The sequence below is a fragment of the Trachypithecus francoisi genome, unplaced genomic scaffold, assembly GCF_009764315.1.
Source record: "Trachypithecus francoisi isolate TF-2019V2 unplaced genomic scaffold, Tfra_2.0 Lachesis_group20, whole genome shotgun sequence".
NCBI classification, from domain to species: domain Eukaryota; kingdom Metazoa; phylum Chordata; class Mammalia; order Primates; family Cercopithecidae; genus Trachypithecus; species Trachypithecus francoisi.
The window spans coordinates 7,509,108-7,636,364 of NW_022681466.1; the positions used below are offsets into that span (position 1 = coordinate 7,509,108).

The 127,257-nt window shown below is 47.9% G+C and overlaps 2 protein-coding genes and 1 long non-coding RNA gene across 20 annotated transcripts; 1 reads left to right on the forward strand and 2 right to left on the reverse strand.

Annotated features, from left to right (window-relative positions):
• Nucleotides 1-10,377: 10,377 nt before the first annotated feature.
• On the reverse strand, nucleotides 10,378-15,332 carry FOXJ1 (forkhead box J1). Its single transcript, XM_033182274.1, has 3 exons — nucleotides 15,120-15,332; nucleotides 13,900-14,566; nucleotides 10,378-12,142 (listed from the first exon to the last, which is right to left on the reverse strand). Exons 2-3 carry the CDS (start codon nucleotides 14,395-14,397, stop codon nucleotides 11,375-11,377), a joined length of 1,266 nt encoding a protein of 421 aa, XP_033038165.1. The 5' UTR covers nucleotides 14,398-14,566; nucleotides 15,120-15,332; the 3' UTR covers nucleotides 10,378-11,374.
• Nucleotides 15,333-19,248: 3,916 nt separating this feature from the next.
• Nucleotides 19,249-106,854, reverse strand: RNF157 (ring finger protein 157). 15 transcript variants are annotated; one of them, XM_033182268.1, is made up of 20 exons: nucleotides 106,456-106,852; nucleotides 89,858-89,976; nucleotides 48,460-48,548; nucleotides 43,046-43,192; nucleotides 42,487-42,604; nucleotides 41,918-41,984; nucleotides 40,958-41,001; nucleotides 39,579-39,626; nucleotides 37,069-37,140; nucleotides 36,367-36,526; nucleotides 36,059-36,171; nucleotides 33,493-33,731; nucleotides 32,549-32,657; nucleotides 30,244-30,355; nucleotides 29,597-29,769; nucleotides 29,286-29,351; nucleotides 28,138-28,186; nucleotides 26,206-26,316; nucleotides 21,475-21,515; nucleotides 19,456-19,586 (listed from the first exon to the last, which is right to left on the reverse strand). In XM_033182268.1, exons 1-19 carry the CDS (start codon nucleotides 106,541-106,543, stop codon nucleotides 21,475-21,477), a joined length of 1,965 nt encoding a protein of 654 aa, XP_033038159.1. In that variant the 5' UTR covers nucleotides 106,544-106,852; the 3' UTR covers nucleotides 19,456-19,586. The 15 variants fall into 15 exon arrangements, 9 of the variants coding, with proteins under 9 accessions (XP_033038156.1, XP_033038158.1, XP_033038159.1 ...); XM_033182271.1 differs by lacking the exons at nucleotides 19,456-19,586; nucleotides 21,475-21,515 and adding exons at nucleotides 50,815-50,880; nucleotides 93,583-93,687 and having other exon boundaries at nucleotides 23,848-26,316; XR_004430457.1 differs by lacking the exons at nucleotides 21,475-21,515; nucleotides 30,244-30,355 and adding an exon at nucleotides 27,454-27,546 and having other exon boundaries at nucleotides 19,249-19,586; nucleotides 106,456-106,853.
• LOC117066716 lies at nucleotides 19,586-29,602 on the forward strand. Of its 4 annotated transcripts, none has more exons than XR_004430464.1 (4): nucleotides 19,586-21,145; nucleotides 21,500-21,808; nucleotides 27,502-27,876; nucleotides 28,514-29,602. It is a non-coding gene; the product is annotated as an uncharacterized LOC117066716 (long non-coding RNA). The 4 variants fall into 4 exon arrangements; XR_004430466.1 differs by lacking the exon at nucleotides 28,514-29,602 and having other exon boundaries at nucleotides 19,586-19,755; nucleotides 20,171-21,145; nucleotides 27,502-28,467; XR_004430463.1 differs by lacking the exon at nucleotides 28,514-29,602 and having other exon boundaries at nucleotides 27,502-28,467.
• Nucleotides 106,855-127,257: the final 20,403 nt, after the last annotated feature.

A 127,257-nucleotide genomic window follows, 5' to 3' on the forward strand; every position in this document is an offset into this window, starting at 1 on the left:
CAGCTGAGTGTGGCGGGAGTGGAGGCAGAGCGGCCCTGGGGCCCCGGCGTCAGCTGAGGTTGCACTGTGTTTGGAGAGGAGCCTGGGAGGAGTGGGCTGCCTGGCAGGAGTGGCCTGGGGGCCGCAAATAAGGAGGATGCGGTGCCTTGGGCAGTAAATGAGAAGACACAGGCTGCTGGCTGGGGGCGGGAGGGCACAGGGAAGCCCTGCCCGGGAGCAAGCCGAGAGTCAGGTTTCCCCACCCTTCCCCTCAGCCCCAAACTGAGGACTGATGGATCCTGCCCCTGCGGTGGGAAACCAGGAGCCTCATTCCCTGAGTGGATAGCTGCCCTGAGGCAGGGGATTGAGTGAGATGACCCTGAAGGGAGTCCCCAGTGTGCTCTTGCTCTGTGGATTTGCGCGTGGTTCACACTCACGGAAGGGTCCTCCTGTCTGCCTGAAATGAATGAATGAATGAACAGAGATATCTCAGCGTGTATTACCTGGGGGGATACCACTCACACTTCCTTCTTCAGTAAGGGTTTTTTAATGAGGCCAGGGAGGAGGCTGGGCTGGAGGTGAGGCCTGGGCGCCTGAGGGCAGAGGGACAGGTGGGACAGGCCTGAGTCGCCTTGCTTTGGTTCTTTCTCTCTCTCTCTCCCCCCCCCTTCTTTCTTTCTCTCTCTCTTTCTTCTCTTCCTCTCTTTCTTTCCCTCCCTCCCTCCTTCCTTCCTTCTTTTTCTTTTTTGGAGCTTCACCCTTGTAGCCCAGGCTGGAGTGCAGTGGCGCAATCTCAGCTCACTGCAACCTCCACCTCTCGGGTTCAAGCGATTCTCCTGCCTCAGCCTCCCAAGTAGCTGGGACTACAGGCGTGCGCCACCACATGCGGCTCATTTTTTTCTTTTTAGTACAGATGGGGTTTCACCGTGTTGGCCAGGCTGATCTCGAACTCCTGACCTCAGGTGATCCCCCGCCCCCCCACCCCTTCTCAGCCTCCCAAGTGCTGCAATTACAGGCGACAGCCACCACGCCCAGCCTCCTAAGCTGCCTTTCTGATAGTTCCACACTATCTGCCCAGCTGAAAAATCTGACTTTTGGATCTGGCTCTGCCAGTAAGTCATTGTGAGAATTGGGGTATATCCTGCCACCCCCTATCCATGCTGCCGTGCTCTGCTAAGCACCAAGTGTGTGCCATACCTGACTCCGGCCAGGTGCCACAGAGAACTGCACACTGCCTCTGCCCTCCCGGAGCTCCCAGTCCAGCAGGGAGACACAGATGCTGATGTGAGTGGAGAGGTGGCAGATGTCCACATGGGTCCCCCAGCCGGCAGTGCCCATGAGAAGCCAGCCTCTCCTGTGCCACCATCCTCAGAGCTGTGCCTCTCTGTGCCTCATTCTATTCAGCTATAGGTGACACTAGAAGGCTCCTGAGGCCTCCTGCAGATGACAGGTGCTTGCTGTTGTCATTGAGAGCTACTCCAGCTGCTCCTGCCTCCCACAAAATGGCAAACAGACAAACCCCTACCTCCCACCCGCACCCCTCAAGGAATCTGGGCCTGCAGCTCCCCAGGACCAGACTTGGAGCTGGGGTCTGCCAGAGGCCCAGCCAGCTGATATGGTGCCTCCAGAGCTCAGGACCCAGCCCAGGTGCTTCCCCCAACAAACCTGAACCGCAGAAAGCAGCCAGGAGCCCCACAGTGGGCAGTCTGTGCTAGCAGCAGGCGAGGGGCACAGGTCCTGGGCAGGCAGGAACAGAGACCCCCACACTTGTCCTCTGCCCAGGAGCCCCACGGTGGGCAGTCTGGGCTGGCAGCAGGCGGGGGGCACGGGTACTGGGCAGGCAGGAACAGAGGCCCCCTGCACTTGTCCTCTGCCCTGGAGGCATTCACCAGGCTGCAGGGGTGAAGCAGGGAAAGGGATTGTGATGGAGGTCATCCCCCAAACTGAGTTCTAGACCCACCAGATAAAGGGGCTCAGGGTCAAGGGTGGACTGTGAGATGTGTGTTTTCTGGAACTCTGGCCAGCTAGGGGCAGAGCGAGTGTTCAGGGACCCCCAGCCCCGACTCTGCTCCAGCCAGGGCCCCTCTTCTGAGAGGTGGCATTGCCAGAGCTGACGTTGGTTCAGGTACCAACCTGGGGACCCCGATGTGTGTTACCAATTGCCTGCTCAAACAGAAGGGCCAAAAAGGCTGGCGCAAGTTCTGCCAGGATGGCGATGCAGGGAGGACCCTCCCTCTGCAGGTGTCACCAGCCACACTGAGAGAAAAGGCTCACACCTGAGTTTTCAGACCTGGGCTTGGATGGCATGGTGACATGCACCCTGCGGGCTGGTTTATTTTCCCCCTCCCCACCTCTTCACATCTCCTTCAGGTGCTAGACCCAGAGAGGGGCCAAGAGAGCCACTTGGGAAGGGGACTGACAACCTCGCTGGCCACTGTATGGTCATCAATATCATGCGCCTGCTGTCCTGGGCTCCGGCAGGTGGGGTATGTTGAGGATGCCGTGGGAGCCCAGAGCCGACACCTAACCCAGGTGGAGACCAGGACTGGGGACTCTGGAACTAAGTCCTGAAAAGCGTTACCCAGGTGAAGCGGGAGAGTGGGAGAGTGGTCATTCAAGGTAGAGGGCAGGCATTGGGACAGGAATAGTGGAAATAGTGATTCTGAGTGGTGCATTAGTGTGACTGGTCACAGAAGGCAGGGGAGGCGGGAAGATGAGGGGTGAGCAGGAGTCAGATCTTGATGGAGCTTAGGGGACCTGAAGCTCGTTCTGTAGGCGAGGGAACTCACTGCACTGTTAGCAGAGGAGTGATGTGGCCAGAGCTGCACTTGAAAAGGGTCGCCCTGGCCCCTTACCTTCCCTACCACTGAGAGGCTAGCAGCCCCCTGGGCAAACTGGTAGGGTCCCACCTCCATGCCTTTGCTCACTCCCTTCCTTCTGCCTGAAACTCTTTTCCTCCCTGCACTCCTGCTGGATACCTGGGCCACCTCTTTGAAGAATCAACTCAGGGTCTGGGTGCAGTGGCTCGCGCCTCTAATTCCAGCACTTTGGGAGGCTGAGGTGGGCAGACCACTTGAGATCAGGAGTTCAAGACCAGCCCAGGCAACATGGTGAAAGCCTGTCTCGTCTCTACTAAAAATACAGAAATTAGCTGGGCATGATGGCATGCACCTGTAGTCCCCAGCTACTGGGGAGGCTGAGGCAGGAGAATCGCTTGAACCTGGGAAGTGGAGGTTGCAGTGAGGTGAGATTGCACCACTGCACTGCAGCCTGGGCAACAGAACAAGACTCCATCTCAAAAATAAAAAATAAAGAGGCCAGGCGTGGTGGCTCAAGCCTGTAATCCTAACACTTTGGGAGGCCGAGATGGGCGGATCATGAGGTGAGATCAGGAGATCGAGGCCATCCTGGCTAACCCGGTGAAACCCTGTCTCTACTAAAAAAAAAAACAAAAAACTAGCCGGGCGAGGTGGCGGGCCCCTGTAGTCCCAGCTACTCGGGAGGCTGAGGCAGGAGAATGGCGTGAACCCAGGAGGCGGAGCTTGCAGTAAACTGAGATCCGGCCACTGCCCTCCAGCCTGGGCGACAGAGCGAGACTCCGTCTCAAAAAAAAAAAAAAAAGAATCAACTCAGGGTAGTCCTGTTGGACATGGCAGATACATTATACACATATATGTCTTCACTTCTCAAACCCCATCCAAATGAAAAGTAAAGGGATTGTTTTTAAATAAAGCTATATGACAAAAAGCCTTGTACAAGACTGTTCATAGCAGCTTTATTCACAATAGATCAAAACTGGAAACAACCCAGATATCCATCAAGAGGAGGCTGGATAAACAAACAGCTACCATCAGCTGATGAAGTACTACCCAGCCATGAAGAGGAACAAACTACTGATGCATGCAATGACATAGTGAAATTCCAAAAATAACATGCTGAGTGAAAGAAGCTGAACACAAAGTACAAACTGTCTGGTGACATTCACAGGAAATTCTAGAACAGGCAAAACTGACTGATGGCAATAGAAATCAAATGAGTGGTTGCTTAGGGATGGGGTGATGGTAGGGATCCCCTGGAAAGGGGCATGAGGAAATTTTCTGTGTTTTGATATGTATTTGTCAAAATGGTTTGAACAGTACACTTAAAATCAGCTCATTTAATTGTACATGAATTTTACCTCAATAAGAACAAAATAGGCCAGGCGCAGTGGCTCACGCCTGTAACCCCAGGACTTTGGGAGGCTGAGACAGGTGGATCACGAGGTCCAGAGTTCAAGACCAGCCTGACTAACATGGTGAAACCCCATCTCTACTAAAACACACAAAAAAATTAGCCAGGCGTGGTGGCGGGTGCCTCTAGTCCTAGCTACTCGGGAGGCTGAGGCAGGAGAATGGTGTGACCCCGGGAGGCGGAGCTTGCAGTGAGCTGAGATCGAGCCACTGTACTCCAGCATGGTGGCTGGCTCACACCTGTAATCTGAGCACTTTCAGAAGCTGAGGCAGGAGGATCACTTGAGCCCAGGAGTTTGAGACCAGCCTGGGCAACCTGGTGAGACCCCATCTCCACAAAAAATTTAAAAAACAGCCAGGCGTGGTGGCATGTGCCTCTAGTCCCAGCTACTCGGGAGGCTGAGCTGGGAGGATCACTTGAACCCAGGAAGTTGAGGCTGCAGTGACCTGTGATTGTGCCACTGCACTCCAGCCTGGACAAGAGTGAGAGACTCTGTTTCAAAGAAAAAAAAAAAAAAAAAAGAAAAGAGACAGGGTGTGGTGGCTCACGCTTGTAATCCCAGCACTTTGGGAGGCCGAGGTGGGTGGATCACCTGAGGTAAGGAGTTCAAGACCAGCCTGGCCAACATGGTGAAACCCCATCTCTACTAAAAATACAAAACATTAGCCGGGTGTGGTGGTGGAAGCCTGTAATCCCAACTACTCGGGAGACTGAGGCAAGATAATCGCTTGAACCCAGGAGGTGGAGGTTGCAGTGAGCCGAGATCACACCACTGCGCTCCAGCCTGGGTGACAGAGCAAGACTCCACTTAAAAAAAGAAAAAAAAAATAGAAAAAGAAAAAAGAAAGTCCCAGTGGCTGTTAGGTAGAGAACATACCAGGCATACGGAGAGTTGAGGTGCCCATAGCATGTTTGAGGGGTGCCTGAGAGGCTTCTGGGTAATGAAGGAGGGTTCTAGGAGACTCAGCTTGGAAAAGGAAGCATACCTCATGAGCACAGCTCCGAGAACAGGATTCCTGCCCTGAGGCTGCAATGCCCAAACATGTTAGCCTCAGAGTCTGTGAGTCCCATGGGTAAGGCTGTGGGCCGCCCAGCTCGGTGGGTTAGAAAGGCTCCCAAGACCGTGTCTCCTTCCTTCTTTGTTGCCCCTCCCTGACTCAGCTCAAAGGTGTAAGGAACCAGGTCACCAGGTGAGTGACTGACCAGTGTCCAGCAGCACCTGAGACCCTGGCCTTTCTCTCCTGCAGCTGAGACTCTCCAGCCTCCAGCCTCTTCCTCTCCTGCAGCTGAGAATCTCAATCCCCAGGTGCAGGGCAGCCACCCTGACCTCCCGGGGCCCCTGCCCCTCCTCTCTGCTCCCCTTGCTCCCGAGTGCCCTTCCAAGTTACTCCAGACCTGCTTCTCCGCACTTCTGCCCCTTATACCCTGTAGTTCCGCACACTAGCCAGAGCCCCCCACAGCCTCCGGTTCACCCTGATGTGGCCCCACTCCCTGCCCATTCTCTTCCTCTTCTCTCTCCAAGAAAGGGGGCGCTCACCCTTCCTGCCTCCTCTGAGACCCTCTTCCTCCTGCTCCCACCAGGAGCTCTCTCAGCACTGCCAACCCCTCAGGGGCACCCGTACCCCTTCTTTCCTTCAAATGCCCTCAGGCCTCCCATCTTAAAGTTCTCCTTGAGTCTGCCCTCACCCCTGTCTGCACCCTCTCCTTCCTTTCTCCCCAATTGGAGCTGGAGTTTGCTGCCTGCTCTCACTCTCCCCGCACCCCACCAACTGCACTAAGGAAATGGCCCCGTGGGAGGCCGCCGGGACCTCCAGGGCCAATGCTGGTTTCCGCTGCCCCCACTCAGGCTGCCCTGCGGCGCTCAGCACTGTGGGTGCTCCCTTCAGGGGCGGCGGGGAAAGGTGTGCGAGTGCAGGGGCTCCCGCTGCCAGAGTTCCCACGCGTCCTCCCCGCTCCCTCTCGGCTTTGCCTCCTCCTCCCTGGTCCCCTGGTTTCCTAGTGGTGGTCCTTGCTCTCCACTCCCCTTCCTCTGTTCTCACTTCCACATGAGAGGCCCCCAAATCCACAGGGTCTACAGTCTGTCCCCTCGCTCAATTCCAGAAGCAGGCACCTTGGGGCTTTCCTCAGAGTTCTCCCCGGGCCACAATGCCTTCTACCTCTGCACACCCTGGGGTCAAACCACTGCCTCCAGAGGCCTCAGGAGTGTTCCCAGCCCAGGGACTGGAGAACCCCTGGGTGTTGCCTCTCTGGCTTCTCGGCTGCTTTTCTATCTTGTGTTGATCTGCCAACCAGCACATTGATTCATTCACTTATTCAAAAAATACTTAACACGTTGGGGGCTGTGATGCCTCGAAGGTAGGAATGAGCAAGACAGGTCATCTTCCAACAGGGGTCTACAGACCTGTGGGCTTAGGAGGTAGGGTCCGTATCCCAGTCTGCCCCTCCTTGCCCCCTGCCCAGCTCATGGACACAGTTCACTCAAAGGAAACTGAAGGCACTCTGTTGCTCAATGGGGATGGGGACAGGGCTTGGTGCCCAGGGTTAGGCAGGAAGAGAGGCAGGGCAGCTGGCGGGGGTGCGGGGCTGCAGACGGAGCCTGCGGGTGGCTGGGCAAGGGGAGAGCTGTGGGCAGCTGCCCCACCTCAGCTTAATTCCCTGGGCAAACAGCAGCATTGGGAGGGCTGCCCACCGCAATCCTGCTGCGGCTCTGACTTCAAAGGGCTCTGGGGGCTGTGGGCGGGATGGGCTTGGTGGAGGTGTGCACACCTCTCCAATTCCTGGAACTCCTGCTTTCCTGGGAACGCGGGTCCTGGGGCTCAGACCTCTCTGTCCTCAGAACAAGTGGTGCGGCCCAAGGGCAGGTGAGGGGCTGGTGGGAGTCAGTTCAAGACTGTGCTGGGAGGCTATCAGGGGCCAATAGGGAGACCCTCAGCCCTGACAGCCCCCTCCGTTATGGTACCCCCCACCTCTCCTTGCCCTGCCAGTTCAGGCTGGCTGGCTTCTGGGGGACAATGTCCTTCCAGTTGGCCCCTGCCAACTTCTGACGCAGACAGGGAAGGTTCAAGCCCCAGCACGCCCGGTAGCTCTGACCTGCCCACCTGGGAGCCACAGAGTGGGGCAGACACAGGTGCCCTGGGAAGAAGGCAGCCCCTGAGGGCCTCCTGCGCTTCACTTGCTCCTCAGCTCACACCAGTCAGTGAGGCTTTGGCATGGGGGGAGCTCACAAAGCCCCCTCCCCTGCTCGAGGTGCACAGCCCCCCCGCCCGCCCGCCGCCTCGTCACCTGTGTTTTCCTCATCAAACAAGAAAGTGTCAGCAGGACCCAGGCTCCTCCCCCACCCCATTGTTAACAAGGCTGGCTTGGCGGCCCCTCCCCATATCCCCACCCCCGACAGGCCCAGGCCTGCCCTGAGGGACCAGCCCACTGCTCCCTGCTGGGAGCGCACCTACACCTATTTACCTTTGGACCTCAGCCCAGGAGGGAGGTGCACCTGACCCTCCACCGCCCCGCCTTCCTTCCTGCCCTCCAGCTCACCCTCTTCCAGCAAGTCTAGGTCCTGGGGCAGGGGAGGAGGTGGAGAGCCATTCCTGACTCCTGCCCCAGATGGAGCTCAGCTCTGCAGGAGGCCTGAAGAGTTCGTCCCAGTGGAGCATAAAGTGTGGGGTTGAGGGGGATCCCTGGGGACCTTACAGACCTGAGAGTCACTGGGCCCCAGGTGGCCTGTCCTATGGAACAGGATGTGCCCTGGGGAGGGAAGGGGAGCCGTGCAAGGTCTGAGCTCCTGGCCTTTCCTCCCACATCCTGGCCCTCCCCACCCTCTCCATCACATTCCTAACGGGGGGTTACAGTGGGAAGACAGAAGGGGGAAGAGGCAGGAAATTCTGGGACAGAAGGGTGGCCCTGTGCTTTGGGAATGGGCTTCCCCCAACACTTAAAATGAGGTGGGGCTGGGCGCGGTGGCTCACTCCTGAAATCCCAGCACTTTGGGAGCCTGAGGCGGGCGGATCACTTGAGGATCCAGCCTGGCCAACATGGTGAAACCCCATCTCTACTAAAAATACAAAATTATCCGGGCATGGTGGTGCACTCCTGTTATCCCAGCTACTCAGAAGGCTGAGGCAGGAGAATCGCTTGAACCTGGGAAGTGGAGGTTGCAGTGAGCCGAGTTTGTGCCACTGCACTCCAGCCTGAGCGACAAAGCAAGACTCCGTCTCAAAACAACACAAAACAAAAAGAGGTGGTTCAGGCAGGGGCTGTCACATGCAGCAGGGGCTGGTTACCCCAAAAGTGGAGGTTGCAGGTTAGAATGAAAAGAGATGAGGAACCTGCCCAGGGAACTTGAGTTATGAGCTCAAAGCCACACAGCTCCAAAGAGATAGGACAGTGAATGTACAGTGATCTCGGATTGGGATGCTGGCACAGGGAGGAGCGTGATGGGGCAATCTGCAAAGTTTGAATGGGGTCCGTGGATTAGATGGGATTATCAGGCCAATGTTAATTTCCTGATTTTTTTTTTTTTTTGAGACAGGGTGTCACTCTGCCACCCGTGCAGGAATGCAGTGGTGCAATCACAGCTCACTGAAGCCTTGACCTCCTGGGCTCAGCTCAGGCAATTCTCCTGCCTCAGCCTCCTGTGTAGAGAGTAGCTGGGACCACAGATGCACACCTCCATGCCTGGCTAATTTTAAAAATTATCTGTAGAGGCCGGGCGCGGTGGCTCACGCCTGTAATCCCAGCACTTTGGGAGGCTGAGGCGGGCAGATCATGAAGTCAGGAGATCAAGACCATCCTGGCTAACAGTGAAACCCCATCTCTACTAAAAATCCAAAACATTAGCTGGGCATGGTGGCGGGCGCCTGTAGTCCCAGCTACTTGGGAGGCTGAGGCAGGAGAATGGCAGTGGGATTTTTCAGGAGCCTCCAGGTGACTGTCAAGCTGGGGCAAACCTTGATCTGCTTCTCAGGCCTGGTGCTTCCCCAGTGGGCGGTCCTGCCTGCCCCAGACATTGCCCCTCTTCCCCCCAGCACAGGCCTGGGGCACACAGCTACACGCCCCGCCTGCCAGTCCAAAGCTGGAGGTTGATCCTGTGGGTAAAAGGCTGGAGCCCACCTTGTTCCCCAACGCTGAGGTCCATGAAGAGGAAGCGGGTGGACAGTGAGGAGAAGGAGGGGGAGTCGCTTGCGGAGTGAAGGGAATTGAGGCAGCCCTCAGCCTGCCTTCCTGGACTCTGCAGGCTGCGTGCCCTCCTGCAGTATTTAGAATAATTAGCAAGTGAAAGCAGCCAGTTAGCAGGGGAATGCCAGGTTGGCCTAGAGCCAACCTCGAGGCTGGAGAAAGAAAGGGGCTTTGGGAGAAAGGGGTCCGCGGAGGCTGGACAGGAATTCTTGGGACGTTGCCTGTTTGTGCCCCTGTGTGTGTGCGCCCGTGTGCGAGGAAGTGGCTCTCTGGAGGTGTCGTGCACCCGTGAGGGTGTATATGTGGCAAGGACGGAGTTGGGAGGTGGCTCCCAGGCGAAGCAAGGGGAAGGGGATTAAAAGGTGCTGGCTGTCACCCAGACACAAATTTCCCGTGCCTCAGTTTCCCCATCAGAATTCTGGTAGTCTGGCTCCTGCCACTGTAGGTGAGAGGGGCGGGTCTGAGCTCACTCCCTTCCCTGGTGGCCTTCCCTGGTTGGGCCAGGTTGTGTGGGAAGTGAGGGCCCTGGGGCTGGGTCCCTCCAGGAGAGGACCAAGTGAGGGAGGTGCTGGAGACCAGCCCAGGCCGGGGATGGCCGACTGGGGCAGGCCGGCCTGGGCAAGCCCTCGCAGCGGGGGACAGCAGGGGCCGAGCCCAGGACACATTTAGCCTTTGAGTTCCCTGGGTCTGGGGGCGGGGGCCACTCCTCCTCCCTTTGTCTCCTGATCCCCCAGGGCTGTGGGCCTCAGTCTCCCCATTGCACGGATGGAGCCACTGAAGCCTAGGCTCCAGGGGACATCTGAGAGCCACCCCTCAGTCCCTTCCTCCCTGGGGATGCTGAGGTCATGGGGAGTTCGTCAGTGTTCTTTGCAGGCCCTAAGTGCCCCCCACATCTTCCTCTCAGTCATCCCTCACTCCAGCAAAGAGAAGCGCTGCCCCTCCGGAACACTGAGCCCTCACCTGTTCCCAAAGAAAGTTTGGAGAGGATCCACATTTAGATTTTTAAAAATTTTATTTTTAAAAACTTTTCATTGTAAATAACTTCCATGAAAAAGGTTAAATTGCCCCATGGGGCAGGAGGGTGGATGTGGGACGCAGCCCAGGGGATCCAGGTGGAGCAAGGCACGCCCCACGCCCCCGAGGAATGCAGACAGGGGCGTGGGGTTACCCCTTCTTGGTCCCAGTAGTTCCAGCAAGCTCGGTGTCCCTCCCAGTTAAGCCTCAGCTATAGCTACACTCACTACATTAGTCTGTCTGTCCTGTCCCCTACAGCTTGGATGCCCCGGCCCCCAAACCGCCAAATCCGAACTTCCTGCTGCTCTCAGCTTCAAGTCAGGCTTAAAGATTAGGGGCCAGGCAAAGATCCCAGAGGCCTTACAGAGGATCTCCTTGCCCAACCCTGTGCCCCCACCTCATTTTGATCTCCTCTCTCTGCCCCCTCCCCCAGTCCATATTCTGCTCAGCTCCGCCCCATCCACTGCCTGCCCCCGGCTCCAGGGAGGCTCTGCCAGGAGAAGCCTCCAGGGGGTTAATTTGCTGTCACCTAATTAGCATTTGTTGTACCTGGGGACTCTCTCTGGATAGAGACCTGGGGAAGCGGGGCGGGGGGGGGGGGGGAGGGAGGTGCTCTGGGAGGGCCCGGTTCTGTTCCTCCCCAGCCTGACCCAGGCCCCTCCAGGCCTAGGCTCTCATGGCGAAGGGCCCTTTAGCTGGTTTCTGGGGCTGGGAAGACGCGGAGCAATGAAACACTGTGTGAACAAGAGGGGCTGGGGAGAGGAGGCAGCGATTCTGGTCCTGGGCCCTCGTTCTCAGCCTCCTGGGCTTGAATCTGATGGCAGCTGGGGCTGGTGGCCATGTGGCCTTGTGGGGCCAGCCTTGGAGCCCTGGCCCAGCCCCTGCCTGGGTGGTGGGGTGTCTGTGGACCTGTGTTGGGGGGTAGTTCTGGGCCCTGACTTGGGCACTGTCCAGAGGTGGGGCAGGGCCTGGCCTCTTACAAGAAGGCCCCCACGCTGGCCCAGTCCTGCAGATCGGAGGCCAGGGTGGCGTCCCCGGCCTCAAAGAGGGGCTCTGGGGGCAGACAGCCACTGCCGCTCTCGTCCCAGGGGTGCTGCAGGAAGGATGTGGCCAGGAAGGTCTCGTCGAAGTCCAGACTGTCGGCAACCTGCTCCACCGAAGGCCCCCAGGTGGCGGGGCAGTCGATGTGGCGACCGTGGATGGTGAGGTCTACATCCACGTGTGAGGCGGGGCTCAGAGGTGGGCTCAGCTCCAGGGCCTCCAGCGCACCCAGCTCCCCGCCCAGAGTGCCGGCGTCGAAGATGGCCTCCCAGTCAAAGTTGCCTTTGAGGGGTTCCAGCTCACCCTGCTCCTCCGGGGTGGGCAGCAGGGTGCTGGGGGGCCGCGGGACCTTGGCTACCCGCTTGGGCAGCGGCTGTTTGCGCTTATGCCCCAGCCTGCCCTCGCCTGCACCCCAGCCTGCCTCCCCGGTGGCCTCCTCGAACTCCCGCAGTAGCTGCTGGGCCTCGGTGTTCACCGTCAGCGGCCTGGCCCGGGGGACAGCGCTGGGCTCCTGCGCAACCTGGCGGGCAAAGGCTGGGTGGATGTGGACAGGGGGCAGCCGCCGCTTCTTGAAAGCCCCGCTCAGCAGCCGCTCCGCGTACTGGGGGTCGATGCGCCAGAAGCCCCCCTTGCCTGGTTCGTCCTTCTCCCGAGGCACTTTGATGAAGCACTTATTCAGAGACAGGTTGTGGCGGATTGAATTCTGGGTGCAGGGAGAGAGTGAGAGAGAGAGGAACCGCTGGGTCAGTGGGGATGGGGAGACGAAGTGACACCTGGTGCTCCTGCGCGCCCCCCATCTTTTCTCTGGCAGGGGAGAGGAGGTGGGGACAGACACGCTGCTCTGCCCAGGCGGCTGCGGCTCTGGGACACCAGCCACAGGGCACTGGGAGCCCGGAGTGCTGTCGGGGGCTTTTGTTCCCTGTTGCCGGGATATCTGCCTGCTCAGTCATCCGAGCTCTGAGCCGCAGGGTGGCTCTCGGTGCCACCCCCGTCGCCTACCCTCCCTCCCTCACCCTGCCGCTCACAGCCTCTGGCCAAAGCCCTTGGCTCCCCCAGGGCCTGGACCACCGTCTCCCTTTGCCTGGGCCTGGCTGGCCCTCTGTGTGAGTGAGTGGGTCCAGGGAGGGGGCTGGGCAGCCGAGGATGGAGAGGTGGAGGAGAGAGAGAGCCAGCGAGCGAGCGAGTGAGCAGGGATGAGGAGTGGGGGATCTGATGACTTTCCTTGTTTGTTGAGCCTGCTGCTAGCCTGGGCCTTCACCCCCCACGGCCCCCTCCCCCCACGCCGGGCTCAGTTGATTATTACCCAGCCAAGAGCTAAGAGCATAGCACTCATTCCTTGGGCCTGTTTCCCAAAGCCAAGCTGCACAGGCTTAGGGTAGGGTGGGGCTGAGGGTCTCTGCTTTTTCGGTGCAGCTACAAATGACACGGCTCTAGGGTCAGGGGCATTGGAAATGGCTTGGGACTGTGGTCCTGTGGCCTGCCCACTTTGGGTGCTTCAGGGAAGAGTCTGGATGTCCTTGAGGGGGCTCTGCCTCCAACTAGCCCTTGATGGTGATGGCTGAAGACTCTTAGGGCACTGTCTACCCAGCCTCAAATCCACCATCCTCCTGCCTTGTCCATTCTTAGGTGCTTAATCGTGTCCAAAGACTGCTGGGGGACAGGGGTCCTGGGCTGGGACAGCAGGGCAGGTGGGTGGATAGTGCCCCGCAGCAAGGCTGGGATGTTTACATGGTGGCCTGGGCCCCTTGGCTGCTCAGTGCCTGGTTTCGGAGACGTGGAACACGATGCCAGTGTGGTAGGCAGAGCTCCTGTGGAAGGCACCTGGCTCAGGTAATTGTCCCCCCAGGGAGGTTAGCTGAGAGCGGGGGTTGGAGGCAGGAAACTGAGCAGAGGTTGAGGTAGGGGGCTGGGACAGCAGCTTTAGGAAGGCCCCTTACTCCCTTCACCCTCCACTGGGACACATGCTACAGCACCCCTTCCATTTCACCCTCCCCAAGCCAACTGCAAAAGGGCAGGACATAGAGCCTGGCAGGGAGGCCACGTTCCAGTTTCCGTTTCTGACTCCCGGCCCGACACACCATCCCGGGGCAGGGCAGTGTCTAGGAATTCTAGGACTTGGGACAAGAATGTGCCTTCAGTTCATCGCTCTCCCCAAGGAGACTCTGTCCACGCAGAGTCTAGCCGTGGTCTTTGGCCTGGGCCTGCTGGATGAATGGCAGGTTCTTTCCCCTTGAATCTCAGCCTCTGCACCCCTAATGCCCTCCACCTCTAGACATTCTCCCTTCTCTCTCTCTCTGGAAGTCAAAGGAGGGGCAGTTGCAAGAACTGGGCTCCTTTGCAGTGCTCCCTTCTGGCCGCACCGAGCCTACTTGGCCTGCAGATCTGGGATATGAATCCAGCGCGGCGTGGGGAGCGAGGAGGGAATGGGGAGGGAGCCGCCGCCGCCCGTGCCTACTCTACCTGCCAGGTGGGATCTGCGTGGCGGAAGTAGCAGAAGTTGTCCGTGATCCACTTGTAGATGGCCGACAGGGTGATCTTGGTGGCCTTGCTGGCCTGCATGGCCATGCAGATGAGCGTGGCATACGAGTAGGGAGGCTTTACGTGCGGGTTGGTGGCGTAGTCCACGTCGTCGGGGGGCGGGGCCTGCAGCCCCGGGGGCGCGCTCCGCGACGTGCACGACGACGTGGGCTTGCCCGGCGTGTGCGGCTGCCCCAAGCAGGCGGGGTCGGCCGCCAGGGGGGACCCGGGCGCCGCCGAACCTGGCACCTGGTGGTAGCCGTGGGTGTCGGTGCCCCCCGGGGGCAGGGCGGGGGCCTTGGCGTTGAGAATGGAGAATTCCTGCAGCCACTGCAGGCTGGTCAGGCTGTCATCCAGGGCGTCGGGCTCCTCCAGGCCGCCCTCCGGCCCGGCCTCCTCCGCCGGCCCAGCTCCCGAGAGGCGCAGCCAGCTCTCCGCCATGTCTGCGGGGAATCTCCGAGGGGGCGGTCAGCATCCACGGGCTGAGCCGGGGGTGGCCCGCCGCGCTCTCTGGCCCGCTGAGTCCCGCAGCTCCGGTTACACGGCCTCCCGGACGCGCGCTTCCATCTCGCGACCCCGGGGGCGCCTCCTCCTTATAAGTATGTGGTGCCTGCGAGGACCACGGCGGGAACTGAGCACTACCCCACCCCCGAGGGGACAGTGTGTGTACGGGGACGCCTCTTCTAACATCATCCCCGCAGCTGGGGAGGATCTTTTAATGCCGAGGTCTGGGAAACAGAAGCAAGGCCCTGGGGTCCCACCCCACAAGATCCGCCTCCCTCTTCCTTTCCTCTTCGAGGTTTTATTAGCCAAATAAAGGAAGAGGGTAGGGGCATCCGAGGCTATCCTTTTCTCCCGAAGAGCAGGAAATCAGGACCCCCTTCCTCCCCGCAACAAATGGAAATGGGGCGAGAAGTCTGAGAGGGCAGTACGACGGGGCGGGGGCGGAGCAGGTCCTCTGATCGTTGAAAGGTAATATTATGATAGGGGATCATCGGGAAGGAAGAGGACGGAGCAGTTATGGGGGGCAGGAGGCGAGTTTCCCCCAGACTCCTCCGATGTCAGTCCCTGGTCCCACCACTTCCGTCAAGGACGAATGAGAGCGGGCTGGTACCGTCGCCCACCCTCCCCCTGTCCTGCAGTCCCCCAGCCCTGTCCCTTACCTGGCTCAGAGCGCAGCCGGGGCCAGAGGAAGGTTCTGGAAGAAGTTCCTCCCACCCCCTGCGGCTCTCTGCCCCCAGCTCGGGGGCCCTGCCAGCGACTCTTGCCGCCCCCCCGCCCGACGGCGCTTCTCTGAGCTACCGCGGCCCCGGGACCGGCATTAAGTAGCCGCTCCAAAGGCTTCTCCCGCTGCCATGGCGACGCCCCGCCCCCATAAACAGCTTCCGCCGCTGCTATTGGTCAGTACGTCTCCAAGGAGACCGCGGGCACTTGCCACTCTCTCTGGCGGCAACTCTCTTCGAACTCCCTCCTTCTGCCGCCCTCTCCCGCGCCACCCAACCCCCTACCCGCCGCTACGTCCCGGCTCGGCTCATTCCCGCCCGAGGGCCCCGCGCTGGGGTCGGAGAAGCGCGCGGCCCGCGGCACCGGGAACCGCTATGGATCCGTTCGTCCTGGGGAACTACGACTCTCGCACCCATCCCTTTCTGTCCCGGTCGCTCTGAGGCGTCGACTGCTCCTGGGACGGAGCCTGCGGTTGGGGGGCTAAGGCTGGGAGCGGACTCAGGCTCGGGAACCGTATCCTTGAGATTTTCTTTCCTCTCCGCTACGAGTGGCACTTTCTCAAGTTTCTGCAGCCTTTCCCTCTCCCCGGACTCTTAGGGTCTTTCTCTGGTGCCCCAGGGAGGTCTGACTTTCCGATGCCATCTGCCGCTTACATCCACAGAGGCAGCAGACACACCCAGGAGGCAGGGTAATCCAGTGTGTCCCAGTAAGCACCTCTTTCCCCACCCGTATCCTCGAGGTTCCAGGAAGCTGACATTCCAGAGGCTTCCGCAGAAGCGCACTCACTCCTTTCGGAGAGAGCTGATGAAGCAGAGCCCGTGGGTAAAACTCTGAAGTCACGGACTTGTCAAATTCTCCTAGCGGAGTCAGTTGCCCAATGAATTTCACCAACTTTTAAGTGACAGGGATTAAGAGTAGAGGGACTCTGGCCCTTCCTCCTCCCTTCCCCTGGCCTCCCTCCTGTCACCAGCTTTCCTGCTCTTTAATTATTGAGGAGCTGCAGGGTTGGACGTTCTCCGGTTTAAGGCGGCTGCAGAGGCAGTGGTGGGGGCTGGGTTGCTTACCTAGCCTCTGCCCAGGAGCTGGAGAGCTGGGGTCGGGAAGCCTGGTGCCCAGGCCATGAAGAAAGCCCAACAATGGCCCATCACTCCCCAGCCAACGTGCCTTTCCCTAGCCCTTGCCTCTCCCACTCCTCCAACTCCAGATCCTCTTGGGTAAAAATACTAAAGAGTGCTGGAGAAAGACAAACTTTCACAGATAAGCTCATTTTGCAGTTAGCTCTCCTTTCCTTGTAAACAGTTTTATTCATTTTTAAGAATCATGCAGCAATCCATAAATATTGCATTCTTGATGTCCCCACTGTAGTGTGCCCACAAGTGTACTCCAGGGAGAGGGGTACACAGACGGCACAAGCAGTATACACATGCACACACCAGGTGTGCAGACCAAAGCAAAGTGAGTGACCAGCGTGCCAACTCCAGGTGGGCAGGATCCTAACTCTCCAGGTGAGATGGCTTAGAGTGTGGGAGGGTCTATGCCTAGGAGATGCCTCAGCAGGGGTAGAAACTCTGGTGGGATGGAACTGGGCAGAAGGAAAAAAGGACTCTATGAGGAAGCCGGGATCACACTACCTGAAGGCAATAAAGAGAGTACAGGCCTAGTGCAGCAGGAAGGAGCCCTGGGTCTCCATAGTTAGGCTGTGCTCTGTGGGAGAAGCCAGGCCCACCTCTTCTCTTTGGGTGAACTGTTGATGTGACTGTGACTGTCTCCAGATGAAGGACTGGGGCAAAAGAGTTGGCCACTGACCTGTCCTCATCAGGCTGAGGACCAACTCCTTGGATGAAGTATTTCTGTGGGCCACAGAGCTAAATGACAGCCAAGAGAAGGCAGGGGGACAGAGGAAGAGGAGAAATAGTTACTGAGAAACAAGTAATGGACATTTCTAACCTAGGTATGCCTTGGACATGGGGCTGAGGCCTTGAGGAATCTTTCTGTGCTTCTCCCTAGGAGAGGATTAAGCACCTGCTGAGGAAGGACACGGATCCTCCAGGAAGGGGGTCCTGGCCACTGCGGTTACTGTTTACCTCAGTCTCCTTCATCTCAGCTCCTTCCTCCCTCCTCCCAGGTAACACCACACTGTGAATACTACCTGCAGGGGACAGGACAGGAGGTGGTCTGTGTGCCACCACCCCAGGATAAGGGAAGCTCCCTGTCACCTGCTGCTTCTGGGCTCACATTTCAGGGAAATCAGGAAGTGGGGTTATTGCTCAGCTTATGCATCTCAACTATGAAAGGGGCGGGAAGAATGTAGGGGGAAGGAAAGGACATTAGGTGGGGCCTGAAATGGTAAAGTCTACTGCAGTATTTCAGAGAGGGTGGAGGATGCGTTCCACTCCATCAGGGCAGGATGTAAGTCATAACTACTAGGCAGTGAGACTGTCACTGCACTCTTGGCATCTGCAGCCACACAGGAGCAAAGGACCCCCTGGGCGCCAGGCTCTTTTTGAGGCTATCTGCCTTGGAAACACCTTGACTTTTTTTTTTTTTTTAGACAGTTTTGATCTTTTCGATCTTGTTACCCAGGCTGGAGTGCAGTGGTGCGATCTCGGCTCACCGTAACCTCCATCTCCTGAGTTCAAGCGATTCTCCTGCCTCAGTCTCCCACGGATTTGGGATTACAAGGCACGCGCCACCATGCTTGGCTAATTTTGTATTTTTAGTAGAGAAGGGATCTCTCCACGTTGCTCAGGGTGGTCTCAAACTCCTGACCTTAGGTGATCCGCCCGCCTTGGCCTCCCAGAGTGCTGGGATTACAGGCATGAACCACCATGCCTCGCCAAAAAACTCTTTTAGGGTAGCAATTCCAAACCCTAAGACAAGTCCACCACAATGGGCATAGCCTATAAGGCTCTCCTACATCTCAACCTCACAAATAATAGTTGTTTCTAGCTTTGCTTTCAAACTAATCTCATGCCCTACTAAACCACCACCTTTTCCAAAGGCCAGTAGACACCACATGGAAGAGCCACATGGAATCCACTGATGACACGCATGCTGAGGAAGGCAGAGCAGCCACCACCTCACAGTCCAGCTGTGCTGTTTCAGCTCTTGTATTTGTGACCTCACACTGGACTGGGACAGGGAGTGCACACGAACAGAACACTATTTCTGAACTGCCAATCAGCATGTGACTGGCTCCATCTCCCTCTTCAGTGATTAGGCTCAGTAGCTCTGGAAGGCAAGGGAGGAACACATGGAGGATGGGGAGAGCCCTTGAGGTGAAGGCCCTGAGCCCTGATTCCAACCTCTGCTCCCAGCGCACTGCTGCTGGCCACATGCTGCTGCCTGAACTTAGTTCAAGGCTCTCCACCACTTCCTTTGGGGACCTGGGCACCAAACTGAGAATCACTGGTTCACATTTCTCTCAACCATTAACAAAAGGGGGTAGAGATGGGGGCAATAGGGACAAGAATGCCACCTCCCAGGTGAGTGAAGATGAAATATATGACCACTCCCCACCCAGTGCTTGGCACACAGAGGTGGTCAACACGTTTCTTGAAATGTCACCTTAGGATGGAGTCCCAGGCCTCCCTGAATGCACCTGATCAGGAGAAATGCTCCTTAAGGGAAATCATCTTAACTGGGGGATTCTCAGATTCAAGGGCTCCTTCTTAAGCAGACAGGCATGTGAGGCCCAGGAGACTGGCTCTGCTACCAGAAGGAAGGATTGTTTCTTTCAACCAATCTTTTGGTTGCTACCATTTCTTGTCCTTGAGAAAGGTGCTCCTAGTGCTTGTGGAGGGAAATGCCATATCCGTGCAGTATTGCTCTCCCTTTTCACAGCAGCCATCCTCCAGCCCTACCCCAAACTGCAGGTTTCCAATTGGTTATGATGTGCCAGAGACCAGGAAATGCCAGAGGGATGTTTGTAACAAAGCTGCCAAAACTCTAAGCCTTCTTGTTCTCCCCTCTAAGGAGAAAAAAGATGTGTAAGAAATTAGCCCACGGACCCCAGCTCCACCTGAACATCAAGATACCGTGGGGGCATTCCAGAGTCCCTGCAAAGGGTCTCGTGAGCTGCAGTCCATTGAGTGGCTTTAGGTCACGGAAAAAGGAGAGCTCCAGTTCCCTCTGAGAGGTGAGGGATTGTGGTTAAAGGTTGTAACAGCTGTCACAGGAGGGTGAAAAGTCTCCAGCATCTTGCTGAGGATGCCCAGCAGGCAGCAGCTGAGTGAGGATGGATGGAATGCAGGGGCAGGAGGCGAGCCCAAGTGCAGAGGCTGGGGCTCAGACAGCCAAGGGGCCCCACACACAGGGCCTCGTCTCAGAGTCCTCCAGGCTGCTGGATGACAAGCGCCGGCGCTGGGCATTCCGACTGACAGCATTGTCATCAGCCTGCCAGGCACCTGGGGACAGAAAATGAACATTACAGGAGCCAGACCTTTGGCCAGATCCAGATGGTGTCTCCAGCAGGGCAGCCCAGGAGTCAGCACGGAAGGAGCAGGATGCGTGTCACCTGAGACTCCGATGAGGGTGCGAGCCACAGCACTCGTGCGTGAGAACGGAGAGAAACAGGTACTGACAGGTGCAGAGGCTGCTCCTGCCCCCTGGGCTAGGTACAGTCACTGCCACTGTGGCTCCCAGACAGGGAGGGACATGAAAGATGTTCCTTGTTTTTTGAACTTACCCTGGGATCCACTTTCATATTTTAATTACTTGGTTTTAAAGTTTGCCTATATGTTACAATAGAGAGGAAAAGGAAATTGGGCCTCGCTGAGCTATTTTCATCGGGGCAGGAAGGGGTGGGGGGAAGTGAGAAGACTGTTCGTTCTGGCCTGAAGTGTTAATGTTTTCTGTGGGGCCCCGGGGGGGCAGGAAAGGACTGGCCACCCAGCAGGGTTTCTGGGATGGAAGGCTGCCCGGAGGGAGGACAGTGTGAGGCTCTAGCTCCCATCACCTGCCGTTGTCCTCTCCTCCTGCACCTACGCAGCTGTTGAGGTTTGCTACTAGCTGGTGCCATCAGCCCAGCAGACACCAGCCCGAGAGCCTTGGGGTCCCATAGATACCACCACTGAACGCATCCTCTCCCCAAATCTGCTGTTGTCCCCACGTGAGGAGCACCAGTGCCCATCTGGAAACCCATTCTTGGTGCTTCTCTTTCGTGTTCTGGATCCAATCCTCCACAACCTCCTGTGGGCTCACTTCCTAGCGGTGTTGTGACTACATCTGCAGTCACACTAACCTGGGCTCCACTCCCAGTTTACAACGGTGTGATCCGGGGCACATCAATTTACTGTGGGCCTTGGTTTTCTCATCCATCAGATGGGAGATGAGTACTGACCTCACAGGCTTGCTGTGAGGACTAGACGAGAGAATCCGAGTGTTGGTGAGTATCTGACTCCTAGAACAGCCTGTGCTCAGGCTCCTCCAGGCCATCTCGCCTCTCTCCTGAGAGTCCTCTTCATCTCCCGCCCACAGATGAGCTCACTCCCTCCAGTGAGGCTAGAGTGCTCCTGCCTTGGGCCTTGGGTGCCTCCGCTCTCAGGGCCCCCTGGCTCCCTGGCGTAGGGAAGGCATGTTGTCCTCCGGATCCTGTGGGCCTCCCAAGCATGTCTCCCAGTGCCCTCCCCTCATAAGGCACCTCTGGCAGGGTAAGGCACAGTGTGCTCCTAAGTACTCCCTGCAGCCTGAACTGCTCCACGCATGCCTGACACGGTGGAAAACGCTGGGTCCCGGAGCTCCTCCATGGGATGAAGCTCCTCCTGGGCAGGGGCTGTGACTTCTTCACTGTTGCAGTCCAGAGCCCAGCACAACACCTGACCCACAGGAGGACCTGTTCAGTGGATGAGGCCGACCAACTGTAGAGTGTGGCCATGAGGTTGAGAGAGGCCACTCACAAGTGTCCAGAGTCAGCCTCAGGCCAGCCCAGGACATGAAACCCTTTAATGGCACGTGGAGTCAGCAGGTATAAATGGCTTATTTCCATCAATGCCTTGGTGTGCTAATCCACCGGCTCTAGTAACAGTCTCTGGTGCTTGACCCCAGGGGAACAGTGAGAACAGGAGAGTCTTGGATCTCTCTCACATCCAAACTGAATTTGGGATCTTTACTCCCTGGGGGTGGGTACTGGAGCCTGGGACATGAGTCAAGCTGTTTTTTTCACCTCTAATGGTGGCACTATGTGTCTCAGTGTGGCAGGATGAATATAAGGCAATATTAATATTGCCTTTAAAGTGAGGAACCCAAAATAAAATGAGCTGTTTGTTCATTCATATAATTTGGTAGATCTCATACCTATTCCTCAATGTTTATGGGGCAGGACTCCGGAGCTGCGGCTGTTCAGTAGGAAAGACCAAAAGCAAATGGTAAACAAGAGAGAAGACACACATGCATGCACAAATAAAAACAGCAGCACCACCACCACCACCACCACCGCCGCCACCACCAGCAAGCCATGGAACGCTGGGCCTGAGAGGCTGCCCAGAGAGCCATCCTGACTCTGAATTCACAGGAGTCCTCGCTACAAATTCCACCCTTCTATTCTATAGAAGTCTTAGCCAGGGCAGAACATCGGTTACTTGTGGAAGACTCAAGAATCAGATCTGAAGTCTGCTCTCCTGGCCTCTTGGTAAGCTCTGTGGTGAGGCAGATTCGGCAGCAAGTCGGGGGGGCCCTTCCCCTGGCAAGGACCCTGAGGGGCCCATGGCAAGGCCCCGCTGCTGCTCTCTCCTCAGCCTCATTCCCACAGGGAGCCTGGCTCGGAGAGTCAGTGTGGGTGCTGAGGGGCCTTCCAGAGCAGGTGCCGCCATTTTGTCTGGCTGAATCCAGGCCCCTCCAGCCAAAAAAATGGAGCGTAGAGATTTAAAATCCTTAGAGGAATATGGGTAACAGTGCTTTCTATTCACGTCTCATTTTTTGGGATATCAAAAATGGGAGTATAAAGAGACCTCTAGAGGTAGATTTTGGGAGTACATTTAGGAAAATTTCACAAGCCCCTCTCCTGCCTCTTATTAAATGTAAGGACTGTAACAGTTCAACTGTCTTTGTAGGGTTGCTCTCCAGGGGAAGGAGGAACTTAGTTTGAATTTTTCCTTAGTGCCCACAAAGTGCAAATAGCATCTTAGTCTTGGGTTTTGAGGCCTCTCAAAAAGAGGAGATAATTCAATTTCAGGTCTCCACAAACCTTTTTAGATTTCACTGGATATGCTCATTCCAGTGGAATGCAGTCATTTAAAAATTATATTTGTATTCCCAGTAAAAAGACCCAAATTATCTTTGCCTTTGTTTTTTGTTTTTTTTTTTCTTCAAGATGGAATCTCACTCCATCTCAGCCTCCCAGGCTGGAGTGCAGTGGTGTGATCTTGACTCACTGCAACCCCTGGTTCCCAGGCTCAGTCGATCCTCCCGCCTCAGCCTCTTGAGTAGCTGGGACCTGGCTAATTTTTGTATTTTCTGTAGAGATGGGGTTTCACTGCATTGCCCAGGCTGGTCTCCAGCTCCTGGGCTCAAGTGATCACTCGCCTCGGCCTCTCAAAGTGCTGGGATTACAGGCGTGAGCCACTGCGCCCGGCCTATCTTTGCCTTTTTCCATCACTGACTATCCCAGGGCCTTCATAGAACTGTCACTTGCCATGATGACTATCCTGCCACCTGTGTAACAGTCCACCAAACTCCTTGGAGCCACATCTGCTTAGCATGGTCTCGCAATTCTAGTCTTACTACCACCTTTCACACCCGTCAACTGAGACCTCCTCCTTTATTCCTTTCAGAAGCAATCTCAGAACACACCACTCCCCAGTGAAAAACCAAAAATCCACCCTTGATCTTGGGGCTCAGGAAAACCCAGAAGTTTCTTAGGGGAAGCAGGGCTGGAATGACAAAAGTGCCTCTAAGCCCCTCACCAGTGTGACCAGAGGATAGGAACCAACAAGGTTCTCAGTTCTTGCCACCAGCCAGGTCTCCTGGCAGAGCCTGTGAGCATGGTGCAGGGCACAGGGACAGCATGGGAGGCACCCTGGGTTCCATTTCCCACTGGCCTTCCATGAAGGGAGTGGCACCCGCTTGAAGAGGGAAACAGACTCAAGCAGAGACCAGGCGCATGTGCAGGTGTCCTGATGGGGAGAGAGCTGGCCGCAGGAACAGTGATGAGCTAAGACAGCCAGTGGTATCTCAGCCCTAGGATAGAAAACTGAACTTATAGCTGAGTGTGAAGAGGCCTATTTATTCCATGAGACCTACCAAAGTGGATATTCTTGTCTGTAACCTAGCAGACACTTCCAGAGAGTTCTCCAGCAAATCTGCTACCAGTGGAACCAGAGACACATTTTGCCTAGAGAGATGTGCTTTTCCCTCTCAAGTAAAAAGGGAACCAGAGGTTTTGAGACATCACTTTCACCCAGCTACTGACCGAGGATGCCAATTAAAAACAAATCATGGCCAGGCACAGTGGCTCACACCTGTAATCTCAGCACTTTGGGAGGCCAAGGTGGGCGGATCACCTGAGGTCAGGAGTTCGAGATCACCCTGACCAATATAGTGAAACCCCGTCTCTACTAAAAATACAAAAATTAGCTGGGCCTGGTGGCAGGCGCCTGTAGTCCCAGCTACTCAGGAGGCTGAGGCAGGCGAATCACCTGAACCCAGGAGGCGGAGGTTGCAGTGAGCCGAGATCGTGCCACTGCACTCCAGGCTGGGTGACAGAGCGAGACTCTGTCTCAAAAAAAATAAAAAACAGAAACAAAAAACCCCAAATCCTTTCCACTGTCCTTGCCACAGAAGCATTCCCATTTTTACTGAACAGAAATTAAAATAGTCTCACACATTTTTTTTCTTGGAAAATCTTAGGATATTGAATACAGGCCCTCATCTTGAGGCCTCTGGTGAGGATATAATGGGACATTTACAGTGCCTATACCTGAGGCCCTCTCCCAAGAGCCATCATAGGCATGTGATTTCATGTCTGGCACAAACTGTGAGCACATCATAATCTCTAAATAGCTGGCTCCACAAGTCACCCTAAGGAACCCCAGGGCTTCTCTCTTCCTCCCAGTCCTCACTCTCCTCCTGTGATCCCATGGAGTAACTATCAACAAGCAGGTCAGCTGGGGGGAGTCAGGAAGAGGAGGAATAAGCTCAGTTTCCACTAGCACTATTGGCTAAAACAACTCCCAGCAGCTCCCTCTGCTAAAAAAAATAGGGGTGGGTAAGGGAGCCCCTTGAGGGAGGCAAGAACCTAAATTTATCTCCTAAAGCCAAGTAAGGGGTTGACCAGGGTAGAGTTGCCTCAGACACAGGGCACGGTTAAGGCAGAGACATCATCTTGACGGAGGATGCCAATTAAAACCAAATCCTTTCCACAGCCCTTGCCACAGAAGCATTCCCATTTTTGTAAAACAGAAATACAGTCTCACAAATTTTTTTTCTCAGAAGATCTTAGTACCCTGAATACAGGCCCTTGCCAATCAGGAATGGAAGCCTTGCTCACAACCCCAAGCAAGCGCCTCCCAGGTGTGTGCGTGCCCAGCAAGCTTGGACTGGGCAAAGCATTGGCAGGGAGGACAGTACTGGCACGGAGTGAACAGGAACTTTCATACCAAGTCTAGAGAACATACATGAGTTTAGAAAATAAACAAACCAGACAGACAGATTTACATTTGGCAAAATGATGTGGAACACAAATGGACAGATGGAAGCCAGGCCAGGAGCGGGAAGGCAGGGAGTGAAGCAGCCCCTGGGCCCCAGCAGCTCCAGTCCAGGCCTAACTGGCAGGAGTCTGGCCCCTTGGTCAGCGCTCCCTCCTCCACACTCCGGCAGGAAGCGGGTCTTCCCTGGGCCTGTGCAGGAGAAGCAGGGGAACCGATACTGCCTCTTTTGGTCTCACTGAAGACGAAGAGGCCTGGGCAGTGCCTTTTGAACAAACTAAACAGAAAATGACTCAAGAAAGCCCTTTGAAGGGCTGGAGAAAGTGTCTCTAGAGAATTCCAGCTTCCCCTGCCACACGCTTGTGTGGGGCCAGAGCGTGCTTGGACTGTGTCTTGCACAGGCTGATGGAGAGTGGCAACCACAGAGGTCGTGTGGCTCCAACGCCTCCAGCCACGTCGCTGAGCGAGTAAAGCACTGGACCCGTGATGTGGCTGTTCTGAAGCTGAAGTGAGTCTTCGTTCGGGGAATGTTTAAGAGGATTCAAACAACAGAGTGTTAAGGACAATCTCTGTCGTGAAACCCGGAGGGGACATCTGACTGAGTCCACTTGGGCAAGATGTGGATTTTAGAAAAGCAGTTTTTAGAGCCCTTGAATGGGAACATTCACTAAAAAGGCACTTGGTGCTCAAAGTGTGATTAACCTGATCCTGTGTAAGACATTAGCTAGATTCGGTTTAGCATCATAAGGAGGAATAAGGGGCACAACCTGACAACCTGATCACCTATGAAGTTACAGCTCCAGGGAGCATAAAGGAGCCCTAACGTGACCTCTCCATTGGGATCCAAATCCAGTAGTATGTACAATGCAACTGGTAACCCAAAGCTCACTGCATCACAGAGCTATTCCCTAGCCTCTAAAATGCTGACTTTCACATTCCTCTCTGATCCTAGCTGAAACACTTTTCTTCTGAGGAGCTACGGCTTTACTTTTAAAGGGTTCAGGCAATCCTTCCAAGACCCTCGTAGAGAGGTGGTGTCTGTCTGCTCAAACTTCCTGTTGATGAAAACAAGACCAGGCCACCTGACACGGCACCTGCGAGGCCGTGATGTGGGGTGGAGAGTGGTTAGGCCAAATCATAAGTTTTGCTTCTTTCTTCCTATCCTAATATTCTCACTCAGAGCAAGGCTGGCTCATTGCAAAAAGCTCAAGGACTCTCCCAGGCCTTCTTACTTCCTTTCAGCAACTGGTCTCCAGCACTAGCACACCCCAGGCCTTCTTGGCAGGAACTGCAGGGCAGGAGATGGGTGTACCAGGGTGAGAGCAGGGGTAAGAGCACAGGGATCGTCTCCCACCAAGTTCATGTTCAGCAGACTGCCACTCACCAGGTAAGCAGACCTCAGAGCACAGCTTATTGTCCAGTGCTTTCACGCTTGCGATGTCAAAGTCATTGTTATTGTCACACTCCATACCTAGAAATGCGCATGTCCTCTGGCCTGTAATGGAGTTAATGCAGTTAGAGAGGTGCTGGCTGTGTTTTTCTCTGCATTGCTGTCCTTAAAATAAAAATCTTAAGGATGGAGACCAAAAAAAATCAAATGATATGTTAAAAAAAGACAATAATTTAGTGGGTAAAGAGTGGACAAGAAAGGAATCACATTGTGTGGGCATGTCTATGTTCTCACGCTATCCTGCTGTTTCCCTAGAGCCCTTTCCGTCTGCTGTTCCCTAACAAGTCAGATCACTGAGGAGGGCTGTGGGACACAGGCTCAACAGAGAACACTAGAGCGAGCAGAGCTGGGCAGAGGCCAGGCTGGTGAGGCTGCAACCAACCGGCAGAAGCTAGGGAGGGCCAGTGAGGAGGTCATCCTGCTCATGCCTGCATCTGCCTTGGGTGCGAGCTGGGTTTGTTTATGACCACATGGCTCTGCAAAATAAGTACATGAAACAACAACTAAAGGTCTTAGGGTCCATAATTTTGCATATCAAATCAGAATGACTACATTCACAAAATTATGATTTCCTTTCTTACGAGACCTCAGTTGTTATTTTCGGTGTGTTTTAAGTGGCTAACCAGAAATCTACACACATGTAAGAAGGGAAGGGAAAAGTTTTAAAAGGTGTCCTTCTTTAAAATCAAGCTCCCCTCTTTTTTTCTCAGTGAAAACAGAGAGAATAAAACAAATGCATTCCATGGGCTAGGGAATGTCAGGTGAAACAACCTGGCCACACTGTGCTTCTTAGAAGCAAATATTCGATGGGAGAAATAATCACAAGGGGTAACTCTAGAGCCTCAAGCACTGACGTCATCGACTGAGTTGCTGACACTCCAAACCCCCTTGGGCTGGGGTGCAAGAGCTGACGGAGGCAGCCTTGGTGGCCACCTTCTCCTTCAAGCTCCTTGGCCAGGCGGGAGCTGTCACGTCCACATGCACACCTCCAACACTTCCCAAGCGATGGCCAGCGCTAAAGCAGAAGCAATAGGATGACATCTGCTGGTGCTTCTGCATCCAGCCCGGGCATATGTGTGCTCTGGAGGCGCCCCTAAGGGAGGTGCCTCAGAGCAGCAGGAGGAAGAGTCTGGCTCCTGGCACACGTGGTGTTCCCTGCTTGTGGGAGACTTTCCTGCCCACCTTCTTCCTCCTATGTCCTTGCTCTGTGGGCCATTCCTTCTCTTCTAGCCTTACTGGAAACAACATTCTTCCAACTGAAGATAAAACTGAGGCCTGAATTATGGTAAAGGAAGATCATTACCATAGCCTTTAAAATACCTGCCTAAGCTGAGCTCCTGAAGAAACTTGGACCTGTTTCCTTGACCACGCCTTTAATATGTCTGCTGGCTCCTGAGAGTCCTCTTTTACAGTATCGTCGACCATTTTCCTAACTAAAGCAAGACCTGACCAGCTGCCAAATAGTCCTCTTCCCCACAGTGGAAGAAACGGCTACTGCTCTTCAACACTGAGACTGCCAGAAGAGCTCTGTGGGGCTCCACTGAAAACCTGCAGCAGGGAGGCTGATGATGGGAGCTGCTTAGAGAGCTTCCGAATCTACTTAAGGTAAACATAGACCTGTATGTATCTCCTGCAGCACTTGCACCTGACGTCCATGGCTCTGAGACCCAGAAAGAGCTGAGGAGGTCACAGAGGTCTTCAATGCTCTGCTTGCTTTGATGTACCACTAAGAAGACGACCTTTCCCTTAACAGTCCCACACAACTGAGCAGTGCCACCAAGTCATACTGGTACCCTTTTCTTTACCCCTTAAAGAAGACCCAGGAAAGAAAGATAACTAAAGGAAGTAAAGGACCAGATCTTTTACCATCTTCCTGCGTGGGTGATCCATCCTCTTCCTCCATAACATCATTTCCCTAGGACAGAAGGAAGGCCCTGTGAGTCTATAAAGTGGCAAAATGAGTAAACTGATTGGCTGAAGACAGAACTAATCATCCTAATGGTATCTAACTCCAGGGCCTACGTTAACAGCATATATTTCCATCTGTGTTTAATATGCCTGAGAGGCTGAGTAGAGGCAGATTTTGCTTGGTGAGGCACCATCTGCCTATAGGGATTAGATCCAACCCACATTACCCATATATGCTCAGAAGGGTCTGTCAGGAACACCCTTGTTAATAGTTTAGCTGATACTGTTTCTCTTGTTTTTTTTTTTGAGACGGAGTTTCGCTCTTGTTGCCCAGGCTAGAGTACAATGGCATGATCTCGGCTCACCACAACCTCCACCTCCCAGGTGCAAGTGATTCTCCTGCCTCAGCCTCCCTAGTAGCTGGGATTACAGGCATGTGCCACCACGCCCGGCAAATTGATACCGTTTCTCTAAGGTAGAAGTAAAAGTTACTAAATGAAAGAGCAAATTGTGAGATCATAAAACTTTGAGAAAGTCCTTAAGATCCCAAACCCCATCCAGATCCTCCATTGAGAGTAGCTGGCTCAAGAAGAGTTCTAGACCTCTCCCTGTGAGCCGGGGTTCCACAGCACACCACGGTCAGGGCACGTCTCACACTGAACTGTGATCCTGTCTGCCTGCTCGACTGGGCTCCTAGATGGGTGCAGTGGGTGGGGGTAGGCAGAAACCTCGCCACACAGATCTGTATAGGTCTGTATGTGCCCCAGCACCAATGAGCACCTGGGACACAGTCCCCAGTGTGAATACTAGTGGAATGACGGACAATACATTCTTAAGGCCAGGGGCTGGCAAGAAAAGTTCCCTCTTGAACTCACTCCACACCAGTGACCCTGGGAACCAGTGGCCTCACTCACTGGACAGTCCACAGGCCCTGGTGCAGCTGCTCTCATCTCTACCCACATTCTACTTCTCACTGATCTAGTCATGTCCCCTAGGAAGGCTTCGTTAGCAAAGCCTCCCGGCCCTGGTCCTTAATGGCATCCCCAGCCAAGGCCAGCACTGCTCTGGCTATGCGAAGGGGCAGCACTCCGTGCTGCTGGGGTTACCTCTGCATCCTGCTCTCCAGCTGGGAGGCCAGCCAAGTTGCTGTCTGGAGACTCCGCTGGCAGCCCCTGCAGAAGAGCACAGTTTTTACAGGCTCTTCCATCAAGCTCTCGTGACAGCAAACCCAAACCTTCTTCAGTACAAAATTGGTGTCAAATAGGAGGGTCAGACGTAAGGGAATGCCTTGTTTTCTGTGGCACTCCTGGCATTTTGGGGCGCTTTGCAGCCATGCATGGCAGACCTTTGGTTATGCTACTTTGGACATGTATGCAAAGAACAGAGAAGCCAGGGCGGTTCCCGTCCCTTCCCTTACCTCTTCTTCTTCCGAGGGGGCTCTGCTGGCAGACTGGGGGGAAGGGAGAGCCTCTCCCTCCTCTTCAGTGCCAGGGGCGACGTAGGAGCCAGACATGGAGGAGACGGTGTCGGTGCTGATCTGGGAGGATGCCATGGACATGACAGACTGGGCCAAGCTGCTGCTGGCAGGGCCTTTGGAGACAGGGGATGGGGAAGGAGCCTGGAGGTCAGGCAGGGCTTCTGCAAGCTTTCTGGGGAGCAGAGCCCTCTCCCTGCACTCAGGCAGTGAGGAGTGAAGTGGCCTTATCTTGCCCTCCCCTAAAAGTGGTTTTAGGTTTACGGTTTTCCAAAATTCTGCTCCTTTATATTTTAGAGCTCAGAACTTAGCCTTGGGGACAAGACATTTGCTTTTCCCTGTCATCATGCTAAAGGAAACCTCATGACAGCAGGACTGGGGCTGAGAGAACCGACAGCCCGCTAGCTGCAGGCAAGCCCGCTAACCCACGGTAGGAAAGCAAGTCCCCTTCCCTCTCAAGCCAGGGCCTACTTGTCATGCAGTCCAGGGATTAGCTTGCCACTTCCATGTTCCTTCCCAGAGGAAACACCAGGACACTGTGGGCTAGGTAAGGGGGAAGGACATGCAGCCACTCCCTGCTCCTCATGTACCTTCTGGGGAGGAAATAGTGGACGACAGAGGCGTCCCTGTACAAGACGACTGGTCAATAGCTCCAGATGACGACAAGGTGAGATTCTCACTTTCTGGAGTCACACCACATTCCTGGAGGGTGTGGGGGACACAACAGGACATGGAGCAAACGCGAGTCGCCTGTGCTGGAGGAAGGGGTCAGGGCGGAGGTCTGGGTAGAGGTGAGGAGGAAGGGGTCAGGGCGGAGGTCTGGGTAGAGGTGAGGAGGAAAGGTGGCGCTGGGAGGTCTGGGTAGAGATGAGGAGGAAAGGCGGCGCTGGGAGGTCTGGGTAGAGATGAGGAGGAAAGGCGGCGCTGGGAGGTCTGGGTAGAGGTGAGGAGAAAGGGCGGCGCTGGGAGGTCTGGGTAGAGATGAGGAGGAAAGGGCGGCGCTGGGAGGTCTGGGTAGAGATGAGGAGGAAAGGGCGGTGCTGGGAGGTCTGGGTAGAGATGAGGAGGAAAGGCGGCGCTGGGAGGTCTGGGTAGAGATGAGGAGGAAAGGGCGGCGCTGGGAGGTCTGGGTAGAGGTGAGGAGAAAGGGCGGCGCTGGGAGGTCTGGGTAGAGATGAGGAGGAAAGGGCGGCGCTGGGAGGTCTGGGTAGAGATGAGGAGGAAAGGGCGGCGCTGGGAGGTCTGGGTAGAGATGAGGAGGAAAGGGCGGCGCTGGGAGGACTGAGTGGCATGCAGAGGCCGCAGCTTCTCTCTTCCATCCTCACTTCTCAGCCCAAGCCTGGAATGACTGCCTCCCAGGGGAGGCGCACACTTCAGTCAATACCTCCTGCCCAGGGCACAGCACCTGCTGCGGCCATACAAAGATGCAGCTCAGGTGACACACGTCACCTCGCAGCTGTGACATGGGGACACCCCAGGTTTCCCCAGGATTATGATCAGCTTTCCTTGAGGCAAAAGCATACAAAGACAGCAGAGGCCTTCCTGCCTGCAGGGTATCTCCACACGGACCCCAGTTAACTCCTGCCCAGCTGCTTTCTGATACAAACACCACCTTGCTCCCCAGCCTGCTGCTCCTCCCACGCCCCAATCTCCGATCCCAGCCCCCATCTGCCAGGCATCTGGGTGCACATCTGAGGCAGATGCAAAGTTCTATGAACTGTGTCTCCATAATCCCTTCCCTCTCCTCCAGGCGCTTCTCTTTTGTCTTAGTTCAGGCAGTCCTTCTTGCCTGGGCTACCAAAGCCCTTTCCTGGCTGGGTCTGTCTCCTGTCTAGTCCAGGCTGCATGCTGCGGTCAGGTGGGCCTTTGGGAAACGAAGTGCTCACTGTGTCCCTGGCTTGCTCCGAGCCCCGACTTCCTGCTCTGTGCCTTTGCATGCACCGTCCTCTCCACATGGATGTTTTTCTCACCTTTTTCATGTCTAAAAAACTTCAAGGCTTAGCTAAAATACTACTCCTCCGTAACACATTTTCTGATTTCCTCCACTTACAATGATCTTGTCCATCTCTGACACAGCAATTTATTGTCTCTGTTTTGGGCACACTGCTTTTCTATAAAGTTTACTCAGTCATTTAACACATACTTACTGAGCAACAATGACGTGCCAGGCACATGCTATTCCCATGTATATGTCCTGTCCCAACCAGACCTGAGCACCTAAGGGCAGGGACCACTTTACTTACCTTCCTATGCCCCACTCTACCTAGCTCAGTGCCCTACAGAGAGAAGCTGCATAAACCTTTGTTACGTGAGGTCTCTGTGGGACACACAGAGTAGAAAATTCCAGCCTTCTCTTCCATTCCTCCACGTGGGCCTCCTGGCACCCCCCAATTACCCTCAAGGCTTTCTCCTTGCTGTTCCCAGGCCTAGGGCCCTCTCTCCTCGTATATCTGCATAGCTAGCTCTCACACTTCCCTTGGTCTCGGCTCCTGGACGGCTTTATAAGAATGGCAGCCCCCACTTCCAGTTGTGACACTCCCTTCCCAAATGTCACACACGCTGATCCACAGCCCCATCTGGCACACGTGTATTTTTTTACTTATTGTCTTTTGTGTCCCCCACCCTCACCCCAGCTAGCAAGAATATGTTACGAGGGCAGGGACTTTTGTTGTGTCCCAGCTACTACACTCAGCATACAGCACAGTGCCTGGCAAATAACACAGGCTGCATATGCTGATGAATGCATGAATCTAGTGAAATCTTTGCCACTGCCTCAGAGGGCATTGAAAAGGTGTTTGATAAGTGAATGAGAGCAGAGGGACCTGACGAGGCATGCAGGTAGGAGGAAAGTCCCTGGAGTTCAACACCCAAGAAGAGGAGAGGAATGTCAATTACCTCTCCGAGATGCTGAGCTGATGGTCTCTGAGAGAGCTGTGTCTCCGACTCACTGCAGGAATGCTCATCTTCCTCTTCATGCAGCACGGAAGAGTTTTGGGAAATGGATCTATAGGAGTCCAGTGGAAAGGCAGCTATATCCAACGTCCATTTAAAGAACAGTACATACTGCAAGGGGAGCTGAGGGGAAAACCCAAATCTTTTTGTTTATTTTTTGAGACAGGGTCTTATTATGTTTCTCAGGCTGGACTCCGACTCCTGGGCTTCAGCGATCCTCTCGTTGACGTCTTTAACAGAGGAGGAGTCCAGCCTCCTGAGTAGCTGAGTAGGTCTGGGCTAACTTGCCTGGCTCAAAACCCAAATCTTAAGTAGGACTAGGGAGGTAGAAAAGAGAACCAGGGAGGGATGTAGACCTCTTTTGGGTGTCAGAAGCGCTAAGTTTTACCTTTAGCTCCTTTGATGACTTGCTATCTAAACTTGGGAAAAACCACTGCCGTTTACAGGGTCTCAATATTTTCATCTGTAAAATACCCTCTGCTTTACTCTGCCACAGAAACCTTGTCATGATTTGTACCTAGCTGGATTTAGATGTTTAAGGGATATGGATCACAAGGTTCCTTCAGTCTTTGGACTAAGCAGTGCTCCCAGGGGCCTAGATGGCCCTATCCACAGTGTTCAATGTCCTCTTCCCTATATCCCACCCCCTATCCTTGAAAACAAAAAGAATACGTAAGAGATTTGTCTCATCAGAATTTTCCTAAGTGCCTACATACCATCTTATTTTCATCTCTTAACGGATGGGATAACCTTCCCACAGGCAGCTCTGGGAACAGCCCAGAGGGTTACTCTGCCCTAAGGCCCCAGGATGTGGGCCAGCACCAAGGAGGGTTGAAACATCTCATCATGGATTCTGGGGGCAACACTGTGGAGCACTGGCTACTCACTTGGAGAGACTCTTTTTGAGTTTGAGTCCCTGGCTGCTGCAGTCAGACAGGCGGTCAAGAGGCGAGATCGTCCTGACGGGGGGCAGGTGGCCATCACTGCCATACGAAGGGAGCATTCCTGAGAGGTGGCCATCTCCAAGCACGTGAAGTGGAGGAACTGCTGGGGACGGGGTGAGGGGCCCGTTGAGGGCCTCCAGAAGAGATACTACTTCATAGCCTGGTGGAATATTCTCTGAGGACTACGGGAATCAGAGACAGGTTAAAAAATCAATTAGGTCCTTTTTGTTTTATGACATGATTATGCTACTTACTCTACACTGAAAAAAATGTTTCATATCTGTTCTTGGGGGGGTCTGGTAAGAACAACTGTACTAGAGGCAGAGATAAAATATCAAAGAACGACACATTGTAGATCCTGCTTATTGGTAAGCTTTTTCTTAATAATCTCTATTTTTTTTTTTCTGATTATAATGGAAACATTTTAATTATAGGAAATTTGGAAAACACATTATTAGAAAAAAAAATTAGGAAAAAAAATCACCAGTAATCAAATCACCAAAGTTACTTTTGTTAGCATTCTGGTGTCTCTTCTTCCCATTTTTTTCTGTGTACTATTTACACAGTTTTGATCAATCTGTAAATAACAATTTTATATTCGGCTTATTTTATTATACTTTCCTCTTTTTTAAAAAATAGAGATGGGATCTCATTATGTTGCCCAGGCTAGTCTTGAACTCCTGGTCTCAACTGATCCTCCTGCCTTGGCCTCCCAAAATGCTAGGATTACAGATGTGAGCCACCATGCCTGGCCAGAACATAAATATTTTCCTTCGTTTCTGAAGCCTCTTCATATATGTCCCCCCTTCTTATAGATCCCCTAAGCTTTCTAACTATTCTCCTAGTGCTGTGTATCTAGTTGTGTCCAGCACATCCTATTGGAAACAAGTTTTGATGAACATCCTTGAATGCCTTTTTTTCAAATTATCTTCTTGTTATTAAATTATTAGCTCTTAGATGATGAGGTATAAATTTTTTAAGGCTCTTGATATATACTGCTGTTTTCTGCTGTTTTGTTTCTTTCAGTGCCTTTTCTAGTTACACTCCTATAAGTAATACAGAAGACCTATTCTGACTGCTTCCCCGAAAGCAGGGAGAATCACTAAAAAAAAAAGTTTTTAAAATTTGAAAGTTGGAAAACGGTATTCTCATATTCGCATATCACTGATTTTTAATGTGGTTGAACTTTTAAAAACACTCTATGTTGAGTATGCTTTGTTTATGCCCTTTGCCCATTAATCTACTGTATTATTCGATATGAACTATGGCAAAGACATTAGCTTTTCCTCTGATACATACATTGTAAATACTTTTTAAAAAAAACACTATTTGTTGTCTAACTTTTAATTTTGGTCACCTTTTAGACCTCTGACGTGCTAAACTTTTTAGGCAGTAAAATGTATGGCTCTTGCTTTCAAGCTTAGAGAATCCTTTCCAATCCAAAGTCAACTAAATAATGGTCTATAATTTATTCTAGGTTTTTTTGTTTGTTTGTTTGTTTGTTTGAGACGGAGTCTCGCTCTATCACCCAGGCTGGATGGAGTGCAGTGGTGCAATTTCCGCTCACTGCAAGCTCCGCCTCCCGGGTTCAGGCCATTCTCCTGCCTCAGCCTCCCGAATAGCTGGGACTATAGGTGCTCGCCACCACACCCAGCTAATTTTTTGTATTTTTTTTTTTAGTAGAGACAGGGTTTCACCATGTTAACCAGGATGGTCTCAATCTCCTGACCTTGTGATCCGCCCACCTCGGCCTCCCAAAGTGCTGGGATTATAGACGTGAACCACCGTGCCCAGCCAATTTATTCTAGGTTTTGAATGTTTTGTTTTGTTTGGTTTGCTGTAATGTTTGTTTGGTTTGATGCTTTTAATATAGTTAATTAGTTACTCCAGCTGGAATTTATTTGGTAAGGAGTAAAGTGCTAAACTGATTTTTCCTCTTGGAATAGCTAACTAATTATCCCAATACCATTCACTGAATAATCATCTCTCCCAGCAGTGCGTTAATCTAAAGAAAGACAGTATCTGCTCTTCTTTAACTGCAAAGCTTTGAGGTTTCACTCTAATATCAGCACTTACACTAGGAAACTGAGGTCACTTTATCTCAGGCACTGAGGCCACAAAACAGGATAAAGAAAAACAGTTACTTTCTTCCAGGATTTGAATAAAGATAATAAATTGTATTTAAATCCAAAATCATCCCATTGTTTCTGCCTGAGGGAGTTGGAGTTGAACCTCGCTGGAGTGAAACTGCAAGCAGATGGCTCTAGGAATGGTAAATATTAACTGGACACCAAGTTCCCAAAGAGGAAAAGGGAGGTTTTCATGACCAGTACTCAATTTTCCACAGTAATAATTTGGTTGTAACGCGTGCTCTCAGCTGGGCTGCTAAATACTGCAGCATGCCCAGGGCTAATTCCTTGCTGCAATGCCACATAGAAGAGCATGAAAGGTTTAAAAAAGCCAATGAGGCATTTGCTTCAGAGGGGCCGTGGTTCCAAGCCCAACTTACTGAATGCTCTTCAGAGTCAGATGTCTGGGATGAGATGATGGGGTTAAAGCTGGTTGGGGACAAAGGGCCCAATTTTTTCCTCATGGCTCGGATCTGAAGCAGTGCCCGGAAGGCTGTGAAGAAGAAAACGGGCAATCAGGACATCCTGATGCAGGATTAAGGATGAACAAGAGCCCAGACAGAAACCATGACCCCTCCCAGCGCGCATCCGTTTGTCAGATCCAGCAGCAGCACACACTTCCGTGTTTTGTAAATGTCCTCTTGTCCTCTCTCCCACCCACCAGTCCCCCTGCCGCTCTGGGGCTTACGCAGTCGGCAGATGGGGCAGTTGTTGGCCTGGTAGCGCAGGGTGTCCGCACAGGTGTTACAGAGGCAGAGGTGGCGACAGGGCAGAATCAACGTGTCCCGGACATCCGAGAGACACACCACACACTCGGCACTGTTATCACTCACGTCGTCTTCAGCCGCCTGGTCGAGGAGAAAGCAATTTAGCCAGTGTCACAAAGCTCTTCCTGTCCCACACTTTACAGACAAGGCAGTGTGGCTGAAGAGCTAGGATAAGTAATAAGAACAAAATCTGCATTGACATTGGACTTTGTTGTTTACCCAGTGCATCCACACACTTAGCTTCACTGCTTCTGGGAAGTGTTTATCTAAAATTGAGAGGACGAGACTAACCACTCGAGCTCCTATGAGGCTCGGAGCTAGGCCTCTCAAGTCTCAGCTGAAGGGACCTAGGGGACCACACAGATACAGGAAAAGGAGCAAAGAAAGGACCCCGGTGGAAACCGAGTTGGACAGAGCTCTGTGGCAGAACAAAGCCAAACCAGCCTACTTTTCTCATTTCCCAAGTGGTAAAAGCATAATGATCTGAAATGAGGAACAAGAAAATACCCTTCTAAGACCTAACTGATTTCAGAGTTTGGCATGCTAAATTCCTGGACGCTGGCTTGTAATTTCTCACTTGGCCTCCTGGAAAGAGTACCTTCAGAATTTTGGATAAAACTTACCTTACAATCTTGTGTGTTGTACTTGTTTTCAATTCCATAGATCTCCTGAAGGAGGTAGCTGACCCCGTCTACCTGAACAGCAAATAGAAAGGTTCAAGGACAGGCTGTCTCTACCGAGAGAAGAGTGGGAACTCCCTCCCCTCTTACCTCTTTTGGTAACCAAGGACTACTGATTCATAATGAAAAAAAATCAAAGGCCTAGATAAGTAAAGGATGCTTTTATTTACTCATGTTTTCTATTTGGGAGGAGAAAGAAAAATATTTAATTCACCCATCATTATATGCAATAGGGAACACAAAAGTTCACAAATACAATAATAATACTTGCACTGCAGCTTACCATTATGGACAATTAAGAAGGCATAGACTAGAAAAAGGATGGAAGGGTATGCATTAAAACATAGGCATTTGCTATGTAATCCAATTTGAGTTCAGACATTATAAAAATAAAGGAATAGAAAAGAGAAAAAGAAGAAGAAATTGGCAAGGAAAAAGATGGGAAGGGAATATATGAATGCAAAGGGCGATAGCAAGATCTTGAGGGAGAGGCTAATGGTGTGTACCCCACACCATGAAGCCACCCCATCCCCAACATGCAGCAAAATTACACCGCTTGGCCCTGTTTCTTTCTTTCTTTTTTTTTTTTTTTTGAGACAGGGTCTTGCTCTGTCATCCAGGCTGGAGTGCAGTGGCACCATCTTGGCTCACTGCAACCTCCGCCTCCTGGGTTCAAGCGATTCTCCTGTCTCAGCCTCCTGTGTAGCTAGGATTACAGGCATGCACCACCATGCCTGGCTAATTTTTGTATTTTGTGGTAGAGATGGGGTTTTACCATGTTGGCCAGGCTGGTCTCAAACTCCTGACCTCAAGTGATCCACCTGCCTCAGCCTCCCAAAGTGCTAGGATTAGAGGGATAAGCCACCAAGCCCAGCCAGCCCTGTTTCTTAAAACCCCAACTACCAAGGCCCAATCCCACTCCCACTCACCTGGCCCATGTCAGTGCCTAAGTTGGCCCTACCCCATTTACTTTTAGGAGCACGCTCTTCTGCCTCACCTCTGTTTCTTAGCCATCCTTTCCTCTAAGACATAGCCTGTCTCTGATTTTATATCCCACTCTCCAGTTTGACAGTCTGTTGCTAATGCCAATCTAACAAGAGGAAAATGAACAAACCATTTTCCTCTAGCTACACGAACCTTTCCATCCCATCCAGGCCTCCTGGAGAACCAGGCCTTCCCCCATGAGGCAACTCACCAAGGCCTGGCCTGCCCAGGTAGTGCCCTGGACTCAGGATCTGTTTCCTCATCTGCTCTTAACACTTGTTTTCATGTAGTGATTATATTGGAAAACTAATTTATACTAAGATAGTCTTATTACTGACCTCATTAAAAGAGAGGCAAATAATTAACCTAAAAGAATGGATAGTATAGAATTTCAGGTATCTATCACCCATCTGCAGGGAGGCTTTTCTTTGCATCTTGACGAAGCTCAGCCCTGCCTCCTACCCAGCTGCTCTACACCCTCCTTGAGATGACCTACCCCTCACCCACCCTCCCTTGCCAATGCCACTGGCACCACTCTCTCTCCTTCCAATGATGTCTCCTCCTACCTCTATAAGAGTGGAAAGAAAAGTGCTGGCACATGGCAGGGGCTGGGACTTCTAGCAGACATATGCACAAGGTGCTGATCATTCTGCAAGAGGAAGAATGGCCAACTTTGAATTTTAGAAAAGGAATGGATAAATTAAGCCAATGACTCTAATTACCCTAAATTGGACCCTAATGCTTATCCTTTCGCTTGAAATATTTCTCACTCTGGCATTTTAAATAAAAAGAGTTGGCCGGGCGCGGTGGCTCAAGCCTGTAATCCCAGCACTTTGGGAGGCCGAGACGGGCGGATCACGAGGTCAGGAGATCGAGACCATCCCGGCTAACGCGGTGAAACCCCGTCTCTACTAAAAAATACAAAAATCTAGCCGGGCGAGGTGGCGGGCGCCTGTAGTCCCAGCTACTCGGGAGGCTGAGGCAGGAGAATGGCGTAAACCCGGGGGGCGGAGCTTGCAGTGAGCTGAGATCCGGCCACTGCACTCCAGCCTGGGCGACAGAGCGAGACTCTGTCTCAAAAAAAATAAAAATAAAAAAAAATAAAATAAAATAAAAAGAGTTCTCCCTAAACCCAGTGTTGGGAAATAAATCTTGTTCTTTCATTTCTCAAGTCCTTTACTCAGATAAAGGCTCCCTCAACACCAACACTTCTGGAACAATGAAGACATCAAAAATCAGCATTCCTTTCAGGCCACCCTAGTCGTTTGTAATAGCTTGTAACATTCAAAAGCACTCCCTTTTTTTCTTTTCTTCTTTGATTAAAAAAAAAAGAAGAAAAAGAAAAGGAGAGACAGCAAAAAGTAAAACAAAAACAAAAACAAAAAAAAGAGGGAGAGAGAAGAAGAAAGGAAAGAATAAAAGGAAGGAAGGACCCTAACACTGACAGTCTGTGGTCTTCAAATACTTACTACTTGTTTCTGTTTGAGGGGCTTGACACAGAAAGTTCCATCTGTGTGCTGGAATGAAAATATGAAAGTTATGACAAGGAAGGGAGGGTAATAAAGCTCCAGGTATTCTTCTGTTACATCTCCCAGTTACAGTCACCCTCCCTTATCTGCAGTTTCATTTTCCATGGTTTCAGTTACCCACCATCAACCACTGTCTGAAAATATTACATACAATAAGATATTTTGAGAGAGAAAGATGACTTTCAGACTTTTTTTTTTTTTTTTGAGGTGGAGTCTCGCTCTGTCGCCTGGGCTGGAGTGCAGTGGCCAGATCTCAGCTCACTGCAAGCTCCGCCTCCCGGATTTACGCCATTCTCCTGCCTCAGCCTCCCGAGTAGCTGGGACTACAGGCGCCCGCTACCTCGCCCGGCTAGTTTTTGTATTTTTAGTAGAGACGAGGTTTCACCATGTTAGCCAGGATGGTCTCGATCTCCTGACCTCGTGATCCGCCCGTCTCGGCCTCCAAAGTGCTGGGATTACAGGCTTGAGCCACCGCGCCCGGCCCCAGACTTTTATTACCTTATAGTTATAATTGTTTTAGTTTACTATTATTCTTAATCTCTTACTTTGTCTAATTTATGAATGAAACTTTATCATAGGTGTGGATGAAGTATACGAAAAACCATAGTGTATATGAGGGTTCTGTATGATCTGCAGTTTCAGACATCCACTGGGGGTCTTGGAACGTATCTCCTGAGGATAAGGGGGGACTACTGTACACATGTTCTGGACGCTCTGAGTAGAATTATACAATCCTAATTCTTTAAAGGTCTTACAACTATCCAGTGTAACCCTTTCTTTCTTTTTTTCTCTTTTTTTTGAGACACAGCCTCACTTTATCGCCCAGGCTGGAGTGCAGTGGCGCCATCTCAGCTCACTGCAACCTCCGCCTCCCAGGTTCAAGCAATTCTCCTGCCTCAGCCTCCTGAGTAGCTGGGATTACAGGTGCCCGCCACCACGCCTGGCTAATTTTTATATTTTTAACAGAGGTGGGGTTTTGCCATGTTTCCCAGGCTAGCCTCGAACTCCTGGCCTCAAGTGATCCACCCACCTTGGCCTCCCAAAGTGCTAGGATTACAGGTGTGAGCTACCGTGTCTGACTCAGTCTAACCGTTTCATTTTAAGGAGACTGAGGCCTAAGGATTTGAAGGTCCTGTAGCAAGGTGACGGCAGGGCTAGACCTACACCCAAGCATAGCCCCCAAAGCGATGTTCTGTCACCATCATAGCCTCTAAAGCCAGACCCACTGAGCTCAGGGACCCAGCAAACAGGGGTTACATGTGTCTCACATGAAAGAAAGGGCTAAAGGGAATAAAGCGAGGCCCTCTAAAGTCACTCACCTTCTCAAAAGTACCCAGCAGTATATGGCAATGGCCAAAATACTCTGAAAGAAACAAAGGCATGTGAGTGAAGAAGCCCAAACAACACACCTTGATGCCCATGACCTTCCCCAATTCCCTGCAATCTGGCAACCCAAATGTGCCAGTCTGTCCCTAGAAGGGGCATGTTATATAACCCTCACTTTTTTTTTTTGAGACAAAGTCTGGCTCTGTTGCCCAGGCTGGAGTGCGGTGGCATGATCTTGGCTCACTGTGGCCTCCACCTCCCGGGTTCCAGTGATTCTCCTGCCTCAGCCTCCCAAGTATCTGGGATTACAGATATGAGCCACCATGCCTGGCTAATTTTCTGTATTTTTAGTAGAAATCGGGTTTCACTACGTTGGCCAGGCTGGTCTCGAACTCCTGACCTCAGGTGATCTGCCTGCCTCAGCCTCCCAAAGTGCTAGTATTACAGGGATGGGCCACCACACCCAGGTAACCCACATTTTTTGAGACTGAGTCTCACTCTGTCACCCAGGCTGGAGTGCAGTGGTGCAATCTCAGCTCAGTGCAACCTCCACCTCCTGGGTTCAAACCATTCTCCTGCCTCAGCCTCCCAAGTAGTTGAGATTACAGGCGCACACTGCCATGCCCAGCTGATTTTTGTAGTTTTAATAGAGAAAGGGTTTCACCATGTTGCCCAGGCTGGTCTTGAACTCCTGACCTCAGGTGATCCAAACCTGCCTCGGCCTCCCAAACTGCTGGGATTACATGTGTGAGCCACTGTGCCCAGCCAAACCCACACTTTTCACATCCACCCAGGAGCTTGGAGTCACAGATGTGAGAGGATGCAGAGACTGCCTGACTCACAGTTACAAACACCCACAAAGAAGGCATGTTGTTCTGGGGCCACAGCTGCTGCCAGGAATATGCCACAAAAGAGCAGTGTGCACAGCCAAAGAGGACAGAAATCGTCCCTACCATCTCCTTCATCCACCACGGCATGTACCACTAGAGGGTAAACTTCTCTGTCCAGATCAAAGCCAAGCTGAAGGGAAAGAAAAGGAAAGAAAACAAAACAAAAAAAAGAGGACTTAATACATTTAGATGGCACAGTTAATCTCAGAAAGGGAGATACTGTCAAGCATTAATCTCATTTCTGCTCCTCATTAACAAGGCTCCTCGTAAGCCTTGTTAATTACCCAAGTTTGTTAGATGAGGACCATCAGTTTCTTTTTAAAAATCTCACAGATGTAAATAAGGCCTTCTAACCTACAGGTTTTTTTTTTTTTTCTTTGAGCATGGCTTTCTCAAAGTATCCAATGCTAATAGGCTATTTCCATTCCTAGGGAATGGAAAAATTTACAAAGTCAGGTGTATCCTTGATGCAAAATAAGCAGAGCTTTAAAAGGACATGATGAAGTCACAAGACTGAAAGGTAAGCACGGCCTTCAAGTGTCTGAGCAGCCCCTTTGCTGTTGGCCGGAGTCCTAAGTAGTCCCTAGGCCCTTCTGAGTCGATGTGGGAAACCCTCCCCAAAGGTAGCTCACCTCCTCTTCGGCCCACTCGGAGGGATCCACAGTGTGGGAGGGCAGGCAGAACTGCTGACACACTCCTCGCTTGTAGTGCACAGTCTCTGACTGGAGGCTGTTGTCTTTGGGAATGTAGCTATTGATACAAGTGGGAGGCAAAGCAAAAGTCAGTATCTGGCACAAATGGATCTGACAACTTCCTCTGCTCATGCCTGTTCTCAATTATCAACAGGCTCTAGCGAAGAGAAGAAAGGGTCCTTTATAATCCATTTCCTTTGCTCTTGCTTGGCAACGTTGAACTTTTCTATTCAACCCACACATCCAAAGAAAGGTAGCTTACTAGATTTTTAACAGCATGTTAAGGACCTGAAGGACTATACCACCATTTGCCACTATACCAAGATGGCACAACTTGAAGGGAAAAGGTAAAGGATAGGGTCTTGTAGAAGAAAATCTATTCAGGAACCAGATCTCATCTGGCTGCAGAAAAAGAATGTTTTCCACCTTTGCTGAGTGGATAAGACATGGACTCCACCCATCTGGGAAGGAAGTGGCTCACCTGGTCTCCTGATCTTACCTGGCAATACCATTCTGGAACTCTTCCGTGGCCTGGTAATAGATGGTGATGGCTACCCGAGCATCTGTGTCAAAGGTGAACTCAACATTGTAGTGGACTTTAGCTTTGCTGGCCTCTTCTCCAGGGCTCTTCACTTCCTCAGCACATCTAGAAAACCAGAGACTCAGCATTTGCAGGGTAGCATATCAATATTTTAAAATTTACCTTTTAAAAAAAATTTAGCAATATATTGTGGGCTTCTCTGAGTGATCGTAAGCATAGGTCTACCTCTTCATTCTGAATGATCACAGAGTGCTTCATGACCAATATTGCTGGGCACTCAGGTTACTTCTGATATTTCATAGTGCTACCACTACACCATTGTGCATTTGGCAGTTTTGTTTTTATTTTAATAAAAGTTATTAATCACGTAGTTTAAATAGTTTCTTCAAGGCAAAAAATAGCAGGCCTTACTTCTTCCCTTTCCTTCTCTTCAGAGGACACCCCTTTTAGTGATCACTTTGGCATTTACCCACGTTTCTAAGAAATATACTTGGGTTACTACTTCTTGATTTTTCAGTTTCAGGCACTATCTATGGATTTCCTACTATGGAAACAAGGATTTCTTTCTCTTTACTCATTCTGCTCCATATAGGAACTCCCCCATCCCCACAGTATAGCTACATCATAATTTTATTATAATAGTCCAGTACATTTGTGTATTACTGTGATTATATAAACATATAATCTATGATTATTTTTCTTTTCTTACCTAACTTTTTCTTAGTTAGTGCTCACCCTTTTTTTTTTTTTTTTCCAGTTGCATAGTTTTCTATATACTCATCACAAATTCCAACCCAAGCTCTCTGGGGCTATCTAAATCTCTCAAAACGTTCAGATGCACCAAGTGGCCTATTCATTTCATCTTATTGAGGAGGTCCCTTGGACTCGCTCCCATCTGTACTTGGCCCTCTGCACCTGGCTCCCAGCCGCCACCCTGGAATCTCTCCCCCTCCATCATCCTGGTGGGTCCCTTTTGCCTCTGTCCTCCTGTAGAAGCTCATGTTTCCTGTACCTCAATTCTTCCTCTGTCTTGGGTTATTCTTTCATATCGGTGGAGCATGTGTTCTACCAGCTTCCTGAAAAAGGGTGTGTTGGGAAATAAACCTTTGAGAGCTTTTATTCAACATTCACACTTCATTCAAAGTTTGGCTGAGCAAAGTATTCTAGATTATAAATAATTTCTAAAAGACACTGAAAGCCTTTTCACTGCCTTATTTTTCACCTCCCAGCGTTGTTCCCAAGAAGTCTGAAGTCGTTCCAACTGCTGATCCTTCTTCTGAAAGCTTATAGACAGTCCTCTTTCTCATCCACTGTGTGGGCACTTGGTGGTCCTTTCCATTTAGAAACTTGTACCCTCTGCTTCTGAGAAATTTTCTTAAATTCTGTCACTCATGATTTCCTTCCTTTTATATCCTCTGTTCTCTGTAGAACCCGTTAGTTGGATGTCAGACCTTCTAAATGGGTGCTCTATTACTTGTATCTTTCTTCTTCTATTTTCCTTCTCTCTGGATTTTTGCTCTGCTTTCTAGAATATTTCAAGTTTTCTTCCTATAATTCTACTGAAATTTTCATTTATGCTCCTTGTTTTAATTTCTAAAAGCAATTTTTTTGGTTTCATAAACTTTGTGTCATTGTGTCCATGAAAGAAAAAGATATCTTCTCTCATGTCTTTGAGACTATTAATGAAGTTTTCTTCTTCCCGCATAGCTTTTGTTTCCAATTAGATTTTTTTTTTTACTTTATTATTATTTTATAAAGAGATGGGGTCTCACTATGTTGCCCAGGCTGGTCTCAAACTCCTGGGCTTAAGCGATCCTCCTGTTTTGGCTTCCCAAAGTTCTGGGATTAAATGTGTGAGCCACCACACCCGGCCTAGTTAGGCTGTTTTAAAATGTTGGTTTGTTTTGCTACTGTCTTTCCTATTATAGGCATTCCTTACACATCTAAGAATCTGTGGCTGTCTGCTTGTATTTAAGATATTTAAACTGCTGATTAGAGCTCTGAGTGCACAGCAGGACTTGGGGATCCCGGGCTTCACTGTGGGCTGATCTGGATCTGCTGAGGAACCTCCAACTCTAGTCTCCTAGGTTTTCCTATCCAGGCAGGTCCAATTTCCAGAAAACAGTTTTTCTCTCTCTTGACAAAGGCCTGGCTGCCAGCATTCTAGGGGCAGAGTGGAGAGGCAGCTGGAGGGCTCAACACCCAGTTTGCCAGGATCCACTCACCCCCCGTTTTGTTTTGAGACAGGGTCTCACTCTTGCCCAGGCTGGAGTGCAGTGGTGTGATTGTGACTCATTGCAGCCTCGACCTCCCTGGGCTCTGGTGATCTCAGCCTCCCAAGTACCTGGGACTACAGGTGTGCACTACTATGCTTGGTTAATTTTTGTATTTCTTGTAGAGACAGGGCTTTACCATATTGCCCAGGCTGGTTAGCCTGTTTTTAGTACTGGCCGTTAGCTGTGCCTGGGTCTCTCTTGTCCAGAGATTCTTTGTTTTTACCTTTCCAGGGACAGTCATCTGCCTGCCTTTGGCCAGGTTGTAGTAACGTAGTTCTGGCTGTGTGGTACAAGGGAGGGGATCTGCCTACCTTGAGGGCAGACTTTCTACCAATCCTCTTCATTTTAGCTTCCCACCTCAACTTCTAGAGGGACCTGGCACTGCTAATTTCTGAACCCCTTGGGGGATAATACCACATTATAAATTGGGTGATTCTCAGCTTTTCTTTCTGCTAGTTCAGGATTCTGATATCCTGGATCTAAGTCATTTAATATTCACTATGTGCTTCCAGCTTCTAAAATTTTGTTGCTGCTGCTGTCTTCCCATTCTCCAAATACTTACAGATTTATGCCTTTTTAAAATTTTTTTACTTTTATTTAATTTAATTAATTTATTTATTTTATTGAGACGGAGTCACACTCTGTCGCCCAGGCTGGAGTGCAGTGGCACAATCTCGCCTCACTGCAACCTCCGTCTCCTGGGTTCACACCATTCTCCTGCCTCAGCCTCCCGAGTAGCTGGGACTACAGGCGCCTGCCACCATGCCTGGCTAATTTTTTGTAATTTTAGTGGAGACGGGGTTTCACCATGTTAGCCAGGATGCTCTCGATTTCCTGACCTTGTGATCTGCCCACCCTGGCCTCCCAAAGTGCTGGGATTACAGGCATGAGCCATTGCACCCGGCCTTATTTTTTATTTTTTAGATGGCGTCTCACTCTCACCCAGAGTGGAGTGCAGTGGAACAATCTTGGCTTACTGCAACCTCTGCCTCCTGGGTTTAAGCAATTCTCCTGCTTCAGCCTCTGGAGCAGCTGGGACTACAGGTGCATGCCACCATGTCTGGCTAATTTTTGTATTTGTAGTAGAGACGGGGTTTTACCATGTTGGCCAGGCTGGTCTTTGACTCCTGACTTCAGGTGATCCGCCCGCCTTGGTCTCCCAAAGTGCTGGGATTACAGGCATGAGCCATTGTGCCCAGCCAGATTTATGCCTTTTAAATACATGTTTATAATTACTTGATGGGGTTTTCAGAGGAAGCAAAAGTAGGTGTTCAATCTTCCATCTTTACCTGGAAATCTGAGAATCAGAATTTATTCCCATAATCACAGAAAAACAAAACAAAGAACACCCTTCAAGTTAACATTTACTGAACACCAGGTGTTTTCCCTTCTGTTACCTTAATTTTGACAACCACCATGAAAGGTAAAGTTGATTATCACCATTTTACAGATTTAAAAAAAAAAAACCCGAAGCTCAGACACTCATTCAAGCAAGCATCTGTGGACCTGGGAAGCAAATTGCTCTGCTGCTTCCAAGTCTGGTTCTTTTAGCGCAAGACAGCTGCTTCATCCTATTCTAGAGCTGCAGCCAGGCTGCCACGGCAGAGGCCATGACCTCGCAGCAGCTCAGGCCCTTGAATGGTCTCCATCAAATGTATGAATGTGCCATATGTGATGAGAGAAACCAAGTAGACAAAGTAGCTGGCAACTGGCAGGCCCCAGAGGCCTCGTTAGTCTGCTCTGCTGCTGGATGAACTCCCCTGGGTCAGGTGGGGGGACTGTTCAGCAGACAGGTACCTCCTTGGCTTTCTCCTCCCCAGAGATGATCCTGGGGTGGAGAGAAGCATAGCTGGGGAACCAGTAGAAACTTCAGGGACAAATAAAATATAAAAAATTAAGAGAGAGAGACTGAAAATAGATTAGTGGTTACTTAGGGCTGGAAGGACTGCTTGAGCCCAGGAAGTCAAGGCTGCAGTGAGCTGAGATCGCGCCACTGTACTGCAGCCTGAGTGACAAAGTGAGACTCTGGGCGGTGGCTCATGCCTTTAATCCCAGCACTTTGGGAAGCCAAGACAGGTGGATCACCTGAGGTCGGGAATTTGAGATCAGCCTGACCAACATGGAGAAACACCGTCTCTACTAAAATTACAAAATTAACCAGGCATGGTGGTGCATGCCTGTAATCCAGCTACTCAGGAGGATGAGGCAGAAGAATCGCTTGAACCCGGGAGGCGTAGGGTGCGGTGAGCCGAGATTGTGCCATTGCACTCCAGCCTGGGCAACAAGAGTGAGACTCTGTCTCAAAAAAACAAACAAACAAAAATGAGACTCTGTCTCAATATATGTGTATATATATCTATATCTATATATATATATCAGACAAAAACATCGTAATGCTAATAAGGCTGATCTATACAAGCATGAGATGGTCTCTGAGTCATCTTTCTTGCCTATTCAGAAAAATCTGGGACCTTGATTTGCTCTAACCAAAGTTTTTCACCAAGGAATCAGAGAGCCTTGGTAGACATACCTAGGGGTGGCGGGCAGTGGGAATGTATCAGATTAAAAATCACACTGTCTCGAGGATGGCACCAAGAAGGCAAATGACGATAATTAACATTGATGATGAAGATTAAACAACCAAACAAGGGCACTATGAGTTCCTTAGAGAACAGACACATGAGATAGGGAATAAAGAAAAAAAAGAAAATATAGCGGTAAGATAAAGGATTTGACATTCTAAGTTCAAATTTCCCATTTTTACATTGGCTTGTTGGAGTAGCTGCAAAAATTCCCACTTTCCCTTAATAATTCTTCTTCCCTTTTAAAAAATATCCATAAAATAAGGATACTGAGCATTTCTAGGCAAGTGAAAGTTCTTCACAAACAGTCCATTGCATCCAGTGCTGAACAACATAGGGGTGGATGGCCTGATCTCAGCAGAAAGAAGTGCCTGCACTCCTGTCTGAGGCCTGGAGAAGCAGGCTCTGGGGCTGCCAGAACTGCTGTGTGAGTTCCTTGGGGAGCCTGTCCGCCAGCCCCCAACCTCCCCAAAGGAAGGTGCCTGGGACCTGGCCCCAGCCTCTGGGAACTTACTTGACGAGCCTCAGCGTGTCCTTTCGGATATTGACCAGGCTTCTCAGAGTCTTCACAGGTTCTTGGGGAGGTGGGGCGGCGTAAGGGAACTGTGTCAGAAACAAAGTAGGAGAAGGTGGTGTGTTTATAAAGACCCACAGCTGTCCCTCGCTGTTACAGGGCTTTACAGTTCACCAAGAACAGCCCTAAGAGGTGAGGCAGGAAGGCACAACTCTCCTAATTAAGTGAGGAAACTGAAATTCCGACATACTGAGTCAACCTGCTCAAGGTTACAGCTAGTGGGAAAATGGGATTCAATTTGGGACCCAAAGAGCTAGATTTATCTTCTTTTTCCATTATATGAAGCTTATTTGGGTCAGTGTTCAAAACTTGGAGAATTAATAAAAAACCACTGAAGTTCCAAATACCAAAGGACACACTGTGGCCGAGTTAATCACAAAAGGCTTTTCCATCTGACCTCAGACGACAGGGAGCCAGACCTGCAAGCCCTTTCCTTTGGTGAGGCCATATGGTATCCCAGGAATTTAGGGACTGCAAATAAAAGAGAACCCCATCATGTGTACAGAGCTGAAGTTTGCAAACAGTAAAGAACAAATTTCCCCTGCAGCTAATCATATAAAGCAGAGTTAACACATTAGCCAAGAGTTATTTTGGGGTCACCAAAGGTTTATGATTGTCTTCATTTACCATCCACTTTCTCCCCATTTGCCCGTTTAGACCTTCGGATATGAAGTTCTGAGTTGTTGATAATAAAGAGATAAACAAAGGGGAAACAGCCAAAAATTTCACTGGGAATTGCCTTCTGAGGATCAAGAATGATTTCAAATGTTCCCAGTATTTTTAAAATGTTATTTGGGCAATCAAATGTTTTAACATATAATTCCCAAAAAACCTACTGGTCTCTGCAGCTTTGCAAAACTGTGGTTCTCTTGGCTCAAGAAAAGTCTGCCTCCATAGTGTGGTATCACAAAACAGGACACCCAAGTTATAATCGAATTGTGCCTTCACAGGTTTTTACTGAATATGGTTATTTTACTTGGGAAACAATATAGTTAAACCATAGTCAAGGTGCATCTGACTTTATGTATGCAGTATGATGGCTTATAATTCACATGTATGAATGTGACTTATACTCAATAGAAATTATTTGCATTCAGATTACCTACTTTGTGGGCATTATTTAGTAATTTACCTTTTCGTTGATATATTAACCATACATTCTTTAAAAAATGATAGTTTTTTCTAATTACAAAGTAATACATGTTTAAGCAGAAAACTTGAAAAACACAAAAAAGTACAAAACTATCCCTAATTTTACTATTCAGCAATACCAAAATTAACACTTCGGAATATGTATCTCCATCCGTCCATCTATCCATCCATCCATCCACCTCTATATCCATGTGTTGTTTCAAACTGAACACACTATTTTGCAGTTTCTTTTTCACCTAAAAAGATGTGGCAAACATTTTCAAAGTCTATAATTTTGATAACATGTGCAGATAACAGCATACTTTAATCAATTCCATATGATTCAATACTTTATGTTGTTGGTTTTACTTTTTTTTGCAGCTATAAATGTTGTGGTGAATATCCTTGTCTCTATATTTCTTTTTTTTTTTTTTTTGAGGCGGAGTCTCGCTGTGTCGCCCAGGCTGGAGTGCAGTGGCCGGATCTCAGCTCACTGCAAGCTCCGCCTCCCGGGTTCACGCCATTCTCCTGCCTCAGCCTCCCGAGTAGCTGGGACTACAGGCGCCCGCCACGTCGCCCGGCTAGTTTTTTGTATTTTTAGTAGAGACGGGGTTTCACCATGTTAGCCAGGATGGTCTCGATCTCCTGACCTCGTGATCCGCCTGTCTCGGCCTCCCAAAGTGCTGGGATTACAGGCTTGAGCCACCGCGCCCGGCCCCTTGTCTCTATATTTCTGCATGCTTGTTTGATTATTTCCTTAGGACAAATTCCTAGAAGTGGAATTACTGGATCAAAGAGTAAGCATATTTTTAAGACTTTAAAAATTATTTTGCCAAACTGTTTTCCACAAAGCTGACTCCAACTTCGCCCTCCTGCAAGCAGTGCATCAGGAGGCCTTGACATGGGAAAACTGAAATTCTAGTTCAGATCCCATCTGTGGCCTGTTTCTCCTCCCCCAACTTTCCTAGGCTGTCATACTAAAGGAATTTAAAACAATTTTTAAATAAGCTTAAGCAAAAAGTAATTAGGCAGGAAAATCCGACACAAACGCTAGTCTATTCTAAAGCCAAAATAAATGACTTTGGGATTAAAATTTTTTTCTGGAGTAGCAAAGTTAATCATTTTCATTTGTACAGGTACTTGGGCGTTATCCATAACTCCTACCTGCATTTCAAATAAAAGATGCATCTTTTCCCTTATTCTTTACTCTTTCTCCTCCATAGCCACCCCCTGCCGCAAAAGAGAGAAAAATAAAAAGAAAGAAAAAAAATCCTGGCACTCTTCATCCTCCATTTTTAATATTATATTTGATAACTGTGGCAATGAAACATAAGCTATCTGGCTCTTAAGGAAAGGTATCAATGAGTTCAAATGTTAATAAATCCACCCCTACACTTTAGGCTCTCCCTATACACACACATACACGCACAAGACAACAACGGCAAATCTGTTCAGGAGAACCTTGTTCGTGGGCTGCTACCTACCAAAGTTTGTGCCTTGCTGGCCTTTCATTCATGCAATCAGAGTCTACATGCAACACTCCATGCTAGGAATAAGGAGAGACTGAAAACCAAGAAGATAAGGCCCTGCTCTTTCAGGAAGGTGCATTATAAGGCAGCCGACATAGTAATTGTAATATTAAAGAGATTCAACATATCAGTATTTTTTGCCACAAAAGGCAAAAATAAAGGAAGTGATCATTTCTGGCTGAGGTCATCTGAAGGCTTCATGGAGGAGGTTGGTAGTTGATCTGGGATCTTAAAGGATAAATGAAATCTGCAAATTCAGAGATGACAGAGAAGATAGAGGGGACAGCAGGATCAGAGGCAAATTGAAGAAAATATTTTTCTGCTCTTAGAGTTGTCTCCCATTCTTCTGTAAATCGATTTTGCCTACCATTACTCTCTAAATTTCTTAGTTATCTTCCTTTCAAAAATTACCATTTATTGAGTGCTTACTATTGATGACAGTGGTGGGCCGTCGGGAGCAGCCACTGCCATCACAATGGCCGCTGCAGGGAGGTTGCAGGGAGCAGACCAACAGCCCCTCCACAGCTTGCCACCCTGGAGGCCACCCCATGGGGCTGGCCGGGTTGCCTGCCAGCAGAGGAGCAGTGTGGCAGAAGAGCAGCGCGATAGGGCAGAGAGGAGCCCCAAGAAGGGGCTGGGCCTTGGGCAGTGCCCCACTTGCACATGGAGCGCCAAGGTCAGGCCTGGGCACAGAGCTGGGGCTGTGCTTCAGGGGCCCTGGACAGGAAGTGGGAACAGCTTCTGCTTCGGGTACCTGGCCACTGGTGCAGCCATTGTGCCCACTCTGCCGAGGGTGCCAGGTTCCTGTGCCTCAGGAGGAGGCTCTGTGCAGCCGGTCTGGGGATGCGTCCCCAGGTCTGCCCCACACTGGGGTGACTACTGAGTCTGACACTCCTGGCCAGATGACCCAGCTGAGGCCCAGGACCAGGATCCACTCTGTCCCTGGCTATCCCTGAAGCACCTGGGCAACAGGCAGAGCTCATGGCGATGTCACCCTGCCCTGGACACCGGCCCAGGCCCAGTGAGGACTTGGAGCCCCTGCCCTAGGCTGCAAGGGGGTGCTGTAGAGGTTGCATGCTCCATAGAGCTGGTGGAAGCCGGGAACAGGCAGCAGCCCCGCCTGGGGCCGCAGCCATCCAAGTCAGGGCTGTGGACCTGGGCCTCCATAAGCTCTTGGAGACACGGAAAAGCACCCCCCCGCCCCCCGTCCCAGCAGGCTCAGAAGTGCCTGCTCCTGCCGCCTGGCTTCTGTCTGCTGTTGGTGCTGGCTCTGATCTTAGAGCAATGTGGGGCCAAGCCCAGGTGCTGTCACAGTCAGGCAGGGAGTGCCCATGCTTGGGGCAGCGCTGACAAGCCAGCCCCAGCCTCCTGCTGCCTCGGCCCCTTCCAGACTTTGGGCACTGATGAGCATGGGGAAGGTGGGGGTGCTGAGGGCAGCCTGGTGCTGGCCTTCAGGGAGGGCGTGAAGGCTGGGGCCCCGGCTGCCAGTCCTGCCCACCAGAGTGGGAACTTGTGGTGCCTTTTCTAGGCCTGCCGATGGCTGCCCAGGGACCAGTCTACTTGTACTTCCTCCCCTCTGAGGCCCATAACAGCCCCAGGCTCAGCCAGAACAGGGCAGAGGTTGGGACCATCAGCTGCAGAGAGGAGCAACCTATTCCAGTACCCCCTCTCTGCTGACAGCTTCAGAGATGTCCATAAGACCAGCTGCAGAGAGGAGCTATGCACTCCAGGGCCTCCTTTCTGCTGAGAGCTGCAGAGAAGACAGGATGACCTTCCTGCAGAAAAGAGCTTCCCACTCCAGGGTCTCTATGCTAGGACACTTGTCAGGACACCCTGGTTGTGGAAAGGACCTACCCACTGCGGGTATGAGCTGTTCTATGGCTCAATAAGGCTCCTCTTCATCTTGCTCACCCTACATTTGTCTGTGTATCTCATTCTTCCTGGTTGCAGGATGAGAATTTTGGACCCATGGAATGGTGAGACTAAAATTGCTGTAACACAAACAGAACTGAAACATGCTCCTTGCTTGTCATGTTGTGGGCAAAGAGGAAAGAAGAGCTGTGGCCCTTCGGGAACCCCAGACCTGGAAGCTGCCTAAGCCAGGGCTGTGACTTCCTCTTTATGGCCCTGTGGTTCCTGGCATCTCCAAGATTCCAGGTGCCACCACATTCCCTGGTGCCAACCAGGAGAGCTGCCTGCAGTACACCTGGTCCAGCCATAGCCTCGCAGACAGCTGGCACCCATGCTGGCACCTGGGGCTGCCAGCCCCACAGCAGCAGCTGGCATGTCTGACTGCATAGTGGCCGGACCCTACTCTTGCTCACACACCCCTTGCTGCTCCATGCCTGATTTGCAGTCTCCCTTGGAGGCGTGGGATATAGGCTGGTAGTGTGAGCTGAGTGCAGTCTGTCAGGCCAAGTGGGTGGAAAAAGTCCAGTGTGCCTGAGCCGAACCTGTGCAAGGCACCACTGGCCACAGGTTTCCAGCCAGAAAAGTGACACCCCAAAGATCCCATAATACTATGTGCCAGGCACTGTGCTGAGCTCTTTATTTATATTATCTTATTTAATCTTTGGAGGAATCCTGTGAAATAGGCATGGTTGTTCCCATTTTTGCAGATAAGAAAATAGAGGTTGCAAAGAGGTTGAATAAATTCTCTAAAGTCCCCCAAATTTTAGGGAGCAGAGGTTATTTTTCTTTTTTTTTTTTCCCAGTAACTAACAAGTCTTAAAGGGAGCAGAGTTGAGGTTTGAACATGTTCTACCTTTATCTTTTCCCAAGATGCTCTGGCAGCAGCTTCTTAATCTAGAGATGAGATTTCCAAGGATTAAAGTGCTGGTTATTAAAAGATCTGAAGACACATATTTATTTATTGCCTCATTCCTTTCTAAAGTCAAGACACCAAATAAATGTGTTTGTCCACACTATCTCCTCAATACATGCACCATTACTAAGTTATATTTAAGACAAAAGATGTATCCTGGCCGGGCACAGTAGCTCACGCTTGTAATTCCAGCACTTTGGGAGCCTGAGGCAGAAGGATCGCTTGAGCTCAGGAGTTTGAGACCAGCCTGGGCAACATGGTGAGACTGTCCCTACAAAATATAAAGAACTTAGTCAGCATGGTGGCACACACCTGTAGTCCCAGCTACTCAGGAGGCTGATGCAAGAGGATCACTTGAGCCCAGAAGATTGAGGCTGCAGTGAGCTATGATAGCATCACTGCACTCCAGCTTGGGGGAAAGAGTGAGACTGCCTCAAAAAAGAAAAAAAAAGAGGCCAAGCATGGTGATTCATGCCTGTAATCCCAGCACTTTGGGAGGTCAAGGTTGGCAGATCACTTGAGGTCAGGAGTTTTGAGACCAGCCTGGTCAACACAGCAAAACCCCATCTCTACTAAAAATACAAAAATTAGCCAGGTGTGGTGGCGTGGGCCTATAGTCCAGCTACTTGGGAGGCTGAGGCAGAAGAATTGCTAGAACCCAGGAGGTGGAGGTTGCAGTGAGCTGAGCTCATGCCACTGTACTCCAGCCTGGGCGACAGAGTGAGACTCTGTCTCAAAAACACAAAAACAAAAGGTAAGTATCTTATTTCAACCTAAAACCAGAGATCTCACTCATATGCTAACAGGTAAGTATGAAAGGAAAGCAAACTAATGCCTTCTTGGGACCAAGAAAGATGAAGCTCAGAACAGATTCGGGGACAAGCATTTTTCTAAAGTACTCATACACGAGTCCACTGTACTCAGCATTAGCGATCGTTTTCTCAGTTCATATCCACAGAGTTTCTGTTTTTCTTTTTTAGAGTCTGCAAAGGGTAATTTTCTCAGCCCTAGTTCTACTGAGTAAGGGAGTGCATGGTGACTAGGAAGACCAGATAAAGTCTTTCTGATGTAAGCATCCTGGCACATCTGGAAACAGGAAGAGTTTCCTTTTCTGTCTTGCACACAACATGCCCCAGGTCCACAGAAAGAGGGAGACTGAGAAGCTTTCTGATCTCTTACCTCAAGCTCAATATGGATTTTATAGAATGGCTTCCTGTTTCTCAGGTATCATTCTGGAGTAAATAAACCTTTAACAGCTTTATGAAGGATAACTTAATGCAGCTTCTAGAATCCTATTTCACTTTTTATAATGAAAACAGGCCTCAGATCAAGACCCATGAACAAAGAATGAAATTTGGTCTGCTCAGGGATTTGAGGACCAAACATTATGTGTGAGTATCTTTACGACAGAAAAGCAAGGCGCAGATCCCCCTAATCTAGTCATCTAACCAGAAAACTCTGCCAAAAGAAAGCCCCTTTCATGGGGTAAAATTTGGGTAACCAGGAATTACAGCTTGGCAAATCATGAAAAAAGAGAATGTAAGGAAATATTTAACTGAGTATGTACTATGTGCCAGGCATTTTGCTAGGTTCTTTAGATGGATTATTTTTGTCCCCCATTTTACTTTACATACTTTTTATCTTTATTTTTAAATTTTTGTAGGGATGGGGTTTTGCTATATTGCCCAGGCTGGTCTCAAACTCTTGAGTTCAAGTGATCTTCTCACCTCAGCTTCCCAAAGTGTGGGGATTAGAGGTGTAAGCCACCACACCTGGTCTTTTTTTTTTTTTTTTTTTTTGGAGACGGAATCTCGCTCTGCCGCCCAGGCTGGGGTGCAGTGGCTGGATCTCAGCTCACTTCAAGCTCCGCCTCCCGGGTTTATGCCATTCTCCTGCCTCAGCCTCCCGAGTAGCTGGGACCACAGGCACCCGCCACCTCGCCCAGCTAGTTTTTTGTAGTTTTTAGTAGAGATGGGGTTTCACTGTGTTAGCCAGGATGGTCTCGATCTCCTGACCTCGTGATCCGCCCATCTCGGCCTCCCAAAGTGCTGGGATTACAGGCTTGAGCCACCGCGCCTGGCCTTGGTCTTTTTTTATTTTGGTAAAATACACATAACATGAAATTTACTATCTCAACCATATTCAAGTATACAGTTTAGTGGCATTATGTAACATTCACATTTGCATTATCGTGTGGCCAAGACCGCCATCCAGCTCCAGTTTAGGTATTTTCTTGTTTCATATTCTCGACAGGAACAACATGCCTGCCACTCTCACCAGCCTGTAAATTCTGTGTGTATGCTGGAGGACGGTCTAACATGCAGAAGAAATACAGTAGCTGACTAAAAAATGAAGAATGTCTGTTAAAGAAACTGACATTCTACAGATAAAGAAACTGAGACTCAAAAGACTCACGTAATCATCCAGGGTCCCAGAGCTAATGAATAGCAGAAACGCAATTTGAACCCAGGTACATCTGACTCCCAAAGCCATACTCTACTGTATTGCTTCAGCTACTGCAGGGCAAGTCTGCAGGCTCTTCTAATCCTAGGAGTGTTCTAGGGACCTGAGCAGAGTTTGGGGAGTCCGAAAGTTATACTATCACGGCAAATAGTACTGAATTCTATGAAGGTTCTGGAAGCTAGCCAAAAATCTCCAATTGTGCCCTATGCTTAGGTGGCAATATGTACAAAAGTACACCACACACCACACTCCTTTCCATCTTTAACAGGAGTATCTAAGGTCTTCTTAGAAGAGGTTTCTTGGAGCACAGTATGACAAAATCTTTGTCTGTAAGATCTAACAGCACCTGCAGAAGATACAAATGTACACTGAGGGCAGGGTGATGGCAGAGAACACTGCCAGCAGCCACAGCTGCAAGGGACATGTCAGTCAGTGTTTACCTTCCACCCAAGATGCTCAAAGATGTGTTACTGCCAGATAGTTCTAAAATATGGCGACTTCTCCACTAAATGATTTTCAAAAAATGGTCGGGCGCGGTGGCTCACACCTGTAATCCCAGCACTTTGGGAGGCCGAGGCAGGCCGATCACTTGAGGTCTGGAGTTCGAGACCAGGCTGGCCAACACGGTGAAACCTCGTCTCTACTAAAAATACAAAAATCAGTTGGGTGTGGTGGCGCATGCCTGTACTCCCAGTTACTCAAGAGGCTGAGGCAGAAGAATCGCTTGAACCCAGGAGGCAGAGGTTGCAGTGAGCTGAGATTGCAGTGAGAGTCTGTCTAAAAAAAAAAAAAAAAAAAAAGAATAAATAAATAATTTTCAAAAAACAAAGACATTTACCCATTCATACAGCACTCCCACTATGTCCTGAATACTGAACTAGGCCCAGGGGACACAGTGAAGAGTCAAGCAAACCTCTCTTAGTTCCATCTGTAAAGGGGTGTCAGGCTTGCATCTGGTGCCCTGCATGCTTGGATACAACATCCTCCTGGGACTGGGCTGCTGTGTCTGTACTGAAGTAAGCCTGAATCTGATAATAACTTAAATCCCAAACATCTCAAGCCCAGAATGGAAGTAGAGTTTGGCTCGGTCAGAAGACCTCTTTTGGTGGACCTCAGGCGTTTGCTGACGAAGGCTCTGTGTGTATGTGAGCAGCTCCTCTTTGGCTTTTTACCCTGGTGCTCATCAGTTTCCTTTCATGTGCACATCACATCGGCAAAGTGCCACCTGGTGACGACAGATGAAACTGCCAGACCAGGCCCAAATGCAGGCAGAAGGGTGCACACGCATTCACACACACACGGGCACACACATTTAGTCTGTGTGTGTATCAACCACAGGTCCTAGATTTGTTTTTTACCATTCTGATTTCAAATATTACACTACCCCTATGGTTGTACTATGTTTGCTGTAAAAAAAATGGTCACAGTACATGTGAAAGGACATCTTATTGTGTGTGTAAATTATTAGGCAATTCCCAGTAGTCTGGGAACACAATAATCCATTCATCCCATCCATAAAAATAAAGTTAACTTCAATATAAATCTTCTTTTTAAAGTATATACTTTGTTTTCATTTGCTATTAGATTCAGGCCTCGTTTTATATATATATGCCATAAATAAGTGAAAACTATATTATCCCCATCAATTCTCAGGTAAAGAAAGTATTGATACTGTATACTTCTGTTGGTTACTTTTATTTTTTATTTTTTATTTATTTTTATTTTAATTTTTTGAGATGGCATTTCACTCTTGTCGCCCAGGTAGCAGTGCAGTGGCGTGATCCTAGCTCACTGCAACCTCCCCGTCCCTGGGCTCAAGCGATTCTCCTGCCGCAGCCTCCCAAGTAGCTGGGATTACAGGCGTGTGCCACCACGCACAGCTAACTTGTATTTTTAGTAGAGATGGAGTTTCACCATGTTGGCCAGGCTGGTCTCGAACTCCCGACATCGTGATCCACCTGCCTCGGCCTTCCAAAGTGCTGGGATTACAGGCATGAGCCACCGTGCCTGGCCTAATTTTTTTAATTTTTAGTGGAGACGAGATGTCAGTATGTTGTCTAGGCTGGTCTCAAGCCTCCCAAAGTGCCGTGGCGTGAGCCACCGCACCTGGCCTGCTTCTGTTGGTTATTTTGTGTGTGCATTTTCTTTTTCTGACTACTTCATATTAATCATAATATTCTGGCTTTTCTTCAATTAACATAAATTATTCAAATAATAGTTTTTAGTCCACCTAACCAACACTTCCTTGGGAGATAGGTCAGGTTTATTAAAATAATTAACGGTTTGGGCAACTCTAGAAATAATGAAAGATTTCAAGATGAGGCACTAAGAAAGTATGTAAAGTTTGTTAATGACCATGTAGGTAGGCAGTAACAGTTTGCATCTGATTCTCTGTCCACTACTTAGCCAGTTAACTTCTAACTCAGTGATTCTCAAACTTGAGAGGGGCCAAGAATCACATGGGAGTACTTTTTTTTTTTTTTTGAGATGGAGTTTTGCTCTTGTTGCCCTGGCTGGAGTGCAATGGTGCGATCTTGGCTCACTGCAACCTCCACCTCCCAGGTTCAAGCGATTCCCCCCTCTCACCCTTGCTTCCTGAGTAGCTGGGATTACATGCGCCTGCCACCATGCCCAACTAATTTTCTTGTATTTTTAGTAGAGACAGGGTTTCTCCTGTTTGTGAGACTGGTCTCAAACTCCTGACCTCAGGTTATCCGCCTGCCTCGGCCTCCCAAAGTGCTGGGATTCCAGGTGTGAGCCACCACGCCCGGCCTCACATGGGAGTATTTTTAAAAAACTGCAGATCCCAGGGCCCTGTCACTAGAATTTTGATTCAGCTAGTTTGGGGTAGGAACTAGGAATCTGTATTTTAATAAACATTCCAACCAATTCTTACACAGGTAGGTTAGAGACCACACTGAAAGAAAAAATACTGGTCTTCTGCAGCTAATGATATTTAATTATGTACCAAAATAAATTCACACACATTTTTTTGTTTTGTTTTGTTTTTTAGAGGTAGGGTCTTGGTATGTTTCCAGGCTGGAGTGCAGTGGCTATTCACTGTGACCATATAGTGCACTACAGCCTTGAACTACTAGGCTCAAGTGATCCTCCTGCCTCAGCTTCCCGAGTAGCTGGGACTACAAGCAAGTCATCACAGCTGGCTAATTTCTATCATTTCTTCTACATTAAAAAACATTTATGGATATAGAATAATTACAGCTTTCTACATTTATTAGCTGGGATTCTATTGTAAGGAAGAGCTGTCTTTTATCATTCATTTATTCAATTATTTTTTCATTTACTTAATTATAAATTATGTATTTATGTAATTTATATTATATTAATTTTTTACTTAAGTAAAAACAAAAAATCCAAAATACCAAAAATATGCTTCCAAAGACAGGAAATCATTTTAGACAATTTATAATTAAAATAGCAAAGTACAGGCTGGGAGCAGTGGCTCACGCCTGTAATCCCAGCACTTTGGGAGGCTGAGGTGGGCGGGTTGGTTGAGGCCAGCAGCTCAAGATCAGCCTGGCCAGCATGGTGAAACCCCTTATCTACTAAAAACACAAAAAATTAGCCAGACGCAGTGGTACGCGCCTGTAATCCTAGCTACTCAGGAGGCTGAGGCAGGAGAATCGCTTGAACCTGGGAGGCAGGGGTTGCAGTGAGCCAAGATAGTGCCACTGCACTCCAGCCTGGGTGACAGAGCGAGACTCCATCTCAAAAAAAAAAAAAAAAAAAAAGCAAAGTACACATTTTATATATTGGGTAGACATTTAATATTTATGCCAAAGAATGAAAGAATAATTACTATAGAAACCAACACCTGGGGTCATATCAAAAAATTCATCTATGGTACTATATAATCTCTTTCTTTTATAGGGTTTTTGTGTTTAAATTCTATTTCATTTTTATTTGATGCCTGGTTATTTTCCCAGCTTTCTCTGCTTCCCCTCTTCTGAGATACATAACGTGTCCAAGGCTTACCAGCAGATATTTTTAGACTGGTGATGCTCTAGAACATTTTCTTAGATCGGTATTGGGGAGAGCAGCTTAGTATTTGCTTGAATGCTGTGAAGTGAATACAAATTTGCCTATTTAGCCAGATGCATCCCTGAGACAGACTGATGTGCCTGCTGTACACCAGAACAACAATGATCTACATTAACTGCAGTAAACCCCTTTTCACTAATTTTCCATCCAATTCTCACGGGGAGCCAATCACCAGCTTAGAATGAATAGTAATTACAAAGCTGACAAGATATAAGACATTCTTTGTACTCAAATTACAGATATGAGGGAGATAGCAAGAGAGTGTCACAAGATGACCTTGAACACAAATATGCTTTGTATTCAGATTTGGCTATCAAAGAAATCGATCTAAGATAGCACTCCATTTATAGTCTTTGAACTCCTCTGCTAGGTCTCTTGGCGGGAAGTACACAAGATCAATGTCATGGCTATATGACCTCCCACCTCATGTTGACCTTTTCCAAAATATTTAATTAAGCAATTGCCGAGTTAAGCAATTCTCTCTGCTCACCCCTAACAGGTGATGAGTATGAAAAACCTACCTCAGAGTAAAGAACACATCATAAAATTGCACAGATCTTGGTAATGACCATCACAAATCCATTCTATACCTCTCCTTATGTTTTAGGTCTTGACTCATTGTTTGAGAATACTGAGACCAGGCAACAAGCTCAGTACCACTCTGTCCTTAAACACACCTACATGGCTCTATGAACTGCTTCAATGACAAACGAACCTACTTGACTTCCAGGCCCCCACAGATAGGAAGCCTCCCTTCCCAGCAGGCTAAAACCTTCTACCCAATCATGCTGTGCTTCTAAACTAAAACTACCTTCTAGAAGATGAGTTGTTTTTAGTTGCAAAAGATTTGGCCTAACACCAGCTAATTTTAAGTTGAGTTAAAAGGAGAAAGGAGTGCTTTTAATAAAGCCGACACAGTCATCTTTTCCCCTCCAGTGAGTTGGTAAATAATGACTAGTGGTCAGAGATTACTCCTTTCAGACGAGCAACCCATCCTCACTGCCTCACTTCCTGATTTCATTTGGTCAGCAGACTCATAACCCAGCTCACAAAGAAGAATACACTTTTAAGCAGCAGGTTTTGAGATGCCTTGACACTGTATGTATGTGAAGAATATGCTTAGAGAAGCAAGCACCAATATCAATCTAAATAGGCATTTAAAAATATAAAACAAGGCCGGGTACGGTGGCTCACGCCTGTAATCCCAGAACTTTGGGAGGCTGAGGCAGATGGATCACAAGGTCAGGAGATCGAGACCATCCTGGCAAACACGGTGAAACCCCATCTCTATTAAAAATACAAAAAATTAGCCGGGCGTGGTGGCGGGCACCTGTAGTCCCAGCTACTCAGGAGGCTGAGGCAGGAGAATGGCGTGAACCCGGGAGGCGGAGCTTGTAGTGAGCTGAGATCACGCCACTGCACTCTAGCCTGGGTGACAGAGCGAGACTCTGTCTCAAAAACATATATAAAACATATATATATATATATATATATATATATATATATATTTCTTCCCAAGCAAGTATTTGAATGTTCTAATGCCAAGTATGAAGTTTTCCAGATATTTTAAAACACAGGCATTTTTGATAGGCCAATTACTAAGATGGACAAGAGGACCAAAATCTTCCCCACTCTCTATTTCAAAAACAAAAAATAAGAAGCTGTAAACTGGTCTTCAAGCCGAAAAACTCCAAGCTGTCCTTTCATGTCCCATTAAAATACATTGACTCAAACTATTTATGGGCCGGGCGCAGTGACTCACACCTGTAATCCCAGCACTTTGGGAGGCTGAGGTGAGTGGATCACCTGAGGTCAGGAGTTTGAGACCAGCCTGGCCAACACTGTGAAACCCCATCTCTACTAAAAATACAAAAAATTAGCTGGGCATGGTGGCGGGTGCCTGTAATCCTAGCTACTCAGGAAGCTGAAGCAGGAGAATCACTTGAACTCAGGAGACAGAGTTGCAGTGAGCCCAGATCACACCATTGCACTCCAGCCTGAGCAACAAGAGTGAGACTCCATCCCAAAACAAAAAACAAAACGAAACAAAAAACTACTTATGTAAGATTCAAGATTAATTGCAAGAGTTGTCAAGACTTCTCTCATATTCCTGGAAGGAAAACATGCTCTGAAGTCTACTAGGCTATAAATCTCAGTTCTGGGCCAGGGGCAGTGGCTCACGTCTGTAATCCCAGCACTTTGGGAGGCTGAGGTGGGAAGATCACCTGAGGTCAGGAGTTTGAGACCAGCCTGGCCAAACTGGTGAAACCCCATCTCTGTTAAAAACACAAAAATTAGCCGGGCATGGTGGTGCACATCTGTAATCACAGCTACTTGGGAGGCTGAGGCAGGAGAATTGCTTGAACCCAGGAGGTGGAGGGTGCAGTGAGCTGAGATCGCGCCACTGCACTCCAGCCTGGACAACAGAATGAGACTATAACTCAAAATAAATAAATAAATAAATAAAATCTCAACTCTGGTTTGAGAAAAAGAATAGTATGAAATATATCAACAGAAACAGTCAAGTTTATAAGCCAAACAGACACGGAATTCAAAGCCCTGGCAAGGTCTGGTTACTCTGGCTAGGCTATGTATTTGCAGATACAGCCCTGGGAAGAGAGCCACTACTCAATCAATAACTCTAACAGGATTTTCTTTTCTTCTTTTTTTTCCCTTGAGATGGAGTCTCGCTCTATCACCCAGGCTGGAGTGGAGTGGTGCAATCTCGGCTCACCACAACCTCTGCCTCTCAGGTTCAAGCCATTCTCCTGCCTCAGCCTCCCGAGTAGCTGGGATTACAGGTGCCCACCACCACACCCAGCTAATTTTTTGTATTTTGAGTAGAGACGGGGTTTCATCATGTTGGCCAGGCTGGTCTTGAACTCCTGAACTCGTGATCCATTCACCTCGGCCACCCAAAGTGCTGGGATTATAGGCGTGAGCCACGGTGCCTGGCCAGGATTTTATTTTCTTTAGCTAATCCTGTGGCATAGAAGCCCTAGGTAATTAGAACAAAATAGCATAAAATAAAAATCCATAGCATATACCTGATAGTTTTATTTTCTTTTTATTTTTAATTAATTTTTTTTTTTTTGAGACAGTGTCTCACTCTGTCGCCCAGGCTGGAGTGCAGTGTGGCAATCTCAGCTCACTGCAACCTCCACATCCTGGGTTCAAGCGACTCTCCTGCCTCAGCTTCTCGAGTAGCTGGGATTACAGGTGCTCACCACCACAACCAGCTAATTTTTTTGTAATTTTTAGTAGAGATGGGGTTTTACCATGTTGGTCAGGCTGTTCTTGAACTACTGACCTCCAATGATCTGCCTGCCTTAGCCTCCCAAATTGCTGAGATTACAAGTGTGAGCCACCGTGCCCAGCCCTGATAGTTTTATTTTCTGAGTTATTAATGTAAAGATGTGTGGAAACCCTAATGGAAAAACCTATTCTGCAGCTAGTTTAATAAGGTGGCACTTGTTCCATTTTGCATTGCTAAGCTTCTAAGAGTCTTGAGAGCTCTGATTATTCTTCAGTCACCCCTCAATAGCAGTGGTTAGCCAAGGTTCTGTAAACCAAGTGAACTACTTTCTTTGGCTTTTATGAAAGTCTAAACTCATTTAAAGACCAGATATAGTGAAATGCAATGACTAGAACTTTAGGTTCTAGATGGTGAACACCCATACTCTATCATGTTCCAACTCCAAGGTGACTTATGTTCTCTTGTACTGCATCCCACGGCTTCCTACCTGGGATCACTCCACTGCCCAATGTGGTCACCCATCACTTCTCAGCCCATCCTTGTACATCTCCACTCCTTGAGCCACATCCTTCATCACCTCCAATTTTCCTTATTCTCAGCAACCTCTTCTCTGTGGTTCTTCTTCTTTTTACTTATTTCCTGCATTTCATTAAGACCCTGGGCTTCTGATCATCTTTCAGGGCTTGTCAGAGGTGATTACAGTCCCTGAAGAATAAATAGGTGTCTTAGCATTAACCACAAGCTTTCTGAGACTAAAAATAGCCAAGTTCAAGTTTAAACAAAGTGCAAGCAAAGATGGTGCAAGAGATGCAACAGGTAATTTCCCCCAAAGCAATGCATGCTAGTATCTTCCAACAGTGTTAATTTGGCTCCTAAGTTTATAATTCTCAGTCTGGTCATTAATACAAAAATTATTTTACACAGTTAATAGTCTATAAAGAAAGCATGGCTCCATAATTAAGTGGTAAGTCAAAAGTTCAGCAAGGGGATTTAGTGACTGGCTTCTAACGAATACATCATGGAAAGGGGAAATTTACAGTGGATAAACCTGTACCACCCGGACCAAGTAAACAGGGCTGATATCAACAGTAATAAGTAATAACAGTAACAGTAATAAGTAATAAGATATTATGTACCTCTGATATGATGCAACTATATCTGTGGTTTTCTTTCCCAAAGTCTATAACCCTGGTCTTTTGATATTATAGAAGAAAACATTAGAAAAACCCAAATCAAGGGAAGTTCTACAAAATACCTAGCCAGTACATCTAAAAATTGTCAAGGTCATGAAGAACAAGGAAAAATTGAGAAACTAGCACAGATTGGAGGAGATGAAGGAAACATGAGAACCAAAAGTATCCTGGACTAGATCCTAGAACTAAAAAAGGACAATAGTGGAAAAGCTAGTAAAATCCTAATAAAGTCTAGTTTTAAAAATAGTAATGTAACTGTGTTAATTTTCAGTTTGGATAAATGTGTCACGGTTATGTAAGATGTTAACAGTAGGTGGAGCTGGGTAAAGGCTACATGGCAACTCTACTATCTTTTGTGATTCTTCTGTAAGAATAAATTATTAAAAAAATTAATTCAGCAAGAGAAATGCAGAGATGAAATGGAAAGAGCCCAGGATCTACGAGCAGAAGGCGTGGTTCTCAGCTCCTGTGCTGCTGGTTACGGTGACTTTAGACGAGCTGCTTTGCCCTACTAAGCCTCCATTTCCTTATCAGTGAAATGAACTCCATAACAACGACCTCAAAATTTGTCAGAGCAAAGTTGTATTAATCATAGTTTAGTCAGGAAAACAGGTACTACACAAGCTATTTTAATAGGCAGAATTAAATACAAGAAACTGGTTAAATGGATATCAAAGAACTAAAACACGAAAAGGGGGCACGGAGCTGACAGAGAGAAACTGCAGGAAACAGTTTCCATCCCCATGGCTGAGGAAACAAAGGGGAGAGGTTGGGTTCTGAGATCCTGGAAGCCTGGAGAAGGGACCCTCTGAAGCTGGGACTCAGACTTCTGAGGTGAGGGTACTGCCCAGTTAGTTCTGGGTTTGTTGGGGGGAGAACACAAATAAACAAATAAAAACAACTCAAGGTTGTAACAAACTGCAGCTGGTGGGATGAAAAGGCATTGCTGGGATGGTGGTCATAGGAACAGCCAGGCACAAGAAGCAGTGGGTCCTTCTCCTCCCGCCCTGTAGACCTTCCAGCACCCTCCACTGGCTGGTGGCCAGTGCAGCAAGCAATGGAGGGAGCTGCAGAATCCCAGCCCCAGTGTTCACAGTGGAATTGTGGAGACAAATAACTTTGTAAAGGGTAGATGTGACCCACTGATATTTATTACCATTACTGCTGTTAAGTACTCAGGCTAACTGCTTGCTCTCTCTCCCTCTTTTTTTTTTTTTTGAAATAGATTCTCACCATTAACCAGGCTGGAGTGTAGTGGTGCAATTTCGGCTCACTATGACTTCCACCTCCTGGGTTCAAGTGATTCCCCTGCCTCAGCCTCCTGAATAGCTGGGTCCACAGTCACATGCCACCACGCCCAGCTAATTTTTATATTTTTAATAGAGACGGAGTTTTCCCATGTTGGCCAGGCTGGTCTCAAACTCCTGGCCCCAAGGGATCTGCCTGCCTCAGTCTCCCAAAGTGCTGGGATTATAGGCATGAGCCACCATGCCTGGCCACTCTCTCTTTTAAAAATAGTTTATACTGGGCACGGTGTCCAGGGAAATTGCTTGAGTCCAGGGAAGTCAAAGCTGCAGTGAGCCATGAACATGCCACTGCACTCCAGCCTGGGTGACAGAGTGAGACCCCATCTCAAATAAATAAATGAATGAATAAATAAATAAATAAATAAATAAATATAAAAAAATAGTTTACACAGCTGAATGCAGTGGCTCACACCTGTAATCCCGGCACTTTGGGAGGCCAGGAGTTTAAGACCAGCCTGGGCAACATAGTGGGACTGTTTCTACAAAAAGAAAAACAAAAGTTACAGTATGGATTAGCAGAGGACATAAACCTCTGGTGTTACCAGCATTTAAGATTTTAATAAGAGGGCCGGGTGCGGTAGCTCAAGCCTGTAATCCCAGCACTTTGGGAGGCCGAGACGGGTGGATGACGAGGTCAGGAGATCGAGACCATCCTGGCTAACACAGTGAAACCCCGTCTCTACTAAAAATACAAAAAAACTAGCCGGGCGAGGTGGCGGGCGCCTGTAGTCCCAGCTACTCGGGAGGCTGAGGCAGGAGAACGGCGTAAACCTGGGAGGCGGAGCTTGCAGTGAGCTGAGATCCGGCCACTGCACTCTAGCCCGGGCGACACAGCAAGACTCCATCTCAAAAAAATAAAATAAAATAAAATAAAATAAAAGATTTTAATAAGAGGAAAATATGGCTAAGGACTACATTCTATTCTATAATTATACCAACCTTTATCCTAAAGTTCAGTGCTGCCTTCTATAGATAAAGTGGGCTGGATGTGGTGGCTTATGTCTGTAATCCCAGCACTTTGGGAAGCTGAGGCGGGAGGATCGCTGGAGCCCAGGAGTTCGAGATCGGTTTGGGCAACATAGTGAGACGCCATCTCTACAAAAAAATAAAAAATTAGCCAGGTGTAGTGGTATGTGCCTGTAGTCCCAGCTCCTAGGAAGGCTGAGGTGGGAGGACTGCTTGAGCCTGGGAGGCTGAAGCTACAATGAGCTATAATTGCACCACTGCACTCCAGCCTGGGTGACAGAGGGAGACCCTGTCTAAAAAAAAAAATTAAAATTTAAAGAAAAAGTGTATGTCTGATTAATTTCTGTAATAATCAGGGCTACTATTTTATTTGATTGCCCTGGAAAGACCTTCTTGGAGAATGAAGTGTGCTGCTTAGGGACACAATTTACGTGTAATCAACTGTTAAGCTATTTGACTCATAAGTCTTTGACAATACAATACAGACTTTTATATAACAGTTTCATTAACAGTTAAGGCCACTATGCATCTCTTTAAGAGCTGAAAAAGTTAACCAGATTTTTCTTTGAAATGCAAAACCAGTAAGTATAGTTTCCCGTCAGATGGGGTGCACAATGACAACAGGAAACAGAGGTGAGAGTGTGCACACTTGGTTTCAGTATGTTTCAAAGAAATTTCGAGGAAATTCCTACAACACAGATGCTTTAGTTCCACTACTGAATACCACAGCAGTTCTTTGTACTCTGGTTTGTTAAGAAACATGGCATCAAACAACGAACCAAAAGTTCAAGCATTTAGTGGCACTTTTCAAGTCAGCAAAATTTACATTATAAAGCTCCTTTCTCCAAGCTTTTATATGACTATGTCTATACTTCATTTTTCACTCCCTGCTCTGTATTATAGCTATGTATGTCCATGTCTGATCTTCTCCATGAAATCATAAACTTGAGGGCAAAATCCATGTAGGAATCATCTTCGTGTTACCCCTGGTAATTACACCAGCACATGCAGAAGGCAGAAAGAGATGTCTGTAAAATGAATACACAAACAACCAGATCTTCAGAAGAGTACAGCATGTGCCCATGGTGACTCTATACATTTTGAGTATTTGCCCCTCAGACTAAATGGCAGACTGGTACAATTAATGCTCACAAAATAACTGAAAAACACAGACCACCATGTGTTTTTAAATTAAGGGTTTGTGGAGTAATACTGAGTAAGCTTGACTAGGAGATGAAACTCTCTGGTTCTGCCAATGAGTTGCATGAAAGACTGGAAAATGAAGACGAAATGATTTAATAAAACAAGTATGACATCAAGAGCCAGGAGACACAGGTTCTTGCTTCAGCTCTCCCACTGTTTTTTGTTTTTTTTTTGAGACAGTGTTCGCTCTGTTGCCCAGGGCGACTGCAATGGCCATTACTGCAGTCTCAACCTCTCAGGCTCAAGTGATTCTCCCACTTCAGCCACATGAGTAGCAGCTGCCGCCACCACATCTAGCTAATTTTTGATTTTTTTGTAGACACAGGACCTCGTTCTGTTTCCCAGGCTGGTCTCAAACTCCAGAGTTCAAGTGATCCTCCTGCCTCAGCCTCCCAGCATGCTGGGATTACAGGCGTGAACCACAGCACTCAGCCTTCTCTCACTTGATACACAAGACTTTGGGCAAATAACTTAACATCTCTGAGCATCAATGTTCTTATCTATAAAATGAGATTTATAGCTTCTATCTATCTCATAGGGTCGTTAAGATCAAATAAAAATGTTTTGAAAACCATACAGTGCTATGAAAATATGTTTTCATTAGGGATCCTTAGTGATTAGCATTAGTGATAACATCTTCATTAAAGAACTTATAATGCTATTTTGAATGCTTGGAAAAAATAATGCACAAATGAAACATAAGCAATTAGGTAAGTATCTCATCTATAAATCCCAAAGCACTTGAAGTAAATACAACTAGGATATATCTCACTTGGTTGTGACTCAGAAGAATTATTGTAGATCTGCCCCATATTCTACTGGAATTTAACCTCTTGGAAACAGTTAACCCCGCCACCCCCCACCCACGGACACATATAAGTTTCTACCACAGTGACTAAAAGGCTCTCTGAGATTCTCGGTTTATGATCACAAGGGAAATGGAAGACACTGTCTAAGGTAACGTGAGAGTTAAGCAAGTTCTCCTTTTGTCTGTTGTGACCCTGATTGTCTAACAAACAAACGTGACTTCTGAAGCCTGATCCGAAACAATGAGGAGCTGAGCGAGAAAACAAAGCACAGGTCTGAGGCACAGCTCCTGGTCAGGCTCTCCTGCATCCTGCAGTGAAGCTGCCACACCCACAGTTTCAGACCTGAGTTTAGCGCCTGGTTGAGGGCAGCTGATGCAGGAGCAATGCTGCCCTGCTATCCCTCCCATCTCCACATCCGCAGACAATCTCGGGGGACAGGGGAACCCGGCTACCACTTCTCAGTGGTACACATCCACAAACAGGGACTCCCTGGACTACACGGGAACCAGGCCACGGAGAAGGCAATCGCATTTCTATTAATCTCCTCTTTCCAAGGCACATTCTGTTTGTTTGTTTATCAAGGTATAATTTATATACAGTAAAATTCAGCGTTTTTAGTGTACAGTTCTGTGAATTTTGACAAAAACACACAACAGTGTAACCACCAATACAAACAAAATAAAGAACATTTCCACTACCCCACATTCCCTTGTGCCCTCTCTAGTCAACTCTTCCATGCACCCCAGTCCTGGGCAATCATGGATCTATTTCCTACCCCTATCGTTTTGAAACTCTTTCCAAAATGACACAACACTCTTTACAATGCTTAAATAAAATAGCCAAAGGCCTCATTCAGTTCGCATAGAACACCATGCACTCAGCCACCATAGAAGACTTTCTTTTTTTTTTTTTTTTTTTTTTTTGAGACGGAGTCTCGTTCTGTCGCCCAGGCTGGAATGCAGTGGCCGGATCTCAGCTCACTGCAAGCTCCACCTCCTGGGTTCACGCCATTCTCCTGCCTCAGCCTCCCCAGTAGCTGGGACTATAGGCGCCCGCCACCTCGCCCGGCTAGTTTTTTGTATTTTTTAGTAGAGACGGGGTTTCACCGTGTTAGCCAGGATGGTCTCGATCTCCTGACCTTGTGATCCACCCGTCTCCGCCTCCCAAAGTGCTGGGATTACAGGCTTGAGCCACCGCGCCCGGCCAGAAGACTTTCAAATACATCAGAAATGGTGAAGCCAGGGTCTGATGGTGGGAAGGGCAGTAAATTCACTACAGCCTGCGATGACTCTGCAGGCTCTGCTGAAAGACCCCCGAAAGCAGGACGCTTCTTAGTGGGCTGTGAAGTGGATAGTTTAAACCCAAAGACAACTCATTTAAAATTGTCTCTATAGAAATGGCCTATGTCCTCTTCCATGATTGTATAATACAGTACCAGACACGATTAGGTTTCCTTCCTCTGCTTTCTTCTGAATTGCTACCGAAACAATAATAAAGAGATTTAAAAAGAGAGAGAACAAAATATAAAATCATAAGAGCAGGCTGGGCTCATGCCTGTAATTCCAGCACTTTGGGAGGCCAGGAGGATCACAAGGTCAGGAGATTGAGACCATCCTGGCTAAAAATTGGTGAAACCCGTCTCTACTAAAAATACAAAAAATTATCCAGGTGTGGTGGCGGGTGCCTGTAGTCCCAGCTGCTCGGGAGGCTGAGGCAGGAGAATGGCGTGAACTCAGGAGGCGGAGCTTGCAGTGAGCCGAGATGGCACCACTGCACTCCAGCCTGAGAGACAGAGCAAGACTCTGTCTCAAAACCAAACCAAACCAAACCAAAACAAAACAAACAAAAAAAAAACACAAGAGCAGTGGGAATAGGAGACAGGCTTAGGAAATGGAGGTGTGGGTCCTCCTAAAAGTGGGGTATAGTAAGGCTGGAAAAAGGAGACTGGGAAAGTTGGTATGAAAAGCATTTAGACCCCTAGATCTTTTTCCAGATACCATGTAACCAGGAGATCACCTGTCTCTCCAATTTCATCGGTTATTGGGAAAATGAAAATAAATTCTACAAACCTACCACACTGGCTAAGATTAAAAAGATGTAAAATACTAGGTGCTGGGAATTCTAAACACTGCTAGTGGGAAAAAAAAAAAATTGGTACAATCATTTTGAAAAGTGGTTAGCAGTATCTACTACAGCATATTCTATGACTCAGCAATTCTCCTAGCTATAGCCTTAACAGGTATGCAAACATATATGCAACAAAATGCACGTAATAATAGAACGTTCATAGCAGCACTATGTGTAATAGCCAAAATGCCCAAAAAAGCTCAATGCCTGCAAACAACAGAGTGGATAAATTATGGTGTATTCACACAATGAAATACTATACAGCAATGAAAATGAACCGTACACAGCACAGGAAGTTTGTTCTTTCTTGTTGCTGTACGCCATTGAGGTAGGGGATGCAGGACTTGACTCAGGAAGTGAGACTCAACTCCAGAGGTGGGGTTCGGACATTGGACTAAATTGAGGACAAGCTGAAACAGGGACTGGGCAGAAGCAGCTTTCCATAAGATAGCCCATACCTCCCGTACCTGTCAGTCAGTGTGTGCCATGTCAGTTTACTATTGCCACAGCAACACCTGGAAGTTACCACCCCTTTCCATGGCAACGACCCAGTGACCCAGAAGGCACTATCCTTCTAGAAATTTCTACATAATTTGTCCCTTAATTTGCATGTAATTAAAAGTGGGTATAAATACGATTACAAACCTGCTCTGAGCTGCTACTCTCAACACACTGCATTTGGGTAGCCCTGCTCTGCAGGAGCAGTCACGGAGCTGTAACACTGCCACCTCAATCAAGCTGTTTTCTTCCACTACTCTCTCTTAAATTCTTTCCTGAGCAAAGCCAAGGACCCTCCTGGGCTAAGCTACCATGAGATAAATAAATGTCACAAAGATGCTGAGTGAAAGGAGCCAGATATTAAAGAGCACACTGAACACAGTTCCACTTATATAAAGTTCAAACCAGGACAGAAGTTAGGATTGCGGTTACCTTAGGCTAGAGGTAATGACAGGAAAGGGGCAGAAGGGGAGCTTCTGGGGGTGCCAGCCATGTGCTACTTCTTGATCTGAATGCTGGCCACAGCGGAGGGCTCACTTTGAAAATCAACTGTGTATGGATGACTTGTCATCTTTCTGTGTGTATGTTATACCTCAATAAGTACTTTTAAATAGGACAAGTCAGCCCTAGGTAAATGGATCTAGAATGATCTCCCATATGATGGGCCGAAGTATGTATGGGAGTGTAGTCATGTGCTGGTGTCCCAACCTTCCCCAACCCCCTCCCCAGGTCTCTGTACCCCTACTGTGGAGAGTGTTGGCTACACACAGCCATAGCTACCCCTTCTCCAAGAACTGGGAACCAGAGCCACCTGATCCAAGAGAGTCTTCCTGATTCCCTCTCTCACTCCAGGGCAGCCACCAACAGTCAGTGACTGATTGACAGGGCTGTACAACAAGCTGGCCCCTTTACCTTGAGATGAAGCAACTCTGTGGTACAAGCTGTACTCCAAAGCTTTCCCATGGGACCAGCCAAAACGGGTCTTGGCTGAGACCGCACTCATGTTTGGTTTTGCTCCATTGCCCCATCTGTCTTCCTCATCTCTAGAGAGCACTCCCTCAATAAATAGCTTTCACAAAGATCTCAATCTCAGGCTTTGCTCCCAGAGAACCCAACCTAAACCAGTTGGTATCAGATGTTGTCTATGGATGGAATTTGGGGGTGGATCACCCACCAGCCAGACGGCAATGAGGACCCATCACGGAGGTGGGTGGAATGTGGATGGTCCCCAGCATGCTGCAGACATTCCCCTGTGGGGAAGGGGAACAGGAGACACGGGGCTGTATAATATCCAGGCTAATTTGATGTATTTGGTACAGGAGGTATGGGAGAAACAGTTACAGTAAGGACTGTGAAATTGGGTGACTGTTATTAAGAGGATTGGTTCATTGAAAAGGGAAAATGAGATTCAGGTGTAGCAACAAAAAATGTAAAGCCAACTATGAGGCTGGATGTGGTGGCTCATGCCCATAATCCCAGCAATTTGGAAGGCTGAGGCGGGAAGATCACTTGAGGCCAGGAGTTTGAGACCACCCCGGGCAACATAGCGAGACTCTATCTTTATAAGAAAAACTAAAAATAAAGAAATAAAGCCAGCTATGGTAGTCAGTAAGCTTCCTTTGGCAACTTTTACTTATTTATTAATTTATTTGTGATAGGGTCTCAATGTGGCACCCAGGCTTAGAGTGCAGTGGTGTGAACATAGTTCACTGCAGCCTCAAATTCCTGTCTCAAGCCATCCTCCCACCTCAGTCTCCCAAGTGCTGGGATTACAGATGTGCCACCATGCCAGGCTACTTTCGCAGCATTTAAAGACAATCATTTCCCGCAGGCACAAGACCTAATTTTAAGAGTGGCAGAATCAAAAAGAAAGATTAACTCTCAGCCTATACTAGTCTACTGTGCCAGATTCAGGCCCTGGTAGGGAAGGAGTGAACTCTAAGACTTGAGATGGGAATGTCTGTGTATATTTATTTGAGGAACATGAACCCCAGATTTCCTAGGCTTGCAAATAGCCCACTCCCTCCCCCTTGAAGATGGGAGGAACCTGCTCCTCCAACCCTCATGATTACACAGAGGTCTCAAATGAGGTGAGTACCTTACAAGACACTGCTTACCCTACAGAGAACCTGCCCCCACCTTCCTTCCTGGTCACCCAACCATAATTAGGGCCATTATCTGAGTATCACTCAACTGGGGCCTGCTGGACCTGCAAAGAGAGGAGGGGACTTATCATGCCAGAGGTGCTTGGCAACTGGCCAACAAAGGCACTAGCAGGACCTGGAGGATGTGTGAGATGGGTTCCTGACGGTGTTGGAATAGAAAGTTGGATGAGGGAGAGCCTGTTGATATGGGGACATTCTCTTATGACACAGAATAAACATCTTGGCAAGAGCCTTGGGTCTGATATGTGCTGGGGGAGGGGGGCTCTTGAGAGCTTGGAAAAATGATGCACCACACTAAATGATTCCAGAACTGCCACAGAGGTCTTTAGAGGAAAAGTTCAAAAGGCTTAATGTCTACTCCACGAGAATGGGTCTGCCACATAAAGTGGGAAAATCCACTAGCACTGGCGGGCTGTGTCCTTTGCAGGGGCCTGAATATACTCTAATTACCACACCCCAGATTCTGTCCCACATTGGTTACCAGCATAGGTTCTGCCTTATGCATAAGTGTCCTCTTCATTCCTACTGCAGCCTGAGGTCAAACCTCCATCAAATCTCATTTGGACAACTGGTTACCCTGTATCCATTCTCATGACTCTCTACCTTCCACACTTCATCTGAGAGATCTTTTAAAATGTGTCTTCTGTGAGCTCCAGTTTAAAGCCCATTAGTAGTTCCCCACACCTACAGGACAAAAATCCGAAGCTCACAGGGAGGCATACCAGATCCCTTGGTCCAGGCCTGGCATCTCAGCCTTATCTCTTGCGAAGTCTCCTCCCACCCTCTGGACACCTATACCTGCTTATGCTGAATCATCTGCACGCACAAACCACTTGTTGGTTAGACGTCTCTGTGCCTCTGCTCATGAGCCCTCCTCCAACATGTTCATGTTTCCTAGATGTACAACTCCTTCAGGCAGGGATTGCATTTCATCAGTATTTCTAGTGTCTAACATCAGCCTGGAGGACAATGGGTATTCAATAGAATGCAAATGATTGAGGGAAAGAAGGAGTGAGGCAGTCAGTCAGTGATTTGTGTAACAGAGAGGGGAAAGAAGATCAAAGCTGGCAACGTGTAATGATCTTCAAAGAAAACTATCTTCTCAACTAGTACAGAGACCAGATTAAAACATGAACAAAGAAGAAACTATTCCTTCCTCTACTTTCTCTTCCTCCTTCTCCCAGTGCACTTATATTTCAAATTGGTTTTGGCTAGAGTGCAGTGGCTTGATCACAGCTCACTGTGGCCTCTACCTCCCAGGCTCAAGTGATCCTTCCACCTCAGCCTCTTGAATAGCTGGGACTACAGGCATACTCCATCATACATAGCCTATTTCCTTTATTTTTTGTAGAGAGGGTCTCACTATGTTGCCCAGGCTGGTCTTGAACTCCTGGGCTCAAGTGATCCTCCCACTTTGGCCTCCCAAAGTGCTGGAATTATAGATGTGAGCCACTGTGCCCAGCCAAAAGCAGCTGTTTTTGTATTCAAAACAGAAAGTTAAAAAAAAAAAGAACAGCTGGCAGGAACAGCCATATCAATACTAATTGGTATAAACACTGATTCAACTTCTCTGGGAGTGCCCCTTTTATCACTGGTGATCTTAGCGTTAAGTGTGACTGCACTTGGTGACGCAGCTCACTAGCCTCCATCCCACTGCCACCTGCTCATGCTACTGAGACTCCTGTCCCTCTGAAGATCCACCTACCACAGAAATCCAACTCCATAAAACAGAGGTCTCAGGGCAGGAAACTCCTGGAACAGAAGCCCCATAAAATCCCCTTTATAGGGCCATGAAGCAAATGCTTGGACCTATTAATAGTTTTCCAAAGTTCTCTTTCTTTTGCTACTTATTTTCCAAAGGTATAGTTAACCTTCCACATACTGTTAGGCCTCATATTTTATGCTCTTATATACCTAAAAAAATGCAACCCTATACTATTCTCTATAAAAGCAATCAGTTTTTTTCATGTCATCTCTGGAATCATGAGAGAGTTAAAACTAACTCTTGAATAAAATCTACAATCTGGTTATACTTTCTTGGTATTTGAAAATATGACTATGATGGTACCTACACACAGCAAAATAGTCTTTGTGTATTCAGTATTCATTTATTAAGTGACTGGGAGCTACTTTCCCTAGAAGGGGGCATCTGAAATAATGTCCTCATCTTTATTAAGGACATAAAGTAATATAAATGGAATAAAGCATTTTTTGTAAGAACATAAAAACAAGTTAAATTTCAAAACTGAACCTACAATAAGCCTATATAATTTCATAAAACTAGGCACTTCAGGCCGGGCGCGGTGGCTCACGCCTGTAATCCCAGCACTTTGGGAGGCCGAGGCGGGCAGATTACGAGGTTAGCAGATTGAGACCATCCTGGCTAACATGGTGAAACCCCGTCTCTACTAAAAATACAAAAAAAAAATTACCTGGGCATAGTGGCGGGCACCTGTAGTTCCAGCTACTTGGGAGGCTGAGGCAGGAGAATGCCGTGAACCTGGGAGGCGGAGCTTGCAGTGAGCCAAGATCGTGCCACTCCACTCCAGCCTGGGCAACAGAGCGAGGCTCCGTCTCATCAAAAAAACAAAAAACTAGGCATTTTTTTCCCTAGCCCAATAGCCAAAAGGCAGAAGCAACCCAAGTGTCTGTCTACTGATGGATGAATGGATATACAGTGTATCTATATAATGGAATATTATTCAGCCTTAAAAAGGAAATTCTGACACATGCTACAACATGGATGAACCAAGGACATGCCAAGCAAAATAAGCCAGTTACAAAAGAACAAATATTCTATGATTCAACTCATATGAGGTACTTAGAGTAGTCAAACTCATAGAAGCAGAAAAGAGAACGGTGGAGGCCAGGGGCTGGTAGGAGAGGGAAATGAGAAGTCAGTGTACAATGGGGAGAGAGTTTGTTTTGTGAGATGAAAGGAGTTCTGGAGACTGCACAACAATGTCTGATGAGCAGGGTGGTCACCCCGGGGAGGGCCTGGAAGTAGGGAGACATGTATTATAAGAATGCCTTAAGTGAAACTCTTTAAAGCTCTAAACCATTTTAAAAGTATGAATATTCATCCTCTAGTTCTTTTACTGTCAGGTTGCTGAAAAGCAGGCCACATCCATACTGAATCTCATACCATTTCGAATCAAATGTTTCTAAAGGTGAATTACTTCATGTTGGCATCAAGAGGACCGAGTTCCCTGGCTCTGCTCCTCCCCATGCTTACTCTGGTTTTCTGTCTTTCTCCACAAGCTCCCAGACACTTCCTGGCACACATCCCAACCCCACTGAGCAGACCGTACCTTTCCTGTAGTTCACTAAAAAATTAAAACCATTATTTTGCGAACTCTCTTAATTTTCCTACTTCTAAATATTCTTCTAAACCTATTTCCTTCCTCCACTTAGAAGTATTCCCACCTCGGCCGGGCGCGGTGGCTCAAGCCTGTAATCCCAGCACTTTGGGAGGCCGAGACGGGTGGATCACAAGGTCAGGAGATCGAGACCATCCTGGTTAACACGGTGAAACCCCGTCTCTACTAAAAAATACAAAAAACTAGCTGGGCGAGGTGGCGGGCACCTGTAGTCCCAGCTACTCGGGAGGCTGAGGCAGGAGAATGGCGTGAACCCGGGAGGCGGAGCTTGCAGTGAGCTGAGATCCGGCCACTGCACTCCAGCCTGGGCGACAGAGCGAGACTCCACCTCTATTTTTAAAGAAAATTAAAATACTTTTCATTTAAAAATGAAAACGTGTTCACTGGAAAAAATTCAAACAACATAGAAGAATATGAAGAGTCAGGCACAGTGGCTCACACCTGTAATCCCAGCACTTTGGGAGGCCAAGGCAGAAGGATTGTTTGAGCCCAAGAGTTCAAGACCAGCCTTGGCAACATAGTGAGACCCTGGTCTCAAAAAAAAAAGAAAAGAAAAAGAAAAACTTTTTAATTAGCTGTGCATGGTGTCATGCATCTGTAGTCCCGGCTACCAGGAAGGCTGAAGCAGGAGGATTGCTTGAGCCCAGGAGTTCCAGGTTACAGTGAGCTATGATTGCACCACTGCACTCCAGCCTGGGTGTAGGAACAAGCTTATTTCTCAAAAAAAATAAAGAAAATTTTAGAAAAGAATATGAATTAAGAAGTGAATACCCCCCCTTCTTGATATATCCCAAGAGTTACCACTGTAACAGTTCCAAATGCATTATAATAGTATATTTTTGTAGCTATATGTACATAAATGCACACATGTACATATATATTATTTTTATCCGAAATGAAATCGGACTCTACATTATATACTGCAATTTGCTTTATTCAGTAAGTGATGTGGTTGTGGACATATTGTCATCTCAGTGGACACAGATCCATCTCATTTTTGCTGAATAACAGTTCACGGCATAGGCACATTATAATTTATTTAATCATTCCACTATAATGGCAATTAGATATTTTCTAATTTTGCACTACTACAAGTAATGCTACAATATACATTGTAAATAGGAATCATTTCACACTCTTCAAAATATTTCTGTAGGAGAGATTCAGAGAGGTGAAACAGTTGGGCCAAAGGGTATGCACAGCTAAAAATTTAATCAATATTTCCAGGCTAAAGGACAAAAACAATTGTAGTATAACTATAAAGGAAGGAAGAAGGAAAGAAGATAGCATGCAAAAGGCATATAACCCAATCTCAGTTTCTCTCAACCTCTCTCTCTCTCTCACACACACACGTGCATGAGTGTGCAGGAGAAAGATGCCCGATCCCACCACGGGCTTTAGGACTGTAGGGCAGTAAATGCCAGGGTCCTTGTTCTGTGACCTATTAGGCCAGTTACTCCAAGTACAAAGCACAAATAAATCTCCAAACGTAACACGTGCACAGCATCTGGAGTAAGTGGTGGCCTCTCACAGAGGCTGTTCCTTAGTGTCCTTTGCTTTAACTCACACTGTCTGCAATTCTCTAATCTGCACTGTATTCATTTTATTTTACTGTTTTTTAGACACATCTTATTTTGGTCTGATCACATATGGTCCAAGAACACACAAGTCATAAATCAAATGTAATCAGATGTTAAAGATGGGTCTTCAAAGGTTACAGCAATGAGGCCACACTTGTCTATGAGCTCTCTGACATAAAATCACGTCCACACCTCAGTGGCCACCACATTATTCAGCAAAGCTTCCTTAACTGTGAGCTATTAGAGCATTACTATTTTTTTTCAGGCTCTGAATAGTTCTAGGGATCTCACCAGGGGTTGGAGGAAGCAGCTCAGCCTTGGCATAGTACCAAAATGTGGCCAATCAAGGCTTCAAATAAGTCACAGCAACGATTATCAGCCCTGGGGCCTTCCCTGCAAGGTTACAAACTGGTCCATGGTTCTAGGGTAGAAAGTCTGCACCATGTTTATTTGCAGTGCTGTTAATCCTATTCAGGTATTTCATATATTTTTTCTTAAAATAAATTACTTCCTAACTGGTCTTCTTATTTCCTGTCTTTCTGATTCATTATCTACACTGTGAATTAATTTATAGAGTTAATTTTCTAAAATGCAAATTAGATTGTAATGGTTATCTTTTTTTTTTTGAGAGAGGGTCTCTTCCAGCTCAGGCTGGAGTGCAGTGGCATGATCTCAGCTCGCTGCAACCTCCGCCTTCTGGGTTCAAGCAATTCTTATGCCTCAGCCTCCCAAGTGGCTGGGATGACAGGCATGCACCACCATGCCCAGCTAATTTTGTATTTTTAGTAGAGACAGGATTTCACCATGTTGGCCAGGCTGGTCTCAAACTCCTGGCCCCAAGCAATCCACCCACCTTAGCCTCCCGAAGTGCTGGGACTACAGGTGTGAGCCACCAAGTCCCACCATCATTTTTTGAATCCTTAAAATATTCCTGCAAGGTAATTTTATAGATGGGGAAACTGAGGCTCACTGATTGGCTAGCACCTTAACCAACACGACAAAGTCAGTCAGTAGCAAAGCCATTCACGACTATGACCTCTACTGCCATAGAAGGAAAAGTAAAAAAAAATTTTTTTTGTTTTTGAGATGGAGTCTCACTCTTGTCACCCAGGCTGGAGTGCAATGGCACGATCTCGGCTCACTGCAACCCCTGCCTCCTGGGTTCAAGCGATTCTCTTGCCTCAGCCTCCTGAGTAGTTGGGATTACGGGAACCCGCCATCATGCCTGGCTAATTTTTGTATTTTTATGGAGACGGGGTTTCACCTTGTTGGTCAGGCTGGTCTTAAACTCCTGACCTAAGGTGACCTCCCTGCCTCAGCCTCCCAAAGTGCTGGGATTACAAGCGTGACCCACCACGCCTGGTCTGTAAAAAGGTTTGTTTGTTTTTTTTTTTTTGAGACGGAGTCTCGCTCTGTCGCCCAAACTGGAGTGCACTGGCCTGATCACAGCTCACTGCAAGCTCCGCCTTTCGGGTTCAGGCCATTCTCCTGCCTCAGCCTCCCGAGTAGCTGGGACTATAGGCACCCGCCACCTCGCCCGGCTAGTTTTTTGTATTTTTTTTTTTTTTAATAGAGACGGGGTTTCACCGTGTTTGCCAGGATGGTCTCGATCTCCTCACCTTGTGATCCACCCGTCTCGGCCTCCCAAAGTTCTGGGATTACAGGCTTGAGCCACCGTGCCCAGCCTGTTTGTTTGTTTTTTTGAGATGGAGGCCATGCTCTGTCGCTGCTGAGGCTGGAGTGCAGAGGCGCAATCTCACTTCAAGCTCCGCCTCCTGGGTTCACGTCATTCTCCTGTCCCAGCCTCCTGAGTAGCTGGGACTACAGGCGCCTGCCACCATGCCTGGCTATTTTTTTGTATTTTTAGTAGCGACGGGGTTTCACCATGTTAGCCAGGATGGTCTCGATCTCCTGACCTCGTGATCTGCCCGCCTCGGCCTCCCAAAGGCTGGGATTACAGGTGTGAACCACCACGCCCGGCCCATAAAAACTTCTTAATACAGTATTCAAGGCTCTTCAGATATGAACCCAATTTGTCTTTCTAGCCTCAACTCCATCCAGCATCCCTCACAGTCCAATCCTTATTGACTACTCACCACTCTGAGCACCAAAAGCACACTTTTGCGTCTTTATACTTCCTTGTATTGCTTATTAATTAATTCTGCTTCAGATACCTCTCCTCATCTCCCCTACCTAGGAAATCCTACTTATCCCTCCAGGTTAAAGGAGTCACCTCCCAGAAGCCCCTACCCTGGAGAGAGGGCATCCCCAGTGCTCTGTGCTCCAGGGACACTCTAGTCCTCTCTCATAGAACCTATCACAGTCCCTCGCAGTGGGGGCACATCAGTTGCCCCACTCTGCAGCAAGCATCTTCAGGTCAGGGGTTCTGTATTTTCATCTCTGCATTCCTAGTTCCCAGCACAGTATCTGACTCATAAATATTTGTTGAATGAATGAATAGCACCAGGACTAACAGAATCATGTTCTCTTTTTTGCCACAAAGCTCTATATATGCAAAACTGTATGTCACAAATGGATATACTATCAAGTTCCTTTAAATAACTTGCTCTTCCTGACACATGTGATAAAAGGGTTCAATTTACAGAAACTGGATTTGAGTACAACTTTTGGTATATCTGTACTAGAGAAAGAAGAAAAGTACATAGTATGCATCTTATTTCTTTTCTTTCGAGACTGCGTCTCAGTCTATCACCCAGGCTGGAGTACAGTGGTGCGATCTCAGCTCACTGAAACCTCTGCATCCTGGGTTCAAGCAATTATCCTGCCCCACCTCCTGAGTAGCTGGGATTACGGGCACCCACCACCACGCCCAGCTAATTTTTGTATTTTTAGTAGAGGCAGGGTTTCACCATGTTGGCCAGGCTGGTCTTGATCTCCTGACCTCAAGTGATCCACCTGCCTTGGCCTCCCAAAGTGCTGGGATTACAGGCGTGAGCCACCGTGCCCAGTCTCCTTCCTTCCTCCCTCCTTTCCTCCCTCCCTTCTTTTTTCTCTTCTCTTCTCTCTTCTCTTTCTTTTTTTTTTTTTGACAGGGTCATGCTCTGTCGCCCAGGCTAGAATGCAGTGGCACAATCATGGCTCACTGCAGCTTTGACCTCCTGGGCTCAAGCAATCCTCTAGCCTCAGCCACCCAAGTAGCTAGGAATATAGGTGTGTACCACCACTCCTGGCTAATTTTGTTGTTGTTGTTGTTGTAGAGTCAGGGTTTTGCTATGTTACCCAGGCTGGTCTCAAACTTCTGGCCTCAAGTGATCCTCCCACCTCAGCCTCCCAAAGTGCTGGGAATAGGGATAAGCCGCCATGCCTGGCACATTTTAGGTTTTTTTTTTTTTTTTTTTTTTTTTGAGACGGAGTTTCACTCTGTCTCTCAGGCTGGAGTGCAGTGGCACGATCTCCACTCACTGCAAGCTCCGTCGCCTCCCAGGTTCACGCCATTCTCCTGCCTCAGCCTCCCAAGAAGCTGGGACTACAGGCGCCCGCCACCACGCCTGGCTAATTTTTTTGTATTTTTAGTAGAGACGGGGTTTCACCGTGTTCGCCAGGATGGTCTCGATCTCCTGACCTCGTGATCCGCCCGCCTCGGCCTCCCAAAGTGCTGGGATTACAGGCGTGAGCCACCGCGCCTGGCCTTTAGTTCTTAAAGTAATGCCAGTGGCTGAGTGCTGTAGCTCAGCCCTTTGGGAGGCCGAGGCGGGTGGATCACGAGGTCAAGAGATTGAGACCATCCTGGTCAAGATGGTGAAACCCCATCTCTACTAAAAATACAAAAATTAGCTGAGTGTGGTGGAGCATGCCTGTAGTCCCAGCTACTCTGGAGGCTGAAGCAGGAGAATCGCTTGAACCTGGGAGGCAGAGGTTGCAGTGAGCCAAGATTGTGCCACTGCACTCTAGCCTGGCGACAGAGCAAGACTCCATCTCTAAATAAATGAATAAATAAACAAAAATAATAATGCCAGCTGTGTAGCCCTGGTTGCAGGGAGCATGAGGAAGAAGAAACTGTGTCAATGGGGCCCAGCTACAGAACACACAAGAGGATACAGACTATTAGGAGCTAGGCTGAAACTCAACTACTTTCCTTATAAAATGAGAGGAGCAGGCTGGGCGCGGTGGCTCAAGCCTGTAATCCCAGCACTCCGGGAGGCCAAGACGGATGGATCACGAGGTCAGGAGATCGAGACCATCCTGGCTAACCCGGTGAAACCTCGTCTCTACTAAAAAATACAAAAAACTAGCCGGGCAAGGTGGCCGGCGCCTGTAGTCCCAGCTACTCGCGAGGCTGAGGCTGGAGAATGGCATAAACCTGGGAGGCAGAGCTTGCAGTGAGCTGAGATCCGGCCACTGCACTCCAGCCTGGGCAACAGAGCGAGACTCCGTCTCAAAAATGAACGAATGAATGAATGAATGAATGAATAAATAAATAAATAAATAAATAAAATAAAATGAGAGGAGCGGTTTGAACTCCTGTCTACAAAAGGCAGGTAGAGGTGGGGCATAGTGGCTCATAGCTATAATCCCAACACTCTGGGAGGCCAAGGCAGGAAGACTACTTGAGCGAAGGAGTTAGAGATCAGCCTGGGCTATACAGTAAGACATTCTATCTATAAAAAAATTTTTTTTAAAAAGCCAGGCATGGTGGTGTGTGCTTGTAGTCCCAGCTACTGGAGAATCTGAGGTGGAAGGATCACTTAAACCTAGGAAGTTGAGGCTGCAGTGAGCTGTAGTTGTGCCACTGCACCTCAGCTTGGGCAACAGGGCAAGATCTTGTTTCAAAAGGAAAAAAAAGGGCAGGTAGGAGTCAAGGCATTACTTGACTAATTTCTAAGCCTCTAATAACTTAAGAGTTTTGGCAGTAATTATCCCAACAAAACAAGATCTAACTCAATAAAGGAGCAGAAAAGCAACACCAGTTCTTCCACCACCTAGGAAGGGAAGGGATGGTCTTTATTGAACATTTTAAAACTGATTTACAGACAATTTAGTTCCTCTATATAGGGGACCAGAGCAGAAAGACCTTCAGAAGCCCAATTTACTACTTAAGACAGTATTTAAAAACCAGTGAAGAGGCCGGGCAAGGTGGCTCATGCCTGTAATCCTAGCACTTTGGGAGGCCGAGGCAGGTGGACTGCCTGAGGTCAGGAGTTCGAGACCAGCCTGGAACAAAATAGTGAAACTCTGTCTCTACTAAAAATACAAAAAATTACCTGGGCATGGTGGTTCACTCTTGTTGCCCAGGCTAGAGTGCAATGGTGTGATCTCAGGATCTCAGCTCACTGCAATCGGCTCACTGCAATTGGCTCACTCCAGCCTGGGCAACAAGAGTGAACCTTGCCTCATAAAACAAACAAACAAAACAGTGAAGATCCCTCTACCTAGAACGACAAGTAGCTGTAGAAAGAACCAACTGAAAAAGTACCAAGTATAGCTAACATTGTTGCATGCTGCTTTTTGTCCAGCAATTCCAAGGAATCTTCCAAGCATTACATTATCCTAAAGTCAGAACTATCTCCATGTTACAAGCAGGTAATTTGAGTGCCTGAGTGATACGTTTGCCAAGGTTGCAAAGAGTTTAATGGTAAGATATAAATAAAACTTGCAATCTAGATTCCAACTCTCTTCCACCATCTTTCTGTATATTCATACACTCTAGTTTCTTTATACATATGTAACAAACCTGCAGGTTGTGCACATGTACCCTGAACATAAAGTATAATAAAAATAAATAAATAAATAACTGATAAAAAAAAATCTGACCCTTAAGACTTGATAATAAATTTGGCTTTGGGCCAGGCTTGGTGGCTCACACCTGCAATCCCAAAACTTTGGAAGGCTGAGGCAGGAGGACTGCTTGAAGCTAGGAGATTGAGATCAGCCTGGGCAATAAAGCAAGACCCTGTCTCTACAAAAAAATTTTAAAAATTAGCCCAGTGTAGTAGCATGCACCTTTATTCCCCGCTACTCAGGAGACTGAGGTAGGCAGATCATTTGAGCCCAGGAGTTTGAGGCTGCAGTTAGTTATGATCATGTTACTGCACTCCAGCCTGGATGACAGAGCAAGACCCTATCTCTAGAGGAAAAAAAAAAAATTGGCTTTGGTGGATTATCCTAAGTGGTAGATCTGTAGTGTGAAGTACAGCTCAGTCAAATGACACACTTTTTAGTCTGCTCATTCAGAAATGACAGGAAACTGCAGAAGTCAGGAAGTCTATGGCATTTATACCTTAATATAACAATTAATTTTAACATATTTCACTGCCCATATTCATTCTCTCTGCAAAGAGGAGCCGCTCTTGCTGCATGCTGCTGGATGGCTTTAAAAGGTTGTTCTCTTTCTTGTTCCCCTGTAACCTAACACTCATGTGCTGACACCCAAGATCTTTTGCTAGAGAGTCGAAGTCAGCTGTTTAGAACTCACGCTACATGTCAATCTTCAATCTCTGGTCCTTCCCCTAAACAAGCATGTTGTGCAGTAATGGCAAAACCCAGAGGTCAACTCAGCAGATGGAATTACACGTGGAAAACGAACTCTGAAGAGGTGCTCCAAGAGAACATATCACTGCCACTCATCTACTTTTATTCATTTATTTATTTATTGAGACAGGTTCTTGTTCTGTTGCCCAGGCTGCAGTGATCATAGCTCACTGAAGCCTTGGCATCTTGGGCTCAAGCAATCCTCCCACCTCAGCCTCCTGAGTAGCTAGGACTAGAGGCATGCACCACCATGCCTGGCTAATTTTTTTTATTTTATATTTTGTAGAGATGAGAGTCTCGCTATGTTGCCCTGGCTGGTTTTCAATTTCTAGGCTCAAGAGATCCATGGACCTCAGCCTCTTGAGCAGCTGGCACTACAGGCGTGAGCCACTGTGCTGGCCTCATTCCACTTTCAGATATCAATATTTCAGAAATTGCACTTGAAGATCTACACAATGGACTCACAAACAGGTTGTGGGCAGAGTTCCTGAGTACACCTGGCCTAATTAGCCAAAATGGCAGAGTGGTTCAGGCTCTGAAGCCAGACCACTAGGTTCCAATCCTGATCCCTGACAGGCTGTGCAGTCTTTAAACTCTGTGTGCCACATGTTCTTCACCTGTTGAACAAGGACCTTTCTCATTATGATGTGAGGACAAAATGAGATAACACAGATGAAAAGCTTAGAACAATCAGCCCTGGCAAAAACTAGGTGTTCAAATGTTAGCCATTATTATTATTATCAAATAACCTATGAGGAAAAGAAAAGAGAAACATACTGCATTTATTCTCTATACTATATTTTTATGTAGCTATATGAAGTTACTCTGATTTGCTTTCCCAATATAAGATTATGTCTTTTAAAAACATTCGCCAGCGCAGTGGCTCACACCTGTAATCCTAGCACTTTGGGAGGCCGAGATGGGTGGATCACCTGAGGTCAGGAGTTCAAGACCAACCTGGCCAACATGGTGAAACCCCATCTCTATTAAAAAAAATACAAAAATTAGCCAGGTGTGGTGGCAGGAGCCTGCAATCCCAACTACTCAGGACGCTGAGGCAGGAAAATCGCTTGAGCCTGGGAGACTGGTTGCAGTGAGCCAAGATTGCACCACCACACTCCAGCTTGGGCAACAGAGTGAGACTCTGTCTCAAAAAAAAAAAAAATTCATTTGTTCTGTGCAACATTAAGCATACTTAATGATTACTACATAAAAGCAACAACAAAAACTCCAATGTTTATGTTCCTTTTTTTTTTAAAGTGACATTTACCGATTGATTGATTAAGATGGGGGTCTTGCTATGTTGCTCAAACTGGACTCAAATTCTCCTGGGCGCAGGTGATCCTCCCATCTCAGCCTCAGCCTCCTGAGTAGCTGGGACCACAGGCACATGCCACTGTGCCCAACTTGATCTTCTTTGGGAAAAAGCCTCAACTTTAAGGTCAAGGCTGCTACCCAGCATTTTAGGAAGAGCTCAGACATTCATAGGTCAGTGCAGGCAAACTTGGGAAAAGTTTGCCAGATAGCATAAATTGCAAGCTGAACCTAAAGTAGAATTTACTTCAAGCTTGTACAACCTGCGGCCCAAGGGTAGACAGCTTTTAATGTGGCCCAAGAGAAACTCGTAAACTTTCTTAAAACATTATAAGATTTTTTTGCAATTTTTTTTTTTAAGCTCATCAGCCATTGTTACTGCTAGTGTATTTCGTGTGTGGCCCAATGTGACAATTCCTCTTCTTCCAATGTGGCCCAGGGAACCCAAAAGATTGGACACCCCTGATTTACTTATATTTATATCATCTTTATGGACTGAAAAGGCCAAAAATTTTTTAAATTTATAAACTATCTTTACATCAGATGAAAGGAAAAAGAAACAGATGCAAACATCAAGTTCATGTTATTAATAGAAGAAAGGGCTATTTTCGGTTTTGTTTTTGTTTTTTTGAGATGGGGTCTCACTCTGTCACCCAGGCTGGAGTGGAGTGGAGTGATCTCGACTCACTGCAAGCTCCGCCTCCTGGGTTCAAGCAATTCTCCTGCCTCAGCCTCCCGAGTAGCTGGGACTACAGGCGCCCACCACCATGCCCAGATAATTTTTGTATTTTTAGTAGAGATGGGGTTTCACCATGTTAGCCAGGATGGTCTCAATCTCTTGACCTTGTTTTTTTAAACAGAATCTCACTCTATCCCCTAGGCTGGAATGCAGTGGGGCAACCTCAGCTCACTGCAACCTCCACCTCCCGGGTTCAAGCGATTCTCCTGCTTCAGTCTCTGAAGCAGCTGGGATTACAGGGGTGTGCCACCACCCCGGGCTAATTTTTGTGTTTTTAGTAGAGATGGGGTTTCACTATGTTGGCCAGGCTGGTCTCAAGCTCCCAACCTCAGGTGATCTGTCCGCCTCGGCCTCCCAAAGTGCTGGGATTATAGGCGCAAGCCACTGTGCCCGGCCCACCTTTCCCATCGGGCCAGACTGGTTTCCTTATTTGCTCCAGGGAAGAACAAACCATGCTCATTTCAGCTCTGTATCCACAACGCCTATCACAGTACCTGACACACAGTAGTTGCTTGGTAAATGTTTGTCAGTTCAACAACTTGCTCTTAGGCCTGTGCTGTGCTGTACCCCTGGAAAGGCCTCATCCAATCCACCATTTTTCAAAGGCCAGTTCAACTCCCTGCACCTCTTCCCAGCATAACACTGAAGCAACCTGCCCTTGCCATTGTCTTCTCCCACTCTCAATTCCCACCAAATTCAATCACTTCTGATCTTTATTGTTATTTAAACATTTCCTGTTTCTGTGTTTTGTCTGCTCCACCAAACTGGGAGTTTCTTGAGGAAGGCAGAATATTTCAAGGCAGTGAGGAGCACTGGAAAGATTATTGATCTGTGACCAAGCAAACCTAGTTATATGACTTTGAGAAAAATGTATATAAAACCCTTAGAACAGTGCTTAGAACATGGTGTGCACTTCCTAGCTTCTATCATTATTCATCTCTCCGAACACCTCAGTTCGCTTGCTTATAAAATGAAGTGATAGGCAGGCGCGGTGGCTCCCACCTGTAATCCCAGCACTTTGGGAGGCTGAGGTGGGTGGATCACGAGGCCAGGAGATTGAGACCATCCTGGCTAAAAAATGGTGAAACTCGGCCGGGCGCAGTAGCTCAAGCCTGTAATCCCAGCACTTTGGGAGCCCGAGACGGGCGGATCACGAGGTCAGGAGATCGAGACCAGCCTGGCTAACGCGGTGAAACCCCGTCTCTACTAAAAAAATATAAAAAAACTAGCTGGGCGAGGTGGCGGGCACCTGTAGCCCCAGCTACTCGGGAGGCTGAGGCAGGAGAATGGCGTAAACCTGGGAGGCGGAGCTTGTAGTGAGCTGAGATCCGGCCACTGCACTCCAGCCTGGGCAACAGAGCGAGACTCTGTTTCAAAAAAAAAAAATGGTGAAACTTGTCTCAACTAAAAATACAAACAAATTAGCTGGGCATGGTGGTGGGCGCCTGTAGTCCCAGCTACTCGGGAGGCTGAGGCAGAAGAATGGCGTGAACCTGGGAGAAAGAGCTTGCAGTGAGCCGAGATCGTGCCACTGCACTCCAGCCTGGGCAAGAGTTCGAGATTCTGTCTCAAAAAAAAAAAAAGGGGGAGTGATAAGTCCTTTGTCAAGTGGTCTTCATATGGAACAGGGGTCTCTAGGACCTTCCTAGCACACAGTAGCCACTCAATAGCCATCTGGCAGCTATTATTACAAAGCCTCCTGCTGGATGCAGAGAAGGTGCTCAATAGAAGTTTATGACATGAACTGAAGGAACAACTGAGAGAAATGTATTATCTTAGCAACTCACATATCAAGAGAAAAACTTTCAGTCATTCATTCAACAATCATTTATTAAGGGCTTAACATTACGTGCCAGGCTTTGTTCTAGGTTTGGAATACTACAGTAAAAACAGTTCTTGCCTTAGGAAACTTACATTCTAAAGGGGGAGGCAGACAATAAGCAGAGAAAGAGACAAATCAATAAAAGGTTGGTGTTAAGTGCTGTGAAGAAAAAAAAAAAAAAGGTAAGCCCTTGGAAAAGGGCTGCCTGAAGAAGTGGCATTTAGGGAGAGATCTGGATCCTCAAGAAAGCTTAATTTGTGAGACTCATCCTCTCCCTCACAAGACACCAGGAGCTCTTCCAGTCCTCTAGCAACAAGAGACCCCGTACAACCAAGGAGGCTGCAGTTTGCCTTCTAGTGCGTCTCTCTCAACTCAGACCAAGCTACAAACTGCTGAACGGGCAACTGCAAACGTATTTTTGTTACACTTTTTGAATTGGCCACTTAAGCTCCAAGTGGGAGTAAACTGATTACAGCCATACCGCAACTGGTCTGTTCCCCAGAAAGTTCAGATCGCTGTTCTCTCCAAACAGGTAACCTTCAGGATGAGCTGAATCAAACTTCTCTCCTCCCATAATGAAGTGGCTGGCAAAATAGCTTCCTAGAGAAGAACAAACAGAAAAAAATCAAACAAGCAGAAAACCGTCAACCTAAATCTAGTAAAAAAAAAAAAAAAAGCTGATTTTTAAAAATGTTAACCTTTTGGGACGTGCGTGGTGGCTCACACCCGTAATCCCAGCACTTTGAGAGGCTGAGGCAGGCAGATCACCTGAGATCAGGAGTTCGAGACCAGCCTGGCCAACATGGCAAAATCCTGTCTCTGCTAAAAATGTAAAAATTAGCCGGGTGTGGTGGCACATGCCTGTAGTCCCAGCTACTCAGGAAGCTGAGGCAGGAGGATGGCTTGAACCCAGGAGACAGAGATGCAGTGAGCCGAGATCCTACCACTGCACTCCAGTCTGGACAACAGAGTAAGACTCCATTTCAAAAAAACAAAAACAAAAAAGTTAACCCTCTGAATGAATAATTAGAGCAATTTCTAATCCCAAGAGTGTTTTCTTTTTCTGATTTGGGACAATGGCACAAAATAAGTAAAATCATAGCAGGGAAAACCCAAGATACCAAACATAGAATAGATCACTGTTTTCCTTTTAACATTCTTAATTGAATTCTTCTAATGATCTGTTTAAAATACCTCCAGCCAAAAGACCAAAAGGTCCTATAATGCACAATAATGATCATATGTATATTTTGGTTCCTGACTTTTGCCTTTAAATTTGAAGCAGTTATTCCATGTACTGAAGAATCTCAGCTACAGGTATCAGCATATACATACACTGTGATATTGTAAAATGTATGTTTGATCTTCAACCCTATTACCTGGAACACAACTCTTAAAATCTTTGGAATATCCAGGCGGGCGCGGTGGCTCATGCCTGTAATCCTAGCACTTTGGGAGGCCGAGGGGGGCGGATCACTTGAGGCCAGGAGTTAGAGACCAGTCTGGCCAACATGGTGAAACCCCGTCTCTACTAAAAATACAAAAATTAGGCCAGGCACGGTGGCTTAAGCCTGTAATCCCAGCACTTTGGGAGGCCAAAACGGGCGGATCACAAGGTCAGGAGATCGAGACCATTCTGGCTAACACGGAGAAACCCGTCACTAAAAAAAAATACAAAAAACTAGCCGGGCGAGGTGGCGGCGCCTGTAGTCCCAGCTACTCGGTAGGCTGAGGCGGGAGAATGGCGTAAACCCGGGAGGTGGAGCTTGCAATGAGCTGAGATCCGGCCACTGCACTCCAGCCCAGGCGACAGAGTGAGACTCTGTCTCAAAAAAAAAAAAATTAGCCAGGTGTGGTGGCACGCATTTGCAGTCCCAGGTACTCAGGAGGCTGAGGCAGGAGAATCACTTGAACCCGGAAGGCGGAGGCTGCAGTTAGCCGAGATCACGCCACTATACTCCAGCCTGGGTGACAGAGCGAGACTCCATCTCAAAAAAAAAAAAAAAAAAAATCCTTGGAATACCCAAAGTAATGTCTTTTTTTGTCTTTACATATGCTAATGAATTAACCAGTGCCTGGCAGCCCTTAGGTAGCCTCAGGATGGGTGCTTGTCACTGGAAAGAAAAGGCAGGATTAGAGGGTTGGGACTTTCAGCCTATCCCCCAACCACTGAAGAAGGGAGAGGAGCTGAAAGTTAAGCTGATCATCAATGTCCAATGATGTAATCAATCATGCTATATAATGAAGCTTCCATAAATATCCAAAGGAGTGGGTTTGAAGAGCTTCCAAACGGGAATACTCGGCGGTTTCTGGAGGGTAACGTGCCCAGAGACGGCATAGAAGCTCTGTGCCCCTTCCCACATAACCTCACCCTATGTATCTCTCTCTGTGTCCTTTGTAATATCCTTGATAATAAACTCATAAATGTGTTTCCCTAGTTCTGTGAGTCTCTCTAGCAAGTTAATCAAACCTTGCTATGGGTTTGATTATGGGAATCCTGCTTTCTGGCTGGTTAGTCGGGAACACAGGTAAAACAACCTGGGGCTTGCAATGGGCATCAGAAGTGGGGAGCAGTCTTGTGAGATTGTACCTTCAACCTGTGGGATTGGACACTATCTTCAAGTAGTATCAGAATTGAAATGAATTGGAGGACACCCAGCTGGTGTCCTCTGCAGAACTGAGTGGTTGCTGGTGAAGAGAATCCCCACACATTTTGCTGACCAGAGGTCACAGAAGTTTTCCGTGCTGCTTGGGCTGTGAGTGTATAGAAGAAACTGAGTTTTTTCCTATATCCACAGACACAACATTTCTTTGCCTAGATTTTCATAAGCCAGCTTATACCTACACACAGAAGTCTCAGTTCCCACCTACCACTACTGCTATACCTCCATAATCTTCTATGATGAAGGTTCTTCACACTTTAACTTGCTGCAAAACATGATTGTTTCATAGGAAAATATGAATTGAAATAATACAGTTATCCCTGGCTTTCCCTACCAATGACTACATAGACTATGGTGTAAAATAAGGGGACAATTTAATGCTATGAAAGAAGGCTACACACATACCCTCTCCACCTCAAATTCATTAACAGTGCTAACTGCCAGAACTGTTGGGACATCAGTCCTGGCAGGGCCGCTCTGCCCCTTCTTAATCAGCCATGAGGCAGAAATATTTTCAGTACAATATAATCATCAAATGAAATCAGCAGTCAGGGGCCAAAATTCCCATCAGCCTCATCCAGACAAACCAAGGAACTGATAGGATATGATAGAACTGAGAAGTCACCAAAGTAGGCTTAGGTTATGCTGAAAATTCCATCTGGAAATCCGTTTGAAGTTTGATGATTAAATGAATGCCTCTCAGCCCTGATTTCTATTATCTAATTCTCCCATGAAGGTAAGCTGTCCAAAGTAAAGGACGTAGCCCATAACATACCTTTATCAATACTCTCATATACCCCATTTCTGAAATTAATACCAGGAACTTTTTTTTTTGAGACAGAGTCTTGCTCTGCCGCCCATGCTGCAGTGCAGTGGCCGGATCTCAGCTCACTGCAAGCTCCGCCTCCTGGGTTTACGCCATTCTCCTGCCTCAGCCTCCCGAGTAGCTGGGACTACAGGCGCCCGCCATGTCACCTGGCTAGTTTTTTGTTTTTAGTAGAGACGGGGTTTCACCGTGTTAGCCAGGATGGTCTCGATTTCCTGACCTCGTGATCCGCCCGTCTCAGCCTCCCAAAGTGCTGGGATTACAGGCTTGAGCCACCGCGCCCGGCCACCAGGAACTTAGTAAGTGGCAAAAGGCTTGGCCAGGCGCGGTGGCTCACGCCTGTAATCCCTGCACTTTGGGAGGCGGAGGTGGGCAGATCACGAGATCAGGAGATCACGACCATCCTGGCTAACACGGTGAAACCCTGTCTTTACTAAAAAAAAAAAAAAAAAAAAAAAGGAAAATACAAAAAATTAGCCGGGCGTGGTGGCGGGCCCCTGTAGAGGCTGAGGCAGGAGAATGGCGTGAACCTGGGAGGCGGAGCTTGCAGTGAGCCGAGATCGTGCCACTGCACTCCAGCCTGGGGCACAGAGCGAGACTCCGTCTCAAAAAAAAAGGCTTGCTTATGTATAATACAGTGAGGATATACACAAACTCCCTAAATCAGTTGTAATTTTTGTTGAAGATGTGTAGCAGGCAGGGTGTGATGGGTCTTACCTGTAATCCTAAAACTCTGGATGGCTGAGGCCTCCTGATTGCTTTAGGCCAGGAGCTCAAGACCAGCTCGGGCAACTTAGCAAACTTAGCAAGACCTTGTCTCTACTAAAAACAAACAACAAAAAAAATTTAAAATACAGAAATTAGTCAGGCATGGTAGCACGTGCCTGTAGTTCTAGCTACTCAGAAGGCTGAGGCAGAAGGGTCACTTGAGTTCAGGAGTTCAAGGATGCAGCGAGCTATGATTGCCACTGCACTCCAGCCTGGGTGACAGAGTGAGACCCTAAGAAAAAAAAAAAAAAGAAAAGAAAAGAAAAAAGGAAAAAAAGATTTATAGCAAACTGAAAAAAAAAAAAAAGGAGATCCAGTACTTTGAGCCTGTGGAAAAGCCATAGGAAGGAAGGAAGACAGAGAAGAAAATTCTAGCAAAAACTGAACCAAACATTGATTTTTTAAAACTTTCCACACAAGAAGCTTTAGTCTAGAAACATCTATTAAACAAAACAATATGGATAAAATCACTCACCACAAAGTGAGGCAACTATTGAATTAAACAAGCAGAAAAACATTCTTTGAGAGTAATAATGCAGCCCAAATCAAAGCAATCACTGAGGAACTCCTGAAAGTCACCCATCAAAACTTAAAAAGACAAAGGGCAGCCATCTGCAGTGATACAGCAGTGGAATTCATCATCTAGGAAAGCTTAGTTATTAATTATTTATGTCTCGCACTTGCTAGCCCTATTTTCCAAATGCATAATTTATGGAAGGGGAGGTACCTAGTTGCCTTAAGTAGAAGCAGCAATCCCAAATAATTTAAGTCATTTACTGATGAACTTTAATAAGCTATATTTTCTATGCATCAGGAATTATACATTTATCATATATTAGGTAAAATTGGAAAAGTTAAAGATGTTACATGGATGGATGGCTTGCCCAAATCATGAATAAAGGGGAGAAGAGAGTTTGATGTCTGGAGTTGTCTAGGTTGACCTCAGTGTGGGACCACTGAATTTCCAGTACTTGTGAGGGCTCAGGGGAGGGATCTGGTAAAACTCCATGCATGATTGGCTTAGAGGTGGCTGTGATTGAACCTAGTGAGAGAGGACCACTAATGATTTGGGGGCTAAATTTTAGAGTTAAAGCAGGCAACAGGGTTCAATTAGAAATGACCTTGTATGCCATAATATTAAAAGAAAAGAAATGACCACAAAAGATGTGTAGAGCTAATTGTAGTTTTGCCTTGCAGTAAAATCAAGAATAGTCTGGGTGTGGTGGCTCCCACCTGTAATCCCAGCACTTTGGGAGGCCAAGGTGGGAGGATCACTTGAGCCCAGGAGCTCAAGACCAGCCTAGGCAACATGGTGAGGCTCTGTCTCTGTGTATTTAAAAAAAAAAAATAATAATAATAATAATAATAATAATAATAATATGGTATATTCAGTCAGTAGAGTATTATGAAGCCATTCAAAGTGGTGTTGTAAATCTCTATCTACTGACATTAAAAATGTTCACAATATATTACAATTAGACCCTCATCTCTACAAAAAAATTTAAAAATTAGCTGGGTATGATGGCCCAAGCCTGTGGTCCCAGCTACTCAATAGGCTGAGGTGGGAGGATCACTTGAGCCCAGGAGGTTAGGCCTGCAATGAGCCATGATTGCACCATTACATTCCAGCCTGGGTAAAAGAGCAACACCCTGTCCAAAAAAAAAAACAACCCACAAAAGCTGTATCAGCTGTATTCTTATAACTGGGAAGGATTTCCTCAAAATCACATAGTTGGCAAAACTGTTCTTACTTTTACTTAAAATTAGCTTGAACACCTGTTCAATCACTCATTTAATAATTATTTGGCAGGCCGGGCGCGGTGGCTCAAGCCTGTAATCCCAGCACTTTGGGAGGCCGAGACGGGCGGATCACGAGGTCAGGAGATCGAGACCACCCTGGCTAATACGGTGAAACCCCGTCTCTACTAAAAAATACAAAAAAATAGCCGGGCGAGGTGGCAGGCGCCTGTAGTCCCAGCTACTGGGGAGGCTGAGGCAGGAGAATGGTGTAAACCTGGGGGGTGGAGCTTGCAGTGAGCTGAGATCCGGCCACTGCACTCCAGCCTGGGCGACACAGCGAGACTCCATCTCAAAAAAAAAAAAAAAAAAAAAATTATTTGGCAATATTAATTTCTAAACTTTTGGTTATTAAGGGGAAGATGCATAAAATGTGCAAGATTGTATGAATTAAAAAGAGCTCCCCAAACCTTCATCTATTTTTTATATGTTTGTTTTTGTTTTTCTGTAGAGATGGGGTTTCACCATGTTGGCCAGGCTGGTCTCAAACTCTGGGGTCAAGAGACCTGCCCGCCTCAGCCCCCAGAGTGTTGGGATTACAGGTGTGAGCCACTGAGCCCAGCCATCCTCATCTGTTAAAAGGAAAAATAAATTTATTTGTATTTTATTTTATTTTATTTTTTTTATTTTTTTGAGATGGAGTCTCACTCTATGGTCCAGGCTGGAGTGCAGTGGCCGGATCTCAGCTCACTGCAAGCTCCGCCTCCCGGGTTCACGCCATTCTCCTGCCTCAGCCTCCCGAGTAGCTGGGACTACAGGTGCCCGCCGCCTCGCCCGGCTAGTTTTTTGTATTTTTAGTAGAGACGGGGTTTCACCGTGTTAGCCAGGATGGTCTCGATCTCCTGACCTCGTGATCCACCCGTCTCGGCCTCCCAAAGTGCTGGGATTACAGGCTTGAGCCACCGTGCCCGGCCTTTTTTTCTTTTTTAAAGTTAGGGTCTCACTCTGTCACCCAGGCTGGAGTGCAGTGACCAGATCATAGCTCACTGCAGCCTTGACCTCCTGGGCTGAGGCGATCCTCTTGTTTCTGCCTTCTGAGTAGCTGGGACTACAGGTGCCCACCACCATGCCTGGCTAATTTTTAAAATTTTTTGTAGAGATGAGATCTCACCATGTTGACTGGGCTGGTCTCAAACTCCTAACCTCAGGTGATCTTCCGGCTTTGACCTCCCAAAGTGGAAGGACTACTTGAGCCCAGGAGTATAAGATCAGCCTGGGTAACACAGCGAGACCCCATCTCCATTTATTTAAAAAAGAAAAAAAAAGCCTACGTTAAATGCCTTTTGCTACCAAGAACCCCACCCTTTCAGTTATCAAGCTCTTGCATTCATTTTATCCAAAAGGCATAAACCCCTCTGTGCTGTTATGTTTAAGAGGTTTATTGAAGTATAATAAACATGGTGTAAAATTCATCCATTGAACAATTCAATGATTTTGGCAACTATCATCACAATCCAGCGAAAAACATTTCCATCACCCCAAAATGTTCCATCATGCCCATTTACAATTAATTCCTATTCTTATTATCAGCCTTAGGCAAACACTATTCTGCTGTCTCTATAAATGTGCTTCTTCTAGCCATTTCATATAAACAAACTCATATGATATATAGTCTTGCATCTGGTTTCTTTCCCTTAGCATAATATTTTTGAAGTTAAAACATGTTGTGTAGCATGTATCAGTAGTTCATCCTTTTAAATTAGTGAATATGGGCCGGGCGCGGTGGCTCAAGCCTGTAATCCCAGCACTTTGGGAGGCCGAGACGGGCGGATCACGAGGTCAGGAGATCGAGACCATCCTGGCTAACACGGTGAAACCCCGTCTCTACTAAAAATACAAAAAAAAAACTAGCCGGGCGAGATGGCGGGCGCCTGTAGTCCCAGCTACTGGGGAGGCTGAGGCAGGAGAATGGCGTAAAACCCGGGAGGCGGAGCTTGCAGTGAGCTGAGATCCGGCCACTGCACTCCAGCCTGGGCGACAGAGTGAGACTCCGCCTCAAAAAAAAAAAAAAAAAAAAAAAAAAAATAAATAAATTAGTGAATATGGCCAGCCGTGTTGTCTCATGCCTGTAATTCCTGCACTTTGGGAGGCCGAGGCTGGAGGATGGCTCAAGACTAGGAGTTCAAGACCAGCCTGGGCAACAGAGTGGGACCCCGTCTTTACAAAACATAAATTTAAAAAATTAGCTGGGAGTGGTGGCATGTGCCTGTAAGTCCCAGCTACTTGGGAGACTGAGGCTGGAGGAGTGCCTGAACCCAGGAGGTCAATGCTGCAGGGAGTTATGATCACACCACTGCACTCCAGCCTGGGTACGAGAGCAAGACCCTGTGTCTAAAGCAAAAACAAACAAAAAACTAAATTGCTGAGCAGTGTTTCATCATATGACTGTACCATGAAATAAACAATGGATTTTGTTTATCCATTCACCAGCTGATGTACACTTGGATTATTTCCAGTTTCTTGGCTATTATGAGCAATGCTGCTAAGAACATCTGCATCCATGTTTTTGAGTGTACATATGTTTTCATTTTTTGGACAGATTCATAGGAGTGGAACTGCTGAATCATAAGGCAAATTTATGTTCCACTGTTTAAGACATTGCCCAACTTTCCAAAGCGGCTGTACTATTTTACATTTCCCACAGCACTTCATGAAGATTCCAATTTCTCTGCATTTTCAACATTTGACATTGTCTGCCTTTTCTATTTTAGCTATCCTAACCCTAATAGGTGTGAAATGGTATCTCCTTGCAGTTTTAATTATATTTCCCTAATGGCTGCTGCTGTTGAGCATCTTTCCATGTGTTCATCAGCCATTCCTACATCTTTTTCGGTGAAATATCTATTCAAATCTTGCACTTTTTTTTTTTTTTTTGAGACAGAGTCTTGCTCTGTCACCCAGGCTGGAGTGCAGTGGCCCAGTCTCCACTCACTGCAACCTCTGCCTCCTGGGTTCAAGCAATTCTCCTGTCTCAGCCTCCCGAGCAGCTGCGACTACAGGCACCGGCCACCACGCTCAACTAATTTTTTCTATTTTTAGTAGAGACGGGGTAGAGACAATTAAGTGTTAGCCAGGATGGTCTTAATCTCCCAACCTCATGATCCGCCCGCCTCAGCCTCCCAAAGTGCTGGGATTACAGGTGTGAGGCACAGCGCCTGGCCTCTTGCACATTTTTTAATTGGGTGGTTTGTCACCATAATATTGAGTTGTAAGAGTTCTTAATATTGATACACATCCTTTACGTGATTTGCAAATATTTTCTTTCAGAAAGTGGCTTGTCTTCTCGACTTTTTACTGTCTTTGGAGGTGGTAATGTTTTTAATTTCGAAGAAATCCAATTATTATTTTTTATTTGTATGGATTTTGCTTTTGGTGTCCTAAGAACTCTTTGCCCAATCCAAATCAAATAAAATTTTTCTCCTATGTCTTCTTCTAGGAGTTTCATCGTTTTCACTTTGCATTTAGGCCTATGATGCATTTTTATTTTTATTTTTTGCTAGTGCAGGTTCTTAATCTGTCACCCAGGCTGAAGCACAGTGGCACAATTGTAGCTCACTGCAGCCTTGAACTCCTAGGCACAAGCAATCCTCTGCCTCAGCCTCCCGAGTAGCTGATATCATGCCACCATGCCCAGCTAATTTAGAAAAGAATTTTTTTATCGAGACAGGGTCTCACTGTGTTGCCCAGGCTTGTCTTGAACTCCAGGCTCAAGCCATCCTTCAGCCTTGGCCTACCAAAGTGCTGGGATTACAGGCATGAGCCGCCATACCTGGCCCCATTTTGAAAATAGCTTTGTGGAGATACAATTTATATACCACAGAATTCACCTATTTAGTGTGTACAATCCAATGGTTTTTAGTATATTGACCGTGTTATACAGCTATTCACCACTATCTAATTTTAGAACACTGCCATTACCCCAAAAAGAAATCCATTAGCAGTCACAGCTTATTTCTCCCACTCCCCAGCCGCTGGCAGCTGCAGGCGCAGCCACTGCGCCACTGCCACTAATCTACTTTCTGTCTCTGTGGATTTGCCTCTTCTGGGCATTTCTTGTAAACAAGATAATTCAATAGATTGCCTTTTGCACCTGGCTTCTTTCACTGAGTATAACATTTTCAAGGTTCATCGAGGTTGTAGCACATATCAAATCTTCATTTCTTTTTATTGCCAAATAATATTCTATTGTGCAGACCTACCATATTTTATTTATCAGTAGTTATTTTCTTTTTTTTTTTTTTTTTGAGATGGAGTCTTGCTCTGCCACCCAGGCTGGAGTGCAGTGGCCGGATCTCAGCTCACTGCAAGCTCCGCCTCCCGGGTTTACGCCATTCTCCTGCCTCAGCCTCCCGAGTAGCTGGGACTACAGGCGCCCGCCTCGTCGCCCGGCTAGTTTTTTGTATTTTTAAGTAGAGACAGGGTTTCACCGTATTAGCCAGGATGGTCTCGATCTCCTGACCTCGTGATCCGCCCGTCTCGGCCTCCCAAAGTGCTGGGATTACAGGCTTGAGCCACCGCGCCCAGCCAGTAGTTATTTTCATCAGTTGATGAACATTTGGGTTATTCCCACCTTTTAGCTATTATGAGTAATTCATGTGCAACTTTTTATGTGAATGTATTTTCTTCATTTTTCTTGGGCGTATACCTAGGAGTAGAACTGCTGAGTCATCTAGTAACTAACCATCTGAGAAACTGTCAAACCGTTTTCCAAAGTGGCTGCCCCATTTTACATTCACAGAGGTTGGGTATGAGGGTTTCGATCTCTCCATATCCTTACCAGTACCTGTCATTATCATTTTTTAAAATTATAGCCATCCTAATGGGTATGAAGTGGTATCTAATTGTAGTTTTGATTTGTATTTCCTTGAAAGTTAATAATGATCATCTCTTCATGTGCTTATTGTCCACTGTATATCTTTTTTGGAGAAATGTCTATTCAAGTGCTGTGACCATTTTTAATTGGGTTGTCTTTTTATTACTGAGCATAAGAGTTCCTTACATATTCTAGATACAAATTCTTGTCATACCTATGATTTATAAATATCTTCTCCCATTCTCTGGGTTCTCTTTTAACTCTATAATCCATTTTGAGTTAATATTGGTGATGTAAAGAATAGGTCTGAGTTCATTTTCTTTTTTGCTCATCCCAGCATATTTGTTGAAACCACTATCTTTTCCCCACTGAATTGTCTCGCTCCTTCTGTCAAAATCAACTGAAAATAAATGTAAGGATTTCTGGTTCATAACTCTGTTCCATTTATCTATATGCTCTTAGTTGTGCCAATACCACACTACCTTGATCACTCTGGCATTATAGTAATTATACGCATAGTAACTTTTAAAATAGGGTAGTGATACTCCTCCAACTTTGTTCTTTTTCTAAACTGTTTTGGATATTTTAGTTAAAGTGTTAAACTGTGCCAACCAAATAATTCCTTATTTTGTAGTAAGTTACTTTTTTTTTTTTTTTTTTGAGACAGAGTCTCGCTCTGTTGCCCAGGCTGGAGTGCAGTGGCGCGATCTCGGCTCACTGCAAGTTCCACCTCCCGGGTTCACGTCATTCTCCTGCCTCAGCCTCCTGAGTAGCTAGGACTACAGGCTCCTGTCACCATGCTGGCTAATTTTTTTGTATTTTCAGTAGAGACAGGGTTTCACCGTGTTAGCCAGGATGATCTTGATCTCCTGACCTCGTGATCCACCTGCCTCGGCCTCCCAAAATGCTGGGATTACAGGTGTGAGCCACCACACCCAACCATAAGTTACGTATTTTTAAGTGTATGGTTTCAAATCTAATACTAAATTGATACTCCTAAAGCTGAGAGAAACTTACATAAAAACTTTTATAGTTATTTGACAAATACTTATTACCCATACCTTTAAAAACTGTTCTTGCAGCCGGGCGTAGCGGCTCAAGCCTGTAATCCCAGCACTTTGGGAGGCCGAGACGGGCGGATCACGAGGTCAGGAGATCGAGACCATCCTGGCTAACACGGTGAAACCCCGTCTCTACTAAAAAATACAAAAAAAAACTAGCCGGGCGAGGTGGCGGGCGCCTGTAGTCCCAGCTACTCGGGAGGCTGAGGCAGGAGAATGGCGTGAACCCAGGAGGCAGAGCTTGCAGTAAGCCAAGATCGTGCCACTGCACTCCAGCCTGGGCCACAGAGACTGTGTCTCAAAAAAAAAAAAAAAAAAAAAAAAAAACTGTTCTTGCAATAGGAAAGACCCATCTGACCAAAATATATGTACTCTAAAATAATGCTGGAGAATGATGATGTAGACAGATGTGATACATCTACAGCTGGGTGCAGTAGATCACTCCTGTAATCCCAGCGCTTTGGGACCCTGAGGTGGAAGGACTGCTTGAGACCAGGAGTTCAAGACCAGCCTGGGCAACATAGTGAGATACTGTCTCTACAAGAACTTTAAACATTAGCCAGGCATGGTGGTATATGCCTGTAATCCCAGCTACTGAGGAGGCTGAGGCAGGAAGATCACTTGAGCCCAGGAGCTTGAGGTTACAGTGAGCTTTGATAACACCACTGCACTCCAGCCTGGGTGCCAGAGTGAGACGCTGTCTCTAAAAATAATTTAATTTTTAAAAATCTACAATCAGTTGACTTTAAGTAAAGGAGATTATCCTTGATTGTGTGGGTGGGTCTCATCTAGTCAGCTGAAGGCCTTAAAAGCAAAAACCCGGGTTTAACCAAGCTAGCTGGTCAGGACTCTGATTACTATTCTGAATTTTTGTAGTAGGTTTACTTCTTAAAGACTTCAGCAAAACAAATTATTCCTATTTTCCAACTTGCCCAAATATGTGGAGGGAAACAAACTAGATTTATGAGGTACTGGTTTCTATAAATCAAATTATCTTTATAGTATGCCTGTTTCTTCCTGGATAGAGAAAACAGACTTTTATCAATGCGGACTTTTACCAAGGTGGATACTTCTGTCAAAAGATGAGCTTTCATAAAAGCAACCATCTCCACAAAGTCGTACCTTTCTTTGCTAAACAAATGATCTTGGGCTTTTAAAGATGCAAAGATCTTAGAGAAGGATATATGACCTCTAACTCAAAAATTACAAAAGTACATCCGAATGGAGTAGAATCATGCTCTAAATTGCTTTCTATGCTAATATAGAAATGCTATACAGAAACTCCCACCATACTTTCTATTACTTAAATGATTAATATTCACACAATTATTAATAAATCTAAAAATCACCTAATGCATGACATTATTCATTTTTGCACTGTTTGCAATAGTAAGATACTGAAAAAACAACTCACAGATGCTTATCAATAGGAGACTATGTTAAAAAAAAAAGATGGCATATGCATACAGAAGAATACTATATAGTTGTTAAAAAGCACAGAGAAACTTGTCAAACAAGAGACAATATAAAAAGATCTCCAATATCTCTGAAAGCAAACAGAGCAAGGTATAGAACAGTCTAATAGCATGCTATGCTTGCATTTACACAAGAAACTCTAAAAGAATTCCAAAGAAACCAAAAGTGGTTACATGGGATGGGAGGTTTAGAGGGAGGCAGGAGAACCAGGTGGATGGACAACAGCGGGGAGAACAAGGCTTTCATGGTATGTGTTTTCATTCTTTTAAATTTTGAACCATGTGACCATATTACCTATTCAAAAATAAATAATTCCAAATAATTTAGGCTATTTATTTCTATCTACCTCTATTTAAGGATAGAAAAAAGCTACAAACCCAAGTCTCAATCAGCCATTCTTGATAGGATTTAAATGTTTCTATTTCAATGTGCATACAAAACTAAGAAGTTCCATTAAAAATACTAAGTAAAAAGCAATTTCGGCTGGACACTGTGACCATCATTACAAGGACAGGTGACGGTGTTTCTTTCTGAAACAACTGTTCCACAGGCAGTGCAGTTCTAGCCGCTTTCCAGTGAGCCAGACAGTGGTCTCAACGCCCAAACTACAAGGTATGTCATCTGGATAAAGCTGACTCTGCTACTTGCTTTGTTCCACTATTAGTACTCAGAATAAGGAGACTTCTCAAAATCAACCCAGGCTGATTCCTCTACAGGGACTTCAGTTATGACACGAAATAGCCTTCATTCCATAATCATGGAATGATTGTTTTAAGTCTTGTTTTTTGAGTACAAGTTCAAAACCCAATTCCTTGAGAGGTAGAGGCAGATGGTATAGTATGAAGAACACTAACTGCCTGAGAGACCCTGGCCATACCAATTCATTTCTCTGGGTCTCCATTTTCTTATCAGTGAAATGAATGGGAGGCCAAGGCGGAAGGATTGCTTGAGACCAGCCTGGGAAACATAGTGAGATACTGTCTCTACAAAAAATTTGCCTGGGCATGGTAGCTCACGCCTGTAATCCCAGCACTTTGGGAGGCTGAGGCAGGTGGATCACCTGAGGTCAGGAGTTCAAGACCAGCCTGGCCAATAGGGTGAAACCCCATCTCTACTAAAAATATAAACAATTAGCCGGTGTAGTGGCGAGCACCTGTAATCCCAGCTACTTGGGAGACTGAGGCAGGAGAATTGCTTGAACCCTAGAGGCAGAGATTGCAGTGAGCCAAGATCGCTCCACTTCATTCCAGCCTGGGTATGACAGAGGGAGACTCTGACACTGACACACACACACACACACACACACACACACACACAAAATTAAACATTAGCTAGGCATGGTGGTCATGGCCAAACTCTCTTGAAGGTTCCTGTCAGGACTAACACTGTAATCCCACAAAGAGCCAGGTCAATTCAAAGATCAGAAGAAAGGCGATGCCTCTATCTACAGCATGTATGCGCTCACGTAAGGTTTCAAATACACAAAGGTTTACTGACAGAGACATGGATGTTCTGATCCTATTTTCTGTGTTTTAGCGTCAACATAAATAATTTGGTCCACTTGCTGTAAAGACTTCTCTCATGGATAACTTCTGATTTAACATGAATTACAGTTTTACAGTTAAACTGTTAAAAGATTGGTAAAGTGGAGATGATTTAAGACAAAGTGTTGGCCGGGCACGGTGGCTCAAGCCTGTAATCCCAGAATTTTGGGAGGCCGAGACGGGCGGATCACGAGGTCAGGAGATGGAGACCATCCTGGCTAACACGGTGAAACCCCGTCTCTACTAAAAAATACAAAAAACTAGCCGGGCGAGGTGGCGGGCGCCTGTAGTCCCAGCTACTCGGGAGGCTGAGGCAGGAGAATGGCGTGAACCCAGGAGGCGGAGCTTGCAGTGAGCTGAGATCCGGCCACAGCACTCCAGCCTGGGCAACAGAGCCAGACTCCGTCTCAAAAAAAAAAAAAAAAAGACAAAGTGTTGAGTGTGCTAATTAACAAAATTTTGGTTTGGTCTATTATCTTTTTATTATCATCACCAAGATTCATACTTGTACAAATATGCTTTGGGTAACAGCGTTCCAGAGGTTTACCTACGTTAAGTCCCACATGTGAAGGAGCGGTGAATACTTTCCTGAGGCAGCAAACACTATTGGAAATTCCAAGCTCAGCAAAGTATGCTCCATATTCTGATCAATAAAAGCCATGTGGTTTAAGAAAAACAGAGCCCACAAATACTGCTGCATATTTTTGTCTATTTTAAAAAGTTTTCCTCATGCCACCCTAAGAATATTTTTGTCTATTAAAAAACAAAATCTATGCCTTGTTTAGCATTGATTTTATGTAGTCATAATCAGTCAGCGCTTGATTAAAATACTAATGACCCACAGCTTTATCTTAGATCTTTCTAAAACAATTGTTACATTAATCTTTGCAAGGAATCATTCTTTGGCACAAAAGCAGTGAGGAACACAGCTCTGGCAGACACTCTGCGGGGATGCGGGCAGGTTCATCGTCTGGCCCCTGCTTTCACCTGGCAGACACCGGACACACTGCTGAGAAACCAGCTCATCTCATTAGTATGTCTCTATTCTACCAAAAAGAGACGAGGCTCTGCTCCAATTCTGACACCTTATTCCGAGATCACCAAAATCTCCATCAGGTCCTAAGCCAGAGAGAATGTGGCAGCCATTCGTCCCCATACGTCTTGAGAATAAAATTAAAAGTAATTAATTAAAGTAAAATTACTTGCAATTAAAAGTAAACACCAGCTAGGTCATGCAATTCACACTGGCCGGTGCTCACATAACTGAACTACCTTCCTGTGATTCTCTGTTTTGCTGTCAAAATCCTCCTCCACCTCCAATGCTGATACCACAACCCCGAGGCTGGAGACATTTATCTTTTTAAGTGAAGGGATGATTCTAATAACAAACATAATACTTCCATACGTTTCCAATACCTCTGCTCTGTCCCAGAGCTGGTCCCACTCCAAAACCCAGGCTTGCCAACTAGCAAAGGGGCAATCCGAGTGACTCTGATACCAAACATTACTGTTACTTTTTTTTCCCCCGCTTCTGACAGCCTCTGCAAAAGCACCCGCACTCCAAATACATGTTTGGCTTCCATCCTCCAGCAAGCAATGGAAGCTTTTCCAGGAGAAACCTAATTCTAACCTTTCCAGAGGCCCGGAGACGGCAGCGTAAGGATAGCACCTGGCGCAGATAGCTGTTTGGGATGCCGAGGTCGCCTCCCCCGCGGCCCTCGGACCCCGCGAGGCAAGGGGGCTGTGGGCCGGGCCAGCCGGGTCCGTGCGGGGCGCTGACCTCGCCTGCGACGCCGCAGCCCCGCTCCCCAGGAGCCGCAGTCCCTGAGGGCACGCGTCCCCGTCACGGGGCCCATTACAATGGAGGCCACTCCCGTCCTCCGGTGGAGGGGCTCGGTGCCCTCGGTGACCCTGCCAGGGCCCGCAGGACGCCCCCTGAGCTAATTCGCCCGGGGCGGGGGAAATCTTGGCCTTCTCGAAGACCTCTCTCGCTCGAAGACCGTTTTGGAGCGGCCGCGACCACTGGGTCCCAGAAGACCCGCAGGGCCTTTTCAGGCCGTCCCGACCCGGACCCCTGCCCCTGCCCATGCCCCTCTCCCTCCTCGCGGCTGCGGCGCCCGCCCGCCCTCACCGGACTTGGGCGGGTAGCGGTACACGGAATTGGACGGGATGTCCACCTCCTCCACGCCCGCGTGCTGCCGGCTCGTCAGGGCCCCCATGGCCGCGGCCGCTGCAGCTGCAGCCCTGGCCCGGCCCCGGTGCCCGCGCCGCCCTCCGCGCCTCACCGCGGCCGCCCGCCCCGCGCCCGGTGCGGGGGCCGACTGCCCGCCGCGGCCGGCTCAGCTGCGGCGCTGCGGCTCTGGTGGCGGGGGGCCCCCGGCGCGCCGCGCACCATCCTCCGCCGGGCACAGCGGCAGCGCCTCTGCCGAGGGGGCTGTGAGGCTGGGCCGGGGGCGCCTCCGCTGCCTCAGGCCGCGTGATGTCAGCGGCGGCTCCGCGCGGGGACCGCCGCGGCCCCAGCCAATGGCGAGGCGGGGCGGGAGCGCCAGCGCCGGAGCAGCCAATGAGCGCGGGGCTGCAGCAGGAGCCGGCGGCGCGTGCCTCGCGCGGGGAGCCGCGGCTGGACTCTGCGCGCGGGGACGGGGCCCAGGGGCTCGCGGCGGGGGCGGGGCGCAGCCGGGGGCTCGTGGCGGGGCGGGACCGGCTGGAGCGGGGACCCCGCGAGGCTAGCGCCGCTCCTGGCCGGGATGCGTCGCTCGTCCACGCCTGTTTATCCGGCTCGGATTACCTTGCAGGGAGCCGCCCCCTCCCGCGGTCCGCGAGGCCTGGCCGGGAGCTCGCTCGCCATTGTCCAGGGCGTCCCAAAGCGGGCGGTCCCCCCTCCGCAGCTCCCGCGCCTGGAGGAGGCCTTCCCAGCCCCACCCCCAGCATCTGCAGGCGGCGGTCGTCGGAAACCTCATGCAGTGGGGGCTAGGAGAGGGGTCCCACGATGTGTTCGCATCTCTCCTGCCCCATATTAATGCTGGTGACCGGCTAGGAAGATGCCGCTTCCCTCTCACGTGCGTCTGTTCAAAACGCTCCCAACTCTATACGTGCTGTTTATGGCTCCTTGTAGCCCTAAAGTTAGGAGAACATCGACTCAGGATAAGATCAAGACATTCAGCCTCCGTCTGTATCTTGGAAACGGCACCCTGGAAACTTTGGAAAGGCCTGAGTGGCAAGAGAGTCGACGCAGGCGAAAGCGAACCGAGCCAGGCAGAACCGGGGGCTCCTCTTGATAAAAACAGACGCAACAGTGGGAAGATTGGGCCAGCGGAAGACGTCATTCCATTGCTTAATTACAGACATTTGTGTTTTAAACCTTCTATTTTCTCTGTGGGTCTGGTGTTTTTTTCCTGAGAGAGTGGACTGATCAGCGAAAATTTCAACTGCTAGAACATGAGTTTCACAACTTTTCAGCAGTGTTCGAAGTACAGTTTGGGGTGTCTGGTTCCCTTGATTAGGTTTGTAAAGCTATTTTACGAAGTCTAGGTCTTTCCTGGTTATATTTTGTTTTTGCTTTTTGTGTTTTGTTTTTGAGACGGAGTCACTCTATCGCCCAGGCTGGAGTGCAGTGGCGCGATCTCAGCTCACTGCAACCTCTCCGCCTCCTGGGTTCAGGGGATTCTCCTGCCTCAGCCTCCCGAGTAGCTGAGACTACAGGCATGTACCACCACACCCGGCTAATTTTTGTAGTTTTAATAGAGATGGGGTTTCGGCATGCTGGCCAGACTGGTCTCGAATTACTGACCTCGGCCCCCCAAAGCGCTGGGATTGCAGGCGTGAGCCACTCCGCCCGGCACATATTGTATTTTTCATTGCCGTATTTTCAGCAGCAGCCAACAGACCTGATGGTGATTGCCTTGGTTTCCTCCAGGGTCCCCAGGATGGTAGGAACCCGTCCCTGTCATTTATATTGGCTGCTGCTAAGGAAGGCTTGGGTTACAGGGCAAGTCCCTGCCCGGGCAGCTTCTCCCAAGCACCAGAGCTCTCTGGCAGAGTTCAAAGCCCTCTCTCCAGTCCCTGGTCCTAACTACTCCAAGGCTTTCAGTCATCCCTGTGGGAGGGAACTGTCGTCCTCCTCCATACTCCTTTCAGCACACACAAGCCCTACCTTGTAACTGCGGGGTAAAGGTAAGATACAAGTCATGAAGAATCTAAAACTGCCTCAAAACACAAGGCCTTTAACACATCACAGAGTAAAATGTTGCCTTATGTTCCTTGGCTGTGTTCAGAAGCCTTGGTTCGTCCTGCCCTCAGCATTTTGTAAATGGGACATGTTTCCCTTTGGGAATTTATCCATGTCTGAGAGTTTCTTCTGCTTAGCCAGGGCCAGGCAGGGATGTGGCTCAGTTAGGCAGCCCAGTCCTGTTGGTTATGGGGTGTCTGTTCTGGTCCCATCTTGGCCTGACCCTGGGAAGCCAGCTTGTCCATCTTGAATAATACTCCCCAAGCCTAGAAGTTGGTTCCTCCTTCCACGAAGGAGTCATGAGTCCGATGCTTAGAATGGTAAAGAAAAACAAGGCATAGCACAATAAAATTAGTGGATATTTATGGAACACTCTATGTGCCAGGCTGTTTTAAACACTTCACACATATTAAAGCATTCAACCCTCCCAACAGCCCTATCAAATACATGCTATTTACACCCCAATTTTACAGTTTAAGAGACTGAGGCACAGAAAGAGCATTCGACTTTGAGTTGGACAAATCAAAACCCTAAGCAGCTACGTAACTTTGAACTAAGCCCTTAGAAACTGTCTCCATTTCCTCCTTGGAAATAGCCCAGTCTCCAATGGTTATTGCAAAGATGCAATAAGTGAATCAAGACTCTTTTGTCTGTTTTGTTTTTGAGACGGAGTCTCACTCTGCCGCCTAGGTTGGAGTGCAATGGTGCGATCTCAGCTCACTGCAACCTCCATCTCCTGGGTTCAAGCGATTCTCCTGCCTCAGCGTCCTAAGTAGCTGGGACTACTGGCACCAGTCACCACACTCAGCTAATTTTTGTATTTTTAGTAGAGACAGAGTTTCACCATGTTGGCCAGGCTGGTCTCCAACTCCTGACCACAGGTGATCTGCTCGCCTTGGCCTCCCTAAGTGGTGGGATTACAGGCGTGAGCCACCACACCCAGCCAAGACTCATTTTTAAAATAATGTTGACCAGAGGCAGAAGAGAAAGGGATAGAAGATAGTTTAGAAACTTCTAGATCAAAGAGACTTTTTGTGAATTAATTGAGCTAGAGTCTCACAGTCTACAGTGTAATCACCTAGTGTGAACAATTTTGGAAACACCCCAGGGCAAGGGTGAGATAAGCAGCTAAGCCCTGGGAGCAGCTGACTCTAGAGGGGCTGAGTCCTGCATTCCTCTATGGTTCTTCCCTCACTCCACTTGGCTCGCTTGCCAAATATCTGGACCAGGGAGAGTGCCTGAGGGAGAAGGCAGCTCGGATAGGAGGAAAAATCCAGAAGTGTCTGACATCAAGAGAGCCATAAAAATGTTTTCAACTTGAAAAATGGTCTGGGGAGGAGCTGCACAGTGTGCATAGGGAAATCACATGCAAATACCACACGTGCTTTGTGGAAATAGCCTTGCAGCACCCTATCCATTTCCACACTGTGGATGCAGCCCTTGGGAGAATCCCAGCAGACAACACAACATCCAAGGGTCTCAGGGGTTTTCTCTAAACAACCCTGGAAGGCAGGGGGCCAAGCCAAGTATTTTTATCACATTCAAGCTCTTCTTCTGTAAGTTGGGTCTAAGGGAGAAAGGAGAAGGGTAGGGGAAGCATGGGGACAAGTAATTTTTAGGTGAGCTTGTCCCTTTGAACTTTTCATTTTGTTAATGTTGCTGTCCTGGTTTCAGCCCAGATGTGCCATTTCCACCCTTGTAACATATGCAAGGATTAGCTTAGTGCAGGAAAGGAGTGAGGGAGCCTGCAGGTGGAAACTGACAGACACAGCCCTGCAGCACAGCATTCCTGAGGCAGCAGGGTTGGGGAGGCAAACCAGTATCTCCGGTGACCTGAAAGAGCTAAGAAAGGTCCCTGCCTCTGGGATAGGAGGATGAGAGTCTTGGCTGTTCTTAATGAGTACCAGCTCTCTCCAGAAGATAGGGCCCAATCAGCCACACATGGGCCCGATCCCTCTTTTAGTCCTCGACATGTGGCTTCGGTGGATTGAAGCCAAAACCACCAGCAGAGAATGTCACATCCTGCTCCAGATCAGTGGGCTAGGCTAACGTCGACAGAATAGTCTGATCCTAAATGCTTTGGGGCCCTGCAAACAGTTCCTCTGGCAACCTAAGGCTCTCTGTAGAGGAAAATAATCTTGTCCATTAGGAAATCCGCAATCAGGCTTTCATATTTTGCTTTTTACCAAGTGTGAATTCCTCATTGTTAATTTCATCCTCCGTTCTGGGCTGCCAACAAAGAAGAGTTGTTCAAATGGATGCAGACTCCAGTCCAGTTTGTAGCCTCTTAATCTATCTTTCAAGTTAAGACTGAAATGAAAGATGATGTTTACACTGCCCAACGTGGTGGGGATAAGTGGAGGTGAGTGGAGCACCCAGAATGTCGACTTGAAGAAGTTCTCACTCTCAGCTGGGCGCAGTGACTCACTCCTGTAATCCCAGCACTTTGGGAGGCAGAGACGGGCAGATCACGAGGTCAAGAGATCGAAACCATCCTGGCCAACATGGTGAAACCCGATCTCTACTAAAAATACAAAAATTAGCTGGGTGTGGTGGCGTGCACCTGTAGTCCCAGCTACTTGGGAGGCTGAGGCAGGAGAATCGCTTGGACTGAGGAGGTGGAGGTTGCAGTGAGCCGAGATCACGCCACTGCACTCCAGCCTGGTGACAGAACAGGACACCGTCTCAAAAAAAAAAAAAAGTTCTCACTCTCAGTGTCATGCAAGTGCCTCACCTGCCTCACTCTGGTTCTGGCCTTGTTGCTGAGGCATCTGGCATTGGAGAAATGAGGGGCCCAAGACACTATTTATGTTTACAGACTACTTTGAAGAAATTGGGAGAGCCTGTTCTATTTTTTTGTTGTTTCTATCAAATACCAGACCTTGTAAGCTGTGTTCTACATGTTCACTTCTGCCTTCATTCTTTCCCTAGTTGGTCCTCCCTTTCTTTTGGCTTTGAGCTCATTCCACTTGGGACTACACATTCTGCATCCTAAAGTTGGTGTAAAAAGAATGTGCGGGCCGGGTGCAGTGGCCCACGCCTGTAATCCCAGCACTTTGGGAGGCCGAGGTGGATGGATCACCTGAGGTCAGGAGTTTAAGACCATCCTGGCCAACATGGTGAAACCCCATCTCTACTAAAAATACAAAAATTAGCCAGGTGTGGTGGCGCACGCCTGTAATCCCAGCTACTCCGGAGGCTGAGGCAGGAGAATCACTTGAACGAGGGAGGTGGAGGTTGAAGTGAGCCTAGATTGCGTCACTGCACTCCAGCCTGGGGCCACAAAGGGAGACTCCATCTCAAAAATAATAGTAATAATAATAAAATAAAAATAGAATGTGAGGCTAACATTTCAGCTCAGCAGGGCAGACCTGGTAGCTCACACCTGTAATCCCAGTGCTTTGGGAGGCTGAGGTGGGAGGATTGCCTGAGCCCAGGAGTTTGACACCAGCCTGCGCAACATAGTGAGATCTTATCTCTACAAAAAATTTTTTTAAATTATCTGTGCAGGCCGGGCGCAGTGGCTCATGCCTATAATCCCAGCACTTTGGGAGGCTGATGCGGGTGGATCACGAGGTCAGTAGCTCAAGACCAGCCTGCCCAACATGGTGAAACCCCGTCTCTACTACAAATACAAAAATTAGCCGGGCGTGATGGCGTGCGCCTGTAATCCCAGCTACTCAGGAGGCTGAGGCAAGAGAATTGTTTGAACTGGTAGGTGGAGGTAGCAGTGAGCCAAGATGGCACCATTGCACTCCAGCCTGGGTGACAGAGCAAGATGCCATCTTGGGGGAAAAAAAAAATTAGCTGTGCAAAATTAGTAGTACCAGCTACTCAAGAGGCTGAGGCAGGAGGATTCCAGGAGCTGGATTGCACCACTGCACTCCAGCCTGGGTGACACAGCAAGACCCTGTCTCAAAAAAAAAAAAAAAAAGAACATTTCAGCCTAGTATGGACTCCAGCTGCCCTTCTTGGAGAAACAGACCAGACTAAGCAGACACAAAGCCCAGCATCTGCCTCTTGCTACCTAGAGAAGGTAGAATGTGGAAGAGGCAGCATGGTGACAGCCCCAAACCTTTCTTTAACAAAACAAATACTCAGCTGCGGTTACTTAGATCAAAAGAAGAAAAAACAAACAGGATTTCTTGAAAATGCCTGTCCTAGCTGGATGGTCAGATTTGGAAGGAATCTTAAAGGTGCAGCCCCTCCCCTGACAGATGAGGCAGCTGCAGCCTCTATAGGCTAAGTGGCTTGCTCGGGACCATACAAGTGGTAGCCATGGCTCAGAACCCAGGGATCCCTGGCTCCCTGTGCACTGGGTCTTGATATGGGAAGCTGGTGCTATGCTGGTTTTATCCCTCTCTCTCTCTCCTCTCTCTCTCTCTCTCTCTCTCCTTGGTGAGCCATCTCCTACAGCTGGCATAAGAGGACAAGCTGACTTGAGGTTGAGCTCTGAAGCTCAACACAAGTGCACATACATGTTCACCTGTTGCAATATCAGTGTGAGCATGCAATCAACTGCACTCACAGGAAATTCGTCTGTAACTGTGCTCAAGTCGGAATCAGAAAACCACTGAGCTCGTCTCAGTTGGAGACTCCCTGCACCCTCCCTCTACTCCTCTGAAACTGGAGCTGAGGTCAGGGCTGCAGAACTGAACTGATCAACCGGTCACCTAACTCCTCCCAGGCACAGGAACCAAAGGGCTGCTGAGAAAAGAGAAATGAGGAGATCAGATTCTTAGCAAGTAGGTTAGAAGTGCCATATGCATGCTAATAGTGTGTCCAGCTAAAGTCTGAGTGCCAGCCAAAGTCCACCACAGACAAGCAATTTGTTTACAATGACACATTTATTTCTGAGCTAATTGCTTGTTTATTTATGTGATAACTACTATCCTATTAGGGTATTTCAAAGACTGTGTGTAGAGCCTGACAAAGTAATAAACAGAGATACCACTCACTGTTGTGGTTCTCACAGTAAGCTATTGGAAGCCTTAGATCTTTTTTATGCACCATGAGGTATATATTTATTACATTGTTAGCCATATCCTGTTATCATTTTGTTTGTTTGTTTATCATTTTGTTTGTTTGAGATGAGTCTCGCTCTGTCACCCAGGTTAGAGTGCAGTGGCGCGATCTCGGCTCACTGCCAGCTCCACCTCCCGGGTTCACGCCATTCTCCTGCCTCAGCCTCCCGAGTAGCTGGGACTATAGGCGCCCGCCACCACGCCTGGCTAATTTTTTGTATTTTTAGTAGAGACGGGGTTTCACCGTGTTAGCCAGGATGGTCTCGATCTCTTGACCTTGTGATCCGCCCGCCTCGGCCTTCCAAAGTGCTGGAATTACAGGCGTGAGCCACCACGCCTGGCCTATTTTTTTCTTTTTTTTTTTGAGACGGAGTCTCGCTCTGTCACCCAGGCTAGAGTACACTGGCCTGATCTCGGCTCACTGCAACCTCCACTCCCAGATTCAAACGATTCTCTTCCCTCAGCCTCCTGAGTAGCTGGGGCTACAGGCGCATGCCACCATGCCCAGCTAATTTCTGTATTTTTAGTAGAGACGAGGTTTCACTATGTTAGCGAGGCTGGTCTTGAACTCCTGACCTCAAGTGATCCTCCTGCCTCAACCTCCCAGTGTACTTGATTACAGGCATGAGCCACCATGCCTGGCCCCGTTATATTTTATTTTTTTATAATAATAATACATAATAATAAATATGTAATAAATATCTTTGTTTATAAAGATATAAATAAATACATATCTTTATTTTATTTATTATTATTATTTTTTGTTGTTGTTGAGACAGAGTCTCATTCTGTCGCCCAGGCTGGAGTAAAGTGGCATGATCTCGGCTCACTGCAATCTCCGCCTCCCTGATTCAAGAGACGCTCGTGCCTCAGCCTCCCAAGTAGCTAGCTAGGATTACAGGCATGCGCCACCACGCCCAGCTAACTTTTTATATTTTTAGTAGAGACGGGGTTTCATTGTGTTGGCCAGGCCAGGCTCAAACTCCTAGCCTCAAGTGATCCACCTGCCTCGGTCTCTCAAAGTGCTGGGATTACATGAGTTCGCCACCGTGCCTAGGCCCTGTTATCCTTTATATTCCAAGATGAAATCTGTGTATGAAAAGAGGTCTGGCAATTTCATTAGCTTCCTCTCTGGTTTTCCTACCTCTTGGTCTTCCTGCCCCTTATCCATTCTCTAAATTATTCTCAGGTTAGCTTCACCAGTATACAGCTGTCATCATGTTACTTCCTTACCTATATACCTTCAGTGGCTCCCTATTATCTTACAGAAGACAGATGCTTCATCCCTGAGCCCTTTCCTTTCTCTGCTTCCCAATAAACCCCTGCTTGTACCCCAAATGCAGCTTATCAGTCCGGCTCATGTATGAGTGTTTTGTTTTTGTTTTGTTTTGTTTTGAGACAAGGTCTTGCTCTGTCACCCAGGCTGCAGTGCAGTGATGCAATCACGGCTCACTGCAGCCTCCACCTCCCGGGCTCAAGCGATCCTCGCACTTCAGCCTCCTGAGTAGTTGGAACTACCAGCATACAGAACCACTCCCGGCTAATTTTTGTATTTTTTGTAGATACAAAACCGCTTTTGTAGAAGGAGTTTCACCATGTTGCCCAGGCTGGTCTCAAACTCCTGGGCTCAAGTGATGCGCCTACCTTAGCCTCCCAGAGTGCTGGGATTACAGGCATGAACCACTGCATGTGGCTCCTGCTTATGTTTTTGCTCACAAAAAAAACCCTTCCACTTGTGCCCTTTCCATTCCTGTCTGCCGAGGTGAATTCCACTCAGCTGAAATCCTACCTCTTCCATGATGCCGCCTCTGAGAACTGCTGCCAACAGGTGGCTCCTCGTTCTCAAAAGTTCTATTGCATGAATTATTTTCTCTATAACTTGATATTTATGTGCAAGATGCCCCCAGCCTACAAAGGCAAAAGACATAAACAGTTGTCCCTCTGTATCTATGGGGCATTGGCTCCAGATACCAAAACCCTTGGATGCTCAAGTCCCTGATATGAAATGGCATAGTATTTGCATACAACCTACTATGCACAATGTCGGGTATGCTTTAAATCATCTCTAGATTACTTATAATACCAAATACAATTCAAATAGTTGTATTATCTTTTATTGTTGTATTGTTATTTTTCATTGCTTCTTTTCTAATTTTTTTTTTTTTTTTGAAACAGAGTCTCGCTTTGTCACCCAGTCTGGAATGCAGTGTCACAATCTCGGCTCCCTGCAACCTCTGCCTCCTGGGTTCAAGCGATTCTCCTGCCTCAGCCTCCCGAGTAGCTGGAATTACAGACATGCACCACCACACCCAGCTAATTTTTGTATTTTTGGTAGAGATGGGGTTTCACCATGTTGGCCAGGCTGGTCTCCAACTCCTGACCTCAGGTGATCCGCCCACCTCGGCCTCCCGAAGTGCTGGGATTACAGATGTGAGCCACCGCGCCCATCCTCTTTTCTAGTATTTTTGATGCATGGTTGATTGGATCCATGGATATGGAACTCATGGACTTGAAGGATCAACTTCATAAAGCTCTAGAGTCAAACAGAGCAAGGTTCAAAAACCAGGTCTTCCATTATTGCTTGTGTATCTGGGAAAGTTCTTTGGCTTCTCTGAGTTCATCTATGCTTCATCCATGAGAACATCTAAGAGCTGTTTGAACATTAAGTTAGCCAAAGCCTGTGCAGCCCTCACAAAGTTCCTGACAGACAGCAGGTGCTCAATGAATGTTAACTTTTTTAATTAAAAAAAAAAAAAAAAAAAGGCATGATGGCTCATGCCTGTAATTCCAGGACTTTGGGAGGTTGAGGCGGGCAGATCACTTGAGGCCGGGATTTCAAGACCAGCCTGGCCAACATGGTGAAATCCCTTCTCTACTAAAAATACAAAAATTAGCTGAGTGTGGTGATGGGTGCCTGTAATCCCAGCTACTCAGGAGGCTGAGGCAGGAGAATTGCATGAACCCTGAAGGCAGAGGTTGCAGTAAACTGAGATCGCACCACTGCACTCCAGCCTGGGTGACAGAGCGAGACTCCATTTCAAAAGCAAAAACAAACAAACAAAAAAAAACCTTTTTTAACAAAGAGATTAGCTTCCTAAAAAAGAATTTTTAAGTCAGAGTTTCTGGATTTCCAAGTCAGGATATGTATTTGAGAGTCTGCCCAGGATGAAACCTAGGCCCACGTACTTCCCACACCAGGTGGAGGCAGAGCCCAGGGGTTTCGATTTCCTGAGACATCACCTTTCTGTGTTCATTGAAACTCAAAATGCCAGGGACACGTCTCCCCTATCACATGTGTGGTGGCTGCTAAAGGGTCAGAGAAAAAGATAGCCTGGCCCTGCTCCTTCTTAACAAAGTACTGCCACCAAGCCACTGCACTAGAAGAAAGCAGGGCCCCTAATTGGCCCTCTTGCCCCTGTTGTCTGGATTAGCCATCTGTGGATGTGTGTGGTGTGTGTATTTGCGGGTGTGTATATTTGCGGGTCAGAGTTTGTCTGCCATTGTTTTGGGGTTTTGGTTCTTTGTTTTGAGATAGGGTCTTGCTCTGTCACCCAGGCTGGAATGCGGGGGCATGCGTGGCCCACAGCAGCCTCCTGCGCTCTAGCGATGCTCCCACCTCAGCCTCCTGAGTAGCTGGGAGTAAAGTGTGCCACCACACCCGGCTATTTTTTTTTTTTTTTTTAAGAGATAGGGTCTCACTATGTTGCCCAGGTTGGTCTCGAACTCCTGGGCTCAAGCGATCCTCCCGCCTCGGCCTCCCAAAGTGCTGGAATTATAGGCGTGAGCCACCGTGCCCGGCCTTCTGCCATTGTTAACTTCTCACGTAAGTGCTATTTGCTAACTAGAGAGGACGTTCAAGTTCACTGAGTTGGGACCAGCTCTCCGGGGCTCATAGTTCCGGAATTTTTCAGCCAGGTTGTTAAATTATTGGTAGTGTAATGGGAGTATTTACAACTGAAACCATCAGATGCTGCGAATCACAGCTTCCTCCCATTCTCCAGAGCCAGTTTACCAGCATACCCCTGGTCTCAGGTTTCTTCTCATCCCCCAGAAGGGCTGGGCACATTGCTGCCCACATAGAAAGTGCTCACTAAATGAATGACTCTTTAGTTGTTGTTGCTGTTGTTGTTTTGAGATAGAGTCTTGCTCTGTAGCCTAGGCTGGTGTTTTTGTATTTTTAGTAGAGTCAGGGTTTCACCATGTTGGCAAGCCTGGTCTTGAACTCCTGACCTCAGGTGATCCACCCACCTCGGCCTTCCAAAGTGCTGGGATTACAGGCGTGAACCACCAAGCCCAGCCAAGAATAGTCATTTTTGAGCAATGACTCTGTCCAAGCACTTTGGAATGCGTTGTCACCCTAGCTAGAGTGCAGTGGTGTGGTCACAGTTCACTGCAGTCTTGACCTCCTGGGCTCAAGCGATCCTCCCACCTGAGCTTCATTTAATCTTCAAAACAACCCTAAGAGATAAGTATTATTGTTTCTACTTCCCAGATGAGGAAACTGGAACTCAGGTAGGCACAGGGAGCAGGAACTGGCTCCAGGTTCTTCCAGGTTCAAAGCCCTACATTTTACCCATAGATCACCCATCTCACCAGCTTCCATGAGGAAAGCCTGCCTGGGTGCCAGCCCTACTGCCCACCAAGCTAGCAGAGTGATTCTCCTGGGGTAGTACCAGTGACAAAGGGCAATGCATGGGGACATCTCCATCATTGTCACACCACCACCCACCTTCACCGTGCCTCTCTCCAGGTTTAATATTCCTTTTCCTCCTCACTTCCCTCTGTATTATCAGTCTCCTTGCCTGTATTGGGACTATTTCCTCAAGAGGCCCTGGGAAACTCTTGTCTGTGGAAGGTTTTTTTGGTATTAAGCTTCCCTCTAACACTTCTAGCAGATGAGTAACCTGCCCTCCTGCAAACACTGCCATGAAGCCTGTGCGTAGGCAGCTGCCTGCCTTCAGGGCTGGATGGACACCCTGTTTCCTTGCTCAATCCCTTCTGATGACTGGACTGTGTACACAGTGTGGTCAGTGGGTCAGCTCTGATCTGGAAGCTCCCAAAGGAAGGACACAAGAGTTTCTCTGACTGTTCCCAGGCCCCAGGGCGTGTTGGGCATGGGAGAGTGTGGCACGAATGTTGTTGGTGATGAGGCATATTCTGGTGGTTTCCCAATTCGGTTGTGTACAACCCAGTGCCCTAGTGTTCAGTAAATACTTCCTTCCTCTTTATGCAGAACACTGGCTCTGTGTTTTATTAACAGCACCTCATGCCTGGCCCAAAGAATGATTTGTGTGGCTTGGGCTGGTGGGGTCAGGAAATAGCATCCGTCCATCATTCACTCTGGAGCTGCAGTGTTTCTGAAGGAGAAGGGGACCTATCCCAGCAAAAAGATCAGGGGCTTTATGGTAAACAAACTCTTCTCGTCCCAGCACTTGTTTCTTGCTCTCTTTTTTATTTTCTCTCTCTTTCACTTTTTTTTTTTTCACTATACCCGGGCTTCCTGTGGTCCTGACAATTTCTAAAGCCTCAAGCATGATCTCATCAGAAACTCTGGCTTCTTTTAACATTTCTCTCCCTTCTGCTGAGTCCTGGTCCATTTAAATTCCCTCTGTGAGTCTGGGATTTTTTTTCTTTTTTCCCTTGAGATGGAGTCTCGCTCTTGTTGCCCCAGCTGGAAGTGCAATGGGCTGATCTCGGCTCACTGCAACCTCTGCCTCCCCAGTTCAAGCGATTCTCCTGCCTCAGCCTCACAAGTAGCTAGGATTACAGGCACGCACCACCATGCCCGGCTAATTTTGTATTTTTAGCAGAGACGGGGTTTCACCACGTTGGTCACACTGGCCTCAAACTCCTGACCTCAAATGATCCACCCACCTCGGCCTCCCAAAGTGCTGAGATTACAGGCGTGAGCCACCACGCCCAGCCAGACTCTGGGATTTAAAGATAACCAAGTGAAAATAGGTTTATCCTCTTTGACTCACAGCCTGGCTGCCTGTGGAGGCAATGAGGCGCTAACATTCACCTGACCCCCATCCTCTACTTTCGGGTATGCAGAGGCTCTCTTTTGCTGCCCACTTCGAATTAGAAGAGGCCACATGATTCTTCAGGACAGTGAACCATGAACAAAGGTGTACCGCAGTCGTGTGTTGCTTAAAGACCCGTATATACTCCGAGAAATGCGTCATTAGGCGAGTCTGTCGTGTGAACATCCTAGAGTGTACTTACACACACCTAAATGGTCTAGCCTACTACACACCTAGGCCACGTGGCATAGCCTATTGCTCCCAGGCTACAAACCTATACAGCATGTTACTATACTAAATACTGTAGGGAATTGTAACACAGTGGTTAAGTATTTGTGCATCTAAACATAGAAAAGCATTTTGGGAGGCCAAGGCGGGCAGATGACTTGAGGTCAGGAGTTTGAGACCAGCCTGGCTAACATGGGGAAACCCTGTCTCTACTAAAAATACAAAAATTAGCCAGGCATGGTGGCAGGTGCCTGTAATCTCAGCTACTCAGGAGGCTGAGGCAGGAGAATCGCTTGAACCGGGGAGGCGGAGGTTTCAGTAAGCCGAGATCAGGCCACTGTACTCTAGCCTGAGGGACAGAATAAGACTCCGTCTCAAAAAATAAATTAATTAATTAAATAAAATAAAATAAACATGGAAAAGATACAGTAGAAATATGGCATTCTAACTGAGTGGGCCCACCTTCACAGAGGCAGCCCATCATTGACAGAAAGGTGGTTATGCAGCGTGCGCTGTGCTTCCAGGCTAAGCATTTAATTGCCGATGCTTAGCTCTCATTGTCTGCTGGCATGTTCCATATCGTGCAAAGTGCCAGAGAGGACATCTTTATGGCTTTATGGTTTGTATATTGCAGCTACTCAAATAAAAAAAAATAATTAATTTGGGAGATAAACTGGGAGATCAAGGTTCCAAAGGAGGAGAGGTTCGCCCCAGGGTCACACACAGAGGGAGCAGTGGAGAGACTGCATGGGCTGTGAAGGGGGCTGTATTGAGGATTTCACCAGTGGCTGGGAAACAGTGAACTAGGAGACATCTTCAGAGGAGGATGAAGACTTGGGGGAATTTGTGGGTTCCCTGGCGGCCTCACAGTGGTTGTCAGACCCTTCCCTCTTTGGAATGTGCCATCACAAGGCATTACATGCAATAGGTGTAATGACAGTGCACTAGCAGGCTAACAGTAGGTGGACTGACCGTTAGTGCAGTCACACACACACACACACACACACACACACACACAATGGCACTGACTGTCAGCACACTAGCAGGCACACACAATAGCTAGCAGGCCTTGACCACGGACAGAGTATTTTTCTCTACACTGTGGAAGAATATCTGAGGTCCTTCCTCTTGAGAAGCGTGAACTACACTCGGCTATTTTTTTATTTCTTGTAGAAATGGGTTCTTGCTTTTTTGCCCAGGCTGGTCTCAGACTCTTGGGCTCTAGCAATCCATCCACCCACTCACCTCGGCCTCCGAAAGTGCTGGGACTATGGGTGTGAGCCACCGTGCCCAGCTCTGCGTTTTATTTTTTAATTTGAGGAAAAACAATCATACACCCAAAGTGTGTTTATAATTTACATGCACAATTAAAAAAAAAAAACAAAAAAAAAAAACAGAGGCCAGGCACGGTGGCTCACGCCTGTAATCTCAGCACTTTGGGAGGCCGAGGCGGGTGGATCACCTGAGGTCTGGAGTTCGAGACCAGCCTGACCAACATGGTGAAACCCTGTCCCTACTCAAAATACAAAAACTAGCCAGGCATGGTGGCTAACGCCTGTAGTCCCAGCTACTTGGGAGGCTGAGGCAGGAGAATCGCTTGAACCCAGGAGGTGGAGGTTACAGTGAGCCGAGATCGCACCATTGCACTCCAGCCTGGGCAACAACAGTGAAACTCCATCTCAAAAAAACAAAACAGGCCAGGCGCAGTGGCTCACGCCTGTAAGTCCAGCACTTTGGGAGGCCAAGGCGGGCGGATCATGAGGTCAGGAGATCGAGACCATCCTGGCTAACATGGTGAAACCCTGTCTCTACTAAAAAATACAAAAAAATTAGCCGGGAGCGGTGGCAAGTGCCTGTAGTCCCAGCTACTCAGGAGGCTGAGGCAGGAGAATGGCGTGAAGCCAGGAGGCAGAGCATGCAGTGAGTCGAGATCATGCCACTACACTCCAGCTTGGGTGACAGAGAGGGATTCTGTTTTTTTTATTTTTTATTTTTTGAGATGGAGTTTCGCTCTATCGCCCAGGCTGGAGTATAGTGGAGATCTCGGCTCACTGCAGCCTTGTGCCTCTCAGGTTCAAGTAATTCTCATGCCTCAGCCTCCCAAGTAGCTGGAATTACAGGTGCATGCCACCACGCCTAATTTTTGTAATTTTAGTAGAGACGGGGTTTTGCCATATTGGCCAAGCTAGAATATGCACAATTTAAAGAATAATAAGCAATCACCCATGTACCCGACACAAAATTTAAGAAGTCCAAGACCTTTGAAACCCTTGAATGACTTTCCCAGATGGATCTCCTCCTTTCTCCACCAGAGACTCAGTATCCTCCAATTTGCATTAATCAGTCCCTTGGTTTTCATTGTCATTTAATCCTATATGTGTGTATCCCTGAGCAATGCATTGTGGGTTGACACATTGATTCCACTGCGTATGTGACCCAGTCCCTCTCCCCAACTTCTAGTGAATGAGCTCAGTGGAGTTCTCTTACCAAGGTAGAGTCCTGCAAGCAAGGGCTGGCTCTTTTTCTCTTTTCTGTGACCTCAGACAGCGACTCTGACCCAAACGAGCAACCATAGGTCATAAGGAGATAATCCAAGAAGGCTCCTTAGAGCAGGAAAAATTGAACCTGGGAAGGATTTGGATAAACAGGAAGGGGAAGAAAGGGAATTTTTGGAAGAGAGAACAGTGCAAACCAAAGCAAGTTCATAGCCACACCCATTCAGGGCATCCGTTGGGAGCCAGTGGGGCCTGGGGAGGTGCTAAGCTTGGACAGGCAATGGCTGGAATGAACATGCTCTGGGCAGTGAAGGAGACGGGGTGGGGGTCATATCCTTCATCCATGAAAAGTAGCACATACTGTCAGGTTGGCCCAGAGACGCCTCAGATTCATCAGGTAAGGCTCAGCCATACTGGGGTAACAGACTGTTTTCCTTCTCACCCATACAAAGGCGGCTGCAGTGACTCAAGAAAATCTTCCCTTGGGGCAGTAATATCATGACCCAAATGGGGAATCTTCCATCCTCTCCTAGCTGTGAGTTGGCAAACTAGCCCTGAGGCTGCTGCCTGTTTTTGTAAATAAAGTTTTGTTGAAAATTAGCCAGGCATGCTGGTGCTGCCCTGTGGTCCCAGGTGCTCAGGAAGCTGAGGCAAGAGGATGGTTTGAGCCTGGGAGGTCAAGGCTGCAGTGAGGTAAGATGGAGCCACTGCATTCCAGCCTGGGTGACAGATTGAGACCCTGTCTCAAAAAGAATTTTTTAATTGGAACACAGCTATACCAATTTTTTTTTTTTTTTGAGACTGAGTCATACTCTGTCAGCCAGGCTGGAGTGCAATGGCGCTGTCTCGGCTCACTGCAACCTCCGTCTCCCAGGTTCAAGCAATTCTTCTGCCTCAGCCTCCCAAGTAGCTGCCATTACAGGTGCCCGCCACCACGCCCAGCTAATTTTAAATAGATACAGGGTTTTACCATGTTAGCCAGGCTGTTCTCGAACTCCTGACCATAGGTGATCCGCCCGCCTCAGCCTCCCAAAGTGCTGGGATTATAGGCATGAGTCACTGCACTCGGCCCCAAATTAAAATTTTTTGTTTTGTAGTAAAGACAGGGTCCCACTCTGTTGCCCAGGCTGGTATTGAACTCCTGGGCTCAAGTAATCTGTCCACCTTGGCCTGAACAAAATGATTATACTGCTCTTTCTTGATTTATCAATTTTAGAAATTATTTACTTTCAATTACAGTAGATCAAAATTTACATACTTAAAACTGCTACCTCTACATCTGCTTCCCACCCACCATCCTGCAGGGCGCACCCACGGAGATGGGGCTGAGACCTGGCCTGGGCAGCTGGGGGCCTCCTGGGGCACTGGTACATGTTCGTAGTCCCAGCTGCCCAGGAAGCTAAGGCAGAAGGATCACTTGACCCAGGAAGTCGAGGCTGCAGTGAGCTGCATTGTAGCACTGCACTCCAGCTGAAACGACACTGAGACACTGTCTCAAAAAAAAAAAAAAAGGCGGGCCAGGTGGGAAAGCTGCCTCATATCTGAAGTCAGTGCCTGCCACAACAGGTCTCTTGTGTTTTGGACATGAAGCTATAGTGGCCTAGCTCCAGGCCCATCCATTTCTGTCCTCCCCAGAGAAAGTGGCTGGGAGTCTTGAGTCGGGGCAGATAACTAAGGACCCCTGAGAAGGAGGACCCTCCTTAGAAAGCTTTTACTCTTTGTCTTTTCTTTAGCAGAGAGGCAACCTCCTGTGTCCAGCCAAGTGTCTCTTTGAAAAGATTGCCAGCGCTGGGCGTGGTGACTCATGCCTGTAATCCCAGCACTTTGGGAGGCCGAGGCGGGTGGATCACCTGAGGTCAGGAGTTTGAGACCAGCCTGGCCAACATGGTAAAACCCTGTCTCTACTAAAAATACAAAAATTAGCCAGGCGTGGTGGTGGGCGCCTGTAATCCCAGCTACTAAGGAGGCGAGGCTGAGGCAGAAGAATCGCTTGAATCTGGGAGGCGGAGCTTGTAGTGAGCTGCGATCACACCACTGTATTCCAGCCTGGGCGACAGAGCAAGTGTCTCAAAAAAAGAAAAAAAAAAAAAAAAGACTGCCGGGGACTCACCTACCATTAGACACACCTAGCAAGCAGAGGCAGGGCCACCTTATCACTGGGCTGGCAGGTACAGGACAGAAAGTACTCACCAGTCAGAGTGCTGCTTTTAGGAAATGCCATTAACTGTGCTGGGAGTGGTGCAGCCTTTGTCCCTTGTGGGACATGTGACATTTGGTGAAAAATGTAATCTGGCATAAGCCAGCAATGAATTCATCACTGGGGAATTGGCTTTCACCTTCCTGCTGCTTCCAACAGCACAGATAAGCTTTTCTATCTTTTCAGTATCATTGAGGGAGAGCTAAGGGGGATTCCAGGGGGCGGACAGAGCTTAAAAAGTCGAATGTGATAATTAAGAGAGCCAGCTCTGGAAGCAGACACCAAGTATCTGGGCTCAAATCTCAGCTCCTTGAGCTAGCGAGTGATGTTGGGCAAATCACTTAGCCACCCTGACCGCCATCATTTTCCCATTTGTTAACTGGAGATAGGCAGAGTCCCACCTAATTGGGTAGTTGTGAGTATTAAATGATGTAACCCAGGCCAGGCATGGTGGCTCACACCTGTAATCCTACCATTTTAGGAGGCCGAGGCAGGTGGACTGCTTGAGCCCAGGAGTTTAAGACCAGCCTGGGCAACATAGCGAGACCTTGCCTCAAAAAAAAAAAAAGCATTAAATGATGTAAAATCCAAATAAAGAATTTAGCACAGAGTTGGGCTCTTAGTGTGTTCCCAACAGACAGAGCTGTTCTCATCGCCCAGGAAGACGGGGATGTGCCTGGAGTAGAAGAAACCCTTCTACACAGTCTCCTTCCTCTTTGAGGCAAAAGAGTAGGGGAAAAAAAAAACGGCCAGGCGCAGTGGTTCATGCCTGTAATCCCGGAACTTTGTGAGGTCAAGGTGGGAGGATCGCTTGAGGCCAGGAGTTCAACACTAGCCTGGGCAAAAAATAAAAATAAAAATAAAAGCCAGCCAGGTGTAGTGTTGTGTGCTTGTAGTCCTAGATTCTTAGGAGGCTGGGCTGGAGGATTACTTGAGCCCAGGGGAGTTGAGGGTTTGAGCTACTGCACTCTAGCCTGGGCAACAGAGCAAGACCGTGTCGCAAAAAAAAAAAAAAAAAACTGGCCAGGCATGGTGGCTCATACCTGTAATCCCAGCACTTTCGGAAGCTGAGGCAGTCAGATCGCTTGAGACCAGTAGTTCGAGACCAGCCTGGAAAACATGGCAAAACCTTGTCTCTACTGAAAACACAAAAATTAGCCGGGTGTGGCAGCGCATGCCAGTAGTTCCAGCTACTAGGGAGGCTGAGGCACAAGAATCGCTTGAACCCAGGAGGCAGAGGTTATAGTAGCCAAAGTCGTACCACTGCACTCCAGCCTGGGTGATAGAGCGAGAAGTTGTCTCCAAGAAAAGAAACACAAAGCATAAATTTGCAATGGAAAATAGCAGCAAAAAATAAGTTATGTTAAACAAACAAAGGCTAGCAATAGCATTGGAAATCCACAAAAGGAGAAGAAAACCATCGTGCCACCAGTGCCTCCTGGACCCGAGCCTTCAGGGAGCGTGTGAGTCCAGCCTTGCCCAGCTGCCTTGGTGCTGCTTGTTTTCACTGTATTCTTATTGACCCTTTCCCATTCTCCTTCTCCTCTCAACACCTTTCTGCTTCTCCTGGCCACCTTGTCCTTTTGTCCTGGCATCTTGAAGAAACAGGAGGGAAGCAAGAAATAAAAATTAGAGGATGGAAAAAAGAAAGGAAGAAAGGAAAGGAAAGGAAGGGAGGAAGGAAATGAGTTTTTTGATCAACCGAACCTGAATCTAATCCCAGTGCTGCCATCAGTCAGTCGGAGGAAAGGGAGCGTTCATGACCTTGAGTGAATTTTGTGCCCTCTGAACCTTGGGCCTATTGGGAGTTCTGAGAGCCCTCAGGTTCCATCTTTCAGCTTTGTTGGATCTGTTTGGATTTAGGGAAATAAGAGGTGGAAAGGAGGAAGAAAGGAACAATAATTTATTTTTATTTTTTATTGTCATTATTTTTGAGACAGAGTCTTGCTCTGTCGCCCAGGCTGGAATGCAGTGGCGTGATCTCAGCCCATTGCAACCTCCACCTACGGGGTTCAAGCAATTCTTGTGCCTCAGCCTCCTGAGTAGCTGGGATTACAGATTACAGGCATGCACCACCACGCCCGGCTAATTTTTGTTTTTTTTTTTTTTTTAGTAGAGACAGGGGTTTCACCATATAGGCCAGGCTGGTCTTGAACCCCTGACCTCAAGTGATCTGCCCGCCTCAGCTTCCCAAAGTGCTAGGATTACACGTGTGAGCCACTGTGCCCGGCCAGAAAAAGAATTTAATGCACTGCAGAGATGGAGGTTGGGAATGCCAGTTCGCCACCCTTCCCCCAAACCCATTACCCAAGAGAGCTGATGTCCTTTTCTCCCCATCCCCACGGAGGCGGGGAGGGTTCACTCATTTCAGGCATCTCCAGCGGAACTCTCAGTGCCCTCCATAGATCTTTTGGGGAGGGGGCCCTTTGAGAGTCCCACAGAAGTGACAGCTGCAACAGGAAGGGAGGTAGCATGGGTGAGCTAACCACTGCCTCACTCCACAACTGGACACTCTTCCCCTCCACCATCCCTCAGAGGCCCCACCTGTGAAATGAGATTCTGGATTTGGGGGAGGATTGAAATGAGTTAATAGACATTCAAGTCGTAGAGAGCTGCCTGGCTCACAGGAAGTGCTTGGTAACTGGCAGCTGTTTGTTATGGTCCGGCTATTGTGTGCCTGTTTCAGGACTGATTCAATGACTTACATTCACAACAACCTTGTTATCCGGGAACGGAGG

Excerpts from the sequence above, each read along its gene's own strand:
- FOXJ1 (XM_033182274.1), bottom strand. The coding sequence starts at position 14,397 with ATGGCGGAGAGCTGGCTGCGCCTCTCGGGAGCTGGGCCGGCGGAGGAG. Across the intron at positions 12,143-13,899 it reads ACGCAGATCCCACCTGGCAG|AATTCAATCCGCCACAACCT; the intron begins GTAGAGTAGGCA and ends CCCTGCACCCAG.
- RNF157 (XM_033182264.1), bottom strand. The coding sequence starts at position 106,543 with ATGGGGGCCCTGACGAGCCGGCAGCACGCGGGCGTGGAGGAGGTGGAC. Across the intron at positions 89,977-106,455 it reads CCGCTACCCGCCCAAGTCCG|GAAGCTATTTTGCCAGCCAC; the intron begins GTGAGGGCGGGC and ends GTTCTTCTCTAG. Across the intron at positions 42,605-43,045 it reads TTCCAGAATGGTATTGCCAG|CTACATTCCCAAAGACAACA; the intron begins GTAAGATCAGGA and ends TTGTATCAATAG.